We start from the raw sequence: 144,179 nt of genomic DNA on the forward strand, positions 1-144,179 counted from the left end.
ACTTCCCTGGTAACTGGCAGTGAACCCCGCTTCCCTGGTAACCTGGCAGTGAACCCCGCTTCCCTGGTAACCTGGCAGTGAACCCCGCTTCCCTTGTAACCTGGCAGTGAACCCCGCTTCCCTTGTAACCTGGCAGTGAACCCCGCTTCCCTGGTAACCTGGCAGTGAACCCCGCTTCCCTGGTAACCTGGCAGTGAACCCCACTTCCCTGGTAATGTGGAAGTGAACCCTGCTTCCCTGGTAACCCAGCAGTGAACCCCACTTCCCTGGTAACCTGGCAGTGAACCCCACTCCCTGGTAACCTGGCAGTGAACCCCGCTTCCCTGGTAACCTGGCAGTGAACCCCACTTCTCTGGTAACCTGGCAGTGAACCCCGCTTCCCTGGTAACCTGGCAGTGAACCCCGCTTCACTGGTAACCTGGCAGTGAACCCCGCTTCCCTGGTAACCTGGCAGTGAACCCCACTTCCCTGGTAACCTGGCAGTGAACCCCGCTTCCCTGGTAACCTGGCAGTGAACCCCGCTTCCCTGGTAACCTGGCAGTGGACCCCACTTCTCTGGTAACCTGGCAGTGAACCCCACTTCCCTGGTAACCTGGAAGTGAACCACGCTTCCCTGGTAACCTGGAAGTGAACCCGCTTCCCTGGTAACCAGGCAGTGAAGCCGCTTCCCTGGTAACCTGGCAGTGAACCCCACTTCCCTGGTAACCTGGCAGTGTACCCCACTTCCCTGGTAACCAGGCAGTGAACCCGCTTCCCTGGTAACCTGGCAGTGAACCCCACTTCTCTGGTAACCTGGCAGTGAACTCCGCTTCCCTGGTAACCTGGCAGTGAACCCCACTTCCATCGTAATCTTGCAGTGAACCCCACTTCCCTGGTAACCTGGCAGTGTACCCCACTTCCCTGGTAACCTGGCAGTGAACCCCACTTCCCTGGTAACCTGGCAGTGAACCCCACTTCCATCGTAACCTGGCAGTGAACCCCACTTCCCTGGTAACCTGGCAGTGAACTCCGCTTCCCTGGTAACCTGGCAGTGAACCCCGCTTCCCTGGTAACCTGGCAGTGAACCCCACTTCCCTGGTAACCTGGCAGTGAACCCCACTTCCCTGGTAACCTGGCAGTGAACCCCACTTCCCTGGTAACCTGGTAGTGAACCCCGCTTCCCTGGTAACCTGGCAGTGAACCCCACTTCCCTGGTAACCTGGCAGTGAACCCCGCTTCCCTGGTAACCTGGAAGTCAACCCCACTTCCCTGGTAACCTGGCAGTGAACCCCACTTCCCTTGTAACCTGGCAGTGAACCCCACTTCCCTGGTAACCTGGCAGTGAACCCGCTTCACTGGTAACCTGGCAGTGAACCCCGCTTCCCTGGTAACCTGGCAGTGAACCCCACTTCCCTGGTAACCTGGCAGTGAACCCCACTTCCCTTGTAACCTGGCAGTGAACCCCACTTCCCTGGTAACCTGGCAGTGAACCCCGCTTCCCTTGTAACCTGGCAGTGAACTCCACTTCCCTGGTAACCTGGCAGTGAACCCCGGTTCCCTGGTAACCTGGCAGTGAACCCCACTTCCCTGGTAACCTGGCAGTGAACCCCGCTTCCCTGGTAACCTGGCAGTGAACCCCACTTCCCTGGTAACCTGGCAGTGAACCCCGCTTCCCTGGTAACCTGGCAGTGAACCCCGCTTCCCTGGTAACCTGGAAGTGAACCCCACTTCCCTGGTAACTGGCAGTGAACCCCGCTTCCCTGGTAACCTGGCAGTGAACCCCGCTTCCCTGGTAACCTGGCAGTGAACCCCGCTTCCCTTGTAACCTGGCAGTGAACCCCGCTTCCCTTGTAACCTGGCAGTGAACCCCGCTTCCCTGGTAACCTGGCAGTGAACCCCGCTTCCCTGGTAACCTGGCAGTGAACCCCACTTCCCTGGTAATGTGGAAGTGAACCCTGCTTCCCTGGTAACCCAGCAGTGAACCCCACTTCCCTGGTAACCTGGCAGTGAACCCCACTCCCTGGTAACCTGGCAGTGAACTCCGCTTCCCTGGTAACCTGGCAGTGAACCCCACTTCTCTGGTAACCTGGCAGTGAACCCCGCTTCCCTGGTAACCTGGCAGTGAACCCCGCTTCACTGGTAACCTGGCAGTGAACCCCGCTTCCCTGGTAACCTGGCAGTGAACCCCACTTCCCTGGTAACCTGGCAGTGAACCCCGCTTCCCTGGTAACCTGGCAGTGAACCCCGCTTCCCTGGTAACCTGGCAGTGGACCCCACTTCTCTGGTAACCTGGCAGTGAACCCCACTTCCCTGGTAACCTGGAAGTGAACCACGCTTCCCTGGTAACCTGGAAGTGAACCCGCTTCCCTGGTAACCAGGCAGTGAACCCGCTTCCCTGGTAACCTGGCAATGAACCCCACTTCCCTGGTAACCTGGCAGTGTACCCCACTTCCCTGGTAACCAGGCAGTGAACCCGCTTCCCTGGTAACCTGGCAGTGAACCCCACTTCCCTGGTAACCTGGCAGTGAACCCCGCTTCCCTGGTAACCTGGCAGTGAACCCCACTTCCCTGGTAACCTGGCAGTGAACCCCACTTCCCTGGTAACCTGGCAGTGAACCCCACTTCCCTGGTAACCTGGCAGTGAACCCCACTTCCCTTGTAACCTGGCAGTGAACCCCACTTCCCTGGTAACCTGGCAGTGAACCCCGCTTCCCTGGTAACCTGGCAGTGAACCTGGTGGGCTTGTTCCACATTGAAGTATTGATGCACCTGGGGACAGGGCCTCCGAGATGGCGCGGATGCACCTGTGCACCGAGGTCAGTGTGGTCCCGGACAGGTCCCCATTCGTAGGCTGGAAGGACCCCATGACGTCGACGTTCAGGGCGACCGTCACCTTGACGGCCAATGGGAGTGAGTGTCCTCCCCCATCCCCCTGCGGTGCCAGGTGAGCCATCATCTGCCAGGTGCGTCGCACTGTCCCCCCAGCTTAGCCGGAGTCTTCGACGGCACGCCCGGTCCGGCTGCCCCGCGAATGACAGGCGCTGCCGGTACTCGCGAAGCCTCGTGCAGTTCGCCTTGGCACCTCCTCCTCCTCGGCCTGTTGGGCGTCTGGCTCTCCATCCTCACCGGCTGCCTCCTGTTCCCCGGGGCAGGCTCCGCTGCTGCAGCCTCCTTCTCCTCGAGCAGCTGCAGCTCGTACAGCCGCAGGGCATCCCCCAGGGCTGCGGCGACCAGCAGGAAGGCCCCCATTGCTGGTTGAATTCCAATATCCATTGCCTGCAGGGGGCGAAAGGCCGACATGTTAGCATGGTGCGTACCCCCCCGTGCCCAACCAGGTCCAACAGGCTACATGGTGGTCCCAGTTGGCACTGCGGAGTCTGCCCCACACGTCCCCACCCCCACCCCCCGCCTCCATCCCCGCACCCCTAGCCCTGTTGGTGGCCTCTGGCCCTGGAACCAATCGCTACTGCCAAGGGTACCGTCAGTTGGCACGGCCCATGCCAGTGCTATGCTCCATGACCCCCCTCTGGTGCCTCCCTGTAGGGGCTGCTGTGGGCGTTTCCCTTGGGCGAGCCGCGTGATGCCCGATCGGCGGGCACCAGCCTGTTGCGGGGTATGGCGGAGGATGGGGTGCAGGGATGGTAGGGTGGAGGCACCCATAACGGCCAGGGGCCAAGGTGGGTAGTCAGAGGGGTGCGCAGCAAGATGGCTGCCTTGCAGGCCGCGGTAATGGTGGTCTGTGACTGGACACCCTGGTCCCGTGAGGGGTCACCCCCGCTCCACGGCCCATGCCCCGTCATCTCTCCCCCTACCCCCGACCCTGGCTGCCCCCTGCGCCCCTACCCTACCCCCAGCCAGCCCAGCCAGTGTCAGGACCTGCAGCCCACGGTCGTGTCCTTCCGTGTCCTGCCTCCTCTCGCTCAGCAGCCACGGCGCCTGTTCCCCGACAAGTGAACCTCGCCGTCAGGAAATCCCCCCAGTGGAGGCGGAGGCTCCGGAGAATACCGGGTCGGGCCCGCTAATGATCTGCAGACGGCGTTTACTGTACGTGCGGAGTGGAACGCATTGATGCCGCTGTCGAGGTGACGGAGAACTGCGATTTGGCGTGAAGCTCGGCACCAGCCGCGATTCCAGCGTCGGAACCGATTCTCCGCCCAATCACCTTTCCCGATTTCAGCGTCGTCTGATGAAGAATCCCGCCCAAAGTTAGCCTTACAGCTCATTGATCTAACATCGGAGCTGGGAAAAGCTGGAAATGCAAAAGATTTTAAGCAAGAACAGCAACAGAAAAAGAGATAGCAGGCGGTCGAAATCACAGTCGGCAGGCAGGCGGTCGAAATCACAGTCAGCATGCGGGCGGTCGAAATCACAGTCAGCATGCGGGCGGTCGAAATCACAGTCGGCAGGCGGGCGGTCGAAATCACAGTCGGCAGACGGGCGGTCAAAATCACAGTCAGCATGCGGGCGGTCGAAATCACAGTCGGCAGGCAGGCGGTCGAAATCACAGTCGGCATGCGGGCGGTCGAAATCACAGTCGGCAGGCGGGCGGTCGAAATCACAGTCGGCAGGCAGGCGGTCGAAATCACAGTCGGCATGCAGGCGGTCGAAATCACAGTCGGCATGCAGGCGGTCGGAAAGTGTCTTCCAATTGGTTGAAAGGTCGGAAAACTGAAATATTAACTCTGCCAGCAGAACATTTCTGTTTGTATTTCAGCACCCAATCTAATTTGCCTTTTGGAAGATATTGTGGGTTCACTAAAGGTGACCAGAGATTGTCACTGATATTGCTCTCAGAATCAAACATTCAGGACTAAACTCAACACGGTGGAACGCTCACATGTGGGCGAGATTACCAACCCTCCAGGAATCTTCTGGCATCTCCAGAGATAGAAAATGAATCTCCTTGAGCCACCTTGTTAGCGACACAGCAGAGACGTCATAGCGGCATTCGAAAATGTATATTTCATTTCTTGAAACACTTTCTTCTAATAATGGTGAAAGAAATTGTGGAGATAGAGGAAGAGGCTGGACTGGAGGTCGTGAGGTGAAACTCAGATCTCAGCGGATAACCTGAGGGTTGAACACAGAACAGTACGGCACAGAACAGGCCCTTCGGCCCTCGATGTTGTGCCAAAACCAAGATCAAGCTATCCCACTCCCTGTCATTCTGATAGAACTTAGAACAGTACAGCACAGAATGGAACAGGTTGGTTCAACACCTGCTCAGCGGAGCGGTTCCACAGACTCTTCTGCTGTGATTGGCTGACATTGTTATCGCCGGGGGAGTGCAAAAGCCTCATTAAGGCTTCGAAATGGTGCTAATGAGTGTTGGACGCACCTAGCTGCCATTTTACGCGGTAAGCCCTTTAATCACGACATCATTACTGAAGGCCAAATGAAGAGAAACACTTTGTCAAACACTGTCTGGCCTGAAGTTTCTTGAAGTTGTGTTTAATGGCTTTGTAAGTCAGTGTGGGATCAAAGTTGTTGCATTTTAAGTCATTCCTGCTGTGTCAAAAGTTCAGTACATTTCTTCTAAATTAAACTCAATTTTCTTCATTATTTGCATTGTTTCATTGAGTTTCTTTTCCAGTGAGGGGAGTTGCTGTTTGCTCAGCAAGGGAAGGTTCTGCAGCCGTACAGGACTGGTGTTTATTCAAGGTAAGCATTAAGTTAGCTTTTTTTCCAACTGATTACAAGATGCAATCGAATGGCCACACTGCGCCCAAAAAGCAACCCGCCACGGTGCAGTGTGGCTGATAAAAGCCGGGAGACCCCGCTCCCGGGAACTACCCAGCTCCCAATGCCTCGCATGATCTAACACGATCTCGCAAGATGTTGCAATGTAAATCCCGCCCACAATGGGCAAATCTGCATATCGGAGCGGGACAGCTAGCCTCACTTTAATGTGCAGTTTCCCGAAGCACCTGGGATGTTGAGATCAGTCTCATTTGGGGAGTGCCGTTCAGTATTGGTCTGCCCCCTGGTTGGCATTGATGCCTCATGAAACCACGATCTTTTGGCTAAGAGTATTTCGATGTCGATCGTGGATTGGAGAACACGGAGGGATTAAAATTGTCGAAGAGGAAACGTTTAGAGCTCTGGTGCTATTGGTGGATCTATATGCTGGTCTAAGCCTCTGCTTTATGCCTAACGCCGATACAGGTTAGACTCAACGTGTGAGCTATGGCTGCAGCTGCATCCCGACCACCAGGCTGGGGAGTGCGAAACACTGTCCAAGTCACAGCGAAGAAGTCGGAAGTCACCTGTGGACCGAAACTTCTTCGTGAAGCGGGTGCTGCTCGAGTGCTGCGGGTTTCAAGCAACAGATATCTTCTGCTTGCAAGACTTCCCCAACAATGGATATTTTGACGTCACCTTCAAGAGTGTCGCAGCTTGCATCAAATTCTTGAACGTGTTCAAGGAAAAAGGTAACCAAAGCCCCCTGTCTATCCTGACTGCGGAGCCTCTGTTTACGCTACCGTCGCAGCAAAACCAGGTTGTTACATTGCACACGTACAACCCCCACGTCCCCGTGTCTGATGTGCTCACATTCCTCGCCAGGTACGTTGAGCTGAAAAGTAACAGCGTGCAACTGAAATTAAATGAAAATCACTTATTGTCACAAGCAGGCTTCAAATGAAGTTACTGTGATAAGCCCCTAGTCGCCACATTCCGGCGCCTGTTCGGGGAGGCTGGTACGGGAATTGAACCGTGCTGCTGGCCTGCCTTGGTCTGCTTTCAAAGCCAGCGATTTAGCCCAGTGTGCTAAACCAGCCCCTGAAGGACACCTTTGGCATCTGGACAAGTGAGCACCAGATCAAGGTGACTCTGAGAACAGACGGCGACGGAACCATCCTGCATCCCCCCTCCAGTTTGGCCATTGGAGGAAATCGAGGCAAAATACCAATGTAGAACAGGATGCACAGACCCCCCAGACCACAGACAGGGAAGGAAATAAAGCCCGCCAAGATTATCAACCTCTGGTGGATGGGAGCAGCAATATGACCAACGGACACCAAACGCCGGACATTAAAAATAAGGTCACAGACCAACTCCAGAAATGAACAAGCAGCAACAACCCAGGCGAAAACCGGCCTGCAACCCCAACACCCACTGAATGCCGCAACGGACGCCAGGGCTACACTACCCCCCCCCCCAATGCATCCCCATCGAGTTCACGGGCCCAGTGCGGACCAGGACAGCTTTCTCAGCCCTGCAACTGTGCAACAGTTTGCGAGCACCTCCGGCATGCTGGGGAATATTCAACAGCTGGAACACCCAACTGCATAGACTCTGGCCTCTGAGACTGGTAAATCTACCCTTTTAAAATGGGGTTTAAAATTGCATCTATTAATGTGCGAAGCATTAAAGATACTTTGCGGTGTGTAGCCACACTCAGCTACTTAGCAAACGTGAAAGCCGACCTACTGTTCCTGCAGGGGTGTGGGATTCCGCACCTCAGCAACTACAGGCGCTGGTCGAGCTGGTGGTCCCACGGGCCATCCATCTGGTCAGGAGGAAACGACTGCCGCTCCTCCGGCCTGGGTATTCTGCTGCGGGGAGGCAACTTCACCATCTCCGACGTTAAGGAGGTAGTGGGTGGACGCCTTCTTGTAGCAGACGTTAAATACAAAAACGTCCCTCTCAGACTCAGTAACGTGTACGTCCCGGCCGTAAGGAGTGAGTGGCTGGCAGTTCTTCAGCAACTCCCGCTGCTGGTGGCCACCTCCAAGCCGGTCATTCTGGGCAGTGACTTCAACTGCATCGTCGATGCGGCTGGACGATCCAGCAGAGCCGACAGCAAACTAGACGCTACGTCCAGGCTCCTGATGGGAACGGTAAAAGACGCCAAGCTGCTCGACGTCTGCAGCAACCCTGCAGACGGAGCGCAGCGTAGATACACATGGTCACGGCCAGACGGGTCCGTCCGCCCCAGGATAGACTTCTTCCTTGTGTCCTGTGCTTTCACGGTCAGGTCCACCGTCGTTAAGCCGGTGTTCTTCTCTGACCACTGCCTCCTACTGGCCAACTGCCACCTGCAGGAAGACCAGGGGGCGGGCAGGGGGACATGGAAGCTGAATGTAAAACTGTTGACTCCAGAGAACCTCGAGGAACTTAAAAGGGATTACAAAGATTGGAGAACCGTGAAACCCCTCTTTGAGTCTCCACATCTCTGGTGGGAAGCAATCAAGGGGAACATCAAAAGGTTTTTCATCCTCAAGGGCGTTCCAAAGGTGAGAGAGGGACGAGGGGCCATGTCCAGGCTCCAGAAATGTATGCAGAATTTGCTCCAGCTGCAGTCGATGGGGGTGGATGTCAAGGAGGATCTCCAAGAGGTGAAGAGCCAGCAAGCCTCGCTCTACACCTCGGAGGCCTCCAAGGTTATCTTCCGTTCCAGAGTCCGCTCCGTGGAGCAGGATGAAAAGTGCTCACGCTTCTTCTTCAAAAGGTGCACAGAGAGACCTCTGTGATCAGCAGCCTGAAGGAAGAAGATGGCTCTATAAAGTCATCGGTCTGACATCCTGAGGATCAGCAAATCCTTTTATGCTGGACTGTATGACCTGAAGCCAACAGATAGCACTGTTTCCCAGACCTTCCTGTCGACTATCACAGAGGTCATAGGCGACAGCGAGCTGGAAAACCTGGACACACCGCTAACTCTGGAAGAGCTGACAAAGGCCGTCAGGTTCTTCGAGACGAGTAAAACTCCCGGAAGCGACGGCTTACCGGTTGAGTTGTATTCGGCTCTGTGGGACTGGATGGGCCCAGACCTGCTGGAAGTGTACGAGAGTATGCTTCTAGACGGCAGCATGTCAGAATCCATGAGGAAAGGCATCATCACCCTCATCTACAAGCAGAAGGGGGAAAGGGAAGAAATTCAAAATTGGCGACCCATTTCACTGTTGAATGTGGATTATAAAGTTCTAGCCAAGGTCATCGCCAATCGGGTCAAGTCTGCTCTGGAGTCGGTGATCCACCCTGACCAGACCGGTGCTGTACCCGGCAGGAGATCTCTGATAGCCTCGCGCTACTCAGGGATACGATCGCCTACGTGCAGGACAGGAGGGTGGACACCTGCCTCATCAGCCTTGACCAGGAGAAGGCTTTTGACAGAATATCGCACACCTACATGATGGATGTGCTCTCCAAAATGGGGTTTGGGGAGGGAATTCGCAATTGGATCAAACTGCTCTACACAAACATCTATAGCGCAGTCTCAATCAATGGGTGGGAATCAGAAAAGTTCCAGATCAAATCCGGAGTCAGGCAGGGCTGCCCTCTCTCCTCGGCCCTGTTTGTGTGCTGCATAGAACCTTTTGCCGAGTCCATCAGGAGGGATCCGGGTATAAGAGGAGTGACGATCCCAGGCAGCGGAGGCGTACAAGTTAAGGCCTCCCTGTACATGGACGACGTCGCCGTCTTCTGCATACTGAGGTTCTACCTGTCCCCGGTGTTATGAAGGATGGGCCTGGCCTCATTGCCGCGGAACGCTCCAAGTAGTTGGACCGTGCCGTACCACCTGTCCCTCGTGGAAAAGTTTTTCAAGAAAAACACCTTTGATCACAAGGCAATGAAGCAGTGGTCAGCACGTAATGTCCTCGAGGCCCTCAGGGAAAAGGAGACTGTGGAGGACGTTGGACGGTTCCCTGAGCAGACAGTCAGAGTCATCTGGCAGAACGTCTCATCACCAGAACTTGCAAACAAGCACCAAGACCTAGCTTGGCTGGTGGTGAGAAGGGCCCTCCCCGTCAGAGTCTTCATGTACACCCAAAGGCTCAGCGCCAATGCACTCTGTCCACGGAGTGGCTGTGGGGGAAATGAGATGGTCACCCACCTCCTTGTGGAATGTGCCTTTGCAAAGAAGGTCTGGAGAGAGATGCAGTGGTACTTGTCAAGGTTCATTCCGAGCAGCTCTGTGACACAGGACTCTGTGCTCTACGGACTGTTTCCAGGGACACTCACCGAGACAAACATCAACTGCTGCTGGAAGGTCATCAACTCGGTAAAAGACGCTCTCTGGTCTGCCCAAAACTTGCTGATCTTCCAGTGCAAAGAGCTGTCCTCGACCGAGTGTTGCAGACTGGCACATTCCAAGGTCCAGGACTACGTGCTGAGGGACGCACTCAAGCTTGGGGCAGCTGCCGCCAAGGCGCAATGGGGAAAGACCACTGTGTAAGGTCTTTCCAGCAAATGTACACCGAGGGGCGGGTAACAGTGTAAACCCCCCTCGGTCTGGGCCACCAACACTCCAATGCATATAACAAACATGGCAATGTAAATATTTAAGAAGGAATTGTAATGTAAAGAGCGATATGTGTGTAAGGTTATCAAAATTGAATGGAAGAAAGTCAAAGAAATGTGTAACTCTGATGGAAATGTACAGTCAAGACAGTTCAAAATGTTCTGTAATGTTTATGATAGATTTTATGAATAAAGTATATTTTTTGAAAAATAAAATAAAATTGGCTACCACCTGGTCACCCTGGCAGTGCCAGCTGGGTGCCAGCCTGGCATTTCCTGCGTGGTGGCAATTGGCCGGGGTGCTGTGGGTGATTGGGGGATGCAGGGAAGCCTGGGGACCCCCGCATGGTGAGTTGGGACTTGTGGGGAGTGTTAGGGGTCACATCAGGGGCTCCAGAGATATGGACGCTATTCATAATTGGCATCCCGATCTCTCACTACACTGAGGAGTTCCGGCAAGTGGACTTCCTCGGTGCGGGCAACAGGACTGAGCGCAGCCTGGCCCTCACTGAAACCCCCAGTCTAACCTGAGTGACGTTTGATAGCAGTGTGGTGCTTGCGCTCACTATGGGACTTTGTTCCCATTTAGTTACATCACACTCATAGAGTTAGCGGCACTGTAACAAAATAATAATTAAGCATTAATTTCACCTGCCACTGATAGGAGTTTTCCTGGGTCAACTCTCCACCAGCTCGAGAAATGAAGGTTGCACATTAGGTGTGAAACATTTACGATTTTCTTCATAACAGGGACCCCGTTTGCAATGAAAGCACATTGATTTGCAGCCCCGCTGACACAGATTTGATTCAAGGTGTTAATAATCTCACCGTTCCAGGACTGTGAAAGCTGCTGTGTTTCCCCGGGACCCCGCGTTACTTTGAAGAAAAACATTTCTGGTGTAATCCTCCCCTTTTGTATGAAGGTTAAAGGGGAAATCGATGGATGTTTGAAATTGAGGAGTTTTGAGCGACCAGATTGCAAAGAAATCTGGCGAGAGGGTCGGTCAGCAAAGGGCAGAGATTTAAACTAATTGGGTGAGCGCTGCGACGGAGGTCCGAATGGGGAAAAAGGGGCAGTTCTCTGCATTAGCACCACAGTCTCTGATAACGAGTGCAAGAATTACCCAAATTCAATCCACACAGCTGACGACCTTAATGACCGTACCCGGTCAGGGAAGGTAAGAGGGTTCAGCAGCACCTTTCAAGTATGCACTGTACCGGACAGATCACAGAATCCCTACAGTGCAGAAGGAGGCCATTCAGCCCATTGAAAGAGCACCCTAATCAGATCCCCACCTAATCCCCTGCAACCCCACCTAACCTGCACACCCCTGGACACTAAGGTCAATTTATCACGGCCAATCCACCAAACCTGCACATCTTTGGACTGTGGGAGGAAACCGGAGCACCCAGAGGAAACCCACGCAGACTCGGGGAGAACGTGCAGACTCCGCACAGTCACCCGAGGCCGGAACTGAACCCGGGTCCCTGGAGCTGTGAGGAAGCAGTGCTAACCACTGTGCTACTGTGCCACCCCCTAAACAAAACTGCAAAGAAAAATATAAACAAACAAAATATCAGCCAGTTACAGTCACCTTTGCACACACTCACTCAGTTAAGCTGATCAAATGATGTGCCCTGAATGCCCAAGAGGACCTCAGCTCAATGTGTTTCTTCATTAAGAACCTTAGATGCATGTTGTAGCTTGTTCATTGCACCTGTGATCACCCCAATTACCGTCTGTTTGCTGTCTCCTAGGTTTTACTTAAGATCACGGCAGGCAAACGTCTTTCTTACCTGAGACTTTTTAACAAGGAGAAGAGAGACATTGGCGATAAGGGGGTGGTGCCTCACCCCCTCTACAAGGAGGAAGATCGTCGCATCCATGGACCAGTGTAACAGGGAGAGCTGGAGATGGAGTCAGAGGGTCTACGTCAGATCGCAGCGAACAATCATAGTAATAATAATAACCTTTTATTGTCACAAGTATGAAGTTACTGTGAAAAGCCCCTAGTCGCCACATTCCGGCGCCTGTTCGGGTACACAGGGAGAATTCAGAATTCTCAGCCGGTACGGGAATTGAACCCGCGCAACTGCCCTTGCTCTGCATCACAAACCAGCTGTCTAGCCCACTGAGCTAAACCAGCCCCTGCCAGGTTATTTTCATTTCAGTCTGGTAGCGTCCCCCTAACAGGTGCTGGAATGTGGCGACTAGGGGCTTTTCACAGTAACTTCATTTGAAGCCTACTTGTAACAATAAGCATACTTCACTTTATCAGATGGGAAGTAGAGACGTGATTGTTGCCACATCCAACCCAGCTGATTTCCTTGCGACTGCCGAGAATGGAGCTCGACGTTCCTGCACTCCTCCAGAAACAATGGTGGGAAATTGCCGAGATTCTCAGACAAGGAATATTAGGGGTGCGCTCCCCATGATCTCCCATCCATAGTGTTATGGTGGGATAGCTAATGTGTCCAATGCATGGTGCTTTTTAAAAAAAATTCATGCATTGTTACGACACCCTGGGTGAGTGCACGGTCAATCCCAGCCCCACAGGCCCCGAAGCCCCAACACAAATTAATTAACCAATTCTTATAAAAATACCCAAAGTGTCTGGCCCTTGGCTGCCCAATAATTACAGTCACCAGGTTTGTAAATGTAAACACAATTACTGTTTATTTATGCCAACAACCATCATGGAATATGCAGTAAATATGACTGGATAATGACAGGCTAATACCTACTGCTTACTGTAACTGCCCCACCCTCTACCCTCACACAAGACAGACAAACATAGAGAGGGTGGAAAGGGTAAAAATAATAAGGATGAAGGTCAAAAGGTCTTTGCTTCAAATGGTGGTTCCTTGGCTGGTTTAGCACAGTGGGCTAAACTGTTGGCTTGCAATGCAGAACAAGACCAGCAGCACGGGTTCAATTCCTGTACCGGCCTCCCAGAACAGGCGCCGGAATGTGGCGACTAGGGGCTTTTCACAGTAATTTCATTGAAGTCTACTTGTGACAATAAGCGATTATTATTATTATTATTGTTAACACATTTTCCTCACAGCATGCTTGCAGGTTAAAGTCTCTGGTTTACAGCTGGCAATGGTCTTCTTTGTAGGGTCATTCATTCAGGGACCCGATAGATTTGAAGAAGGCATTCAGCATGCCAGGTTTTATTGATCAGAATATTGAATACAGGAGTTGGGACGTCTTGTTGAAGTTGTACAAGACATTGGTAAGACCACACATGGAATACTGTGTTAGTTCGGGCCACCCTATTATAGGAAGGAGATTGTTAAACTGGAAAGAGTGCAGAAGAGATTTACGAGGATGCTACCAGGACTTGATGGTCTGAGTTATAAGGAGAGGCTGGATAGGCTGGGACTTTTTTCCCTGGAGCGTAGGAGAGGTGATCTTATAGAGGTCTATAAAATAATGAGGAGCATCGATAAGGTAGATAGTCAACATCGTTTCCCAAAGGTAGAGGAGTCTAGAACTAGAGGGCAGAGGTTTAAGGTGAGAGGGGAGAGATACAAAAGAGACCAGAGGGGAAATTTCTTCACACAGAGGGTGGTGAGCATCTGGAACGAGCTGCCAGGCGCAGGGGTAGAGACGGGTACAATTTTGTCCTTTATAAAGCAGTTAGACAGTTACATGGGCAGGGTGGGTATAGAGGGATCTGGGCCTAATGCGGGCAAGTGGGACTAGCTTAGTGATAGAAACTGGGCGGCATGGACCAGCTGGGCCAAACGGCCTGTTTCCGTGCTGTAAACATCTGTGACTCTATGATTCTATTAGAAAAATTAAGTAATCAGAGGCAGCGGGTTTTCTGGAGAAACAGTATATTTCTCATCAAAATGTTCCTGCAGTTCAAGGTTCACACTTAGGCCTACATCTTTCTGAAGAGACACTTTATTTCACATCGGACCTCGCTCCCAGTTCATGGGTTGACTTCAGGCCTCTGCAGTCTCAAGGGAATGGCATCCAGACTTGCTGGGGAGAGAGAGTCAGCTCCACGGTGGTCTTGTGAAGAGGATTAATTAGATCTTTTTGGAGAGAGGTCATTAGATCTCTTCATCCAGGCTGCCCGAATCAAAAGTGGAACCAAACTGGAACCCTGGTGACTCTGAAAACATTCCAGTCGGATTAGATCCAATCACCGCCTGTTACTGGGCAGGGAACAGCCTTTTTGGGCCAATTCATTGGACGCCAGCCAAATCAATCAAGCCAAGTTGCAGCCAATCTCTGTCATTGGTGCCGGTCAGTCTACAACACCGGTTTAAACCGGCACAGGCTTCTGCTTGAATTAAAGGCACAGGCCACAGCTGCCTTCTGCTTGATTTAAAGGGACAGGCCAGAGGCTTCCTTAAAGACACGGGTCCAAATATCATTATTGGATCAAAAATGTAACGGCAAAAATATAAGAGAGGGGGAATGATGGAATAAACGGGAAGGACCCTGACAGCACTGAAGAAAAAGGTATTTATGAAAGCTGATGTTTGAGATTTCACTGATTTGCTGTTATTTGTATGTTTCACACATCCAAGTGGTGATAAATAATATACATTTGTAAACCGTTGCCTGGGTACCAGTGGTCTCTGCTGGACATATTCTTTGAGCTGAATGAGTAAATGAGACATTCGATAAGGTTTGTGAGCTGTGGTCAGAGATACACAAGAGATCTGATAAATTGGTTTCTGTGCTGCTAGGTAAGAATGGAAAATAGTGGGGAGTTAAATATCTAACCTTTTGCTAGAAAGTGTGTATGTGAGTGTTTAGGGGTGTGTGTGTAGGTGTGTGTGTATGTATGTGTGTGTAGGTATGTGTGTCTGTAGGTGTAGGTGTGTGTGTGTGTAGGTGTAGGTGTGTGTGTGTGTAGGTGTAGGTGTGTGTGTGTGTGGTGTGTGTGTAGGTGTATGTGTGTGTGTGGGTATGTGTGTGTAGGTGTAGGTGTGTGTAGGTGTGTGTGTGTGTATGTGTAGGTGTGTGTGTGTAGGTGTGTGTGTAGGTGTACGTGTGTATGTGTGTGTAGGTGTGTGTGTGTAGGTGTAGGTGTGTGTGTTTGTGTAGGTGTGTGTGTGTGTAGGTGTGTGTGTGTATGTGTGTAGGTGTAGGTGTGTGTGTAGGTGTGTGTGTAGGTGTGCCTGTTTGTGTGTAGGTGTGTGTGTAGGTGTGTGTGTATGTGTGTGTAAGTGTGTGTGTAGGTGTGTATGTGTGTGTGTAGGTGTAAGAGTGTGTGTAGATGTAGGTGTGTGTGTGTAGGTGTGTGTGTGTGTGTAGCTGTGTGTGTGTGTAGGTGTGTGTGTGTAGGTGTAGGTGTGTGTGTGGGTGTGTGTAAGGGTGTGTGTAGGTGTGTGTGTGTGTAGGTGTGTGTGTGTAGGTGTGTGTGTGTGTAGGTGTGTGTAGGTGTGTGTGCGTAGGTGCGTGTAGGTGTGTGTGTGTGTAGGTGTGTGTGTGTGTGTGGGTGTGTGTAAGGGTGTGTGTAGGTGTGTGTGTGTGTAGGTGTGTGTGTGTAGGTGTGTGTGTGTGTAGGTGTGTGTAGGTGTGTGTGTGCGTAGGTGCGTGTAGGTGTGTGTGTGTGTAGGTGTGTGTGTGTGTGTGGGTGTGTAGGTGTGTGTGTGTGTAGGTGTGTGTGTAGGTGTGTGTGTAGGTGTGTGTAGGTGTAGGTGTGTGTGTGTAGGTGTGTGTGTGTGTAGGTGTGTGTGTGTGTAGGTGTATGTGTAGGTGTGTGTGTGTGTAGGTGTATGTGTGTGTGTGTGTGTGTAGGTGTGTAGGTGAAGGTGTGTGTGTGTGTAGGTGTGTGTGAGTGTGTAGGTGTGTGTGTAGCTGTGTGTGTGTAGGTGTGTGTGTGTGCAGGTGTGTGTGTGTGTAGGTGTGTGTGTAGGTGTGCGTGTGTAGGTGTAGGTGTGTGTGTGGGTGGGTGTGTGTGTGTAGCTGTGTGTGTGTAGGTGTGTAGGTGTAGGTGTGTGTGTAGGTGTGTGGGTGTGTGTAGGTGTGTGTGTGTGTGTAGGTGTGTTTGTAGGTGTGTGTGTGTGTGTAGGTATGTGTGTGTGTGTAGGTGTGTGTGTGTGGGTGTGGGTGTGGGTGTGTAGGTGTGTGTGTGTAGATGTGTGTGTGTAGGTGTGTGTGTGTGTAGGTGTGAGTGTGTGTAGGTGTGTGTGTGTAGGTGTGTGTGTGTGTGTGCAGGTGTGTGTGTGTGTGTAGGTGTGTGTGTAGGTGTGTGTGTGTGTGTGTAGGTGTGTGAGCGTGTGGGTGTGTGTGTGTAGGTGTATGTGTGTAGGTGTAGGGGTGTGTGTGTGTGTGTAGGTGTGTGTGAGTGTGTGTAGGTGTGTGTGTGTGTGTAGGTGTAGGTGTGTGTGTAGGTGTGTGTGTGTGTATGTGTAGGTGTATGTGTGTAGGTGTGTGTGTGTGTATGTGTAGGTATGTGTATGTGTAGGTGTGTGTGTGTAGGTGTATGTGTAGGTGTGTGTGTGTGTAGGTGTGTAGGTGTATGTGTGTGTGTGTGTGTGTAGGTGTAGGTGTGTGTGTAGGTGTAGGTGTATGTGTACGTGTGTGTGTGTAGGTGTGTATGTGTGTGTGTAGGTATAGGTGTGTGTGTGTAGGTGTGTGTAGGTGTGTGTGTAGGTGTGTGTGTAGGTGTGTGTGTGTAGGTGTGTGTGTGTAGGTGTGTGTGTATGTGAAGGTGTGTGTGTGTAGGTGTGTGTGTGTATGTGTAGGTGTGTGTGTGTAGGTGTGTAGTTATAGGTGTGTGTGTGTAGGTGTGTGTGTGTAGGTGTGTGTGTAGGTGTGTGTGTGTGTAGCTGTGTGTCTGTGTAGGTGTGTGTAGGTGTAGGAGTGTGTGTAGGTGTGTGGGTGTGTGTAGCTGTAGGTGTGTGTAGGTGTGTGTGTAGGTGTGTGGGTGTGTGTAGGTGTGTGTAGGCGTGTGTGTGTAGGTGTGTGTAGGTGTGTGTGTGTGTAGGTGTGTGTGTGTGTAGGTGTGGGTGTGTAGGTGTGGGTGTGTAGGTGTGTGTGTGTAGGTGCGTGTGTGTGTAGGTGTGTGTGTAGGTGTGTGTGTAGGTGTGTGTGTGTGCAGGTGTGTGTGTGTGTAGGTGTGTGTGTAGGTGTGTGTGTGTAGGTGTATGTGTGTGTGTGTAGGTGTGTAGGTGAAGGTGTGTGTGTGTGTAGGTGTGTGTGTGTGTGTGTAGGTGTGTGTGTAGCTGTGTGTGTGTAGGTGTGTGTGTGTAGGTGTGTGTGTGTGTGCAGGTGTGTGTGTGTGTGTGTGTCGGTGTGTGTAGGTGTGTGTGTGTAGGTGTAGGTGTGTGTGTGTGTGTAGCTGTGTGTGTGTAGGTGTGTAGGTGTAGGTGTGTGTAGGCATGTGGGTGTGTGTAGGTGTGTGTGTGTAGGTGTGTGTGTGTGTGTAGGTGTGTAGGTGTGTGTGTGTAGGTGTGGGTGTGTAGGTGTGCGTGTGTGTAGGTGTGTGTGTGTTGGTGTGTGTGTAGGTGTGTGTGTGTGTAGGTGTGTGTGTGTGGGTGTGTGTGTGTGTGTGTAGGTGTAGGTGTATGTGTGTAGGTGTAGGGGTGTGTGTAGGTGTGTGTGTGTGTAGGTGTGTGTGTACATGTGTGTGTGTGTAGGAGTAGGTGTGTGTAGGTGTGTGTAGGTGTAGGTGTGTGTGTAGGTGTGTGTGTGTGTGTGTATGTGTAGGTGTATGTGTGTAGGTGTAGGTTGTGTGTGTATGTGTAGGTGTGTGTATGTGTAGGTGTGTGTGTGTAGGTGTATGTGTAGGTGTGTGTGTGTGTAGGTGTGTAGGTATAGGTGTGTGTGTGTGTGTGTAGGTGTAGGTGTGTGTGTAGGTGTAGGTGTGTGTGTATGTGTAGGTGTGTGTGTATGTAGGTGTGTGTGTGTAGGTGTAGGTGTGTGTGTGTGTAGGTGTGTGTGTGTATGTGTAGGTGTGTGTGTGTGTGTAGGTGTAGGTGTAGGTGTATGTGTGTGTAGGTGTGTGTGTAGGTGTGTGTGTGTAGGTGTGTATGGGTAGGTGTGTGTGTATGTGTAGGTGTGTGTGTGTTGGTGTGTAGTTATAGGTGTGTGTGTGTAGGTGTGTGTGTGTGTAGGTGTGTGTAGCTGTGTGTGTGTAGGTGTGTGTGTAGGTGTAGGTGTGTGTGTAGGTGTGTGGGTGTGTGTAGCTCTGTGTGTGTAGGTGTGTGTGTGTAGGTGTAGGTGTGTGTGTAGGTTTGTGTAGGTGTGTGTGTAGGTGTGTGTGTAGGTGTGTGTGTGTAGGTGTGTGTGTGTGTGTAGGTGTGTGTGCATGTGGGTGTGTGTGTGTAGGTGTATGTGTGTAGGTGTAGGGGTGTGTGTGTGTATGTGTAGATGTATGTGTGTAGGTGTAGGTGTGTGTATGTGTAGGTGTGTGTGTGTATGTGTAGGTATGTGTGTAGGTGTGTGTGTGTATGTGTAGGTGTGTGTGTGTGTAGGTGTGTAGGTGTGTGTGTGTGTGTGTGTGTAGGTGTAGGTGTGTGTGTAGGTGTAGGTGTGTGTGTGTGTGTAGGTGTGTGTGTGTAGGTGTAGGTGTGTGTGTGTGTAGGTGTGTGCGTGTGTGTATGTGTAGGTGTGTGTGTGTGTAGGTGTGTGTGTGTGTAGGTATAGGTGTGTAGGTGTGTGTGTGGGTGTGTAGGTGTAGTTGTGTGTGTAGGTGTGTGTGTGTGTAGGTGTAGGTGTGTGTGTAGGTGTAGGTGTGTGTGTGTGTGTAGGTGTGTGTGTGTAGGTGTAGGTGTGTGTGTGTGTAGGTGTGTGTGTGTGTGTATGTGTAGGTGTGTGTGTGTAGGTGTGTAGTTATAGGTGTGTGTGTGTAGGTGTATGTGTGTGTGTGTGTGTGTAGGTGTAGGTGTGTGTGTAGGTGTAGGTGTATGTGTACGTGTGTGTGTGTAGGTGTGTATGTGTGTGTGTAGGTATAGGTGTGTGTGTGTAGGTGTGTGTAGGTGTGTGTGTAGGTGTGTGTGTAGGTGTGTGTGTAGGTGTGTGTGTGTAGGTGTGTGTGTGTAGGTGTGTGTGTATGTGAAGGTGTGTGTGTGTAGGTGTGTGTGTGTATGTGTAGGTGTGTGTGTGTAGGTGTGTAGTTATAGGTGTGTGTGTAGGTGTGTGTGTGTGTAGGTGTGTGTGTAGGTGTGTGTGTGTGCAGCTGTGTGTCTGTGTAGGTGTGTGTAGGTGTAGGAGTGTGTGTAGGTGTGTGGGTGTGTGTAGCTGTGTGTTTGTGTAGGTGTGTGTAGGTGTGTGTGTAGGTGTGTGGGTGTGTGTAGGTGTGTGTAGGCGTGTGTGTGTAGGTGTGTGTAGGTGTGTGTGTGTGTAGGTGTGTGTGTGTGTGTAGGTGTGGGTGTGTAGGTGTGGGTGTGTAGGTGTGTGTGTGTAGGTGCGTGTGTGTGTAGGTGTGTGTGTAGGTGTGTGTGTAGGTGTGTGTGTGTGCAGGTGTGTGTGTGTGTAGGTGTGTGTGTAGGTGTGTGTGTGTAGGTGTATGTGTGTGTGTGTAGGTGTGTAGGTGAAGGTGTGTGTGTGTGTAGGTGTGTGTGTGTGTAGGTGTGTGTGTAGCTGTGTGTGTGTAGGTGTGTGTGTGTAGGTGTGTGTGTGTGTGCAGGTGTGTGTGTGTGTGTGTCGGAGTGTGTGTAGGTGTGTGTGTGTAGGTGTAGGTGTGTGTGTGTGTAGCTGTGTGTGTGTAGGTGTGTAGGTGTAGGTGTGTGTAGGTATGTGGGTGTGTGTAGGTGTGTGTGTGTAGGTGTGTGTGTAGGTGTGTGTGTGTGTAGGTGTGTAGGTGTGTGTGTGTAGGTGTGGGTGTGGGTGTGTAGGTGTGTGTGTGTGTAGGTGTGTGTGTGTTGGTGTGTGTGTAGGTGTGTGTGTGTGTAGGTGTGTGTGTGTGGGTGTGTGTGTGTGTGTGTAGGTGTAGGTGTATGTGTGTAGGTGTAGGGGTGTGTGTAGGTGTGTGTGTGTGTAGGTGTGTGTGTACATGTGTGTGTGTGTAGGAGTAGGTGTGTGTAGGTGTGTGTAGGTGTAGGTGTGTGTGTAGGTGTGTGTGTGTGTGTGTGTGTATGTGTAGGTGTATGTGTGTAGGTGTAGGTTGTGTGTGTATGTGTAGGTGTGTGTATGTGTAGGTGTGTGTGTGTAGGTGTATGTGTAGGTGTGTGTGTGTGTAGGTGTGTAGGTATAGGTGTGTGTGTGTGTGTGTGTAGGTGTAGGTGTGTGTGTAGGTGTAGGTGTGTGTGTATGTGTAGGTGTGTGTGTATGTAGGTGTGTGTGTGTAGGTGTAGGTGTGTGTGTGTGTAGGTGTGTGTGTGTATGTGTAGGTGTGTGTGTGTGTGTGTGTAGGTGTAGGTGTATGTGTGTGTAGGTGTGTGTGTAGGTGTGTGTGTGTAGGTGTGTATGGGTAGGTGTGTGTGTATGTGTAGGTGTGTGTGTGTTGGTGTGTAGTTATAGGTGTGTGTGTGTAGGTGTGTGTGTGTGTAGGTGTGTGTAGCTGTGTGTGTGTAGGTGTGTGTGTAGGTGTAGGTGTGTGTGTAGGTGTGTGGGTGTGTGTAGCTCTGTGTGTGTAGGTGTGTGTGTAGGTGTAGGTGTGTGTGTAGGTGTGTGTAGGTGTGTGTGTAGGTGTGTGTGTAGGTGTGTGTGTGTAGGTGTGTGTGTGTGTGTGTAGGTGTGTGTGTGTAGGTGTGGGTGTGTAGGTGTGTGTGTGTAGGTGTGTGTGTGTGTAGGTGCGTGTGTGTAGGTGTGTGTGTAGGTGTAGGTGTGTAGGTGTGTGTGTAGGTGTGTGTGTAGGTGTGTGTGTATGTGGGTGTGTGTGTGTGTAGGTGTATGTGTGTAGGTGCAGGGGTGTGTGTGTGTGTGTAGGTGTGTGTGTGTGTGTGTAGGTGTGTGTGTAGGTGTGTGTGTGTAGGTGTAGGTGTGTGTAGGTGTAGGTGTGTGTGTAGGTGTGTGTGTATGTGGGTGTGTGTGTGTAGGTGTATGTGTGTAGGTGTAGGGGTGTGTGTGTGTATGTGTAGATGTATGTGTGTAGGTGTAGGTGTGTGTATGTGTAGGTGTGTGTGTGTATGTGTAGGTATGTGTGTAGGTGTGTGTGTGTATGTGTAGGTGTGTGTGTAGGTGTGTAGGTGTGTGTGTGTGTGTGTGTGTGTGTAGGTGTAGGTGTGTGTGTAGGTGTAGGTGTGTGTGTGTGTGTAGGTGTGTGTGTGTAGGTGTAGGTGTGTGTGTGTAGGTGTGTGCGTGTGTGTATGTGTAGGTGTGTGTGTGTGTAGGTGTGTGTGTAGGTGTGTGTGTGTGTAGGTATAGGTGTGTAGGTGTGTGTGTGGGTGTGTAGGTGTAGTTGTGTGTGTAGGTGTGTGTGTGTGTAGGTGTGTGTATGTGTGTGTAGGTGTAGGTGTGTGTGTAGGTGTGTGTGTTGGTGTGTGTGTGTAGGTGTGTGTGTGTGTGTAAGTGTGTGTGTATGTGTAGGTGTGTGTGTGTAGGTGTGTGTGTGTATGTGTAGGTGTGTGTGTGTGTATGTGTTGGTGTGTGTGTGTAGGTGTGTAGGTATAGGTGCGTGTGTGTAGGTGTGTGTGTGTGTAGGGGTGTGTATGTGTGTGGGGGGTGTATGTGTGTGTAGGTGTGTGTGTGTAGGTGTGTGTGTAGGTGTGTGTGTGTGTGTGTAGGTGTAGGTGTGTGTGTGTGTAGGTGTGTGTAGGGCTGTGTATGTGTGTGGGGGGTGTATGTGTGTGTAGGTGTGTGTGTGTGTAGGTGTGTGTGTGTAGGTGTAGGTGTGTGTGTGTAGGTGTGCGTGTGTGTGTGTGTAGGGGTGTGTGTGTGGGGGGGTGTATGTGTGTGTAGGGGTGTGTGTGTGTGTGTGTAGGTATGTGTGTGTGTGTGTAGGTGTGTGTGTGCATGTGTAGGTATGTGTGTGTGTGTAGGTGTGTGTGTGTGTAGGTGTGAGTGTGTAGGTGTGTGTGTGTGTAGGTGTGCATGTGTAGGTGTGTGTGTGTGTAGGTGTGTGTGTGCGTGTGTAGGTGTGTGTGTGTAGGTGTGCGCGTGCGTGTGTAGGTGTGTGTGTAGGTATGTGTGTGTGTGTGTGTGAAGGTGTGTGTGTGTAGGTGTGTGTGTGTAGGTATGTGTGTGTGTGTGCAGGTGTGTGTGTGTGTGTGTGTAGGTGTGTGTGTGTGTAGGTATGTGTGTGTGTGTAGGTGTGTGTGTGTGTGTAGGTATGTGTGTGTGTGTAGGTGTGTGTGTGTAGGTATGTGTGTGTGTGTAGGTGTGTGTGTGTAGGTATGTGTGTGTGTGTAGGTGTGTGTGTGTAGGTATGTGTGTGTGTGTAGGTGTGTGTGTGTGTGTAGGTATGTGTGTGTGTGTGTAGGTGTGTGTGTGTAGGTATGTGTGTGTGTAGGTGTGTGTGTGTAGGTATGTGTGTGTGTGTAGGTGTGTGTGTAGGTATGTGTGTAGGTGTGTGTGTGTGTGGCAGGGTTGAGTGTGGTTTCACGAGACCCATTGATGATATCAACCCTCAAGGCCCCAGCTGTAATCCCAAAGGATTCGGAATCCTGGCTCTGCTATTCCCTACTGGGAATTCCGTACCGATTGCGACGATGGAAAGTGTCCCCCGTGCACGATGCAACAGAGTCTCCTGGTGCTCAAGGTACGCATGCATCCTGAAAGTAACAGTAACTTCAAGGGAGGAACCTACGGCAGTAAGTTACGAATGTGGCCGGAATCTCACTGCTATAAAGTAAAAGTCTTACAACACCAGGTTAGTCCGGATCAGAGGAGTCCGGATGAAGGAGCAGCGCTCCAAAAGCTAGTGATTCGAAACAAACCTGTTGGACTTTAACCTGGTGTTGTAAGACTTCGTACTGTGCTCACCCCAGTCCAACGCCGGCATCTCCACATCATCATTCCCGTACCAGCCTCCCCGAACAGGCGCCGGAATGTGGTGACTAGGGGCTTTTCACAGTAACTTCATTGAAGCGTACTTGTGACAATAAGCGATTTTCATTTTCATTTTCATCACTGCTACAAAAGCAGAATTGTGTCCACTCCTAAGTGATCAGCATTTCAACACACAACAGCTGACTGGTGTTTGTTTTCCCGTGCCCCCACCCCAAACTAATCATCCTGCTCTGACCCTCTGCACCATTATCAGCTCCTCCAGCTGCAATGGTTCCTGCCGGACTGGGATCTGCCTCTCGTCTGGCTGTAATTGGATGCGATTGTGCATGTTACCGTGGCTCATTACGACAACACAACCAGGAGTATTGCTTTCAGTTGGGATTTGTTCCGCTGCGGCGAGTTACCACGATCTAAAGAGGCTTTGTCTCTTGCAGGATTTCACTAAATCACTCAACCATTGCCGCTACCCCAGGACCTGAGCTTCAATGACAAAAAGAACACAGCAAATGTGGAGTTGAAAGGGAGAGGGACCCACTCGGCCAGGCGGGTGGTCACGACGGTGGAACTTTACATCTTAAACAACAGCAACGTTGAATTATTTTCAGAATCGAGACCAAGGGGCTTGATCTAGGAATTGGAAAGTGTGGTTACTCACTCCAAACCAACAAAGTCATGACTGAGGCCTCTCCAAATCCTGACTGCAATCAGAGAGCTCGTTACCAACATGGAGCTCAGTACCACCAGGGTTTAGAGGCAATTGTATTTTCCCTTCTTAATACAGGCATCAGCACAACCGAAGTGTGTGTCCCTCACCACGGAGTGTGTGTCCCTCACCACGGAGTGTGTGTCCCTCACCACATAGTGTGTCCCTCACCACATAGTGTGTCCCTCACCACAGAGTGTGTCCCTCACCACGGAGTGTGTGTCCTTCACCACGGAGTGTGTGTCCCACACCAGGGAGTGTGTGTCCCTCACCACGGAGTGTGTGTCCCTCACCACGGAGTGTGTCCCTCACCACGGAGTGTGTGTCCCTCACCACGGAGTGTGTCCCTCACCACGGAGTGTGTGTCCTTCACCACGGAGTGTGTGTCCCTCACCACGGAGTGTGTGTCCCTCACCACGGAGTGTGCGTCCTTCACCACGGAGTGTGTCCCCCTCACCACAGAGTGTGTGTCCTTCACCACGGAGTGTGTGTCACTCACCACGGAGTGTGTGTCCCTCACCACGGAGTGTGTGTCCCTCACCACGGAGTGGGTGTCCCTCACCACGGAGTGGGTGTCCCTCACCACGTAGTGTGTCCCTCACCACGGAGCGTGTGTCCCTCACCACGGAGTGTGTGTCCCTCACCACGGAGTGTGTGTCCATCACCACGGAGCGTGTGTGTCCCTCACCACGGAGCGTGTGTCCCTCACCACGGACCGTGTGTCCCTCACCACGGAGTGTGTGTCCCTCACCACGGAGTGTGTGTCCCTCACCACGGAGTGTGTGTCCCTCACCACGGAGTGAGTGTCCCTCACCACTTAGTGTGTGTCCCTCACCACGGAGTGTGTGTCCCTCACCACGGAGTGTGTGTCCCTCACCACGGAGTGAGTGTCCCTCACCACGGAGTGCGTGTCCCTCACCACGGAGTGTGTGTCCCTCACCACGGAGTGTGTGTCCCTCACGACGGAGCGTGTGTCCCTCACCACGGAGCGAGTGTCCCTCACCACGGAGTGTGTGTCCCTCACCACGGAGTGTGTGTCCTTCACCACGGAGTGTGTGTCCCTCACCACGGAGTGTGTGTCCCTCACCACGGAGTGTGTGTCCTTCACCACGGAGTGAGTGTCCCTCACCACGGAGTGAGTGTCCCTCACCACAGAGTGTGTGTCCAGTGAAGGACAAAAGACTTGAGCCGAGGTCTCCGTGGTGACTGCCACCCGCATTGTGTTGACTTTGGTGCGTTGGAAGGTCGGCACAGTCCCCTCAGACATACGGCGGGTGGACAAGTCCGAAGACGTGCAGGAGAGCTGGGCCTATGGGGATGGGGGGGAGCGGTGGGCCTACCTGGGGTGCTCTTTCAGACGGTTGGTGCAGACCTATTATCCCAGCTAAAAATTAAAAATACAAGCGACACTCTGCCAGATGTGGGGGATCGGAGGACAGGGGACGGTGCGGGTTTCCTCTTTCCACTGGCGATGTCCTCACTGGCGATGTCCTCACTGGCGATGTCCTCACTGGCGATGTCCTCACTGGCGATACCCTCACTGGCGATATCCTCACTGGCGATGTCCTCACTGGCGATATCCTCACTGGCGATGTCCTCACTGGCGATATCCTCACTGGCGATGTCCTCACTGGCGATGTCCTCACTGGCGATATCCTCACTGGCGATACCCCCACTGGCGATACCCCCACTGGCGATAACCTCACTGGCGATTTCCTCACTGGCGATACCCCCACTGGCGATACCCCCACTGGCGATATCCTCACTGGCGATATCCTCACTGGCGATATCCTCACTGGCGATACCCGCACTGGCGATATCCTCACTGGCGATGTCCTCACTGGCGATGTCCTCACTGGCGATGTCCTCACTGGCGATACCCGCACTGGCGATATCCTCACTGGCGATATCCTCACTGGCGATACCCGCACTGGCGATATCCTCACTGGCGATGTCCTCACTGGCGATGTCCTCACTGGCGATACCCGCACTGGCGATATCCTCACTGGCGATGTCCTCACTGGCGATGTCCTCACTGGCGATACCCGCACTGCCGATGTCCTCACTGGCGATACCCGCACTGGCGATATCCTCACTGGCGATGTTCTCACTGGCGATATCCTCACTGGCGATATCCTCACTGGCGATATCCTCACTGGCGATGTCCTCACTGGCGATGTCCTCACTGGCGATATCCTCACTGGTGATATCCTCACTGGCGATATCCTCACTGGCGATACCCCCACTGGCGATGTCCTCACTGGTGATGTCCTCACTGGCGATACCCGCACTGGCGATATCCACACTGGCGATGTCCTCACTGGCGATACCCGCACTGGCGATATCCTCACTGGCGATGTCCTCACTGGCGATACCCGCACTGGCGATGTCCTCACTGGCGATGTTCTCACTGGCGATACCCCCACTGGCGATGTCCTCACTGGCGATGTCCTCACTGGCGATATCCTCACTGGTGATATCCTCACTGGCGATATCCTCACTGGCGATACCCCCACTGGCGATGTCCTCACTGGCGATGTCCTCACTGGCGATACCCCCACTGGCGATATCCTCACTGGCGATGTCCTCACTGGCGATACCCGCACTGGCGATATCCTCACTGGCGATGTCCTCACTGGCGATACCCGCACTGGCGATATCCTCACTGGCGATGTCCTCACTGGCGATACCCGCACTGGCGATGTCCTCACTGGCGATGTTCTCACTGGCGATGTCCTCACTGGCGATATCCTCACAGGCGATACCCCACTGGTGATTCCCGCACTGGCGATGTCCTCACTGGCGATACCCGCACTGGCGATATCCTCACTGGCGATGTTCTCACTGGCGATGTCCTCACTGGCGATATCCTCACAGGCGATACCCCACTGGTGATTCCCGCACTGGCGATGTCCTCACTGGCGATACCCGCACTGGCGATATCCTCACTGGCGATGTCCTCACTGGCGATGTCCTCACTGGCGATACCCGCACTGGCGATATCCTCACTGGCGATGTCCTCACTGGCGATATCCTCACAGGCGATACCCCACTGGTGATTCCCGCACTGGCGATATCCTCACTGGCGATACCCGCACTGGCGATATCCTCACTGGCGATGTCCTCACTGGCGATGTCCTCACTGGCGATACCCGCACTGGCGATATCCTCACTGGCGATGTCCTCACTGGCGATATCCTCACTGGCGATATCCTCACTGGCGATATCCTCACTGGCGATACCCCCACTGGCGATGTCCTCACTGGCGATGTTCTCACTGGCGATATCCTCACTGGAGATATCCTCACTGGCGATGTCCTCACTGGCGATGTCCTCACTGGCGATACCCGCACTGGCGATATCCTCACTGGCGATGTCCTCACTGGCGATGTTCTCACTGGCGATATCCTCACTGGCGATATCCTCACTGGCGATATCCTCACTGGCGATACCCCCACTGGCGATGTCCTCACTGGCGATGTTCTCACTGGCGATATCCTCACTGGAGATATCCTCACTGGCGATATCCTCACTGGCGATGTCCTCACTGGCGATGTCCTCACTGGCGATACCCGCACTGGCGATATCCTCACTGGCGATGTCCTCACTGGCGATGTTCTCACTGGCGATATCCTCACTGGCGATATCCTCACTGGCGATATCCTCACTGGCGATACCCCCACTGGCGATGTCCTCCCTGGCGATGTCCTCACTGGCGATGTTCTCACTGGCGATATCCTCACTGGAGATATCCTCACTGGCGATATCCTCACTGGTGATATCCTCACTGGCGATATCCTCACTGGCGATACCCCCACTGGCGATGTCCTCACTGGCGATGTCCTCACTGGCGATATCCTCACTGGCGATATCCTCACTGGCGATATCCTCACTGGCGATGTCCTCACTGGCGATATCCTCACTGGCGATATCCTCACTGGCGATACCCCCACTGGCGATGTCCTCACTGGCGATGTTCTCACTGGCGATATCCTCACTGGAGATATCCTCACTGGCGATATCCTCACTGGCGATGTCCTCACTGGCGATGTCCTCACTGGCGATACCCGCACTGGCGATATCCTCACTGGCGATGTCCTCACTGGCGATGTTCTCACTGGCGATATCCTCACTGGCGATATCCTCACTGGCGATATCCTCACTGGCGATACCCCCACTGGCGATGTCCTCCCTGGCGATGTCCTCACTGGCGATGTTCTCACTGGCGATATCCTCACTGGAGATATCCTCACTGGCGATATCCTCACTGGTGATATCCTCACTGGCGATATCCTCACTGGCGATACCCCCACTGGCGATGTCCTCACTGGCGATGTCCTCACTGGCGATATCCTCACTGGCGATATCCTCACTGGCGATATCCTCACTGGCGATGTCCTCACTGGCGATGTCCTCACTGGCGATACCCCCACTGGCGATATCCTCACTGGCGATGTCCTCACTGGTGATACCCCCACTGGCGATATCCTCACTGGCAATACCCTCACTGGCGATGTTCTCACTGGCGATACCCGCACTGGCGATACCCTCACTGGCAAAACCCGCACTGGCGATGTCCTCACTGGCGATACCCGCACTGGCGATACCCTCACTGGCGATGTCCTCACTGGCGATACCCGCACTGGCGATATCCTTACTGGCGATGTTCTCACTGGCGATACCCGCACTGGCGATGTCCTCACTGGCGATACCCGCACTGGCGATATCCTTACTGGCGATGTTCTCACTGGCGATACCCGCACTGGCGATGTCCTCACTGGCGATACCCGCACTGGCGATACCTGCACTGGCGATATCCTCACTGGCGATACCCGCACTGGCGATGTCCTCACTGGCGATATCCTCACTGGCGATGTCCTCACTGGCGATACCCGCACTGGCGATGTCCTCACTGGCGATATCCTCACTGGCGATAGGATCTGCTGATTTTCATTGTCTACCCAGGTAGCAGGTCTGGTGATCTGTCACCAATGACCAAATCTCAGAAAAATCAAAGGCTTCAGAGAAAATGAGAACATTTGGAAATGAATCGTCCAACTGCATTGCAGAGGCATCTTGGTTGCATTCTGCTCGATGACAGAAAGTGGACAACACTGAATTGACTTCTACGTGGGAATGTTAGCCTCTAACCCTGACTGTGGGACCCTGACTGTGTAAACCTGACTCTGTGACCCTGACTGTGTGACCCTGACTGTGGATGTGTGACTGCATCGACGCCGCAGTGTTAATAAAGATGTCTCCGCCATTATGGATGATACTGGTAAATGTTCTCTTGTAGACATGGTAGGTTAAGACTGGTGTGTTTTTAAAAAACCTTATGTTTGTTGTGCGCTTCAGGATTGGCCTTGCTAAATTGCCTTTAGTGTCCAAAAGTTTCGGTGGGGTTACAGAGTTCCAGGGATGGGGCCGGGAAGTGGGTCTGGGTGGGGTGATCTTTCAGAGGGTCAGTACAGACCCGACGGGCCGAATGGCGCTGTAGAGATGCTATGATTCTATGCAAGCTATTTTCTCCTGTAGCCTTCCACCTCCAGCTCAGCTGAACGGTATTGCTGTTCGTGCCACTGATGTTTCTACACTGCCTGCCTTCCCATCCTGTGCACTTCCTCGACTGGCGATATCAGCGTCCAGCGAATTAATGTACAACCTCCTTCCCTAACAATGCAAGGGCAGGGAGGACCAAGTCTGTTCAGAGACGGAAAGTGGGACAAAACGAAAAAGGGCTGAGAGATGGAGGGAGAGGTGGGAGATGTAGAGAGCAGGCAGTCGGTCGGCAGCGCCAGAGAATAATAGGTCAGGTTTCAATTGTGTGTTGCTCAGCAGATTTGTGCTCAGCCCCGCGGTGCCCTGGGACCAAGGCCGTCATTCAGATTAAAGCTGCTTTCACCAGGCCCAACCCCAGCTCTGTATTGGGGGCGCGTTCCTTGCAGGCCGACATTCCGCCTCCGTTTGTCACAATTCGCGCCCTGTGCCGGTAATAAATCAACGGCAATTGGCAAAATTAGCATCAGAAACACATTTTTGCATTAATCATTAATATTAAACTGTTGAAAGAGGACATGTACATGTGAATGATTAATAGTCTGCCGTGTAATGTTTGCTGTGCAGAGCGTGGCTCAGCGTTTCGAGAATCCAGTCACCCGCACTTTCCGCTTCTAGAACCCCCAAAAGTATAGAAATTGTCTGAACAGAGAGCTGCCTGAACAGTCACAGATGTAATCTGATATATTAATGTTCAACAGCTTGCTCTGCCTCGTATTAATGATGAAATGATGGATCGGAGCTGGCAATGTTATTTCATGCACCCATTAATTCGCCTTAATTTTGAATTAATCTGCACATCCCGCTGGTGAAATAGCCTCCAGCCAGAGCGGGTTTCATTCCGCGGGTTTGACGTTTACTGAATAATTGCGCCATACTTCAGACTGACACAATAATTCAAACCAGCTCAATCTGTTTCTCAAAGTGGGGCAGCGGCCGGGGGCGGGGGGTTCTGCTTTGGCGGGCGGCTTCGGGGTTTGGGTGCGAGCAATGATGGTCCCACCTGGGACGTGTGAGACAAGGCGGGAGCAGAAATAGAACAGTTCCCCGTGACAGATCAGCGCAAATCAAATCCAGGACACTGGGGGTGCCCAGGGTCACACACTGACTGTCCACCCAACTGCTCCCCGGGACTCAGAGCTGGAAAGTTCCTTCCTCCCTGGAATGATCTATTGCAATTGGGATTTGAGGAGATTCATTCCAATCACGTGTGGATCCACACACAAAACTGCCAACAAAGGCAGCACACGCAGAGAAAACACTCAGACTCAGAACCTGCTGATCACCCTGAAAGGCTGAGCTCCCGTACCCAGATATCACAGCCCCGTGCTGAACCTGTCCTGGGAGTGTTTGATGGGGACAGTGTAGAGGGAGCTTTACTCTGTACCTAACCCCGTGCTGTACCTGTCCTGGGAGTGTTTGATGGGGACAGTGTAGAGGGAGCTTTACTCTGTATCTGACCCCGTGCTGTACCTGTCCTGGGAGTGTTTGATGGGGACAGTGTAGAGGGAGCTTTACACTGTATCTAACCCCGTGCTGTACCTGTCCTGGGAGTGTTTGATGGGGACAGTGTAGAGTGAGCTTTACTCTGTATCTGACGCCGTGCTGTACCTGTCCTGGGAGTGTTTGATGGGGACAGTGTAGAGGGAGCTTTACTCTGTATCTAACCCCGTGCTGTACCTGTCCTGGGAGTGTTTGATGGGGACAGTGTAGAGGGAGCTTTACTCTGTATCTAACCCCGTGCTGAACCTGTCCTGTGAGTGTTTGACGGAGACAGTGTAGAGGGAGCTTTACTCTGTACCAAACCCCGTGCTGTACTGTCCTGGGAGTGTTTGATGGGGACAGTGTAGAGGGAGCTTTACTCTGTATCTAACACCGTGCTGTACCTGTCCTGGGAGTGTTTGATGGGGACAGTGTAGAGGGAGCTTTACTCTGTATCTAATCCTGTGCTGTACCTGTCCTGGGAATGTTTGATGGGGACAGTGTAGAGGGAGCTTTACTCTGTATCTAACCCCGTGCTGTACCTGTCCTGGGAGTGTTTGATGGGTACAGTGTAGAGGGAGCTTTACTCTGTATCTAACCCCGTGCTGTACCTGTCCTGGGAGTGTTTAATGGGTACAGTGTAGAGCGAGCTTTACTCTGTATCTAACCCTGTGCTGTACCTGTCCTGGGAGTGTTTGATGGGGACAGTGTAGAGGGAGCTTTACTCTGTATCTAACCCCGTGCTGTACCTGTCCTGGGAGTGTTTAATGGGTACAGTGTAGAGCGAGCTTTACTCTATATCTAACCCCGTGCTGTACCTGTCCTGGGAGTGTTTGATGGGGACAGTGTAGAGGGAGCTTTACTCTGTATCTAACCCCGTGCTGGACCTGTCCTGGGAGTGTTTGATGGGTACAGTGTAGAGGGAGCTTTACTCTGTATCTAACCCTGTGCTGTACCTGTCCTGGGAGTGTTTGATGGGGGCAGTGTAGAGGGAGCTTTACTCTGTATCTAACCCCATGCTGTACCTGTCCTGGGAGCGTTTGATGGGGACAGTGTCGGGGGAGCTTTACTCTGTACCTAACCCCGTGCTGTACCTGTCCTGGGAGTTTTGACGGGTACAGTGTAGAGGGAGCTTTATTCTGTATCTAACCCCGTGCTGTAGTTGTCCTGGGAGTGTTTAATGGGGACAGTGTCGAGGGAGCTTTACTCTGTATCTAACCCAGTGCTGTACCTGTCCTGGGAGTGTTTGATGGGGACAGTGTAGAGGGCGCTTTATTCTGTACCTAACGCCATGCTGTACCTGTCCTGGGAGTGTTTGATGGGGACCGTGTAGAGGGAGCTTTACTCTGTATCTAACCCCGTGCTGTACCTGTCCTTGGGGTGTTTGATGGGGACAGTGTAGAGGGAGCTTTACTCTGTATTTAACCCCGTGCTGTACTTGTCCTGGGAGTGTTTGATGGGGACAGTGTAGAGGGAGCTTTACTCTGTATCTAACCCCGTGCTGTGCCTGTCCTGGGAGTGTTTGATGGGGACAGTGTAGAGGGAGCTTTACTCTGTATCTAACCCCGTGCTGTACCTGTCCTGGGAGTGTTTGATGGGGACAGTGCAGAGGGAGCTTTACTCTGTATCTAACCCTGTGCTGTACCTGTCCTGGGAGTGTTTGATGGGGACAGTGTAGAGGGAGCTTTACTCTGTATCTAACCCTGTGCTGTACCTGTCCTGGGAGTGTTTGATGGGGACAGTGTAGAAGGAGCTTTACTCTGTATCTAACCCCGTGCTGTACCTGTCCTGGGAGTGTTTGATGGGGACAGTGTAGAGGGAGCTTTACGCTATATCTAACCCCGTGCTGTACCTGTCCTGGGAATGTTTGATGGGGGCAGTGTAGAGGGAGCTTTACTCTGTATCTAACCCCATGCTGTACCTGTCCTGGGAACGTTTGATGGGGACAGTGTCGAGGGAGCTTTACTCTGTACCTAACCCCGTGCTGTACCTGTCCTGGGAGTTTTGATGGGTACAGTGTAGAGGGAGCTTTATTCTGTATCTAACCGCGTGCTGTAGCTGTCCTGGGAGTGTTTAATGGGGACAGTGTCGAGGGAGCTTTACTCTGTATCTAACCCAGTGCTGTACCTGTCCTGGGAGTGTTTGATGGGGACAGTGTAGAGGGCGCTTTATTCTGTACCTAACCCCATGCTGTACCTGTCCTGGGAGTGTTTGATGGGGACAGTGTAGTGGGAGCTTTACTCTGTACCTGACCCCGTGCTGTACCTGTCCTGGGAGTGTTTGATGGGTACAGTGTAGAGGGAGCTTTATTCTGTATCTAACCCCGTGCTGTACCTGTCCTGGGAGTGTTTAATGGGGACAGTGTAGAGGGAGCTTTACTCTGTATCTAACCCTGTGCTGTACCTGTCCTGGGAGTGTTTGATGGGGACCGTGTAGAGGGAGCTTTACTCTGTATCTAACCCCGTGCTGTACCTGTCCTTGGGGTGTTTGATGGGGACAGTGTAGAGGGAGCTTTACTCTGTATTTAACCCCGTGCTGTACTTGTCCTGGGAGTGTTTGATGGGGACAGTGTAGAGGGAGCTTTACTCTGTATCTAACCCCGTGCTGTGCCTGTCCTGGGAGTGTTTGATGGGGACAGTGTAGAGGGAGCTTTACTCTATATCTAACCCCGTGCTGTACCTGTCCTGGGAGTGTTTGATGGGGACAGTGTAGAGGGTGCTTTACTCTGTAACTAACCCCGTGCTGTACCTGTCCTGGGAGTGTTTGATGGGGACAGTGTAGAGGGAGCTTCACTCTGTATCTAACCCTGTGCTGTACCTGTCCTGGGAGTGTTTGATGGGGACAGTGTAGAGGGAGCTTTACTCTGTATCTAACCCCGTGCTGTACCTGTCCTGGGAGTGTTTGATGGGGACAGTGTAGAGGGAGCTTTACTCTATATCTAACCCCGTGCTGTACCTGTCCTGGGAATGTTTGATGGGGACAGTGCAGAGGGAGCTTTACTCTGTATCTAACCCCGTGCTGTACCTGTCCTGGGAGTGTTTGATGGGGACAGTGTAGAGGGAGCTTTACTCTGTATCTAACCTGAGCTACACATCCAAAGGCCATCAGTTATTCTTACCATGTGTGATACCATGTTTCTGAGAGGTATTATTTCAAGATTAACAGACCTTGATGCTATGTTAAAAGAGACTGACCTTAAATCAGTCACTAAAATGGAAATTGCTGCTTAGCATGCCAGCAATGTGCTTCAACCTCATTCTGATTCCAGCTGAGTTGCTGCTGATTGCCATGCCAATAACGTACAAAATTGAAAATGGCTGAAATAAATCCCAATTTCTCAATGTAGATATAGGATCTAACTTAACTTTGTCAGAAGAAAATAGGGATATAATAATTTCAATCTCCTAATTCACTCATAGATAACTGAATAAACTAATATTCCCATTTACTGTTAATCGAATTACAGAGCACTTCTGCACAGACTCCCATTGTTTAAGGGAGTTCTGCAATGCACTTCATGGATCAATGGACCCAAGAGCCTCCAGTCTGAAGTGTTTAATCTCTGTCTGCACACTCACTGAGTTCTCTTAATTACACTTTTTAAAAGTGATCATTCCTGCGATAATTCTATTTCTCCTTGTCCCTCAGCTGCTGGGCAGTCCTCCATTCCCCCTCTGCTACCAAACTTTAATTTCTTTGAGTTGATTTCTGTTTCATCCCAGTGATTCTCACTGCAGCTTTTCCTCTCCCCGTGTTGCGATAATCCTGACTGCTGGACGGTGGCCTTCACTTGTCCAAGGGCAAACTGCGTAAGGTTCAGATTTCACCCAATCACTTGGTCAAGAATCACGGTGCTGGGGCCACGGTGAGATCTACCATCGCAAAAGACCACAACGAAAGCAACGGGGTCGCTGCTCGCAACAAGTAACGTGGGTGGTGGGGACCTCGTTACGTTACTCTCCCTAAGGGTTTGCTTCCTGAGTCCCAAGCCTGGTTCTTGGAGGCAGCGATGACTTCCTCCTGGTGCAGTAGAGTTTCTCTCTGTAATACATACTGCAATGTTTGCAATCAAATTATGCAGACTTAATCATTCTAAGCGCGAAGTATAGAGTCGACATTCTTTTTTAAAAAATAATCTTTTTCGTCACAAGTAGGCTTACATTAACACTGCAATGAAGTTACTGTGAAAAGCCCCTAGTCGCCACATTCCGGCGCCTGTTTGGGTACACAGGGGGAGAATTCAGAATGTCCAATTCACCTAACAGCACGTCTTTCGGAACTTGTGGGAGGAAACCGGAGCACCCAGAGGAAACCCACGCAGACACGGGGAGAACGTGCAGACTCCGCACAGACAGTGACCCAAGTCGGGAATCAAACCTGGGACCCTGGCGCTGTGAAGCAACAGTGCTTACCACTGTGCTACCGTGCCGTCCCATTATTGCAGCTGTACTGGGTGAGTGCTACACTGCCGGAGGCCCCATCTGTACTCTCATGCTGGTGGGTGTAGCAAGGAGCAGGAGATTTCAAGATGGTGTCCTGTGGCCAATATGGATCACTCAATCAACGCCACAAAAGCAGATTATCTAGTCAGTGGTTGTTTGTGGATGGTGGGGGGGGGAGGGGGCGGGGGGGGGTCACTGTGTGTGAATGAGCTGCCCTGTTTCCTCGAATACATTGGTGACTACACTTCAGGAATATTCATTGGCTGTAAAGCATTATGGGATGCCCTGAGCTTTAAAATGCAAACCTTGATGATTGGCAAGCTGAAGAAAGCCGGGGATGGAATCCTAACGTCTCCAGTCCTGTTTCCTCATCAAGTTTCCTCAGAGAAGGTTTTCGATAAACCTTCAGGAGCAGCGTAATCCTTCTCCCTGCCCATTCTGGAATTTGCCACAATCTTGGCTGAACAAAGTGGCTTCGATTAAATAAATTGCCTCTTGTTTGCTGCAATACATTCTTCAGCCGCATTTCAAAATGCCAACACAACCTTGGAAAGCCGTTTGTACCACATGATATGTGGATCGAGGGGTAGGTTTTTGCGTCAGGCTGATCGGGCAACCCCTTTAATATTCTGCAACATTCATTCATATTCACATCTCTCAAACTTTCACCGGCAAGGACAAGAGCAGCAGGTGCAAGAGACACCACCATCTTCCACTGATATCTCACTGATTTGGAAATAGAGAACATAGAACATAGAACAGTACAGGCCCTTCGGCCCACCATGTTGTGCCAACCATTTATCCTAATCTAAGGTCAACCTAACCTACACCCCTTCAATTCACTGCTGTCCATGTGCCTGACTAAGAGTCACTTAAATGTCCCGAATGACTCTGACTCCACCACCTCTGCTGGCAGTGATTCCACACACCCACCACTCTCTGTGTAAAGAACCTACCTCTGACATCTCCCCTATACATTCCTCCAATCACCTTAAAATTATGTCCCCTCGTGACAGCCATTTCCACCCTGGGGAAAAGTCTCTGGCTATCCACTCTATCCATGCCTCTCATCACCTTGTACACCTCTATCAAGTCACCTCTCTGCCTTCTTCGCTCCAGTGAGAAAAGCCCCAGCTCCCTCAACCTTTCTTCATAAGACATGCCCTCCAGTCCAGGCAGCATCCTGGTAAATCTCCTCTGCACCCTCTCCAAAGCATCCACATCCTTCCTAGAATGAGGCAACCAGAACTGGACACAATATTCCAAGTGTGGTCTAACCAGGGTTTTATAAAGCTGCAGCAAAACCTCGCGGCTCTTAAACTCAATCCCCCTGTTAATGAAAACCAACACACCATACACCTTCTTAACAGCCCTATCAACCTGGGTGGCAACTTTGAGGGATCTATGTACGTGGACCCCAAGATCCCTCTGTTCCTCCACACTCCCAAGAATCCTGCCTTTAACCCTGTATTCAGCATTCAAATTCGACCTTCCAAAATGAATCACTTCACATTTATCAAGGTTGAAATCCATCTGCCACTTCTCAGCCCAGCTCTGTATCCTGTCAATGTCCTGTTGTAACCTGCAACAACCCACAACACTATCTACAACTCCCCAAACTTTGTGTCATCAGCAAACTTTTACTAACCCATCCTTCCACTTCCTCATCCGAAATATATTGGCATTCGTAGAATCCTGGAATCCCTACAGTGCAGAAGGAGGTCATTTGGCCCATCGAGTATGCACTGGCCCTCCAAAGGAGGAGCTTGCCCACATCCCCTCACTCACCCTCTGAAAGGGCATTCTACCCATGCCCACTCCCACGTTCTATCCCAATATCCCCTTAATCTAACCTACACATCTTTGAACACTAAGGGGCAATTTATCACGGCCGATCCACCTAACCTGCACATCTTTGGACTGTGGGAGGAAACCGGAGCACCCGGAGGAAACCCACGCACACACGGGGAGAACATGCAGACTCCGCACGGACAGTCACCCAATACCGGGAAGCGAACCAGAATCGAACCCGGGTGCCTGGCTCTGTGAGGCAGCAGTGCTAACCACTGAGCCACCATGCCACCAATCAATTCCTTGATTGTCATGGGATTAATTTGGTGGAGCACTTTCACCGTATGGAATGCAGCAGTTCAGGAAGGCAGCTCACTGCCACCACAGTCTCAAGGGAAATGGGAGTGGCCACACCCCAAGAATGATGCGCAAGTGAAGGAGACACAGTCTCCTTCACAGTCTCCTTCACAGACATATCCAGAGTGGGAATTTGGAACTTGGTAATTTGGTGCAGTGAGGTAATTCGGTGCAGAGTGGGAGAAGGTGCTTTTTCCCTACTGTTTTGTTCTCTCTCTTTCTTCTGGCCTGTAACTTTCAATCAGCAGGGAGAGAACCTGAGAGCATCTGAGACCCTCGGAAGGTAAGTAAGTGATTTTTATTCATTTTTACTTTTTTTACCTTTTCAAAATCGGTGGGGGGGACCTGAAGTGCTGAAGTGACATCACAGAAAAGCTGTGACCTGATTGGCTGGTTGGGAATCTACTCTAAATTTAAAAAAATAAGCATTGTTAAGTAATTAAACATAATTACTTAATTATAATTTAGAGGGGTATCTAAGCCAGAGATCGGAGAGTACTGTATTTAGCTTTCGCATTTATAGTAGAAATCTAGTGCTAGGAAACATATAGTTAACAGTAACTTTTTTTTTAACTTTTAAATTTAATTTCCTAATTAATTGACGCAATGTCAGTTAGAGGGGTGCAGTGCTCTGACTGTGAGATGTGGCAGGTCCGGGAGGCTTCCAGCGTCCCGGTTGGCTTCATCTGCAGAAAGTGCACCCAACTGGATCTCCTCACAGACCGCATGGTTCGGTTGGAGCAGCAGTTGGATGCACTTAGGAGCATGCAGGTGGTGGAAAGCATCATAGATCGCAGTTATATAAATGTGGTCACACCCAAGGTGCAGGCAGAGAAATGGGTGACCACCAGAAAGGGCAGGCAGTCAGTGCAGGAATCCCCTGTGGTTGTCCCCCTCTCGAACAGGTATACCCCTTTGGATACTGTTGGGGGGGATAGCCTATCAGGAGAAAACAGCAGCAGCCAGAGCAGTGGCACCACGGCTGGCTCTGATGTTCAGAAGGGAGGGTCAAAGCACAGAAGAGCAATAGTAATAGGGGACTCTATAGTCAGGGGCACAGATAGGCGCTTCTGTGGACGTGAAAGAGACTCCAGGATGGTATGTTGCCTCCCCGGTGCCAGGGTCCAGGATGTCTCCGAACGGGTAGAGGGCATCCTGAAGGGGGAGGGCAAACAGGCAGAGGTCGTTGTACACATTGGTACTAACGACATAGGCAGGAAGGGGCATGAGGTTCTGCAGCAGGAGTTCAGGGAGCTAGGCAGAAAGTTAAAAGACAGGACCTCGAGGGTTGTAATCTCGGGATTACTCCCTGTGCCACGTGCCAGTGAGGCTAGAAATAGGAAGATAGAGCAGCTAAACACGTGGCTAAACAGCTGGTGTAGGAGGGAGGGTTTCTGTTATCTGGACCACTGGGAGCTCTTCCGGGGCAGGTGTGACCTATATAAGGACGGGTTGCATCTAAACTGGAGAGGCATAAATATCCTGGCCGCGAGGTTTGCTAGTGTCACACGGGAGGGTCTAAACTAGTATGGAAGGGGGGTGGGCACGGGAGCAATAGGTCAGAAGCTGAGAGCATTGAGGGAGAACTAGGGAATAGGGACAGTGGGGCTCTGAGGCAGAGAAGACAGGGAGAAGTTGCTGAACACAGCGGGTCTGGTGGCCTGAAGTGCATATGTTTTAATGCAAGGAGCATTACGGGTAAGGCAGATGAACTTAGAGCTTGGATTAGTACTTGGAACTATGATGTTGTTGCCATTACAGAGACCTGGTTGAGGGAAGGGCAGGATTGGCAGCTAAACGTTCCAGGATTTAGATGTTTCAGGCGGGATAGAGGGGGATGTAAAAGGGGTGGCGGAGTTGCGCTACTGGTTAGGGAGAATTTCACAGCTGTACTACGGGAGGACACCTCAGAGGGCAGTGAGGCTATATGGGTAGAGATCAGGAATAAGAAGGGTGCAGTCACAATGTTGGGGGTTTACTACAGGCCTCCCAACAGCCAGCGGGAGATAGAGGAGCAGATAGGTAGACAGATTTTGGAAAAGAGTAAAAACAACAGGGTTGTTGTGATGGGAGACTTCAACTTCCCCAATATTGACTGGGACTCACTTAGTGCCAGGGGCTTAGACGGGGCAGAGTTTGTAAGGAGCATCCAGGAGGGCTTCTGAAAACAATATGTAGACAGTCCAACTAGGGAAGGGGCTGTACTGGACCTGGTATTGGGGAATGAGCCCGGCCAGGTGGTAGAAATTTCAGTAGGGGAGCATTTCGGGAACAGTGACCACAATTCAGTAAGTTTTAAAGTGCTGGTGGACAAGGATAAGAGTGGTCCCAGGGTAAATGTGCTAAATTGGGGGAAGGCTAATTATAACAATATTAGGTGGAAACTGAGGAACCTAGATTGGGGGCGGATGTTTGAGGGTAAATCAACATCTGACATGAAGGAGGCTTTCAAGTGTCAGTTGGAAGGAATTCAGGACCGGCATGTTCCTGTGAGGAAGAAGGATAAATACAGCAAGTTTCGGGAACCTTGGATAACGAGAGATATTGTAGGCCTCGTCAAAAAGAAAAAGGAGGCATTTGTCAGGGCTAAAAGGCTGGGAACAGACGAAGCCTGCGTGGAATATAAGGAAAGTAGGAAGGAACTTAAGCAAGGAGTCAGGAGGGCTAGAAGGGGTCACGAAAAGTCATTGGCAAATAGGGTTAAGGAAAATCCCAAGGCTTTTTACACGTACATAAAAAACAAGAGGGTAGCCAGGGAAAGGGCTGGCCCACTGAAGGACAGGGGAGGGAATCTATGTGTGGAGCCAGAGTAAATGGGCGAGGTACTAAATGAATACTTTGCATCAGTGTTCACCAAAGAGAAGAAATTGGTGGATGTTGAGTCTGGAGAAGGGTGTGTAGGTAGCCTGGGTCACAATGAGATCCAAAAAGATGAGGTGTTGGGTGTCTTGAAAAATATTAAGGTAGATAAGTCCCCAGGGCCTGATGGGATCTACCCCAGAATACTAAAGGAGGCTAGAGAGGAAATTGCTGAGGCCTTGACAGAAATCTTTGGATCCTCACTGTCTTCAGGGGATGTCCCGGGGGACTGGAGAACAGCCAATGTTGTTCCTTTGTTTAAGAAGGGTAGCAAGGATAATCCAGGGAACTACAGACCGGTGAGCCTTACGTCAGTGGTAGGGAAATTACTGGAGAGAATTCTTCGAGACAGAATCTACTCCCATTTGGAAGCAAAGGGACGTATTAGTGAGAGGCAGCATGGTTTTGTGAAGGGGAGGTCATGTCTCACTAACTTGATAGTTTTTCGAAGAGGTCACAAAGATGATTGATGCAGGTAGGGCAGTGGATGTTGTCTATATGGACTTCAGTAAGGCCTTTGACAAGGTCCCTCATGGTAGACTAGTACAAAAGGTGAAGTCACATGGGATCAGGGGTGAGCTGGCAAGGTGGATACAGAACTGGCTAGGTCATAGAAGGCAGAGAGTAGCAATGGAAGGATGCTTTTCTAATTGGAGGGCTGTGACCAGTGGTGTTCCGCAGGTATCAGTGCTGGGACCTTTGCTGTTTGTAGTATATATAAATGATTTGGAGGAAAATGTAACTGGTCTGATTAGTAAGTTCGCAGACGACACAAAGGTTGGTGGAATTGCGGATAGCGATGAGGACTGTCTGAGGATACAGCAGGATTTAGATTGTTTGGAGACTTGGGAGGAGAGATGGCAGATGGAGTTTAATCCGGACAAATGTGAGGTAATGCATTTTGGAAGGTCTAATGCAGGTAGGGAATATACAGTGAATGGTAGAACCATCAAGAGTATTGAAAGTCAGAGAGATCTAGGTGTACAGGTCCACAGGTCACTGAAAGGGACAACACAGGTGGAGAAGGTAGTCAAGAAGGCATACGGCATGCTTGCCTTCATTGGCCAGGGCATTGAGTACAGGAATTGGTAAGTCATAAATAAATAGGGTGGTCAATAGGACTTTAAACTAAAGATTGGGGGGAAGGGAAAGTCAGGGAACCAAGAGGTGAAGTAATCAGTGGGAAGCGTAGCTGCTTAGGTATACAAAAAAGCACGAAAAGACAAAACTCAGGAGAGGTTACGATAGTCCCCACCCCACAAAATATGACACAGTGTATGGAAAGGCTCAGTAAACCAAGGTCCACCACACTAAGAAAACAAAAAGGGACGGTCAATAGAGAATTAAAGGTGCTATATTTAAATGCACGCAGTGTACGGAACAAGGTAGATGAGCTTGTGGCCCAGATTGTGACTGGCAGGTATGATGTGGTAGGCATCACAGAGACATGGTTGCAGGGGGTTCAGGACTGGCATTTAAACATCCAGGGATTCACAACCTATCGAAAAGACAGGGAGGTGGGCAGAGGGGGCGGGGTTGCCTTGTTAATTAGGAATGAAATTAAATCAATGGCACTAAATGACATAGGGTCAGATGATGTGGAGTCTGTGTGGGTAGAGTTGAGGAACCACAAAGGCAAAAAAACCATAATGGGAGTTATGTACAGGCCTCCTAACAGTGGCCAGGACCGGGGGCACAAAATGCACCACAAAATAGAAAGTGCATGTCAGAAAGGCAAGGTCACAGTGATCATGGGGGACTTCAATATGCAGGTGGACTGGGTAAATAATGCTGCCAGTGGACCCAAGGAAAGGGAATTCATTGAATGTTTACAGGAGGGCTTTTTGGAACAGCTTGTGATGGAGCCCACGAGGGAACAGGCCATTCTGGACTTAGTGTTATGTAATGAGCCAGACTTGATTAAAGATCTTAAAGTAAGGGAGCACTTAGGAGGCAGTGATCATAATATGGTAGAATTCAATCTCCAATTTGAAAGAAAGAAGGTAGAATCAGATGTAAAGGTGTTACAGTTAAATAAAGGTAACTACAGGGGCATGAGGGAGGAACTGACGAAAATCGACTGGGAGCAGAGCCTAGTGGGAAAGACAGTAGAACAACAATGGCAGGAGTTTCTGGGAGTAATTGAGGACACAGTACAGAGGTTCATCCCAAAGAAAAGAAAGGTTATCAGAGGGGGGATTAGGCAGCCATGGCTGACAAAGGAAGTTAGGGAATGCATCAAAGCAAAAGAGAAAGCTTATAATGTGGCAAAGAGTAGTGGGAATTCAGAAGATTGGGAAGGCTACAAAAACAAACAGAGGATAACAAAGAGAGAAATAAGGAAAGAGAGGATCAAATATGAAGGTAGGCTAGCCAGTAACATTAGGAATGATAGTAAAAGTTTCTTTAAATACATTAAAAACAAACGGGAGGCGAAAGTAGACATTGGGCCGCTCCAAAATGACGCTGGTAATTTTGTGATGGGAGACCAGGAAATAGCTGAGGAACTAAATAAGTACTTTGCGTCAGTCTTCACAGTAGAAGACATGAGTAATATCCCAACAATTCAGGAGAGTCAGGGGGCAGAGTTGAATATGGTAGCCATCACAAAGGAGAAAGTGCTAGAGAAACTAAGAGGTCTAAAAATTGATAAATCTCCGGGCCCAGATGGACTACATCCTAGAGTTCTAAAGGAGCTAGCTGAAGAAATAGTGGAGGCGTTAGTTATGATCTTTCAAAAGTCACTGGAGTCAGGGAAAGTCCCAGAGGATTGGAAAATCGCTGTTGTAACCCCCCTGTTCAAGAAGGGAACAAGGAAAAAGATGGAAAATTATAGGCCAAATAGCCTAACCTCGGTTGTTGGCAAGATTCTAGAATCCATTGTTAAGGATGAGATTTCTAAATTCTTGGAAGTGCAGGGTCAGATTAGGACAAGTCAGCATGGATTTAGTAAGGGGAGGTCGTGCCTGACAAACCTGTTAGAGTTCTTTGAAGAGCTAACAAATAGGTTAGACCAAGGAGAGCCAATGGATGTTATCTATCTTGACTTCCAAAAGGCCTTTGATAAGGTGCCTCACGGGAGACTGCTGAGTAAAATAAGGGCCCATGGTATTCGAGGCAAGGTACTAACATGGATTGATGATTGGCTGTCAGGCAGAAGGCAGAGAGTTGGGATAAAAGGTTATTTTTCGGAATGGCAACCGGTGACGAGTGGTGTCCCGCAGGGTTCAGTGTTGGGGCCACAGCTGTTCTCTTTATATATTAACGATCTAGATGACGGGTCTGGGGGCATTCTGGCTAAGTTTGCCGATGATACAAAGATAGGTGGAGGGGCAGGTAGTATGGAGGAGGTGGGGAGGCTGCAGAAAGATTTAGACAGTTTAGGAGAGTGGTCCAAGAAATGGCTGATGAAATTCAACGTGGGCAAGTGCAAGGTCTTGCACTTTGGAAAAAAGAATAGAGACATGGACTATTTTCTAAACGGTGACAAAATTCATAATGCTGAAGTGCAAAGGGACTTGGGAGTCCTAGTCCAGGATTCTCTAAAGGTAAGCTTGCAGGTTGAGTCCGTAATTAAGAAAGCAAATGCAATGTTGTCATTCATCTCAAGAGGCTTGGAATTTAAAAGCAGGGATGTACTTCTGAAGCTTTATAAAGCATTAGTTAGGCCCCATTTAGAATACTGTGAGCAATTTTGGGCCCCACACCTCAGGAAGGACATACTGGCACTGGAGCGGGTCCAGTGGAGATTCACACGGATGATCCCAGGAATGGTAGGCCTAACATACGATGAACGTCTGAGGATCCTGGGATTATATTCATTGGAGTTTAGGAGGTTGAGGGGAGATCTAATAGAAACTTACAAGATAATGAATGGCTTAGATAGGGTGGATGTAGGGAAGTTGTTTCCATTAGCAGGGGAGACTAGGACCCGGGGGCACAGCCTTAGAATAAAAGGGAGTCACTTTAGAACAGAGATGAGGAGAAATTTCTTCAGCCAGAGAGTGGTGGGTCTGTGGAATTCATTGCCACAGAGGGCGGTGGTGGCCAGGACGTTGAGTGTCTTTAAGACAGAAGTTGATAAATTCTTGATTTCTCGAGGAATTAAGGGCTATGGAGAGAGAGCGGGTAAATGGAGTTGAAATCAGCCATGATTGAATGGTGGAGTGGACTCGATGGGCCGAATGGCCTTACTTCCGCTCCTATGTCTTATGGTCTTATGATCTTATGTTGCAGCTGTATAGAACCTTTGTTAGGCCACACTTGGAGTATAGTGTTCAATTCTGGTCACCACACTCCCAGAAGGATGTGGAGGCTTTAGAGAGGGTGCAGAAGAGATTTACCAGAATGTTGCCTGGTATGGAGGGCATTAGCTATGAGGAGCGGTTGAATAAACTCGGTTTGTTCTCACTGGAACAACGGAAGTTGAGGGGCGACCTGATAGAGGTCTACAAAATTATGAGGGGCATAGACAGAGTGGATAGTCAGAGGCTTTTCCCCGGGGTAGAGGGGTCAATTAATAGGGGGCATAGGTTTAAGGTGCGAGGGGCAAGGTTTAGAGTAGATGTATGAGGCAAGTTTTTTACACAGAGGGTAGTGGGTGCCTGGAACTCGCTGCCGGAGGAGGTGGTGGAAGCAGGGACGATAGTGAAATTTAAGGGGCATCTTGACAAATACATGAATAGGATGGGAATAGAGGGATACGGACCCAGGAAGTGTAGAAGATTGTAGTTTAGTCGGGCAGCATGGTCAGCACGGGCTTGGAGGGCCGAAGGGCCTGTTCCTGTGCTGCACATTTCTTTGTTCTTTGTTCTTTGATTCAAAAGCAAATGATACCAGGAAATCTTTTCAGCAAGATTTCGAAAGGTAATATTTCTAAACAGATACAGGAGCCAAACACTCTCGGCTGTGTGTGTCAGCCGATCAGCAAAATCTAGCCCAATGGTCAATTGAAATCGACAGAAAATCACTGCGATTTCCCATTAATAGTAAGTGAACGATGGCCCTTTTTAAAAGAATGGACTTGACACTCATTCAGCCTGAGGTGGAAGGATCTGTGTCAAGAGGTCAAATCTCAACATTTGTATTATTTTCATTTATCAGCCCCAGAATACTGACCTGGAAATATATTCCTTTGAATGGACTTTTGATGATCAAATATCCTATGTAGGTGTATCTTTGGTTGATTGAATGTGTTAGAATACTGGGTGGTGTGTCGTCGTTAGTCTGTTTGTCACGTCACTGGTGACCAGGGTACAATTATTGTGAAAAGCCAAGTGTGAGAGCCCCTCACTGCCAGTACAGAGCCTGCCCACCGACAAGTCCGACATAGAGCATCCCTGTGGGCAATATACATAAACTTGGTACGGCTAAACCACAGGGAACTTGGAGGAGGCCTGGCCCCCCAAACGCAGGGCATGCAGGCTCACCAATGTGTGGTTATGTCCTGGCGCCCACAAATCAGACCCCCAGCTCTGGGCCAAGTGCCCACAGAGGGTGACCGCTTGGCAGAACACCCTCGGTCCGTCTGCAAGCTGCACCCAGACCTTCCTGACGCTGCCATTTTAACTCACCGTCCTGCCCTCACGCCCACATGTCCGTCCTTGGCCTGCTGCCGTGTTCCAGTGAAGCCCAACACAAACTGGAGGAACAACACCTCATCTTCCCATTAGACACGTTCCAGCCTTCCGGACTGAACATTGAGTTCAACAACTTCAGACTGTGAACTCTCTCCTCCACCTACACCCATTTTTATTTCTATCAATTCATTTCTTCCATCGATCTGTTTTTCCCTCCCCATTGTCCCCCCTCCCCCCCCATTCCATTTGGACCATTGTTCCCCGTTCCTAGTTGCCCTTTGACACACGGCTCACCTTTGTTCTGCCATTAACACATTCTAATCTCGTTACATGCCACGATCAACAGCCTTCTTAGGCTTAATCACCCCCATTTACATTGCTATGGGCAGCACGGTAGCACAGTGCCAGGGTCCAGGGTTCGATTCCCCGCTGGGTCACTGTCTGTGCGGAGTCTGCACGTTCTCCCCGTGTGTGCGTGGGTTTCCTCCGGGTGCTCCGATTTCCTCCCACAGTCCAAAGATGTGCAGGTTAGGTGGATTGGCCATGCTTAATTGCCCTTAGAGTCCAAAAAAAAAGGTTGGGTGGGGTTGCTGTGTTACGAGGATAGGGTGGAGGTGTGGGCTGAAGTGGGGTACTCTTTCCAAGAGCCGGTGGAGACTCGATGGGCCGAATGGCCTCCTTCTGCACTGTAAATTTTATGAAATTCTATGAAATGTAAGCCTACTTGTGACACTAATAAAAATTATTAATCTTGTCTTTCTGTCCATGACGTCTTTGTCAATCTCCACCTACCGCTGGTCCCCTGTCCAGCCCCACCGCTCCACGCCCCTCACCCCCCACCCCGCAGGTAAAGTTGCCATAATCCCGGGTGACCATGGGCTGCTTTCTCCTTCGAGGGGGGAGAGCTGACTGTCGGTGATTTAATCTGAGGGCCGCCACACCTCAGGCGAGGGGCAAGTTTGAGAACCACATCACAGCTCAGCCGTTCTGGGAATTGTACCCTCGTTGCTGACCTCGCTCTGCACTGCTGAGCTAAACGGACCTCCATACCACCCCCTACTCCCCAACACAACAGGATAAATCTGACCCTATTTCCAGCTTTGACAAGAAGTCATCCAGACTCGAAACGCAGCTCCCTTCTCTCTCCACAGATACTGTCAGACCTGCTGAGATTGTCTGGTATTTCCTGTTTTTGTTTCAGATTCCAGCCTCCAGTCATTTGCATCCAGCTACGGGAGGATTGTGGGTGTCTCAGGAGAGAAGGAGCTCAGGGAGTAAACCCTGGCAGAAAATCTGTTGCTAACTTTTGCCTTAGTTTAATTGCACTGTTTTATCACCTTTGCTCTCGAGTCGCCAGGTATCTTTCTGATACCGCCACGTGGTTCAAGTCCGAGTAATGATCAATAACCCAATACACCGCTTCGTAAGATTTGAATCAAAGCACATTTATTATACACAGTAATCGCTACTCATGCATAAATTCTACGTCTCAGCTACTTCTACAACTAACAGGCCTATACTTAACTTGGAACTGGCCCACCAGGTCAGGGAAACGAATGGCCTTTCGTTCGGGTTCTGAGTCTGTGGGATTCGAAGTTGGTACAGATTGGTAGCTAGGAGCGCCTATCTCGTAATGAGCGGATTGCTCATTAATATGCAGATGGCTGCTGTTTTGTTATGCTGATGGTTGCTGGTATCGATATTGTCTGGCCTTTCCAGAGGTAAATACACAGCCAACCTGCAGCTGCTCGTTTGTGTCCTGTTGGCTGACTTTCCCATCAGCCATTGCCATTCGCCATTCTAAATCGGGAGTTAGCCATTTTAACTGGCTACAAATCCAGAGTGGAGTCTCGCAGGCAGTCATCAGCCAGCTTTGCGGAAACCCCCGCAGAGCCGGTGCCACCAGTACTGGCTTCATCTTTCCCTCTGTAAATACTAACGAGGACCAAGAGGGTGGCCTGATACTTGGGGAACTCACGGCCGACATACTATTAGCTCAGGTCAGCGTCCTGGACAGGACACTCCCGCCTCCTGGTCAGCCCCTACAGCCACAACAGAAAAATGTTCAATCCAGCCGACCACTCAACCTGACACAATCGTTCCTGAGAAGGAAGGGAAGGAATCCTGTCCAACAGGCCAGAGTTGAGGAAAGGAGATGTCTTCTTCCTTCTCTTCGGCGGTCCCTCAGGAGCAGCCACTCAACATTACTTTTATGTGGGGACCTTATCCCATCGAACTACTCAAACTCCCCCCCCCCCCCCCCTAAACATCACCTATAAACTGGGCAAAATAGCCTGGAGAGAGCCATCCCGTGAACGACTACTCACCTCAAAGCAGACATCAGAAGTTGGCAGGTGTCCACTCAGCTTCAATGAGTTCTCTAATGGCTGATAAACGCAATGTGTGATCTCCAGACTCTGCCACATGTGGGGCAGGTGGTGTTTGAAGGGTTGGATAGGTGGGCTTTTTAGAATTTGTGCACTCCCTCCGACACCTCCACTTCACCTCTCCCCATTTCCCACCAAGCTTACTGATGTACTCTGTACCTTCCCAAAAGGACCTTGTCGATTTTAGTCAGTCGCAAACCGTGACTCAGGGGGCATGTTTGATCTCTTGGGAGTCGCCTTGAGAACATCCCTAAAGCGATTCCGCTGCCCCCTCTGCAGTTTTCCTGTGATGCTGAGTCTCGAGTTGCTCTGGGATTCTGCTGCCAGGCATTCGAATGACCTCTGAGCTCATGTTGAGAGATTAATGCCTTCGATGCTGGGTTAGCCTGGGATACGACGTCACTGTTGGATCATAATCCTTGATGACCCGGAAACATTTATATGGGACATTTTCCCAGGACACTAACTGGATGAGGAATACTCTTGAACATGGTTGACTGCACATGGGTTATGAAAGTGGTGGCGATGGGTACGATGGCATACATGACGATAGACTGGGCATAAGCTCTGAAACAACTAAACGGGATGGGCTAAATGGAGCTCCTCCATTCTGTGGCTGTTATAAACACGGATTTCCCCATTAACTACTTTTCCAAAGCTCATCACCGTAATGTTAGCAGCAGATTAAGGACAGGTGGGTACAGGTGCAGGATATCCCAATAGACCATCCAAAACATCCGACAGACCCTTAATTGGCTTCTTTGTCCCCAGAGCTGTCATCATGTGCTTGATGAGCTCATTAATTTCTCTTTGGGTGAGCAATTAGTCGACGAGACTTATTTAGAATTTTCTCTTTTCCACTTTTTGGTCACTTTCACCATTAGCTGCCCAGTTAGGTGACCAACAGTGGCAAAGAAGGAACCTGACAGCCTGTAGAGCAACTGGAAGCTCCTCAGGTTTTTCGTCAGGTGGATGACCTGTCTTTGGTTTATTTAAAAGGTCTTTGATAAGACAAGCTGATCGAATTGGCAGGTAAATTAAAAATAGAGGTGCCAGACAAAGCTAGGGATAACTGAAGCGATCGCTCAGCATTTAAATTCAGCAGCGATGCCAGAAACACATCCTGGGTCATGTCAACAATCAGTGGAGGTGGCTAAAATCCACCGCAAATGAAACAATTGGAAAGGCAGAGAAAAGAAAAAGATAGCGCTTTTCAGAGGAAAATTGAAATGAGGAGGTTGGAATTAGAGAGGGTGGAAAAGGCAAAAGAGAACAAAGAACAAAGAACAAAGAAAAGTACAGCACAGGAACAGGCCCTTCGGCCCTCCAAGCCTGCACCAACCATGCTGACCGTCTAAACTAAAATCTTCTACACTTCCGGGGTCCGTATCCCTCTATTCCCATCCTATTCATGTATTTGTCAAGATGCCCCTGAAACGTCACTATCATCCCTGCTTCCACCACCTCCTCCGGCAGCGAGTTCCAGGCACCCACTACCCTCTGTGTAAAAAAACCTGCCTCGTACATCTCCTCTAAACCTTGCCCCTCGCACCTTAAACCTCTGCCTCCTAGTAATTGACCCCTCTACCCTGGGAAAAAGCCTCTGACTATCCACTCTGTCTATGCCCCTCATAATTTTGTATACCTCTATCAGGTTACCCCTCAACCTCCTTCGTTCCAGTGAGAACAAACCGAGTTTATTCAACCGCTCCTCATAGCTAATGCCCTCCATACCAGGCAACATTCTGGTAAATCTCTTCTGCACCCTCTCTAAAGCCTCTACATCCTTCTGGTAGTTTGGCGACCAGAATTGAACACTGGATTCACTTAGTGAATTGAGTTCCAGCTTAAGGCACTGGAAATTAAAGGGAAGCTTCTGGACCGAGAGGGGAACTTATTCCTCGAACGGAACCCAGTGACAAAACGTTATACAGACCCTCCCAAAATTTGATGCAAAGGAAGTAGAAACTTTTTTTCGGGCATTTGATAAAATAGCAACACAAATGGAGTGGTCGAAAAAAAAGTGGACATTACCCATGCAGAGTAAACTGACGGGACGTTTATACTTCCCGGTCAGAGGGGGTGACTAAGGATTTTGACGAGTTATTAAAAAGGCTATTCTGAGGGCACATGAATTGGTTCCCAAAGCATACAGACAAAAGTTTCGGAATTTAAGGAGACAGCCGGAACAGACTTATGCAGAATTTGAAAGGGTTAAGCAGAACAATTTTAATCAGTGGGTACGAGCATTGGCAGTTGAAACTACCTTTGAGTCTCTGAGAGAGGTCAGTCTCTTAGAGGAATTTAAGAATTCCTTACCTTCGGTAACAAGAACCTATGTTGAAGATTAGAGGGTAAAAACCGCTAGACAGGCAGCAGTTATGGCTGACGATTATGAGCTGATCCATAAATTTAAACCTTTGTTCTGACACCCCCAGAATTCTGAACAGGATAAGAAGTGGGAGAGCGAAAGGAAGGCCGATAGTCAAGGTAGAGAATGGATAACTGGGAATGTTCCGAGATCTCCTCCTCAGACCAGGAAGGAAGGTACTGAGGATGGAGGTGAGAATCGAAAGCCTGGGTGTTCCCATTGCCATTAAGCGGGACATGTTCATTCAGAATGTTGAAAGTTGCGAGGAAAGCCTATGGAACTTCTTGGAGTTCATAAGGAGTACTCTGAAAGGGAACAAAAGTGGCAAACACTACAGAGCAGACTGAAACTCTTTTGTGGGAGCGTGAGAGACTCACGTTTGGTATGTTGCCTCCCAGGTGCAAGGGTACGTGATGTCTCGGATCGTGTTTTCCGGGTCCTTAAGGGGGAGGGGGAGCAGCCCCAAGTCGTGGTCCACATTGGCACTAATGACATAGGTAGGAAAGGGGATAAGGATGTCAGGCAGGCTTTCAGGGACCTAGGGTGGAAGCTCAGAACTAGAACAAACAGAGTTGTTATCTCTGGGTTGTTGCCCGTGCCACGTGATAGTGAGATGAGGAATAGGGAGAGAGAGCAATTAAACACGTGGCTACAGGGATGGTGCAGGCGGGAGGGATTCAGATTTCTGGATAACTGGGGCGCTTTCTGGGGAAGGTGGGACCTCTACAGACAGGATGGTCTACATCTGAACCTGCGGGGCACAAATATCCTGGGGGGGAGATTTGTTAGTGCTCTTTGGGGGGGTTTAAACTAATGCAGCAGGGGCATGGGAACCTGGATTGTAGTTTTAGGGTAAGGGAGAATGAGAGTATAGAGGTCAGGAGCTCAGATTTGACGTCGGAGGAGGGGGCCAGTGTTCAGGTAGGTGGTTTGAAGTGTGTCTACTTCAATGCCAGGAGTATACGAAATAAGGTAGGGGAACTGGCAGCATGGGTTGGTACCTGGGACTTCGATGTTGTGGCCATTTCGGAGACGTGGATAGAGCAGGGACAGGAATGGATGTTGCAGGTTCCGGGGTTTAGGTGTTTTAGTAAGCTCAGGGAAGGAGGCAAAAGAGGGGGAGGTGTGGCGCTGCTAGTCAAGAGCAGTATTACGGTGGCGGAGAGGATGCTAGATGGGGACTCATCTTCCGAGGTAGTATGGGCTGAGGTTAGAAACAGGAAAGGAGAGGTCACCCTGTTGGGAGTTTTCTATAGGCCTCCAAATAGTTCTAGGGATGTAGAGGAAAGGATGGCGAAGATGATCCTGGATATGAGCGAAAGTAACAGGATAGTTATTATGGGAGACTTTAACTTTCCAAATATTGACTGGAAAAGATATAGTTCGAGTACATTAGATGGGTCGTTTTTTGTTCAGTGTGTGCAGGAGGGTTTCCTGACACAGTTTGTTGACAGGCCAACAAGAGGTGAGGCCACATTGGATTTGGTTTTGGGTAATGAACCAGGCCAGGTGTTGGATTTGGAGGTAGGTGAGCACTTTGGGGACAGTGACCACAATTCGGTGACGTTTACGTTAAGGATGGAAAGGGATAAGTATACACCGCAGGGCAAGAGTTATAGCTGGGGGAAGGGAAATTATGATGCCATTAGACGTGACTTGGGGGGGATAAGGTGGAGAAGTAGGCTGCAAGTTTTGGACACACTGGATAAGTGGAGCTTGTTCAAGGATCAGCTATTGCGTGTTCTTGATAAGTATGTACCGGTCAGGCAGGGAGGAAGGTGCCGAGCGAGGGAACCGTGGTTTACCAAAGAAGTGGAATCTCTTGTTAAGAGGAAGAAGGAGGCCTATGTGAAGATGAGGTGTGAAGTTTCAGTTGGGGCGATGGATAGTTACAAGGTAGCGAGGAAGGATCTAAAGAGAGAGCTAAGACGAGCAAGGAGGGGACATGAGAAGTATTTGGCAGGAAGGATCAAGGAAAACCCAAAAGCTTTCTATAGGTATGTCAGGAATAAGCGAATGACTAGGGACAGAGTAGGACCAGTCAAGGACAGGGATGGGAAGTTGTGTGTAGAGTCTGAAGAGATAGGCGAGATACTAAATGAATATTTTTCGTCAGTATTCACTCAGGAAAAAGATAATGTTGTGGAGGAGAATGCTGAGCTCCAGGTAAATAGATTAGATGGCATTGAGGTAAGTAGGGAAGAGGTGTTGGCAATTCTGGACAGGCTGAAAATAGATAAGTCCCCGGGGCCTGATGGGATTTATCCTAGGATTCTCTGGGAGGCCAGGGAAGAGATTGCTGGACCATTGGCTTTGATTTTTATGTCATCATTGGATACAGGAATAGTGCCAGAGGACTGGAGGATAGCAAATGTGGTCCCTTTGTTCAAAAAGGGGAGCAGAGACAACCCCGGCAACTATAGACCGGTGAGCCTCACGTCTGTAGTGGGTAAAGTCTTGGAGGGCATTATAAGAGACAAGATTTATAATCATCTAGATAGGAATAATATGATCAGGGATAGTCAGCATGGCTTTGTGAAGGGTAGGTCATGCCTCACAAACCTTATCGAGTTCTTTGAGAAGGTGACTGAACAGGTAGACGAGGGTAGAGCAGTTGATGTGGTGTATATGGATTTCAGCAAAGCGTTTGATAAGGTTCCCCACGGTAGGCTATTGCAGAAAATACGGAGGCTGGGGATTGAGGGTGATTTAGAGATGTGGATCAGAAATTGGCTAGCTGAAAGAAGACAGAGGGTGGTGGTTGATGGGAAATGTTCAGAATGGAGTTCTGTCACAAGTGGAGTACCACAAGGATCTGTTCTGGGGCCGTTGCTGTTTGTCATTTTTATCAATGACCTAGAGGAAGGCGCAGAAGGGTGGGTGAGTAAATTTGCAGACGATACTAAAGTCGGTGGTGTTGTCGATAGTGAGGAAGGAAGTAGCAGGTTACAGAGGGATATAGATAAGCTGCAGTGCTGGGCTGAGAGGTGGCAAATGGAGTTTAATGTAGAGAAGTGTGAGGTGATTCACTTTGGAAGGAAAAACAGGAATGTGGAATATGTGGCTAATGGAAAAGTTCTTGAAAGTGTGGATGAGCAGAGGGATCTAGGTGTCCATGTACATAGATCCCTGAAAGTTGCCACCCAGGTTGATAGGGTGGTGAAGAAGGCCTATGGAGTGTTGGCCTTTATTGGTAGAGGGATTGTGTTCCGGAGTCAGGAGGTCATGTTGCAGCTGTACAGAACTCTGGTACGGCCGCATTTGGAGTATTGCGTACAGTTCTGGTCACCGCATTATAGGAAGGACGTGGAGGCTTTGGAACGGGTGCAGAGGAGATTTACCAGGATGTTGCCTGGTATGGAGGGAAAATCTTATGAGGAAAGGCTGATGGACTTGAGGTTGTTTTCGTTAGAGAGAAGAAGGTTAAGAGGAGACTTAATAGAGGCATACAAAATGATCAGAGGGTTAGATAGGGTGGACAGTGAGAGCCTTCTCCCGCGGATGGAAATGGCTAGCACGAGGGGACATAGCCTTAAACTGAGGGGTAATAGATATAGGACAGAGGTCAGGGGTAGGTTCTTTACGCAAAGAGTAGTGAGGCCGTGGAATGCCCTACCTGCTACAGTAGTGAACTCGCCAACATTAAGGGCATTTAAAAGTTTATTGGATAAACATATGGATGATAATGGTATAGTGTAGGTTAGATGGCTTTTGTTTCGGTGCAACATCGTGGGCCGAAGGGCTTGGACTGCGCTGTATTGTTCTATGTTCTATGTTCTATGAAACTCTAACTGGACTTAGGAGACCTGAGGTAAACACTGCTGAGGGAGCAGGTGTGATGAGTGAGGGAGAGGAGAGATACGCAGGGTCTTTGTCTGAGGGAAAGGTCACCCCATTTTCATCAACTAATGTAATCAAACCCATAACTATTTTAAGGGACACGGGGCTACGCAAACGCTCTTACTGGAGAAGGATTTGGTTTTCCGTCCAGAGAGTTCAATCAAATCTAAAGTATTAGTGAAGGGGATAGGTGGAGATTGTATCCCAGTTCCATTGTATAAAGTGCAATTGGAGTGTGATTTCATATCAGGTCCTGTGGTTGTCCGAGTGGTTAAGGAGTTACCAGCGGATGGAGTTGACTCACATTTGGGGAATATAGCACATGAGATACCGATGGTAGGACATGTGGGGATTAGAAAAACATATTGGGCATCAAATGACTCAAAGAAAGAAATGTTGAAAGGCATTAATCTCGCACCAAATGGCAATGGTAATGAATCTGATTCTGCTGATACAGCTGAGATTATCTTAACGAGGATGATTCCTCACCGGCGTTTTTCAAAGATAAAATCTAGCAGAAAACCAGAGTCTGTGAACTTCAAGACTGAAGTTGATCGGAGTCCGAAGCGAATAGTAATAACAGCGAAGAGAGTTGTGAATCCAATTTGGGCTCTGATTATAAAGAAATGATAAACAACTGCTACCGACTAGACCCGTCACTGACTGATCTTGGGGGTGGGGGGGGGGGGGGGGCGTTAGGAATTAGTTAACCTGTTGTATTTCATAGAATCACAGAATCCCTACTATGCTGAAGGAGGCTAAACGGCCCATCGAGTCTGCACCGACCCTCTGAAAGAGCACCCTATCCTACCCCTGTAACCCCATCGAGGGGCATTTTAGCATGGCCAATCCACCTAACGGTAGCACAAGTGGCTAGCACTGTGGCTTCACAGCACCAGGGTCCCAGGTTCGATTCCCAGCTTGGGTCACTGTCTGTGCGGAATCTGCACGTTCTCCTCGTGTCTGCGTGGGTTTCCTCCGGGTGCCCCGGTTTCCTCCCACAGTCCAAAGACATGCAGGTTAGGTGGATTGGCCATGCTAAATTGCCCTTAGTGACCAAAAAGGTTGGGAGGGGTTATTGGGTTACGGGGATAGGGTGGAAGTGAGGGCTTAAGTGGGTTGGTGCATACTCGATGGGCCGAATGGCCTCCTTCTGCACTGTATGTTCTATGTTCTCACCTGACATCTTTGCTGCATATTTAGTGATAGTTCTTGTTATCAATAAAAGTAATTGTGTTTAAATTTACAGACCTAGTGACTGTAATGATTGGGCAGCCAAGGGCCATAGACTTTGGGTATTTTCCATGAATTATTTATTAATTTCAATTGTGTTGCGACTCTGGGTCAAGTGGAGCTTGAATTGGCTGCGCACCGACCCAGGGGGTTGTAACACCGTGAACACCAGCGGGGTGGGAAAACCCTGTCACCAGTCTAAGGTAGGCTGCCTCCGCTGTGGTATTATCAGAAATATAAGAACTGCAAGGGTTAATGAAATGTCCGGATCAGCCACTAGAGGGAGATAGAGTTACAAGTACATAAGACATTGATGCTAAGCCTTGTGGGGAGAGAAGTGAAGGAGTTAGCTACAGACGGACTGAAGGAAAGATAGTGTGAGTAAGAGCAGATCATAGTTTATTATAGTGTGGAGATTAGTTGTAGGTGAGTGTAGATTATATGTTAATTATCAATGTGTATTCTTTAGGAGTACGTGTCAAATCCAAATTAGTAGTGTTAATAAATTTATAGCTTTGTTTAGTTAAAGCTATTTTGTGATCACTACGCCAACCATCCTGAATTTAGCAACGCAAAGAGCACCACATCCGCCACCAGAAACCACGCTGTGGTGGGGCGAGGCGGGGGGGTAATCCTGCTCGGCCACATTTACTGTTGCTGGGATATGGGTTAATCCCCTATTGAGCCTCTTCACTGCTTAAACTGATGTTGCTCCCACAGTGGATCATGTCCGAGGGGCAATTAACAACATACAAACTGGGAGTTGGGCAGAGTGGCCTCCGCCCTTGAGCCTGCTCCGCCACTCAATAAGACCATGGCCAACCTGATCCTCCCCATTCTCGCCTGCCCCTCGAACCTTTCACCCCCTCGCTTGTCAAGATCAGGAGGAGGCCGTTCAGCTTGTTCCTCCATTCAACTCAGTTGTGGTTGAACTGCATCATAACTCCATTATTAATGTGGCTATCAGCAAGGTGGAGGGAACAATGAACTTTGGCCTTTAATCTGGCAACAATTGCTATGTTTCTCAGAGCTGTGTCCTTTATGGGTGGATAGGGGAAACAAACACAGATACAGCCTCTGAGTTTAATTCCATTTCGATGCGCCAGCCTGCGGAAGGTGCCTGGGCACATTAAGTGGAACTGCGAATGGGATCCTCAGGGGTCAAATTTCATCTCTCTGGCTGAAAACTCTGTCATTTCATAAAGAGCGTTGCTGGATTAACAATCGGGAACACTTCTCAAAGCTCTTATTCATGCCTCCTCCCATCAACATCAGTCTGATCATCCTGCACTCGCCTCTGTCCGTGCCCCCAAATCATTCCAAACGCTACCTCCTGAGAATCAGAGAGAACCAAAACAACGACACAAAAAATAGTCAAGGTCAAAGATTCCCGGAGCTGTTGGTGGAAATTGCAGGCCGCAGAAATGCAACATTTATTCACCGAAAAAAAACCCGGCCTCTTGGCATCTCATCCCCCCCCCACCCCGCATCCCCTACCTCCCGCATCCCACCACATCCCACACCCCCAGGGTCTGCGACATGATCGTGAAATGTGTACGACCAAAAAGAAAAGCAAAAAGAGTAAACCAATCTGTGACATTATACAAATGTACAGCATGTGAAGAGTTAATGTTATGTTGAGCCCAGCCACTAGTGGGAGCTAAGGGACAGTGCTGTAAATTACACTGACTCTTGGGCTCAGGGGAGGAGTTTATACTGGAGCTGAAGAAGACAGGATTCATAGTGTATTGCAGAGCTAGTTAAGACACAATAGTTATCGTTAGTAGATAGAGGTAGTGTTAGTGAGTGTAGTTTAACTCTTACATGCATGTTTGCTATTCAGAATAAGTGTCAAATTTAGTAGTGTTACTAAAAGTAGTTTAGTTCTTCAAAGAGCTTCGTGTGTCTTTGTGATCACTGCACCTTCCATCCTGAAAACCCCTCACAAAGATCACCCATAATCAAGATTGGAATACCAAAAACTGCCAATCTTTGATGTGAAGCAATAGGGCGAGGGAATGAAATAAAACCATCACATTAGGAACAAAATACAACAAAGGCTTCATTTACTACATGTTCATCCGTAAGTCACTTCATCTTTGATTATCAGATATCGCCCTGAGAGAGAGAGGGGGACTGAGAGACACCAGTCAGTGTACAGATATCTCCCTGAGAGAGAGAGGGGACTGAGAGACACCAGTCAGTGTACAGATATCTCCCTGAGAGAGAGAGGGGACTGAGAGACACCAGTCAGTGTACAGATATCTCCCTGAGAGAGAGAGGACTGAGAGACACCAGTCAGTGTACAGATATCTCCCCGAGAGAGAGGCGACTGAGAGACACCAGTCAGTGAACAGATATCTCTCTGAGAGAGAGAGAGGGGACTGAGAGACACCAGTCAGTGTACAGATATCTCCCTGAGAGAGAGGGGACTGAGAGACACCAGTCAGTGTACAGATATCTCCCAGAGCGAGAGAGGGGACTGAGAGACACCAGTCAGTGTACAGATATCTCCCTGAGAGAGAAAGGGGACTGAGAGACACCAGTCAGTGTACAGATATCTCCCAGAGAGAGAGAGAGGGACTGAGAGACACCAGTCAGTGTACAGATATCTCCCTGAGAGAGAGGGGACTGAGAGACACCAGACAGTGTACAGATATCTCCCCGAGAGAGAGGGGACTGAGAGACACCAGTCAGTGTACAGATGTCGCCCTGAGAGAGAGAGGGGACTGAGAGACACCAGTCAGTGTACAGATATCTCCCCGGGAGAGAGGGGACTGAGAGACACCAGTCAGTGTACAGATATCTCCCTGAGAGAGAGAGGGGACTGAGAGACACCAGTCAGTGTACAGATATCTCCCAGAGAGAGAGAGGGGACTGAGAGACACCAGTCAGTGTACAGATATCTCCCAGAGAGAGAAAGGGGACTGAGAGACACCAGTCAGTGTACAGATATCTCCCCGAGAGAGAGGGGACTGAGAGACACCAGTCAGTGTACAGATATCTCCCTGAGAAAGAGAGGGGACTGAGAGACACCAGTCAGTGTACAGATATCTCCCTGAGAGAGAGGGGACTGAGAGACACCAGACAGTGTACAGATATCTCCTCGAGAGAGAGGGGACTGAGAGACACCAGTCAGTGTACAGATATCGCCCTGAGAGAGAGAGGGGACTGAGAGACACCAGTCAGTGTACAGATATCTCCCCGAGAGAGAGGGGACTGAGAGACACCAGTCAGTGTACAGATATCGCCCTGAGAGAGAGAGGGGACTGAGAGACACCAGTCAGTGTACAGATATCTCCCCGAGAGAGAGGGGACTGAGAGACACCAGTCAGTGTACAGATATCGCCCTGAGAGAGAGAGGGGACTGAGAGACACCAGTCAGTGTACAGATATCTCCCCGAGAGAGAGGGGACTGAGAGACACCAGTCAGTGTACAGATATCGCCCTGAGAGAGAGAGGGGACTGAGAGACACCAGTCAGTGTACAGATATCTCCCTGAGAAAGAGAGGGGACTGAGAGACACCAGTCAGCGTACAGATATCTCCCCGAGAGAGAGGGGACTGAGAGACACCAGTCAGTGTACAGATATCACCCTGAGAGAGAGAGGAGCCTGAGAGACACCAGTCAGTGTACAGATATCTCCCAGAGAGAGCGGGGACTGAGAGACACCAGTCAGTGTACAGATATCTCCCCGAGAGAAAGGGGACTGAGAGACACCAGTCAGTGTACAGATATCGCCCTGAGAGAGAGAGGGGACTGAGAGACACCAGTCAGTGTACAGATATCTCCCCGAGAGAGAGGGGACTGAAAGACACCAGTCAGTGTACAGATACTTCCCAGGTTCGATTCCGGCTTGGGTCACTGTCTGTGCGCAATCTGCACATTCTCCCAGTGTCTGCGTGGGTTTCCTCCGGGTGCTCCGGTTTCCTCCCACAGTCCAAAGATGTGCAGGTAAGGTGTATTGGCCATGATCTTTTGCCCTTAGATTAGGTGGGGTTACTGGGTTACGGGGATAGAGAGGGATGCTCTTTCCAGGGGCCAGTGCAAACTCGATGGGCTGAATGGCCTCCTTCTGCACTGTAAATTCTGTGATTCCATGTCCCGGGTTCGGCGGTGGGCGAGGGAATGAGACCCGGCTGAGAGGAAGTTCCCCCTGACACGTGTCAACCCCCCCCCCACCCGCAACACCACCCTCACCCCGACCCTCACCCTCACCCCCACCCTCACCCCCACTCTCACCCCCACTCTCACCCCCACCCTCACCCCGACCCTCACCCCCACCCTCACCCCCACCCCCACCCTCACCCCCACCCCCACCCTCACCCTCACCCCCACTCTCACACCAACCCTCACCCCCACCCTCACCCTCAACCCCACCCTCACCCCCACCCTCAACCTCAACCCCTCCCTCACCCCCACCCTCACCCCCACCCTCACCCCCACTCTCACCCCCACCCTCACCCCCACTCTCACCCCCACCCTCACACCCACCCTCACCCCCACCCTCACCCTCAACCCCACCCTCACCCCCACCCTCATCCCCACCCTCACCCTCACCCCCACCCTCACCCGCACTCTCACCCCACTCTCACACCCACCCTCACCCCCACCCTCACCCGCACTCTCACCCCACTCTCACACCCACCCTCACCCCCACCCTCAACCTCAACCCCACCCTCACCCCCACCCTCACCCCCACCCTCAACCTCAACCCCACCCTCACCCCCACTCTCAACCCCACCCTCACCCTCACTCCCACCCTCACCCCACCCTCACCCTCACCCCCACCCTCACCCCCACCACCATCCTCACCCCCACTCTCAACCCCACCTTCACCCCCACACCCGCCCCCACCCCGTGCATCACCCCCACACCAACACCTCCCTCACCCCCACCCTTACCCCCATCCTCACCCCCACCCCATGCATCACCCCCACCCTCACCCCTCACCCCAACACCACCTTCACCCCCACCCCCACCCCACACTCGCCCCCACACCAACCCCTCCCTCACCCCCACCCTTACCCCCACCCTCACCCCCACCCTCACCCTCACCCCCACCCCACCCCGCGGTGGAGGCATTGGGGGCCACAGTTTTGGCTTTGGGTCAACATGTCCAAGGCCTGGGGTATTCTGTGGAGGCGGGGGCCGAGGCCCAGGGCAGGGCTGCCCTCTCCCAGCCAGCCAGGTGCCAGAGACACCTGGAACTCGCAGCGGTGTTCCTCAGCGTGGTTCAGTCACAGCGGGCCATGGCTGGGAACATCAGCGGCATCGCCCAGGTGCCAGCTGACACGGCGCAGACACAGAGGGAGAGGCTCAGTCACTGACTGATGTGACACAGGCCCAGAGGGCGGTGGCACAGCCGCAGTGAGACGTGGCGCAGTCCCTGAAGGAGATAGTCCACTCTCTGTGGTCCTGGCCACGAGCGTGCAGACCCTGGTCGAGACCGTAGCGGGCCTCCAGGACTGGCAGCGCCAGGTGTAGGGGGGCCTCAGGGAGGGCTCCACTCACACCCTCATCCCACGGAGTAATCGTGGGGCCATTGGGCACCCTGAGGGAGGAGGAAGGTGCTGGTGACTCCTCCAGGGGAGGTGCTCACCTTGTGCTCACCCGCCTCCTGGCCCTGGTACATCTGATGGCCAGCGGGCAGAACAGGATGGCACCATGCCTCCTGGGACACCCAAGCAGCAGCCATGCCCATCTAGGTCGGGTCGCCCCAGGAAACGCGCACCAACGGGGAAACGTGTTGCAGGACAGGAGTCACAGCAGGTCGCCTCCACTCCTGCTGTACAGTCTGGGGAACCACCTAGATGTAGCGTTAGGGCCCGTAAGGCCAGAAAGTTAAACACCAGCTAAGTTGGCACAGTTGCAGGGCATAGTTTAGTTATAGGGGCTAGGGCAAAATCTGTACATACGTTGTCACATTAAACACCTGTTCACACTGTTACAACCTGCCTCGGTGCTCTGTCCGATGGGTGTGAGGGGTGGGCTGGTCTGGGCTGGCCAGAGAGGGGGTGCAGGTTTGGGGGGAAATTGGCAGATGTTGTGGGATGGCCTTTGGTCCACACCACCCCCTCTCCCTCCCCCCCCCCGACCGTCCCCAGCACCCCCGCCCCAGGGACTCAGTGCGACCTTGAAATGGCCAGCCTGCAAGGAGGGGTCACCCAGGTGGACGGTGGGAAGTGCTACCGTGGGCAGGAGTCAGACATTGTCAAACGATGCGGAGCACCAGAGCTCATCGCAGAGCGGGTTGTCATCATCCTCCATCCCATGGAGCAGACCCGCTGTTACTGCCAACCCAGGGCCCCCACCCCGTAGTGCGGCAGGTATGTATCACGGAGGGGGTGCGGGCGGTGCGGTGGCGCAAGTGAACTGTGCCGTCAGGAACTCGGCCAATCGGAGGAGGAGAATCGCGGAGGCCCCGGAGAATGGTCGGGCCCGCTAATGACATGCAAACGGTGTTTACTGCACCTGCGTCGCGGACCGCATTGACCCCGCTGTCGAGGTGACGGAGAATTGCGATTTGGCATCAAATCGACGCCCGCTGCGATTTTGGCATCGGAACCGATTCTCCGCCCAACCGCAGTTCCCGATTTCAGCGTCAGCTAACGGTCATCAGTGTCTTGTTTTTATTTTGGAAATGAGGAGCCGCTGCTAAGTGTCTGTGAGCTGGAACGTGCTGTGATTCAATGATTGCATTCTCTGCCCTTCCACGCGTCACATTTTGCCTGGTAGCATCCAGCCATAACGCAGACTGACACACACACGATAAGATGCTTCTCTCTCTTTGTAAAGACTGCTGATTGATCCTAAATGAATTGTGCGCTTCAATTTGCATTTGGTTTCATTTGCTGCATCATTTTAAACATCAGGCTTGGTAAGTTACTGCGGAGAGATACTTCATAGTGGCAGGTCTCTGGGGTAATAACTGTTGTCATCACATCAGGTACAATGAGCATTCTTCATCTGCTTTCTGTCACTTTATGATGGAGAGTGCCTGACCACTGTTTTACACACGGGGACAAATGCTTCCCTTGACTATTTGCGAGGAATCCCCGTTTCACTTTCGCCTTTCCAAGTCTTTCAAATCTCCAGTAATTTTATTTTGCTTTTCTAAGGCGAGGTGGTTGGGGGTGAAAGAAATATGTTTGAGATCGAGGGAAATTGCATTTCATGTTCACTGACAAATCCAAGGGGGGGGGGGTTTAGGATGAAGGAAGACTGATGATGGGGCCAGGATGAGGAATCCTAGGGAGGTCGGTAATCCAAGGATACAAGAGTTAGGATATGACACAATTTCCAACATAATGAGGGTGCAGGAATGAGCAAAGAATGTGCAGAGTTGGTTATTTACAGCATGGGATGCAAGTGAGTTCAGAACATCGGTGACTGACAATGTCAGAAGAGCTATTGGCAAGATATATTTCTACAAATGGAGGGAGCGGCATTCGAATTGAGAGAGTGCTTTCTCAAATAGACAATATCCTCGTCTTTGTAAACTGTCCTAGAGCGTGAGAGAGATGCAGGAAGAGATGCCCAGGTACGGCACCACTATTAAGCACAGGCCGAATACAGTTAAGAGATGATGTAATGGGGCGATTTTGTGGTTTTTTGTCATGTCGAGCTAGGAAGCAGTGACGAGAGTGAAAAATTTTACCAAAGGATACAGATAATCGTGTTACTTTCTCGGGCCAACTCGAATTAGAATGAACTCTCACCAGAGTTTTGGCATGGGATGAGAGTTGGCATAGTGATGCATGGGGACAATTTAGCTAAAATAACAAATTCAAAGCGATGTGGCAGCTTACAATAAATGTGACTTATTGAAAGGACAAACTTTTTTTGCCGAGGTTCTCGGGGCCAATAAGCAGAGGACACTGAACGTCTGTTAGACGGCTGTTAGAGGCTGGTGAGGTGGGTATGGATGGCTGAGAGGAGAGGTGTTACAGCCCTGGGGCAGGCTTATCCAGAGGACATCAGAGCCCCAGAGCCTGACAGGAGGTGGTGGCCAGACTAACATTCCTAAAAGTACCTGGGGCTGGAGGTGGGAGAAGGTGACATACCTAAAGAGGGAGAACAAGGTATAAGAGCACCAGGTGGGTGGCACGGTGGCACAGTGGTTAGCACTGTTGCTTCACAGCGCCAGGGTCCCAGGTTCGATTCCCGGCTTGGGTCACTGTCTGTGCGGAGTCTGCACGTTCTCCCCATATCTGCGAGGGTTTCCTCCGGGTGCTCCGGTTTCCTCCCACAAGTCCCGAAAGACGTGCTTGTTAGATGAATTGGACATTCCTAATTCTCCCTCTGTGTCCCCGAACAGGTGCCGGAGTGTGGCGACGAGGGGATTTTCACAGTAACTTTATTGCAGTGTTAATATAAGCCTATTTGTGACAATAATAAAGATTATTATTACAAGTTGCACCCCTGATTGGCGAGGCTCTGTGCTGCGTGCATGTTTATAGCATATTATCCAAACTTGAATTCCAGACAACTTAAAGCCGCCACACCCCCACCTGCCCCAATGTTGATTTTACAAACAAATTAAGGGTACAACAAGATTAAATATTCCCTCCTCACCATCTGTGGTCACCAGGTGAAGAGTCGGTCCTTGAGTGAGCTTTCAATTGAGGGAGAGTCTCGAACAAGGGGGCAGAGCTACAAGATAAAGGGCCGGTCATTTAAAACTGAGGAGAGGAAAAATCTCTCCTCTCAGAGGGTGGTGAATCTCTGGAATTCTCTGTCCTGGAGGGTAGTGGAAGCTGGATCATTAGAAGTATTTAAAGTGGAGGTGGATGAATATTTGATAAATGGAGGATTGGAGGGCCATGGGGAAATGGCACAGAAAAGGGGGCACGGAAAACCAGCTGCCACAGGCGGGTGCGCCTCAGGAGTTACAGCGATCACTGCACACATCAGACTTGAGGCAGAGAAGCCAGAGTCCGTCCAATCTCCGACTGAGTGTTGGAGAATTTGTCAAGTATATAATCTGATAAACAGGCATGAAGATTTATGATCCCACAGCTGCTAGGGTCATCAGAGCTGCTATTGATTTGGAATGAAAAATGTATCGGAAAATATCTGATTGGAGAGAGAAATGCTTTAATCTGAATGAATGCAAATGGTTCTCGTTCAGTGCCAAATTATTTTCCCACTTTTCAAATGCGGTCCCTAACTGTCTCTCATTGATTAACACTCACTCCTGCCTGAATGGAGGATGGTTTAGTGGTTCCTGTGTCTCTCCAGAGACTTAAGCTCAAACATTCAGTGACTCTTCAGTGCGGCATTGTTGAAGGAGCCGCATTGTTGAAGGTGCTGCATTGTTGAAGGTGTTGCATTCTTGAAGGTGCCTCACCATTGAAGGTACTACATTATTGAAGGTGCCGCATTGTTGAAGGTGCCGCATTGTTGAAGGTGCGGCATTGTTGAAGGTGCTGCATTGTTGAAGGAGCCGCATTGTTGAAGGTGTTGCATTGTTGAAGGTGCCGCATTGCTGAAGGTGCCACATTGTTGAAGGAGCCGCATTGTTGAAGGTGTTGCATTGTTGAAGGTGTTGCATTGTTGAATGTGCCGCATTGTTGAAGGTGCCGCATTGTTGAAGGTGTTGCATTGTTGAAGGTGTTGCATTGTTGAAGGTGCCGCATTGTTGAAGGAGCCGCATTGTTGAAGGTACCGCATTGTTGAAGGTGTTGCATTGTTGAAGGTGCCGCATTGTTGAAGGTGTTGCATTGTTGAAGGTGTTGCATTGTTGAAGGTGCCGCATTGTTGAAGGTGCCGCATTGTTGAAGGTGCTGCATTGTTGAAGGTGCTGCATTGTTGAAGGTGTTGCATTGTTGAAGGTGCCGCATTGTTGAAGGTGCTGAATTGCTGAAGGTGCTGCATTGTTGAAGGTGCCGCATTGTTGAAGGAGCCGCATTGTTGAAGGTGTTGCATTGTTGAAGGTGTTGCATTGTTGAAGGTGCCGCATTGTTGAAGGTGCTGAATTGCTGAAGGTGCTGCATTGTTGAAGGTGCCGCATTGTTGAAGGAGCCGCATTGTTGAAGGTGTTGCATTGTTGAAGGTGCTGCATTGTTGAAGGTGCCGCATTGTTGAAGGTGCCGCATTGTTGAAGGTGTTGCATTGTTGAAGGTGCTGCATTGTTGAAGGTGCCGCATTGTTGAATGTGCCGCATTGTTGAAGGTGCCGCATTGTTGAAGGTGTTGCATTGTTGAAGGTGACGCATTGTTGAAGGTGCCGCATTGTTGAATGTGCTGCATTGTTGAAGGTGCCGCATTGTTGAATGTGCTGCATTGTTGATGGTGCCGCATTGTTGAAGGTGCCGCATTGTTGAAGGTGCCGCATTGTTGAAGGTGCCGCATTGTTGAAGGTGTCGCATTGTTGAAGGTGCTGCATTGTTGAAGGTGTCGCATTGTTGAAGGTGCTGCATTGTTGAAGGTGCCGCATTGTTGAAGGTGTCGCATTGTTGAAGGTGCTGCATTGTTGAAGGTGTCGCATTGTTGAAGGTGCTGCATTGTTGAAGGTGCTGCATTGTTGAAGGTGCCGCATTGTTGAAGGTGCTGCATTGTTGAAGGTGCCGCATTGTTGAAGGTGCTGCATTGTTGAAGGTGTCGCATTGTTGAAGGTGCTGCATTGTTGACGGTGTCGCATTGTTGAAGGTGCTGCATTGTTGAAGGTGCCGCATTGTTTAAGGTGCTGCATTGTTGAAGGTGCCGCATTGTTGAAGGTGTCGCATTGTTGAAGGTGCTGCATTGTTGAAGGTGTCGCATTGTTGAAGGTGCTGCATTGTTGAAGGTGCTGCATTGTTGAAGGTGCCGCATTGTTGAAGGTGCTGCATTGTTGAAGGTGCCGCATTGTTGAAGGTGCTGCATTGTTGAAGGTGTCGCATTGTTGAAGGTGCTGCATTGTTGACGGTGTCGCATTGTTGAAGGTGCTGCATTGTTGAAGGTGCCGCATTGTTTAAGGTGCTGCATTGTTGAAGGTGCCGCATTGTTTAAGGTGCTGTCTTTCAGGTAGGATGCTCACCGAGGCCCCGTCGGCCAGGAGCAGAAGTTAAAAAGGCCCATGCACTATTTCTCCCTTTAGTCCTGACATCCCTGGGCCAAATTTACAAAAACTATATGATCTGATTATTGCACGTCATTGGAAACACTAGCCCCTGCCTATTCCCCTCCGAGCTGCATCCCCTCCTGACGTGGAACCATATCGCTATTCCTTCACAACCACAGCATCAAAATCCTGGGATTCCCTTTCAAACAGCACTGTGGGGGTACCTAACGGGAAGGACTGCAGTGGGTTCAAAAGGGTCACTTACCCTCACGTTTCAAAGGCAATTAGAGATGGGCAACAAATGCTGGCTTTGCCCACCCTCAATCAATGAATAATTAAAAAATTCATTTCACAGATTCACAGAACCGGCCCCCCGTGCGGAAGGAGGCCATTCGAGCATCGTGTCTGCACCGACTCTCCAAATGAGCAATTTGGACACCTGTTCAACTGTTGGATAGATGCCCTCCACAGATGGCGCCCTCTCCTGCCCCAACTGAAGCCACTGTGCCCATGGAGAATTGGACCATAAAGCTTGCACCCATCCACATAACCTCTAGATAGCGGTACGCAAAATGTATCAGCAGATGTTGCCAAGAAAGACATACACTCATAAAAAAACGTTCTGTGTATAACCCTTCAAAAGTACTAGATTCCAAATCTTTCCTCGAAAAGCTGTCGGGCCAGATAGAGTCATAGGTCATAGAGGTCACAGCACAGAAAAGACCCCTCAGCCCGTCATGTCAGCGCCGGTCAAAAAACAACCACCTAACTATTCTAATCCCATCTCCCAGCACTGGGCCCATAGCCGTGTCTGCCCTGGGATCGCAAGCGCACATCTAAATACTTCTGAAATGTTCTGAGGGTCTCTGCCTCCACCCCCACTTCAGGCAGCGAGTTCCAGACTCCCACCACTCTGGCTGAAAAGGTTTTTCCTCACATCCCCTCTAAACCTCCTGCCCCTCACCTTAAATCTCTGCCCCCTGGTCATTGGTCCCTCCACCAAGGGGAAAAGTTTCTTCCTGTCTACTCTATGCCCCTCATAATTTTATACATCTCAATCATGTCCCCCCTCAGTCTCCTCTGCTCCAAGGAAAACAATCCCAGTCTATCCAATCTCTCTTCATAACTAAAACTCTCCAGCCCAGGCAACATCCTGGTAAATCTCCTCTGCTCCCTTTCCAGTGCTATCACATCCCTCCTGTAATGTGGATTCCAGAACTGCTCACAATACTCTAGCTGTGGCCTAACTAACATTTTATACATTTCCAGCATAACCTCCCTGCTCTTAAACTCTCCGCCTCGGCTAATAAAGGCAAGTATACCATTTGCCTTCTTAACCACTGTACCCACCTGCTCTGCTACATTAAGGGACGGGTGTACATGCACAGCAAGCTCCCTCTGATCCTCGGTGCTTCCCAGGGTCCTGCCGTTTATCCTGTATCCCCTCGCCTTGTTTGTCCTGCCCAAGTGTATCACCTCACACTTATCCCGATGTAATTCCATTTGCCACTGATCAGCCCACCTGACCAGCCCGTCTATATCCTCCTGTAATCGGAGGCGATCCTCCTCAATATTTACCACCCCACCAATTTTCATATCATTCGTGAACTTACTGATCAACCCTCATGTCTAAATTATTTATATAAACCACAAACAGCAAGGGCCCAACTCTGATCCCTGCGGGACCACACTGGACACAGGCTTCCAGTCAGGAAAACACCCCTCGCCCATCACCCTCTGCTTCCTGCCAGTTCTGGATATTGAAAGAAGTCTGCCAACATCCGTGCCAATTCACCCCAAGATATATTTCAGCCAATGATAGAAGCAGAATTGTTTCCCATCAGCTGCATTGGAAATGCCTCAGGTATCGATTACGTATCAGAAATTACAACAATGACAAATGACGGATGGTCCCAGAGGACAGAAAAACTTTACATTGGCAAATTATATAAGCAACCGCCACATTTGCAAACTAAAGGTGTCTGAGATCAGCTCCCAAATTGAACAGAAGAACTCTATCATTAGTCTATGCTTACAGCCGAGCGAATCCATGAGGTTTATAAAGGTGTCCGATATTCTCTTGACTGGCCTCCCACACTGCATCCTCCATAAGCACGGTAGCACAGTGGTTAGCACGGTTGCGTCACAGCTCCAGGGATCCGGGTTCAATCCGGCCTCAGGTGACTGCCTGTGCGGAGTCTGCACGTTTTCCCCGTGTGCGCGTGGGTTTCCTCCGGGTGCTCCGGTTTCCTCCCACAGTCCAAAGATGTGCGGGTTGGTGGATTGGCCACGATAAATTGCCCCTTAGTGTCCAAAATGGTTGGGTGGGGTTACGGGGATATACGGGGATAGAGTACAGGTGTGGCTTAGGTAGGGTGCTCTTTCCAAGGGCCGGTGCAGACTCGATGGGCCGAATGGCCTCCTTCCGCACTGTAAATTCTATGATTCTATAAGGCTGAACTCATCCAAAACTCTGTTGCTCATTTCCCATCCGCTCACTACCCCAGAGCTTGTTAACTTGCTGCCTTGGCAACATCTCAATTCCAGAATCCTCAATCTTTTATTTAAATCCCTCAGTAGCCTCACTCCCTCCCTATCTCTCCTCCTCCAGCTCTACAACCCTCAGAGATATATGTGCCGGTTCTGGTCTCCCGCGCATCCCAATTTTTATTGATCCATAATTGGCGGCCATGCATTCAGCTGCCAAGGTGCCGACCTGGTGAATATTGCTGCAAAGACAGACATGTTACTCTTTCGCCTGGAAATCATTGGGACAAACACAGGAATGCCAAACTTCAAACAATCACAACAATTTATGCCACAGGAGAAAAAGGTGCTGATTGGTCAAATCGGAACGGCCGAGGCATTGTCATAGGAAAAGCAAAGGGGAAGCTATAACCTCCCCAAGCTCCTGGGTAATTTAATAAAGGCATTGAAATTCATAAACAACATTGCTCAATTGTGCTGTGGGCAAAACATCTTTTTGGAATGACAGCAACACCCTCTTAATGGCAGCATGATGCCACAAGGTCCACACGCCCCAACAACTGACTGATTGAATCAAACAAACATGTTTCTCCAGCTATTTGTAACAGGCAGAGTGCAGACTGTACTCATCCAGCCCACACTTGCGAAACCCGAAACATAATGTCTCCCGTTAGATGTAATTCCGTGATTGGGCAGCACTTGCTGAACAATCCAGAGTGTGCCAATAGCTACTTACAACCAATTTAAAATAATCAGTCCACCTTGTAATGAGGCTCATTTACAATTGCTAGAAGTGACATCCAATCAAAAACAGAGAGCCACTCTCTGCAAACAAAAGGAATCTGTTCAAGCTTTGCACCTTTTTTGAATTACCCGGGAGCTTGGGGAGTCTATAGTTCCCCGTTGTTTTCACCCTGGCAATGGCTCATGTTAAGATTTAGACCAAAGCTCACTTTATGTTTGGGTACAGGAAGAGAAAACCCCCAACGATTTGCAATTTGTAGAACGGTGAGGAAAGGATATTTCACCCCAGGGGTGATGACTCGGACAAATCAAGATCTTTTAGGTAAAATCAAACTTTATTTTTGCATAGTATCAACCGCATTAACATCATAGAAATAGTTCTACAATTCAGTTAAACAGTTCGTAAAAATAAAAGGAAAAAAAAAACTTATGACCTACACCTTCACTATAAATATTCAAACCAAGCAACCGCAATACAGTTCAAATGTCACTTATAAATAATGTTAACACAACAGATTCACCTGTGCAGACATTTGGAGAGAGAGACCCTTTCAGGAACAACCTGACTCTTCAGTTCTTCAGACGCTTCTGCTGAACCTAACATCATTTGGCAAAACTGCGAACTACAGACAGACCTGGCTTCTCCCATTAATCACATCATTATATTCCAGTAAGATGTCCGATTACCTGCTTAGCTAGGACTAAGTACAATCCCTCAAATTATCTACACTCCATGGAATCTCCAGCAATCAAAACAATATCCCATTAGCCACCTCTCTGCCTGTATGTATTTTAAAACAGGGTCTTTAATAACATTACTGCCACAAACGTGAAATATAATATATAACAATTTCTACATTCATCACACTCAGCCAATCAGGGTCAGCTTGCCAACCAATTCGCGCCCTTTGCTCCTGTCGTACAAATTGCTGCAATCATTTGAAATTTGGTATTCTTGCATTTGTCCTGATGAATGCAAGATGAAAAGCTTCGGCAGCATGTTTCTCTTATCAGCAATATTGAAGCTCTGTCCTAAGCTCTGGAACGACCTCATTAAAAGCATCTCATCCTCTTCAATCCTCCCTCTCTTCCTATAAGACACTCAATAAAATCTACCTCCCCGGCCAAGCGGTTAGTTCCCTGTCGCAATATTGGTGTCAGGTTTAGTGCAATAATGGGATGCTTTACTGCAGAAAGGCACAATATAAATACAAGTTGTTATTGTATTCAGAAGTATTTCACTCCCAACCTTTATGAGCGTCAGTCCCGAGAAAGATTTGTGCTTGTTTAAGCTCCTAGTTTTGTATGGGAGTGCTAAATCTGTTGGTGGTAAAATAGGAATGTGTTCAACGAGGTGTTTCATTAAGTTCCAGACAGCAATACATTGTGCCTTCTGTCAGATCACCAATGTGATATCTGCCACGCGCTACTACATATCATCCAATCAAATATGCTAATTACAAAGGGTCAGGAATGCAAGTGGAAACGAGATTGTTTGCTATCTTTAACACCAGAGGGCAGGAACTAATTGCCCAATTGGGAAGAAAAACTAATCGTCCATTCCGACAGACAAGCTGAGGACTAGATTCTCTCCGAAGACGAGGCAGAGCAGGGTTCAGTTCTGAATAAACATTAACTGATTGGAATGATAAAATACGGATTCTTCTAATCCTGACTGCTGGAGGCTCGAACTCTGTGAACAATGGTCGCATTATCAAACTTTGGCGAGGTGAGCTCAACAAGACTCTTTGGTGGGGCAAGGTTGTCGTAAACGTAAGATTTCTGACTCAAGAATGATGGTTACGACTGGAGTAAAGTGAATGGATTGGATACAACGCATTGCTTCACGTGTTATCAGCAAAACATTCCACTACAACAAGGCTGCCCTCAGTTAATTTGCAATGTACACACTGTAATGATTCACACCATGATATAAATAGATGCCTGATCTATTCAGAGTTTTCCAATGTAAATCGTATCACTTCTGTTACTCCCACTGTGTACAGTTAATGGACTTCAGAATGGGGCAGGACTTTCCCCTCATTGGATAGAGTGCGAGGGTGGTTGTGAAAAACAACAGCGTGAGTTAGCTAATGTGATTACGCAATGGGCTGGGAGTATCTCCTCTCCATCAGTTAACCAATGCAAAGTAAAAGGAGTCTGAATATTGGCCTTAACCCAGGAGACACCAACACAAATTCGGCCAAAGCTCAACGGGGCTCGGCACCAACCTTAGATCCCACTCACACACACGGTCAGAATGGGGACGGTTAATTGGATATACGGGACAGTGTTGATTTGATTTGATTTATTATTGTCACATGTATTAGTATCCAGTGAAAAGTGCTGTTTCTTGCATGCTGTACAATGCATACCGTACATAGGGAAGGAAGGCGAGACTGCAGAATATAATGTTACAGTTATAGCAAGGTGTAGAGAAAAGATCCACTTAATACGAGGTAGGTCCATTCAAAAGTCTGGTGGCAGTAGGGAAGAAGCTGTTCTTGAGTCGGTTGGTACGTGACCTCAAACTTTGGTATCTTTTTCCTGACGGAAGGAGGTGGAAGAGAGAATGTCCGGGGTGAATGGGGTACTTAATTATGCTGGCTGCTATTCCGAGGCAGCGGGAATTACAGAGTCAATGGATGGGAGGCTGGTTTGCGTGATGGACTGGGCTACATTCACGACCTTTTGTAGTTTCCTGCGGTCTTGGGCAGAGCAGGCTCCATACCAAGCTGTGATACAACCAGAAAGAATGCTTTCTATGGTGCATCTGTAGAAGTTGGTGAGAGTCGTAGCTGACATGCCAAATTTCCTTAGTCCTCTGAGAAAGTAGAGTCGTTGGTGGGCTTTCTTAACTATAGTGTCGGCATTGGGGGGGGGGGGGGGGGGAGGACAGGCTGTTGGTGATCTGGACACCTAAAAACTTGAAGCTCTAGACCCTTTATACTTTGTTCCCATTGGTGTAGACAGGGGCATGTTCTCCTCTATGCTTCCTGAAGTCGATGACAATCTCCTTCATTTTGTTGACTTTGAGGGAGAGATTATTGTCGTTGCACCAGTTCACCAGATTCTCTATCTCATTCCTGTGCTCTGTCTCGTCATTGTTTGAAATCCGACCCACTACGGTGGTGTCATCAGCAAATTTGAAAATCGAGTTGGAGGGGAATTTGGCCACACAGTCATAGGTATATAAGGAGTACAGTAGGGGGCTGAGAACACAGCCTTGTGGAGCACCAGTGTTGAGGATGATCGTGGAGGAGGTGTTGTTGCCTATCCTAACTGATTGTGGCCTGTGGGTTAGGGAGTTCAGGATCCAGTCGCAGAGGGAGGAGCCGAGGCCCAGGCCACGGAGTTTGGTGATGAGTTTCGTAGGAATGATGGTGCTGAAGGCTGAGCTGTAGTCGATAAATAGGAGTCTGACATAGGTGTCTTTGTTATCTTGGTGTTCCAGGTGTTTCTCTGAAGCTACGGTAAAGGTACATTGTTGGTCAGTGCAGAAGAAGCTCAGCCACATGCTTAACCTGGCACAGGGGTTTCAGGGTTAACATTGAGTGCAAACTGTGGTATTAGCATAACTGTAAGAAATGCAAGGGTTAATGAAGTGTCTAGAGTAGCCACTAGAGGGAGCTATAGTTACAAGTATATAACGCAGAGATTGTAAGCCTTGTTGGAGAGTGTGTGCAGGAATTAGCTAGAGAGTGTCAGAAGTTCAAATAGTGTGAATGAGAGTAGATCATAGTTTATAACAGTATTATGATTGGCTGTAGATGAGTGTAGTTGACATGTTAATAATCAACTGTGTATTCTTTATTCTTTAGAAGTACATGTCACATCCAAACTAGTAGTGGGAATAAATTTATAGCTTTGTGTTTAAGCTCAAGCTCTTTTGTGGTCTTTGTGAACACTACGCCAACCATCCTGAATTTAGCAACAGAAGGAACATCAGACAAACGATAGAAAATATTTCATTCCTCTGCTGTCAGCACAAGTATTTAAAGCTGGGAAATGTTCCCAATATGCAGAATCATGACAGGACAAAACCTTTTCCTTTTGTTGTCCAATTAAGGGGCAATTTATCATGGCCAATCCTAGTCTACACATCTTTTTGGGTTGTGGGGGTGAGACCCACGCAGACAAGGGGAGAATGTGCAAACTCCACTCGGACAGTGACCCAGGGCCAGGATTGAACCCGGATCCTCAGCACCGTGAGTCATCAGTGGACCAAACCTTTTCTCATTCAATTCTTCTCATACAGGAAGATAATGGAACAATTGACCCACATGTGGAATGTTTTGATCCTCAACCCTGGTTTAAGCAAGGTGTTGCCTGTAAATATTCACTTTGTTGAAGGTAGCTGTTGGGTTTTGTTGATCCATTGCTGAACTCACTCACCATTACAGCTGCCAAATGGAATGACAACCTTTCAATATGTTTTTGACATTTCCCCCCACCTCTTCGTTAGGCCAATGTTAACCAGGCATCCTGGGCATCAAATAGTTCTCACTTCTCAACTGAATACTGTCAATATTTACTGCCGCAAACCATTCCACTCCTCAATCAGGTTTGAAGTGCATCGAGGGTCAGTCACGGTAAATAAAGCGATTTTATTGGCACTAAAACTGCATCGGCTGCATCCATCCTGATCTTCATAACTAATGCTTTGAGCTTCCAATGAGCTGGTAAATTGCAATCAGGATGAGGAAGGGGGAAACAAGGAAGAAATCAAACCAGGAGTGAATGAGTGCATGTCCCTGAGTCAGCAATAAATATTCTGAGAACATATTGAAATACATTTTATTTGTGAAACTGGATAAAGAATGGTTTCTGTAAACAGAAGCCACGATGCAGCATTGCTGTCATAGCTAATGCCGTGACTGATGATACGCAGCATTTTCGGCACTCTGCTGTGTTTCCTCTCTTCAGTATTATTTTACCAGACTGAATATTGCTGTGCGATTAATTTGACGAAATGATCTGAACACGTGCCTGCATTGATTACAATGGCGATAACATTTAAATCGGACAGAGGTGCAATCTGGGCAAAGTCACATTTACTGCCCCTTATATCGCCTGCCCGGTATTTACTTCCTATTTAAGTCGGCCAAACTGATTATTGGACAGGGCGGATCAGGAATGACAGCTGAAAGGCTCCCCATTTCCCCCCCCCCCCTTTGTCCCAAGTTGTATTTCACCTCATTGTGTGATCCTTTCAAATAGAGAGCAGTCAATTTGTACCACACAGATTTCAAGCAGACGAATTAGGAGCAGGGAGAGGCCAATCGAGTCAGCACTCCCTACCTACGCCCACTCCCCCACCCTATCCCTGTAAGCCCATAACCCCACCTCATCTTTGGTCACTAAGGGCAATTTATCATGGCCAATCCACCTAACCTGCACATCTTTGGACTGCGGGAGGAAACCGGAGCACCCGGAGGAAACCCACGCAGACACGGGGAGAACGTGCAGACTCCACACAGACCCGAGGCCGGAATTGAACCCGGGTCCCTGGCCCTGTGAGGCAGCAGTGCTAACCACTGTGCTACCGTGCAGCCCCAGCTCATCAAGAATCTATCCAGCTCTACCTTAAAAATATTCAAAGATTCAGCTTTTGAGGAAGAGAGTTGCAGAGACGCATGGCTCTCTGGGAGAGATACATTTTCCTCATCTCTGTTTTAAATGGGCAACCCCCTTATTTTTAAACAGCGACCCCGGGTTCTAGATTCTATGACAAGAGGAAACATCCTCTCCACACCCACCCTGTCGATACCCCTCAGCATCTGAAAGGATCAAATAGCCTCTCACTCTTCTAAACTCCAGCAGATACGAACTCACCTCTCTAACCTTTCCTCATAAGACAAGCTGCCCCTTCCTGGTGTTAGTCTAGTCTCTGAAATGTTACTAACCCATTTACATCTTTCCTTAGATAAGGAGACCAGCACTGTATACAATACTCCAGATGTGGTCTCACCAATGTCCGCTATATCTGAAGCAATAACCTCGCTACCTCTGTAATAAATTCCTCTCACAATAAATTATAACATTCTATTAGCTTTCCAAACAACTTGCTGTAACTGCGTATACCAAGACACCCAATTCTCTTGGCGACTCCGAGCTCTGCCATCTCGCACCGGTTAGATAATCAGCTTCTTTTTTACTCTTCCATGGACCAAGGATAGTTTTCTGGAAGTGCTGAAATAGGTATGAGAGGGTTGTCAACCAGCTTCTGTGCCCCCTGAACGATGGTGACCTCCGTGCACATCTGCTCCTCCTGAAGACTGGGAGTCTGACTCCAGAGGGGTGCCTGCTGTGCACGCAAAAATCCAGAAATTATTCGGCCATGCGATGTGGGCATCATTTGTTTCCCATCCCTAACTACTCTTGAACTGAATGGCTTGCCGGGGCCATTTCAGAGGGCTAGCTGCTGTGGGCCTGGAGTCACGTGTAGGCCAGACCGGGTAAGGTTGGCAGACTTCCCTCCCGAATGGACATGAATGAACTGGGTGGCTTTTCACGGCAATCGACAATGGTTACAATCATCGAGGCTAGCTTTTCAATTCCAAATTTGTTTTGTTAGTTATGAATTGAATTTAAATCCCACCAGCTGCCGTGCTGGGATTTGAACCCATGTCCCCAGAGCGTTAGCCCGAGCCTCTGAATTACTAAGCCAGAGACACCACCCTATTTTAAATGATCGGACTGCGGGAGGAATTTCAAAGCGGAAATGAGAATTTTGTGCCAGGGACCAAAGTCACTAAAGACTTGATGAAAACTTAATGTGTAGAGTTGGGGGGAAGGCAGATTTATTAAACAAAGGTGTAAATCACTGGAGTAGAGAGAACATTAATCACAACCTTATCTTACTGGAGATGGTTGTATAAATAATAGGGATAGACTGACCCTTTCCGCGGGAGTTGCCGTCCGTTATCGGGAAAGCAACAGGAAATCACACCAGTTTCAATTTAAAAACTGGAGGAGCAGACAGAATCTGACCTTCAGTGCTGGAGGAAGCGAGGAAGATACCAAGCAGAGTAACTCATCACCCTATGCTGCCTGTCAATGTAACAAAATCAGAGGTGAATAAATTAAAAAACACAGAGAAATCTCACCGGCAGAGTTCCTTTCAGAGGCAGTCTTGCTTCAAAGGGTCCTTACTTTGGCATAACTTTTCCCATGAGGGCTATGCTTTAGGGAGACACAGTAAGAACGTTGGGCGAGATTCTCCACTCCCGCGCCGGTTGGGAGAATCGCCTTGGCCGCAAAAATTTCCCGGAACGCCGGTCCGACGCGATTCTCCCAAGCGGCGGGAACGGCCCCGTCGAGTTCCGCGGGCCGGAGAATCGCCGGAGACACCCAAAATGGTGATTCTCCGGCACCCCCGCTATTCTCAGGCCCAGATGGGCCGAGCGGCCAGGCCAAAAGGGCGGGTTCCCCCCGGCGCCGTCCACACCTGGTCGCTGCCGTCGGGAACAGCGCGGGAATGCTGGGGGGGGGGGCCTGCGGGGGGGGGGGGGGGGCGAGGGGGGATCCTGCACCGGGGGGTACCTCAAATGTGGGATGGCCCGCGATCGGTGCCCACCGATCGTCGGGCCGTCCTCTCTGAAGGAGGACCTCCTTCCTTCCTCGGCCCCGCAAGATCCATCCGCCATCTTCTTGCGGGGCGGACTCGGAGAGGACGGCAACCGCGTATGCGCGGGTGACGCCAGTTATGCGGCGCCAGCCGTGTCACCTATGCAGCGCCACCTTTACGCGGCGACAAGGCCTGGCGCGTGTAGATGACGCGGCCCCGATCCTAGCCCATTATCGGGGCCTGAATCGGTCGGGATCGGGGCCGTTTCGCGCCGTCGTGAACCTCGACGGCATTCACGACGGCGCGGCCACTTCGGCGCGGGAGTGGGGAATCCCGCCCTCTATGTTCTAGAGGGCGAATCCTCTTTTGGACCTAACTTCCAGTTTCAGATTTGCTTTAATCTATTTATCCCCACAGAATGTGGGCGTCATACTGTACCGAGATTGCTATTTGCTTTCAGAACTGTTCCAGTTATAACTGACTTGCTGTGAAATTGGGATGATTGCACGGATCACGGCACAGCACCTAACACCACGAACGGTTCTTGGTTTCCTATTTATTTAAAACCTGACGTCCAATCTGACCACCAACACCACTCACAATTAGCCTGGCACATTTGAAGTTTCGTACAAACAAAAGCAACAATTTCAGAAAAGCATTGACCATAATATAAATCCGAGAGGCGAGATCAACAGTGGCAGAGGTTGGAGTGGAATGCATTGCCTATCGGGAGACAAGCTCTTATTTAAAACTTGTCCAGGAATGAGAGATTCCTGCAACAATTGGTATAATTATTGCTCCATTCGTCAATTTGAATAATTACTACTCCATACAGGAGCTGGAGTAACCAACACTCCCCACTGATTGGAGCAATCACTTCTCCCATCAATTGGAATAATTACTACTCCCTATTAATTGGAGTAATTAATACTTCGCTTTACCAATTGGGATAATTAACGCTCCCAATATCAATCAGAATTAATCATTGCTGCCTTCGAGTAATTACCACTTTCTATATCTGTTGAAGTGTGCTCCGACAGAGCAGAATTTAGATTTCTGCTGCTGAATGATCTGAATTTACTCAAGTATTTCAGAACACAAAGGCATCGCGGATCAGCCGGATTTGCAAGAATTTTTGACAATGATTTGGCCTATGTCTGGAAGATGAAGTTCTCAGCCCGGGTTATACCAGTGGCTGTGTCTACCGCTCAATCTGACAACAGACAGAGGTTCCTGACTATGCACCAACGCACTTCACAAATGACAATAAACTAACGAAAATCAAAGCAAAAACAATCCTCATTTCGCCCCACGCCTGGCGAGGCTTAGAGCACGGCGCTACAATCCAACCCATTGGGGAATGTGGTGGAGATGGGAGATGAGCAACGCTGTCCAGAATAGAAGCTCCTTGGCCCCCCCGCTGAGTGAAGAAGAGCTTCCCGTGTAACCTCACCCGCTGCATTGCTGTTGATTCAAGTGAAAGAAATCTGCTCAGTTTAGCTCGGGCTGCCTGAGCTGGCTCGTTTAGGGTTTTGCTCCAATTTCACAACACATTCCTCTCTTTCCTTCCCTGTGTTTTCCCAGCTCCTTCACGCTGCTGATTCGCTTTTTCGCTTTCCACGTTTTGGGTTTCTCTAAGGGACCCCTTGGTATTGAGGCTCAGTGAGGGTTTACCCATTTCAATCCCCTGGTTTACTTTCCTATGTTGCATTTGTCTGTCACCCTGTTCTTCCCTCCCCTTGGAGGTTCAGCGTCGCTAATTTCAGTAGACCGCGAAGGAGTCCACGCCGAGATGTTAAAAGGCAATAAAGTTTTATTACAATAACTATTATTTACAGAGCACGGAAGTTCCCAGCCGGGACTCTCTCATCGGTACCCAAACTGGCCGCCTTTATACAGAAGTTAACGATACAAGGTTTAGGGTCCCCCACCCCCTTTAAATGGGGAGCACATATTCAGCGAGGCTCATGGGGAGTTCAATCATTGACACCTTGTAAAACCAGTGCGGTTCTGGCACCCACTTTCACCCCAAAGTCCGAAGAATCATCCGACGACTGCGGCGTTGGAGGATGGTGGACTTATTTTGTCTACAGCTGTGCGCCGTGTACCCGTGGCGCAGATCAGGCGGTGAGTACCGGGAAGGCGAACGGTGCTTTCGACTGGAACGCCGAGGCGGAATGTCTGCTCAAGGCTGCTGCACTCTAGATTCCACGGCAGAGACCACGGTCGGCTGGATCTCTATATCCGTATCTGTGCCCCCGCCCTCTCTCATGTCGGTGTCTTGACCCCCTTGGGTTTCTTCTCCAGCCCATTTGGACATCAGATTCGGCTGGACAAGGACCTATCATTCACAGGCAATTTCACGAAGAATCGGTCTCCTGGGCCCAATGTGATCCAAGAGCTTTCGCATTGCTCAACCCCGGGCTTGTACATGATGTAAAATCGGCCCGGTCTGGTGGATTCCGGTCCGCAGATCCACTGGGCTGCCGTCTGCAAAGTTTTGGATAGTCACTGCGTCACCTGGTGCAAACAGCATGGACGGTCGCTGCGAGGGTGGACAGGCCCCTGTGAGGGTGGACAGGCCCCTGCGAGGGTGGACAGGCCCCTGCGAGGGTGGACAGGCCCCTGCGAGGGTTGACAGGCCCCTGTGAGGGTGGACAGGCCCCTGTGAGGGTGGACAGGCCCCTGCGAGGGTGGACAGGCCGCTGTGAGGGTGGACAGGCCCCTGCGAGGGTGGACAGGCCGCTGTGAGGGTGGACAGGCCGCTATGAGGGTGGACAGGCCCCTGCGAGGGTGGACAGGCCCCTGCGAGGGTGGACAGGCCCCTGCGAGGGTTGACAGGCCCCTGCGAGGGTGGACAGGCCCCTGTGAGGGTGGACAGGCCCCTGTGAGGGTGGACAGGCCGCTGTGAGGGTGGACAGGCCCCTGTGAGGGTGGACAGGCCGCTGCGAGGGTGGACAGGCCGTTGCGAGGGTGGACAGGCCGCTGCGAGGGTGGACAGGCCGCTGCGAGGGTGGACAGACCCCTGCGAGGGTGGACAGGCCGCTGCGAGGGTGGACAGGCCCCTGTGAGGGTAGACAGGCCGTTGCGAGGGTGGACAGGCCGCTGCGAGGGTGGACAGGCCGCTGCGAGGGTGGACAGACCCCTGCGAGGGTGGACAGGCCCCTGTGAGGGTGGACAGGCCCCTGTGAGGGTGGACAGGCCGCTGTGAGGGTGGACAGGCCCCTGTGAGGGTGGACAGGCCACTGTGAGGGTGGACAGGCCCCTGTGAGGGTGGACAGGCCCCTGTGAGGGTGGACAGGCCCCTGTGAGGGTGGTCAGGCCCCTGTGAGGGTGGACAGGCCCCTGTGAGGGTGGACAGGCCCCTGTGAGGGTGGACAGGCCTCTGTGAAGGTGGACAGGCCCCTGTGAGGGTGGACAGGCCCCTGTGAGGGTGGACAGGCCGCTGTGAGGGTGGACAGGCCCCTGTGAGGGTGGACAGGCCCCTGTGAGGGTGGACAGGCTGCTGTGAGGGTGGACAGGCCCCTGCGAGGGTTGACAGGCCCCTGTGAGGGTGGACAGGCCCCTGTGAGGGTGGACAGGCCCCTGTGAAGGTGGACAGGCCACTGTGAGGGTGGACAGGCCCCTGTGAGGGTGGACAGGCCGCTGCAAGGGTGGACAGGCCGCTGCAAGGGTGGACAGGCCCCTGTGAGGGTGGACAGGCCCCTGTGAAGGTGGACAGGCCACTATGAGGGTGGACAGGCCCCTGTGAGGGTGGACAGGCCCCTGTGAGGGTGGACAGGCCCCTGTGAAGGTGGACAGGCCACTATGAGGGTGGACAGGCCCCTGTGAGGGTGGACAGGCCCCTGTGAGGGTGGACAGGCCGCTGTGAGGCTGCACAGGCCACTGTGAGGGTGGACAGGCCCCTGTGAGGGTGGACAGGCCGCTGCGAGGGTGGACAGGCCGCTGCGAGGGCGGACAGGCCGCTGTGAGGGTGGACAGGCCACTGTGAGGGTGGACAGGCCACTATGAGGGTGGACACGCCCCTGTGAGGGTGGACAGGCCGTTGCGAGGGTGGACAGGCCGTTGCGAGGGTGGACAGGCCCCTGTGAGGGTGGACAGGCCCCTGTGAGGGTGGACAGGCCCCTGTGAGGGTGGACAGGCCCCTGTGAAGGTGGACAGGCCACTATGAGGGTGGACAGGCCCCTGTGAGGGTGGACAGGCCGCTGCAAGGGTGGACAGGCCGCTGCAAGGGTGGACAGGCCCCTGTGAGGGTGGACAGGCCCCTGTGAAGGTGGACAGGCCAGGCCCCTGTGAGGGTGGACAGGCCGCTGTGAGGGTGGACAGGCCGCTGTGAGGGTGGACAGGCCCCTGTGAGGGTGGACAGGCCCCTGTGAGGGTGGACAGGCTGCTGTGAGGGTGGACAGGCCCCTGCGAGGGTTGACAGGCCCCTGCGAGGGTGGACAGGCCCCTGTGAGGGTGGACAGGCCCCTGTGAAGGTGGACAGGCCACTATGAGGGTGGACAGGCCCCTGTGAGGGTGGACAGGCCGCTGCAATGGTGGACAGGCCGCTGCAAGGGTGGACAGGCCCCTGTGAAGGTGGACAGGCCACTATGAGGGTGGACAGGCCCCTGTGAGGGTGGACAGGCCCCTGTGAGGGTGGACAGGCCCCTGTGAAGGTGGACATGCCACTATGAGGGTGGACAGGCCCCTGTGAGGGTGGACAGGCCCCTGTGAAGGTGGACAGGCCACTATGAGGGTGGACAGGCCCCTGTGAGGGTGGACAGGCCCCTGTGAGGGTGGACAGGCCCCTGTGAAGGTGGACAGGCCACTATGAGGGTGGACAGGCCCCTGTGAGGGTGGACAGGCCCCTGTGAAGGTGGACAGGCCACTATGAGGGTGGACAGGCCCCTGTGAGGGTGGACAGGCCCCTGTGAGGGTGGACAGGCCCCTGTGAAGGTGGACAGGCCCCTGTGAAGGTGGACATGCCACTATGAGGGTGGACAGGCCCCTGTGAGGGTGGACAGGCCCCTGTGAGGGTGGACAGGCCGCTGTGAGGCTGCACAGGCCACTGTGAGGGTGGACAGGCCCCTGTGAGGGTGGACAGGCCGCTGTGAAGGTGGACAGGCCCCTGTGAGGGTGGACAGGCCCCTGTGAGGGTGGACAGGCCCCTGTGAGGGTGGACAGGCCGCTGCAAGGGTGGACAGGCCCCTGTGAAGGTGGACAGGCCACTATGAGGGTGGACAGGCCCCTGTGAGGGTGGACAGGCCCCTGTGAGGGTGGACAGGCCCCTGTGAGGGTGGACAGGCCCCTGTGAAGGTGGACATGCCACTATGAGGGTGGACAGGCCCCTGTGAGGGTGGACAGGCCCCTGTGAAGGTGGACAGGCCACTATGAGGGTGGACAGGCCCCTGTGAGGGTGGACAGGCCCCTGTGAGGGTGGACAGGCCCCTGTGAAGGTGGACATGCCACTATGAGGGTGGACAGGCCCCTGTGAGGGTGGACAGGCCCCTGTGAGGGTGGACAGGCCGCTGTGAGGCTGCACAGGCCACTGTGAGGGTGGACAGGCCCCTGTGAGGGTGGACAGGCCGCTGCGAGGGTGGACAGGCCGCTGCGAGGGTGGACAGGCCCCTGTGAGGGTGGACAGGCCGCTGTGAGGGTGGACAGGCCACTGTGAGGGTGGACAGGCCACTATGAGGGTGGACACGCCCCTGTGAGGGTGGACAGGCCGTTGCGAGGGTGGACAGGCCGCTGCGAGGGTGGACAGGCCCCTGTGAGGGTGGACAGGCCGCTGTGAGGGTGGACAGGCCGCTGTGAGGGTGGACAGGCCGCTGCGAGGGTGGACAGGCCCCTGTGAGGGTAGACAGGCCGTTGCGAGGGTGGACAGGCCGCTGCGAGGGTGGACAGGCCGCTGTGAGGGTGGACAGACACCTGCGAGGGTGGACAGACACCTGCGAGGGTGGACAGGCCCCTGTGAGGGTGGACAGGCCCCTGTGAGGGTGGACAGGCCGCTGTGAGGGTGGACAGGCCCCTCTGAGGGTGGACAGGCCCCTCTGAGGGTGGACAGGCCCCTGTGAGGGTGGACAGGCCCCTGTGAGGGTGGACAGGCCCCTGTGAGGGTGGACAGGCCCCTGTGAGGGTGGACAGGCCCCTGTGAGGGTGGACAGGCCCCTGTGAAGGTGGACAGGCCGCTGTGAGTGTGGGCAGGCCCCTGTGAAGGTGGACAGGCCCCTGTGAGGGTGGACAGGCCGCTGTGAGGGTGGACAGGCCGCTGTGAGGGTGGACAGGCCCCTGTGAGGGTGGACAGGCCCCTGTGAGGGTGGACAGGCCCCTGTGAGGGTGGACAGGCTGCTGTGAGGGTGGACAGGCCACTGTGAGGGTGGACAGGCCCCTGTGAGGGTGGACAGGCCCCTGCGAGGGTGGACAGGCCCCTGCGAGGGTGGACAGGCCCCTGTGAGGGTGGACAGGCCCCTGTGAGGGTGGACAGGCCCCTGTGAGGGTGGACAGGCCCCTGTGAAGGTGGACAGGCCGCTGTGAGGGTGGACAGGCCCCTGTGAAGGTGGACAGGCCCCTGTGAGGGTGGACAGGCCCCTGTGAGGGTGGACAGGCCCCTGTGAGGGTGGACAGGCCCCTGTGAGGGTGGACAGGCCCCTGTGAAGGTGGACAGGCCGCTGTGAGGGTGGACAGGCCCCTGTGAAGGTGGACAGGCCGCTGTGAGGGTGGACAGGCCCCTGTGAAGGTGGACAGGCCCCTGTGAGGTTGGACAGGCCCCTGTGAGGGTGGACAGGCCCCTGCTTTACCATTCTATCTCAGCCATTGTCAGGAAATCCAGATTTTGCATCCTTCCTAATTAAGTCCACACGTTTCCTGCTTGCAAGAGCTCCTTAACAATTCCCCATCTTGTGGAGAGGGAGACAGAGAGAACGTTTCTTCGCAGGAAGAGGAATATTGGACTCAAAATGTTAACGCCGGCCGGGATGTTACAGTCGCACCACCGTGGGTTTTCCCGCAACCGAGGGGGCTAACCATTGGCTGCCGGCAAGTTGTTTACATCCCGCTGAAGTTTACGCCGACTCGCTTGCCCCGTCTACCCCGCTGCCATGGAAACCACCCGGGAGCGACTGGGACGGGACTGGAAACTCCCACTGACAGGAAGGACCGGAAAATCCAGGTCTCCGGCTCGCTCTCTCTCCACAGACTCTGCCAGATCTGCTGAGTATTTCCAGCACTCGCTGTTATATTTCGGATCTCCGGCATCCGCTATATTTTTCTTTGATTTTAATACCTGATTGAACCAGGGCGGTGAGTGACTTGAAGGGGAACCTCCAGGTGGTGGGGTTCCCAGGTATCTGCTGCTCTTGTCCTCCTAGATGGTAGGGGTCGTGCGTTTGGAAGGTGCTGCCTAAGGAACCTTGGTGAGTTCCTGCAGTGCATCTTGCAGACGGTCCACACGGCTGCCACTGTGCGTCGGTGGTGGAGGGAGTGAATGTGGAAGGTGGGGAACGGGTTGCTGATCAAGCGGGGCTGCTTTTTTCAGGTTGTTGGAGCTGCACTCCTCCAGGAATGTGGACTGTATCCCACTTATAACTGCTCCTTGAGATACACTTTGGGGAGTCAGGAAGTGAGTTACTCGTCCTAGGGTTCCCAGGCTGACCTGTTCTTGTAGCCACGGTATTTATATGGCGAGTCCAGTCCAGTTTCTGATCAATGGCAACTCCCAGGATGTTGGGGATTCAGCGATGGTAGTGCCATTTAAAATTGGATTTGTAATTATGCAAAGGACTTTGTAGGGAAATGGAACTAATTAGAAGTTCTTTCTGTTAATCAGCCGAAACAATGTGTGGAATGCTGTCTGTGCTGTTACACACACCGCTTCTATTCAATTATTCTGTGTCCCTGTCTTTCAGCTTTTCACATAAACTGACCTGCACCATATCTGCTTTTTATTATGTCAGGTTTAATTTCTGCATCTTGTCCAATATTCCTTTCATATTATAAAATACCTGATTTTTTATTGGTGTTCAATATCGATGCCAGTGCCGAGTGTGATCATATTGTGCGGTTGCTATTGGAAACCTGCTCACCTATCTCAGACTGTTCCAGACACTGCACAAGCCTACCCTCCGGGCCCATCTGCCTGTGTTCGCATCATTGGTCGATGCTTAAAGCCTTTCCCTGATGCACTCCGCTGGGCGCCTGTGATCTTCACCGTAGCGGGAGGGGAAAGGTTGGCTGAAATTTTCCGTCTTCACTTTGGGGCTGGGATTTTCCGGGACCCCCGGCAGTGAGTGGAGTTTTGACCGGAGCGCCAGATTTCCCGTTCAGGTTCGCAATGGGTCCCACCGTGCCAAGCCAGGATCTTGCCAATCGAATCTGCTCCCGCCCAACTGCAGCGTGGCGACCACCTGATTGTCCTGTTCAGGGATGTTGAATCATAGATCATAGAATTTACAGTGCAGAAGAAGGCCATTCTGCCCATCAAGCGTGCACCAGCCCTTAACCCCACACCTCCAGCCTATCCCCCTAACCACACCTACCCTTTTTGGACACTGAGGACAATTTATCACGGCCAATCCACCTAACCCGCACATCTTTGGACTGTGGGAGGAAACCGGAGCACCCGGGGGAAACCCACACACACACGGGGAGGATGTGCAGACTCCACACAGACGTGTCCCAGGCTGGGAATCGAACCTGGGACCCTGGAGCTGTGAAGCAACCGTGCTAACCACTGTGCTACCGTGCCGCCCGCTATGGCCCCGGGATCACTTGCGAGAACCGGAGGATGGATGATTCCACCTCTCCTGGCTGAGCAGGTGAAATTGTAAGCTTGCTCTCAGCGAAAGAAAGTGAGAGAAATTTAAATAAGTGCCGTCTCATGTATGGAAGTGTTTAAACAGAATGGATATCCTGAGGCAAAGGGAAGGTTAAGTATCAACACAAACTGTCATGACTGACACCGCAAGAGGAATCACCTCATTTAAACTCTTCATGATAGCTCACAACGTGTTCATGATTAGTGCAGCTTTTAATTTGAGAGTCAATCTGAAAAGATTGCACCGTCAGACAGGAACAAAGGATGTGCAAGGTGAGACTTCATTCGCGGTTTCTTTCCTCTGTCACTCTATTCAGAAGAGAAAAGAGAGAAAGCGAATCAAGGCCACTGGCTTTCAGGGAAAGTTGAATAACATGGTGGAATTTATTCCCAAAGCAATCCCGTGTAATACAACAAAATCAGGACGTACTCAGCCGCTGTAAATCAGCATCGCCAATGCATCTTTACAAATGTTAACGGGGACTATTGTCCCCGGCTACAATAACATTTACCAGCATCAGGCAGCCAGTATACAAGGTCCTGAAATGTGGGGCTTCATTTAACGCCCAAAATACAGAGTCCCGGTTTGGGCACGAATAGCGATTTCTTTCTCTGTGTCTCCAACGTCGAGAGCAACCCTGCTACCAAACCCTGCCACCAAACCCTGCGACCAAACCCTGCTACCAAACCCTGTGACCAAACCCTGCTACCAAACCCTGCGACCAAACCCTGCTACCAAACCCTGCGACCAAACCCTGCTACCAAACCGTGCTACCAAACCCTGCTGCCAAACCGTGCTACCAAACCCTGCTACCAAACCCTGCTACCAAACCGTGCTACCAAACCGTGCTACCAAACCCTGCTACCAAACCCTGCTACCAAACCGTGCTACCAAACCCTGCTGCCAAACCGTGCTACCAAACCGTGCTACCAAACCCTGCTACCAAACCCTGCTACCAAACCGTGCTACCAAACCCTGCTGCCAAACCGTGCTACCAAACCGTGCTACCAAACCCTGCTGCCAAACCATGCTACCAAACCGTGCTACCAAACCCTGCTACCAAACCGTGCTACCAAACCCTGCTACCAAACTGTGCTACCAAACCGTGCTACCAAACCCTGCTACCAAACCGTGCTACCAAACCCTGCTGCCAAACCGTGCTACCAAACCGTGCTACCAAACCCTGCTACCAAACCGTGCTGCCAAACCCTGCTACCAAACCCTGCTACCAAACCGTGCTACCAAACCCTGCTACCAAACCCTGCTACCAAACCGTGCTACCAAACCGTGCTACCAAACCCTGCTACCAAACCGTGCTACCAAACCGTGCTACCAAACCCTGCTACCAAACCGTGCTACCAAACCGTGCTACCAAACCCTGCTACCAAACCGTGCTACCAAACCGTGCTGCCAAACCCTGCTACCAAACCCTGCTACCAAACCGTGTTGCCAAACCCTGCTACCAAACCCTGCTACCAAACCGTGCTGCCAAACCCTGCTACCAAACCCTGCTACCAAACCGTGCTACCAAACCGTGCTACCAAACTCTGCTACCAAACCGTGCTACCAAACCGTGCTACCAAACCCTGCTACCAAACCGTGCTACCAAACCCTGCTGCCAAACCGTGCTACCAAACCGTGCTACCAAACCCTGCTACCAAACCCTGCTACCAAACCCTGCGACCAAACCGTGCGACCAAACCCTGCTACCAAACCCTGCGACCAAACCGTGCGACCAAACCCTGCTACCAAACCCTGCGACCAAACCCTGCGATCAAACCCTGCTACCAAACCCTGCGACCAAACCCTGCGACCAAACCCTGCTACCAAACCCTGCGACCAAACCCTGCGACCAAACCCTGCGACCAAACCCTGCGACCAAACCCTGCTACCAAACCCTGCGACCAAACCCTGCGACCAAACCCTGCTACCAAACCCTGCGACCAAACCCTGCGACCAAACCCTGCTACCAAACCCTGCTACCAAACCCTGCGACCAAATCCTGCGGCCAAACCCTGCCACCAAACCCTGTGACCAAACCCTGCTACCAAACCCTGCGGCCACACCGTGCTACCAAACCCTGCTACCAAACCCTGCGACCAAACCCTGCTACCAAATCCTGCTACCAAACCCTGCTGCCAAACCCTGCGACCAAACGCTGCGGCCAAATGCTGCGACCAAACCCTGCTACCAAACCCTGCTACCAAACCCTGCGACCAAACCCTGCTACCAAACCCTGCTCCCAAACCCTGCGACCAAACCCTGCTACCAAACCCTGCGACCAAACCCTGCGACCAAACCCTGCTGCCAAACCCTGTGACCAAACCCTGCGACCAAACCCTGCTCCCAAACCCTGCGACCAAACCCTGCTACCAAACCCTGCGACCAAACCCTGCGACCAAACCCTGCGGCCAAACCCTGCGACCAAACCCTGCGACCAAACCCTGCTACCAAATCCTGCTACCAAACCCTGCGGCCAAACCCTGCGACCAAACCCTGCGACCAAACCCAGCGACCAAACCCTGCGACCAAACCCTGCGACCAAACCCTGCGACCAAACCCTGCCACCAAACCCTGCTACCAAACCCTGCGACCAAACCCTGCGACCAAACCCTGCGACCAAACCGTGCTACCAAACCCTGCGACCAAACCCTGGTACCAAACCCTGCTACCAAACCCTGCGACCAAACCCTGCAACCAAACCCTGCCACCAAACCCTGCCACCAAACCCTGCGACCAAACCCTGCCGCCAAACCCTGCGACCAAACCCTGCGACCAAACCCTGCCGCCAAATCCTGCGGCCAAACCCTGCGACCAAATCCTGCGGCCAAACCCTGCGACCAAATGCTGCGACCAAACCCTGCTACCAAACCCTGCGACCAAACCCTGCTACCAAACCCTGCGACCAAACCCTGCGACCAAATCCTGCGGCCAAACCCTGCGACCAAATCCTGCGACCAAACCCTGCTACCAAACCCTGCGACCAAACCCTGCGACCAAACCCTGCGACCAAACCCTGCGACCAAACCCTGCGACCAAACCCTGCGACCAAACCCTGCGACCAAACCGTGCTACCAAACCCTGCGACCAAACCCTGCTACCAAACCCTGCGGCCAAACCCTGCGGCCAAACCCTGCGACCAAACGCTGCTACCAAACCCTGCAACCAAACCCTGCTACCAAACCCTGCGACCAAACCCTGCTACCAAACCCTGCGACCAAACCCTGCGACCAAACCCTGCTACCAAACCCTGCGACCAAACCCTGCTACCAAACCCTGCGACCAAACCCTGCGACCAAACGCTGCTACCAAACCCTGCTACCAAACCCTGCGACCAAACCCTGCGACCAAACGCTGCTACCAAACCGTGCTACCAAACCCTGCGACCAAACCCTGCTACCAAACCCTGCGACCAAACCCTGCGACCAAACCCTGCGACCAAACCCTGCGACCAAACCCTGCGACCAAACCCTGCGACCAAACCCTGCGACCAAACCCTGCGACCAAACCCTGCGGCAAAACCCTGCGACCAAACCCTGCGACCAAACGCTGCGACCAAACCCTGCGACCAAACCCTGCTGCCAAACACTGTGACCAAACCGTGCTACCAAACCGTGCTACCAAACCGTGCTACCAAACCCTGCGGCCAAACCGTGCTACCAAACCCTGCGACCAAACCCTGCGACCAAACCCTGCGACCAAACCCTGCTACCAAACACTGTGACCAAACCGTGCTACCAAACCCTGCGGCCAAACCGTGCTACCAAACCCTGCTACCAAACCCTGCGACCAAACCCTGCGACCAAACCCTGCCACCAAACCCTGCGACCAAACCCTGCGACCAAACCCTGCGACCAAAGCCTGCGACCAAACCCTGCGACCAAACCCTGCGGCCAAACCCTGCGACCAAACCCTGCGACCAAACCCTGCGACCAAACCCTGCGGCCAAACCCTGCCACCAAACCCTGCTACCAAACCCTGCTACCAAACCCTGCTACCAAACCCTGCGGCCAAACCCTGCGACCAAACCCTGCAACCAAACCCTGCGGCCAAACCCTGCTACCAAACCCTGCGGCCAAACCCTGCGACCAAACCCTGCGACCAAACCCTGCGACCAAACCCTGCGACCAAACCCTGCTACCAAACCCTGCGGCCAAACCCTGCGACCAAACCCTGCAACCAAACCCTGCGACCAAACCCTGCGACCAAACCCTGCGGCCAAACCCTGCGACCAAACCCTGCGACCAAACCCTGCGACCAAACCCTGCGGCCAAACCCTGCCGCCAAACCCTGCGACCAAACCCTGCGGCCAAACCCTGCCGCCAAACCCTGCGGTCAAACCCTGCGACCAAACCCTGCCGCGAAACCCTGCTACCAAACCCTGCGACCATACCCTGCCGCCAAACCCTGCGACCAAACCCTGCGACCAAACCCTGCGACCAAACCCTGCCGCCAAACCCTGCGACCAAACCCTGCGACCAAACCCTGCGACCAAACCCTGCGACCAAACCCTGCGACCAAACCCTGCTACCAAACCCTGCGACCAAACCCTGCGACCAAACCCTGCGACCAAACCCTGCCGCCAAACCCTGCGACCAAACCCTGCGACCAAACCCTGCGACCAAACCCTGCGACCAAACCCTGCCGCCAAGCCCTGCGACCAAACCCTGCGACCAAACCCTGCGACCAAACCCTGCGACCAAACCCTGCCACCAAACCCTGCGACCAAACCCTGCCACCAAACCCTGCCACCAAACCCTGCGGTCAAACCGTGCTACCAAACCCTGCTACCAAACCCTGCTACCAAACCCTGCTACCAAACCCTGCTACCAAACCCTGCTACCAAACCGTGCGACCAAACCCTGCTACCAAACCCTGCTACCAAACCCTGCTACCAAACCGTGCGACCAAACCCTGCCACCAAACCCTGCTACCAAACCCTGCGACCAAACCGTGCTACCAAACCCTGCTACCAAACCCTGCTACCAAACCCTGCTACCAAACCCTGCTACCAAACCCTGCTACCAAACCCTGCGACCAAACCCTGCCACCAAACCCTGCGGTCAAACCGTGCTACCAAACCCTGCTACCAAACCCTGCTACCAAACCCTGCTACCAAACCCTGCTACCAAACCCTGCTACCAAACCGTGCGACCAAACCCTGCTACCAAACCCTGCTACCAAACCCTGCTACCAAACCCTGCGACCAAACCCTGCGACCAAACCCTGCTACCAAACCCTGCTACCAAACCCTGCTACCAAACCCTGCGACCAAACCCTGCGACCAAACCCTGCTACCAAACCCTGCTACCAAACCCTGCTACCAAACCCTGCCACCAAACCCTGCGACCAAACCCTGCGACCAAACCCTGCGACCAAACCCTGCTACCAAACCCTGCTACCAAACCCTGCGACCAAACCCTGCGACCAAACCCTGCTACCAAACCCTGCTACCAAACCCTGCTACCAAACCCTGCCACCAAACCCTGCGACCAAACCCTGCGACCAAACCCTGCGACCAAACCGTGCTACCAAACCCTGCTACCAAACCCTGCTACCAAACCCTGCCACCAAACCCTGCGACCAAACCCTGCTACCAAACCCTGCGGCCAAACCCTGCTACCAAACCCTGCTACCAAACCCTGCGACCAAACCGTGCTACCAAACCCTGCTACCAAACCCTGCTACCAAACCCTGCGACCAAACCCTGCAGTCAAACCGTGCTACCAAACCCTGCTACCAAATCCTGCGGCCAAACCCTGCGGTCAAACCCTGCCGCCAAACCCTGCGACCAAACCCTGCGACCAAACCCTGCCGCCAAACCCTGCGGCCAAACCCTGCGGCCAAACCCTGCGACCAAACCCTGCCGCCAAACCCTGCGACCAAACCCTGCGACCAAACCCTGCTACCAAACCCTGCGACCAAACCCTGCGACCACCCTGCGACCAAACCCTGCTACCAAACCCTGCGACCAAACCCTGCGACCAAACCCTGCGACCAAACCCTGCGACCAAACCCTGCTACCAAACCCTGCGACCAAACCCTGCTACCAAACCCTGCGACCAAACCCTGCGACCAAACCCTGCTACCAAACCCTGCGACCAAACCCTGCGACCAAACCCTGCTACCAAACCGTGCGACCAAACCCTGCGGCCAAACAGTGAGGGTTGCCCTGCCCTGCCTCAATTCCAGGAAGAGATCGGATGCCATTTCCAAATGCCGCCCCGATCTCTCAACCCCCCTCGGGCTCCCCACCGCGGCCTCCTGACCGCCCCCCCCCCCCCCCAACGTACCTCCTAGGGAGTTTCTCGAGCCCCCCTCACCCCACCTCTTAAGGGCAGGGCACACCCGAGCCCAACCCCAGTCACGGTCAACATGTTTTGGGAGCCAACATGTTTTTACAACAGATGCACATGCAGGTACAGCACCAGACCAGAACCCGGAAAGGCTGGGTAAGCAGGTGTTTCACGCGGGGGTGGTGGTGGTGGTAGGGGGGGTGATCTTAATCAATAGGGTGGTCCGATTCCGGGAGAGGGTCACAGCTGATCAGGGGACACGGTACGTGATGGTGGCAGGTACATTAGGGGGGAAGTCAGTAGTCCTAGTGAACATGTACCCCCACATCTGGGGGGCAATTTGTGCATCCTGGGGAGAAGGAGTTGTCGTTTTTTTGCCTCGGTACACAAGGTGTATTCGAGGATTGATTATTTTATTGATCCGGACTCTTCTCGCTGGGGTGAGGGGGGCTGAGTACTTGGCGGTGGTTATTTCAGACCATGCCCCACATTGGTTGGACCTGGCGTTGGAGGTCAGTCGGGAGCATCACGGGGTGGCGATTGGGCGTAGGGCTGCTGTTGAACTTAGGGCTCTGCGTAAGGACTTCGAGGGCCATACGGGAGTGTGGAACATAACGATAACGGGACTTTGTGGGAGGTGCTGAAGGCGGTGATCAGAAGAGAGATCGTAGGGGATAAGGCACATGTGGACGGGGAGGTGAGGGAGGAGCGACATAAACTGGTGGAGGAGATTCGAGGGGTGGATCGGAGATAGTTGAGGGACCCGACCCCGAAGCTCTTGGTGTGCAGGAAAGACCTGCTGTCCTCGGACAGGGTGGTAAGGGAACCGGGGCATGATAGGGGTGGTGTACGAGTTTGAGGAGAAGGCCTGTCCTCTCTTGGCTCGTCAGCTAAGAGTGTGTCGTATCATCCAATCTCCCCGTTAAATGTGGATGCCAAGTTATTGTCCAGGGTATTAGCATTAAGGCTGGAGCCTTGCCTTCCGGAGGTAGTGGGGAGGTCCAGACAGGGTTTGTGAAGGGACGGAAGTTGTCGTCCAATGTGAGGCGCTTGTTGAATGTGGTGCTCACCCCGGTAGCCGGGCCGGAATCGGAGATAAGCGTGTCATTGGACACAGAGAAGGGGTTCAACCGGGTGGAGTAGCGGTATCTCTTTGTGGTATTGGAGAGGTTTGGGTTTGGTCCTGGGTTTATGTTGTGGGTAAGGCTGCTGTGCGCGGTCCCGTTTGCGAGTGTTTACAGTATAAAAGTGATCCCCTGCAGTGCAGACTTTGTTTGCACTGAGTGCTGAATTTGGTGCATTTGAGTGCTATAGTAAGAGTTTGGTGACCGAGGGAGTTAGGTGAGGAGGGAGTAAGGTGCTCCTTTCATTTTGTTTCCGACATTTCCGCAAAGAGTGAGAAGAGAGCCAGGAGTTTACAGAAAGTGTAGCTGACTGGGAGCAGAGTCGGAGGGCGGAGATCTAGTTAGTCCACAGGGCAGCTATATTCTGTCAGGTAAGAGGGGATGGAGGCTAGGCCAGTTGCATGCTCCTCCTGTAGGATGTGGGTGGTGAGGGATACCACCGGTGTCCCCGCTGACTATACCTGCGGGAAGTGCACCCAACTTCAGCTCCTCAAAGACCGTGTTAGGGAACTGGAGCTGAAGCTGGATGAACTTCGGATCATCCGGGAGGCAGAGGGGGTGATTGAGAAGAGTTACAGGGAGGTAACCACACCCAAGGTACAGGACAACAATAGCTGGGTTACAGTCAGGGGGAAAAAAACAAACAGGCAGACAGTGCAGGATCCCTCGTGGCCGTTCCCCTTCAAAACAAGTATACCGTTTTGGATGCTGTTGGGGGGGGATGACCTACCGGGGGAAGGCCCTAGCGGCCAGGTCTCTGGCACTGAGTCTGGCTCTGGGGCTCAGAAGGGAAGGGGGGAGAATAGAAAAGCAATAGTTGTAGGAGAGTCAATGGTTAGGGGAATCGATAGGAGATTCTGTGGTCGCGAGCGAGACTCCCGGAAGGTATGTTGCCTCCCGGGTGCTAGGGCCAGGGATGTCTCGGATCGTGTCTTCAGGATCCTTAAGGGGGAGGGGGAGCAGCCAGAGGTCGTGGTGCACATTGGTACCAACGACGTAGGTAGGAAAAGGGGTGTGGAGGTAATAAACAAGTTTAGGGAGTTAGGCTGAAAGTTAAAAGCCAGGACAGAGTTGTCATCTCTGGTTTGTTGCCGGTGCCACGTGATAGCGAGGCTAGGAATAGGGAGAGAGTGCAGTTGAACACGTGGCTGCAGGAATGGTGTAGGAGGGAGGGCTTCAGGTATTTGGATAATTGGAGCGCATTCTGGGGAAGGTGGGGCCTGTACAAGCAGAATGGGTTGCATCTGAACCAGAGGGGCACCAATATCCTGGGAGGGAGGTTTTCTAGTACTCTTCGGGAGGGTTTAAACTAATTTGGCAGGGGAATGGGAACCGGATTTGTAGTCCAGCAACTAAGGTAGCCGATATTCAGGATGCCAAAGCGTGTAATGAGGCAGTGGGGAAGGGAACACTGACAAAGGAGAGTACTTGCAGGCACGGAGATGGGTTGAAGTGTGTATACTTCAACGCAAGAAGCATCAGGAATAAGGTGGGTGAACTTAAGGCATGGATCGGTACTTGGGACTACGATGTGGCGGCCATCACGTAAACTTGGATAGAAGAGGGGCAGAAATGGTTGTTGGAGGTCCCTGGTTATAGATGTTTCAATAAGATTAGGGAGGGTGGTAAAAGAGGTGGGAGGGGGGGGGCGGGTGTCATTGTTAATTAGAGATAGGATAACAGCTGCAGAAAGGCAGTTCGAGGAGTATCACCCTACTGAGGTAGTATGGGTTGAAGTCAGAAATAGGAAAGGAGCAGTCACCTTGTTAGGAGTTTTCTATAGGCCCCCCAATAGTAGCAGAGATGTGGAGGAACAGATTGGGAAACAGATTTTGGAAAGGTGCAGAAGTCACAGGGTAGTAGTCATGGGTGACTTTAACTTCCCAAATATTGAGTGGAAACTCTTTAGATCAAATAGTTTGGATGAGGTGGTATTTGTGCAGTGTGTCCGGGAAGCTTTTCTAACACAGTTTGTAGATTGGCCGACCAGAGGAGGGGCAATATTGGATTTAGTACTTGGTAATGAACCAGGGCAAGTGATAGATTTGTTAGTGGGGGAGCATTTTGGAGATAGTGACCACAATTCTGTGACTTTCACTTTAGTAATGGAGAGGGATAGGTGCGTGCAACAGGGCAAGGTTTACAATTGGGGGAAGGGTAAATACGGTGTTGTCAGACAAGAATTGAAGTGCATAAGTTGGGAACATAGGCTGGCAGGGAAGGACACAAGTGAAATGTGGAACTTGTTCAAGGAACAGGTGCTACGTGTCTTTGGTATGTATGTCCCTGTCAGGCAGGGAAGAGATGGTCGAGTGAGGGAACCATGGTTGACAAGAGAGGTTGAATGTCTTGTTAAGAGGAAAAAGGAGACTTATGTACGGCTGAGGAAACAAGGTTCAGACAGGGCATTGGAGGGATACAAGATAGCCAGGAGGGAACTGAAGAAAGGGATTAGGAGAGCTAAGAGAGGGCATGAACAACCTTTGGCGGGTAGGATCAAGGAAAACCCCAAGGCCTTTTACACATATGTGAGAAATATGAGAATGACTAGAGCGAGGGTAGTCCCGATCAAGGACAGTTGCGGGAGATTGTGTATTGAGTCTGAAGAGATAGAAGAGGTCTTGAACGAGTACTTTTCTTCTGTATTTATAAATGAGAGGGGCGATATTGTTGGAGAGAACAGTGTGAAACAGATTGGTAAGCTCGAGGAAATACTTGTTAGGAAGGAAGATGTGTTGGGCATTTTGAAAAACCTGAGGATAGACAAGTCCCCCGGGCCTGACGGGATATATCCAAGGAGTCTATGGGAAGCAAGAGATGAAATTGCAGAGCCGTTGGCAATGATCTTTTCGTCCTCACTGTCAACAGGGTGGTACCAGGGGATTGGAGAGTGGCGAATGTCGTGCCCTTGTTCAAAAAAGGGACTAGGGATAACCCTGGGAATTACAGGCCAGTTAGTCTTACTTCGGTGGTAGGCAAAGTAATGGAAAGGGTACTGAAGGATAGGATTTCTGAGCATCTGGAAAGACACTGCTTGATTAGGGATAGTCAGCACGGATTTGTGAGGGGTAGGTCTTGCCTTACAAGTCTTATTGAATTCTTTGAGGAGGTGACCAAGCATGTGGATGAAGGTAAAGCAGTGGATGTAGTGTACATGGATTTTAGTAAGGCATTTGATAAGGTTCCCCATGGTAGGCTTCTGCAGAAAGTAAGGAGGCATGGGATAGTGGGAAATTTGGCCAGTTGGATAACGAACTGGCTAACCGATAGAAGTCAGAGAGTGGTGGTGGATGGCAAATATTCAGCCTGGATACCAGTTACCAGTGGCGTACCGCAGGGATCAGTTCTGGGTCCTCTGCTGTTTGTGATTTTCATTAATGACTTGGATGAGGGAGTTGAAGGGTGGGTCAGTAAATTTGCAGACGATACGAAGATTGGTGGAGTTGTGGATAGTAAGGAGGGCTGTTGTCGGCTGCAAAGAGACATAGATAGGATGCAGAGCTGGGCTGAGAAGTGGCAGATGGAGTTTAACCCTGAAAAGTGTGAGTTTGTCCATTTTGGAAGGCCAAAAGGAATGCGGAATACAGGGTTAACAGTAGAGTTCTTGGCAATGTGGAGGAGCAGAGAGATCTTGGGGTCTATGTTCATACATCTTTGAAAGTTGCCACTCAAGTGGATAGAGCTGTGAAGAAGGCCTATGGTGTGCTCGCGTTCATTAACAGAGGGATTGAATTTAAGAGCCGTGAGGTGATGATGCAGCTGTACAAAACTTTGGTCAGGCCACATTTGGAGTACTGTGTACAGTTCTGGTCGCCTCATTTTAGGAAGGATGTGGAAGCTTTGGAAAAGGTGCAAAGGAGATTTACCAGGATGTTGCCTGGAATGGAGAGTAGGTCTTACGAGGAAAGATTAAGGGTGCTAAGCCTTTTCTCATTCGACAGAGAAGGATGAGGGGCGACTTGATAGAGGTTATAAGATGATCAGGGGAATAGATAGAGTAGACAGTCAGAGACTTTTTCCCCGGGTGGAACAAACCATTACAAGGGGACATAAATTTAAGGTGAAAGGTGGAAGATATAGGAGGGATATCAGAGGTAGGTTCTTTACCCAGAGAGTAGTGGGGGCATGGAATGCACTGCCTGTGGAAGTAGTTGAGTCGGAAACATTAGGGACCTTCAAGCAGCTATTGGATAGGTACATGGATTACGGTAAAATGATATAGTGTAGATTTATTTGTTCTTAAGGGCAGCACGGTAGCATTGTGGATAGCACAATTGCTTCACAGCTCCAGGGTCCCAGGTTCGATTCCGGCTTGGATCACTGTCTGTGCGGAGTCTGCACATCCTCCCCGTGTGTGCGTGGGTTTCCTCCAGGTGCTCCGGTTTCCTCCCACAGTCCAAAGATGTGCAGGTTAGGTGGATTGGCCATGATAAATTGCCCTTAGTGTCCAAAATTGCCCTTGGTGTTGGGTGGAGGTGTTGAGTTTGGGTAGGGTGCTCTTTCCAAGAGCCGGTGCAGACTCAAAGGGCCGAATGGCCTCCTTCTGCACTGTAAATTCAATGATAATCTATGATTAATCTCGGACAAAGGTTCGGCACAACATTGTGGGCCGAAGGGCCTGTTCTGTGCTGTATTTTCTATGTTCTATGTTCTATGTTATACCAACACCAAGAGCTCGGGGTCTTTCCGGTTGCATCCGGGATGAGGCAGGGGCGTCCGATGTCTCCCCTGTTGTTTGTGCTGGCGATTGAACCTGCGTTGAGGGCCTTGAATGGGTGGAGTGGGATTGTTGGTGGGGACGAGGGGGTGTGAAACATATGCGGATAATTTGCTGTTGTACATGAGGGACCCGGGTCGTCGATAGGGAACATTATGGGTATTTCGCAGAGCTTTGAGGCCCTCTCCAGTTACAAATTGAACATAGGGAAGAGCGAATATGGGTCTGGCTGTTCGAGACCCCAGGCACCTCACACACATGCTCTGGTCCTGTGGCAAGCTGCTGGATATTTGGTGGCTGTTGTTTTAACGCCATGTCGGCGATCGAAAGTATTAAGCTGGATCCTGCCCACTGATGACTTTTTGTGGAGTTTTGGGTGTGTCGGAGCTGCGGATGGAAGTGGGGAGGATGTCCTTGACTTCGCCTCGTTGGTGTCGCAGAGGCGATCCTGTTAGCGTTGGAGGCTAGCAACGGGTGTTTGGTGTGGTTCGAGGGCTTGGTGGAATTTTTGTAGAGATGGTGGCCATTTAGTATTTCAGAGAGTTGCTCAATATTAATCATAGAATTTACAGTGCAGAAGGAGGCCATTCGGCCCATCGAGTCTGCACCGGCCCTTGGAAAGAGCGCCCCACTTAAACCCCGCCTCTACCCTATCCCCGTAACCCAGTAACCCCACCTAACCTTTTCGGAACTAAGGGGCAATTTAACACGGCCAATCCACCTAACCTGCACATCTTTGGACTGTGGGAGGAAACCGGAGCACCCGGAGGAAACCCACGCAGACACGGGGAGAACGTGCAGACTCCGTACAGACAGTGACCCAAGCTGGGAATCGAACCTGGGACCCTGGAGCTGTGAAGCAACAGTGCTAACCACTGTGCTACCGTGCCATTAAAAACCCCGTAACCCAACAGGGGTATCGCAGAAACCTATAGCCAAGTTCCGCACACATGAGTGCGGCCTCAACCGGGACCTGGGATTCATGTCGCATTACATTCATCCCCCACCATCTGGCCTGCGAAATTCTACCAACTGTCCTGGCTTGACACAATTCACACCTCTTTAACCTGGGGTTACCCCATCTCTGGATCTGTAAACACTTAATTTACTGCAAATGCTCGCATTCCAAGCATTGTCTTGCATCTTGAATTTGTCTATATATATGTTTCTGGGACATACCTCTTCATTCACCTGAGGAAGGAGCAGCGCTCCGAAAGCTAGTGATATCGAAACAAACCTGTTGGGCTTTAACCTGGTGTAGTCAGACTTCTTACTGTGCTCACCCCAGTCCAACGCCGGCATCTCCACATCATCCCAAATTGAAGCCCATGTGAAATGGCTCTGATCTGGTTTAAATCGCTCTATTAGCGTACAAATTAAAGGAGTGTTCTTTCTCAACATTTCTTGATGCCCCAGATAAGGGTTCTTTTGATCAATTGTACATAAAGAAGTCTATTATCTCCTCAATTGAATTGACACCTGAGCAGAGGTCACTGCGGACGTAGGACCAGTTCAGGCTGATTCGCATCTTTATCAAGTTTATGAGAACAAAAATGAGATACCTTTGGTTGAGGAATTCCAAACTACTGCAGGTAAAGATAGACAGAGTGAGGCTGTAGGAGTACAGATAAGACTCAGCTCAACAACATGACCTTGTTATTGATATTATTGAGAAAGGTTGGCTGCGCTGATTCACTTGTGCTCCACCATGCAAAGTCCAGAATTGTCCGTTCGGGAGACTAAGGGTGCGATTAACCCGAATGGGGACAGAGTCCCGTAGCGCGAGATTAGCCGGGTGGGCCCCAGTTCTCGGAGATATCCGGGTAGAGCGGGGTCCTCAGCGGGGAACACAAGGCCGCACTTAGGCCCGTTTTCCGCACTGAGGTGCTCCACTTCGCCTCTCGAGCCCCTGACCCGACCCCCGAACACCCCCCGCCCCAGCTCCCTATAAGGGGCACGCTGGCTCCTCTCCCCGTATCCCCCACACCCATGCAGAGCACCACTCATCCCAATCACCGCCTCGCAAAAAATGCCAGCTTGACACCTTGGCAGCGCCCGAACGACACGCAGGTGACATTGCCAGGCTGGCATTAGCAGTGCAAGGGTGCCACCCTGCCCAGAGGGTAAGCGCCTGCGAGGAGCCGAGGTGGCAGGCGGGATCGGCGCCAGAGGACTGATGCCAACTCACCCGTGCGGCCCGATGCGGCCCTGTCCTGGGAGTATTTGATGGAGACAGTGTAGAGGGAGCTTTACTCTGTGTCTAACCCCATGCTGTACCTGTCCTGGGAGTGTTTGATGGGGACAGTGTAGAGGGAGCTTTACTCTGTATCTAACCCCGTGCTGTACCTGTCCTGGGAGTGTTTGATGGAGACAGTGTAGAGGGAGCTTTACTCTGTATCTAACCCCGTGCTGTACCTGTCCTGGGAGTGTTTGCTGGGGACGGTGTAGAGGGAGCTTTACTCTGTATCTAACCCCGTGCTGTACCTGTCCTGGGAGTGTTTGATGGGGACAGTGTAGAGGGAGCTTTACTCTGTATCTAACCCCGTGCTGTACCTGTCCTGGGAGTGTTTGATGGGGACAGTGTAGAGGGAGCTTTACTCTGTCTCTAACCCCGTGCTGTATCTGTCCTCGGAGTGTTTGATGGGGACAGTGTAGAGGGAGCTTTACTCTGTATCCAACCCCGTGCTGTACCTGTCCTGGGAGTGTTTGATGGGGACAGTGTAGAGGGAGCTTTACTCTGTATCTAACCCCATGCTGTACCTGTCCTGGGAGTGTTTGATGGGGACAGTGTAGAGGGAGCTTTACTCTGTATCTAACCCCGTGCTGTACCTGTCCTGGGAGTGTTTGATGGGGACAGTGTAGAGGGAGCTTTACTCTGTATCTAACCCCGTGCTGTACCTGTCCTGGGAGTGTTTGATGGGGACAGTGTAGAGGGAGCTTTACTCTGTATCTAACCCCATGCTGTACCTGTCCTGGGAGTGTTTGATGGGGACAGTGTAGAGGGAGCTTTACTCTGTATCTAACCCCGTGCTGTACCTGTCCTGGGAATGTTTGATGGAGACAGTGTAGAGGGAGCTTTACTCTGTATCTAACCCCGTGCTGTACCTGTCCTGGAAGTGTTTGATGGGGACAGTGTAGAGGGAGCTTTACTCTGTATCTAACCCCGTGCTGTACCTGTCCTGGAAGTGTTTGATGGATACAGTGTAGAGGGAGCTTTACTCTGTATCTAACCCCGTGCTGTACCTGTCCTGGAAGTGTTTGATGGGGACAGTGTAGAGGGAGCTTTACTCTGTATCTAACCCCGTGCTGTACCTGTCCTGGGAGTGTTTGATGGAGACAGTGTAGAGGGAGCTTTACTCTGTATCTAACCCCGTGCTGTACCTGTCCTGGGAATGTTTGATTGGGACAGTGTAGAGGGAGCTTTACTCTGTATCTAACCCTGTGCTGTACCTGTCCTGGGGGTGTTTGATGGGGACAGTGTAGAGGGAGCTTTACTCTGTATCTAACCCCAAGCTCACCTGTCCTGGGAGTGTTTGATGGGGACAGTGTAGAGGGAGCTTTACTCTGTATCTCACCCCGTGCTGTACCTGTCCTGGGAGTGTTTGATGGGGTCAGTGTAGAGGGTGCTTGACTCTGTATCTAACCCCGTGCTGGACCTGTCCTGGGAGTGTTTGATGGGGACAGTGTAGAGGGAGCTTTACTCTGTATCTAACCCCGTGCTGTACCTGTCCTGGGAGTGTTTGATGGGGACAGTGTAGATGGAGCTTTCCTCTGTATCTAACCCGTGCTGTTGCTCACATGCAAGATACAATTGTGTTCTATTCTTCTGAAGCAAGATCCTGTCATTTGATGAATGTCCAATCCAGCCAAAGATGAAAGAAAATGGAACAATGTCACTTCATGATGAATCAAGTGTGTTGCCCCCGGCAGTGCTGCAATAATTCAGCTCCTCCATTTACTATCTGTTATTATTTATTTTCCAATAAGAACTTGAACAAATTAAGAGATGAGATTGAACATTTCTGGGAAATGTGTCTCCCAGTTTCACACACCGCGACACATTAAAAGTCCGCTCTTAATAAAAACTCAATTCCTCGCCGCCTTGCTGTGTTGAGTAAAAGCAGATCGACAACACACTGGGCAGCGTCATCCACCTGCCTGCGTCTGGCTGGAGTGAGGACCTTTGTCCAACAGTCACAAATTGAAAACTGATTTTCTTTACAGATTGAAAAATAATGAGTCTCCTCCAATTGGTATTTCCAACTCTAAACTTCACAGACCTCTCACCGTCATTTTGATTTGTTTTTCTTATGCTTTTAATAGAACAGAGGTACATAAATACCAGCCTTATTCATGCTTTTGACTGTACCTCGGTACACGTGACAATAAACAAATCCAATCCAATATGCTTGTGCAGCAAGATGACTTAATTAAGGTTTTTTACCAGCATATTTGAAAATATTACTCTTAATTAGGTTGAAGTCGATTGCGGCGAGAATCTGATGAACCAATAAATATGTTTCTGTGTCTGTCTTCCCTCCTTCACTGCCTCGTTCTCCGTCTCTCTCTCTCTCTCTATGCCTGTATTACTGTCTCCGCCTATTTCCCGTTGTCCATTTTCCATCGTTCTTCTGCAAGTGTAAATCTATTTCTTTGCACTGTTCTCTCAACCTGTCCATTTTCTGCCTGTGAGACGCGGTCTTCTCACTTCTGACCAATGGTAAGAGGGGAGATCGTGAGGAGCAAAGGGTGCCAGTGCCGGGGGTCTGCTTTATTCTATGGTCGCTCTGTGTTGGTGTTGAGCAAGCCTAATGGAACCAGAATTTGGCGGGTGCATGGGCTTACTGCTTCAGTCCAACGGAAACCAGACCGAATTAGACCACGCTGTGTGCTGCTGCTGGGTGCCTGAGCCACATCGAGTCACCGCTGAGGTGGATGGACAGAGCATCACATCCCCTTCCTCCTGGAGCTCCAGCTCTTGCTCCTGGCCAACGTCTTCAGATCTCTCCAGGCACCCAAAGGGCATCCTGATTGTTTGCTCTCGTGGTCAGGGGGCCTCGATTCCATGTCTCCTGGACATTCCTGTCGGCGCGTCTCCTGGATCTCATCAGACACATCTTCAGTGGGCAGGCCTGGTCTCCAAAGGAGCCAGCTGCAAACTCTGAGCTCAGGGAGATTTAACCTGCTGAGGATAAAAGCACCGTGGCAGTTCCCGTTGGGATCTCTCACAGCTGCACAATGATCATTTCATGGTTGCACATAAGCAGCACGTCAATGGAGTGGAAACCCATGCAGTGGGTGAGGATTCCAGCGTGAGCTCTGATTGCCACGTGTGACCTGTGAGAATCAGGCCAGATCGCAAAGTGCAGCCGCCTCACATTCTGACCAGCCTCAAGCGTTGCAAAGTGCACACAATTCCCTGCCTTGGCAAACTTGGTACATCAGTCCTCCCTGAGATGGTCTGTGGAAGGCAGATTGCAAGATTCTGTAAATATCTCTGACCAATTCCTGGGAGGGCCATAGGTGACGGAATGGAGACTGGTGCTGATGTTAACTGGCAACATGTAGTCACCTGGCCGAATTGGGGGGTGGGGGAAGATCTTCTCCCAAGAGGCTGCAAATGTCAGCCAGCACCTGATGCAACACACTAAGCCTCCTGAGGGAGGTGCTGGTGCGCAGGCATGTCCAAGAATCCAGTCCTCTGCCTGTAAACCATCTGTTGGGGGTATCGTCTGCTGCGAGACGCACCTCTGTGCTGACCCTCTCTCCTGTGGAATAGCACAAATCGCTTCTGTTGGATGGTTCCCAGCCCAGCGCGATTGTCCAGGGGAAGTTAGCACTTCATTGAATATTTCCTTATCAAATTACTCCTTCCAAAGTGTATTACCTCCCGCGTTTCAGGGTTAAATTCCATCTGCCACTTATCCGCCCATTTGACCATCCCGTCTACATCTAACCTAAGACTCTCAACCTCACTGTTAACAACGCGGGCAATCTTTGTGTCATCCACCCCCCACACATGCCGTTTATATAATTGATAAACAATAGGGGGCCCAGCACAGATCCCTGTGGTACGCCACTGGCTTCCAATCACTTCTGGACAATTGCCGGATAAACCCTCACATAAGAACATAAGAACTAGGAGCAGGAGTCGGCCATCTGGCCCGTCGAGCCTGCTCCGCCATTCAATGAGATCATGGCTGATCTTTTGTGGACTCAGCTCCACTTTTCGGCCCAAACACCATAACCCTTAATCCCTTTATTCTTCAAAAAACTATCTATCTTTATCTTAAAAACATTTAATGAAGGAGCCTCAACTGCTTCACTGGGCAAGGAATTCCATAGATTCACAACCCTTTGGGTGAAGAGGTCCCTCCTAAACTCAGTCCTAAATCTACTTCCCCTTACTTTGAGGCTATGCCCCCTAGTTCTGCTTTCACCCGCCAGTGGAAACAACCTGCCCGCATCTATCCTATCTATTCCCTTCATAATTTTATATGTTTCTATAAGATCCCCCCGCATCCTTCTAAATTCCAACGAGTACAGTCCCAGTCTACTCAACCTCTCCTCGTAATCTAACCCCTTCAGCTCTGGGATTAACCTAGTGAATCTCCTCTGCACACCCTCCAGTGTCAGTACGTCCTTTCTCAGGTAAGGACATGGGAACTTCCGCGAAGGATTCCCAGCACATTATAGGGTTATCCCCTAAATGCGACGCTGGGTGACCCAGCAGTTATGGCCCGGTGTGTTGTCAGTTATCTGATCATTGCTGCGACACGTTCCAATGTCATCAGACCCCTGAGATTCTCAAAGCTTATTTTCCGCTTGTCACTGTCTGATTGATGGAAGTGGACACCATAGATCCCGCCCACCACCCCCATTCCAGACAGCTGATACCCAGGGTGTGACAACTAGCGCACACCCAGCAGTATCTGCAAAGCAGAATGATTATGGGCGAAATCTATGGGCCGCGTGGTGCCCGAAATGGTGTGCGACACAGCTGGGAAGTCCTGTGAGAGACCTGGATTTACCCGGCTCGCCATTCCTTGCGAGATCTGACGGGATTGCGCGATCTGGATCTCGCCCACAACGGGCGGGATCCGATTTTGACAAATCTGCATATTGAAGTGGCAGCTAGTCTCAATCCAGTATGCACTCTCCCTCCGGATCTACTCAAGAAGTTAGGATCGAATAATAATAATAATCTTTATTGTCACAAGTAGGCTTACATTAACGCTGCAATGAAGTTACTGTGAAAAGCCCCTAGTCGCCACATTCCGGCGCCTGTTCGGGTAGAGGGAGAATTCAGAATGTCCAGTTCACCTAACAGCGTGTCTTTCGGGACTTGTGAGAGGAAACCGGAGCACCCGGAGGAAACCCACGCAGACACGGGGAGAACGTGCAGACTCCGCACAGACAATGACCCAAGCCGGGAATCGAATCCGGGACCCTGGCGCTGCGAAGCAACAGTGCTAACCACTGTGCTACCATGCCGCCCTAATCCTGTTACCTCAGGGAGCCTAAGCGAGTGCCATTTAGTAATAGTCTCCACAATCGGGGATCAGGCACTTGAGGGGTTTCCCAGGGGATCGAGGGCACCCATGGTGCCTGGGTGGCATCGGGGGTGCCAGGGTGCCACCCTGCCCAGAGCCCAGCCACCCAGGCACCATGGGCACGCTGGCAGTGACACATGAGAAGTGAAATGGCCTCCTTCTGCACTGTAGGGATTCTATGATAACCTTGGTCCCTCCATTGCCCTGGAAGAAGGACTGCAATATTCTCAGCTTCCAGTCCAATCAGAGAGTTAATTCGGCACCGCAGAAAGCTGAGGACTCTCTGAGACCTTGACCAACTCTCTTGGAGATGAATTTAAATCCAGCTCCAGTGAAGAAGCTCATTTTGAGACTGAGCCAGAGGATAGGGCGAGAGGGTGTGTTAGATAAAGCAGCAATGGGGAGATAACACTAACCATGGTGAAGAAAGGCTGAACATGGGCCAATACACAGAACGAGAGGCAGACTTATTGAAACATCCAAGCTCCTGAGGGGACTTCAGAAGGTGGATACCAGGGGCTGTTTCCTGCTGGGAGAGAGACTAGGGGACACAGTTTAAGAATAAGAGGTTTCACTTTGAAGGCAGAGAGCAGGAGAGTTTGCTTCTCTCGCTCTTCTTCAGAGAGCAAAGGAGGCTGGGTCATTGGATTTATTCAAGACAGAATGAGACAGGTTTTTGATAGACACGGAAGTCAAGGGTTGTGGGGGGGGGGGGGGCAGACTACAAAAGATCAGCAATGATCTTATTAAATGGCGGAGCAGGCTCACAGGGTCGAATAGCCTCCTTCTGTTCCTATTTTCCTGCTAAACATGAATCTCAAAGCCTCTAGATTACACCGACTATAAACATGAAGGGTTTTTAAATTTGATTCTGGCTGATTTACAGAAACGCGTTCTCTTTTATTGAACTAAGGGCTTTTTACCTTTTCAATGTCACAGCTGGACTGATTTCTGTCCCTTTCTTGTTTCTCTGTCCTGCTGAACAAGGATGGTGATGGTGCAGAGCTGTAACGCTCCTCGGAGAAATCTCACAAATAAACAATCATTGGGCTCAACCTGCCAGCACTTTGCTCTTTGTTTCCATGGACCGCCCTTGCAGCTCAGTAGTTGAGTCTCCCATTGGGTCAGGGCTGGAGAACTGTAAGCTTCACCGCTCCTTGATAAATGTTCAGTCAGTTTGCAAAGTAAAGCATCAGCTGATCAGGCAGGTCACAGTCAAATAACCGACTTAATCACTCGTTCAGACATTGAACTTTAAACAAAATTGAAGAATGTGAATAAACCATTTGAAAATATTTTTGTACTCATCCAGGTAAGTGCTTGGAAATAGAACATTGTCCATTTCAAATTAATAATAAGCGTTATTATTGTCACAACTAGGCTTACATTATCACTGTAATGAAGTTACTGTGGAAACCCCTAGTTGCCACATTCTGGCGCCTGTTCGGGTACACAGAGGGAGAATTCAGAATGTCCAATTCACCCAAGAAGCACGTCTTTCGGAACTTGTGGGGGGAAACCGGAGCACCCGGAGGAAACCCACGCAGACACGGGGAGAACGTGCAGACTCCGCACAAACAATGACCCAAGCCGGGAATCGAACCTGGGAACCTGGCGCTGTGAAGCAACAGTGCTAACCACAACCATTCGTATCCAGAAGACACATTGATTGATTGATTAGTGCTGTCCTGTGAGCGCGTGACTGGAAGTATGAGCACGATCTGTATTAGAAGGAGAGACGGAGACTTCTAAAGCAATAACCTGCAGGAATAACCATCGTAAGAAGCAGAGCCCCGGGTCCGGGGCCCAGAGAGGATACCAGGATCCATCATGAGGGAGTCTGACCACCTCGCCTCTTAACAGCTGCTATGTAGGTCCAAGTTGTGAGATTTGATACCTTTGTAGGAGAGTTTTGATATTGTGTGTAACAGAGCTTTTGATCATTTGTGTAATAGAGTTTCGATACAGTGTATGATGGAGCCTCTCATGTGGTAGTGATAAGCATTGGAAATCTTGATATTGCATTTAATAAAGAAGTGATTTGATTCAAAGTTAAAGGTGCCATGTTCATCAATCAATTGGAGCGAGGGTCCCGGTCAACAGTGGACCCTGGGTTGAGGACAGAAGCAAGAGTTGGCTGTATTGAAGAGTGCTTTTTGAAAAGCCTGATGACACTAACCATCTTGGCTAAAACCCAAAGAATGAGGACTTGTCTGATGTGCTAGAAGTTGACCAGCGCTATGGTATTGTGTCTAAATGGGAGACACGCATTCACCAGAGTGGAGGGGGTTTGAGGAGGAAGAAAGTCACCTGCTCAATGGAAATGATTTAGAGGGAGAGAGGAAATAGTGTGACAGCAGACATACCAGTGTGCAGGCCAGGGAGAACTCAAGGGCTTTCATGTTAGGCTGTACAGTAGCAGAATAATGCAGTGAACCATTCTTTATTTGGCAGAGAGCTTAGATTCAACGGGACAGGTTGTTTTTTTTCTCAAGGCACCCAGTCTTCCCCACTCTAGCACAGAGAGCGGTCGACACTTAGTTGTTGAGTACATTTAAGATAGAGAACAATAGATTTTATTTTGCTATTAAGGGGATTAAGAGAGATGGGAATAGTGTGGGAAGGGTGACGTAGAAGATCAGCTTTCATCTTATTGAACTGGGCAGCACGGTAGCACAGTGGTTGGCACTGCTGCTTCACAGCTCCAGGGTCCCAGGTTCGATTCCTGGCTTGGGTCACAGTCTGTGCGTAGTCTGCACGTCCTCCCCGTGTCTGCGTGGGTTTCCTCCGGGTGCTCCGGTTTCCTCCCACAGTCCAAAGATGTGCGGGTTTTGTGGATTGGCCGGGCTAAATTGCACCTTAGTGTCCAAAAAGGTTAAATGAGGTTACTGGGTTATGGGGATGGGGTGGAAGAATGGGCTTGAGTAGGGTGCTCTTTCCAAGGGCCGGTGCAGACTCGATGGGCCGAATGGCCTCCTTCTGCACTGTAAATTCTATGATCTATGATCTATGCAGGCAGAAGGGGCTCAAAGGGCTCCTGCGATATATACTCCATAACCTAGTCCTGATCCTATTTGCAATATTCTTGTGTCTAAGTTCCATTGTTTTTAATGGCACCCCATCTGTGAATGAACGCACTGCCACACAGCAAAACAGATTTGTCGTTCAATGTGGGCAGATGGAGTGTGTTCCAAGAAACAGCCAATGCCTCCCAGAATGGGTTGTGATTACCATTGCTATTGCTGAACCCACATCAATAGCAATGGTAATCACAACCCCCTTTACTGCACTTTCTAACCAAAATGAACTCATCAGGTTAGTTGTGGTGCTATCCCTGCTGGAATTACCAACAATTCCTTTCTTGTTTGTTTATACCCATCCAGTTTTTTCCTCCTGCTCCCTTCCTGGGTAGCCGTGCACAGGGGCACCAACCTCCCGCTCTCTGGAGCCTTGCTCCAGAGGTCACACACATGCCTAGACAATGAGCAACTTGCCCGTGAATGAGTTAGACTGGCCTTGCCATCACAGAGTGTCCACGCACGTACTCTGCAGCAGGAGTCATTGGCATGGTTTGACTCTCCCCCTTCCAGGGGCACTAGCAGCTGGCTAACTCAGCACAGAATAGGAGTGGACGCTTAGACTTTCCTGCCCTCTGTGAATCTGTCCTGCGACTAGCTCTCGGCCAGCCTTCGAGCGAAGGCTATTATTGGTAGTCCACGGCCACACGTGGCCCAGTCTGATGTAGTGTCAAGGGCTGAACCTGTAGCCTGAGGGCAGCTTCAGAGAACCTGGGTGGATCCAGCTAACCTCATTGTGTTTTCGGATCCAGTAAAACTCCTTTTATCAGTCTGGCCATGTTTGTGATATCAGGCAAGGCTGCAATGTTAGTGGGATTAGGAACGGCTTTACGGTGGCCAGGAATAGGACTAACGCTCGAAGAGAAGGAGAATCAACAGAGACGCAGAAGTTATTTTTCACCCCGGCTGCCAGTGACAAGGGAACGAGAGCGCGATCGGTCAACATTTACTGCCCTGGGCTGTTACAGTTTATTTAGGGCAGTATTAGAGTCACATTAATCTCTCATTGCGACTCCAGTGGAAGTGTAATTGGCAGAGAATGGACTCCGCGGGCGGGATTCTCTAACCCCCCGCTGGGTCGGAGAATCCCCGGGGCAGTGCGGCGTGAATCCCGCCCCGCCGTTCCGACGCCGGCTGCCGTATTCTCCGGCGCCGGTTTTCAGGCCGGGGCGTGGATCACACCGCGCCGGTCGAGGGCCGTTGGTAGCGCCCCCGCCCCCCCCCCCCCCGGCAATTCTCCGGGCCCCGATTAGGCTGAGCGGCCGTCGGTTTTTCGCCTGTCCCGCCAGCGTGGATTGGACATGGTTCCACACGGCGGGACCTGGCTGGTAGGCTGGCTGGTCCGGTCCTCAGGCGGGCGCAGGGGGGGGTGGATCCAACCCCGGGGAGGGCCCCCACAATGGCCTGGCCCGCGATCGGAGCCCACCGATCCGTGGGCGGGCCTGTGCCGTTGGGGGCACTTCTGCCCTCCGCGCCCGCCCCTGTAGAGCTCTGCCGTGGTCGGCGCGGAGAATACACCCCCCCCCCTGCGCATGCGCCAGAATACGCCAGCCGGTTTGCGCATGCGCGGAACCACGCCGGCCGGTTTGCGCATGCCCTAACTCGCGCAGTCCATTCGTCGCCGGCTGGCACGGCGCCAACACGCCCAGCGCCGGAGTGGCTCGCGCCGTTTTTGACCCCGGCGTCCCGTCATCCTGCCGATCGCAAAGAATCCTGCCTGACATGTTTGAATGGCTGTACCAGTGACCACTAAGACTTTCAGCACCCTCGTTACTGAGCCTCCCCCAGTGATCGAGCAACTCACTGACCGAACGGCAACAAAGCTTCACCAGGAAAATTGGTTGTGCATCAAAGTGGTTCTATCAGGTGGGCTGGGGGCGGGGCGGGGGGGGGGGGGTGTGCAGTGGGGGGGGGGGGGGGGTCAGTCTGTCTGACATCTGGCTCATTAACCTCCACACAGAAATCGCTCCATGGGGATTTGAAGCATAAGATTCTAGGAGTCGAGCTAAGGATGAGCAGGTGTCTCTGTTGAACATCAAAAAGCAGAAAAATTGAAGTTAAGGGATGAAGTTATTGGCAAGGACTGCACGTGGGGAGTAACGCAATGGTGACCCAACGAGAACCTCGGGGATGGGCAGAATTCATTTGTCCATTTACTTTCGTCATATCCTATTGAAGACGGTCCTGCCATTGACTGGTTTTCAGGTGGCTGCTGCTAAGAGTTCTGAAGGGTAACAAAAACAATTCAGTCCTCGGGGTTTCTCTGGTATTAGAGTTAAAATGGGACAGGCACTATATAGTGCTTTGTTAGTGAAGGGGGGGGTTCAGCGATGATACGTCTTAAAACTGAATCATTAGCATGCAACTAGAGTAGTTTACATAAGATATTTTATTAAGGATTGAGATGAATTATAGGACTGAGTAATCATTATTAACCATTAAATATGTATATTTGGGACATAGCAGTAATAAGTAATCAAATGGGATTTAGGATAGCTAACTTGACTAACAGACATTACTTCTGACATCTTGGCCGGGATTCTCCCGCGATTGGCGGGACGGCCCGACGCCAGCGGCAAGACCGGCGCGAACCACTCCTCACTTCCGGGAGCTAGGCCAGCGGCGGCAGGGTTGGCGCATGTGCAGAACCGCTGGCGTGATCCCTGCGCATGCGCGGGGGGTTTCTTCTCCGTGCCGGCCATGGCGGAGCTTTACAGAGGCCGGCGCGGAGGAAAAGAGTGCCCCCACGGCACAGGCCCGCCCGCAGATCGGTGGGCCCAGATCGCGGGCCAGGCCACCATGGGGGCCCCTCCGGGACCAGATCCCCCCCCCTCCCCCGAGGACTCCGCTAGCCACCCTCCAAGCCAGATCCCACCGGGATGGACCATGTCTATTTCACACCGGCGGGACTGGCCGAAAATGGGTGGCCTCTCGGCCCATTGGGGCCCGAAGAATTGCCGGGGGGAGGGGGGGCGGCCGTTGCCAAAGGCCCCCAACCGGCGCGGTGTGATCCACACCCCCGCCGAAAACTGGAGCCGGAGAATTCGCCAGCCAGTGTCGGAGCGGCGGGGCGAGATTCACGCCGCCCCCCCCCCCCCGGCGATTCTCCGACCGGGCGGGAGTGGAGAATCCCGCCCCTTGTCTTTGTGAAACAATTCAGGGTGCTGGTTCTGTTGTTCTGTTTCTCACAAACAGTCAGCACAGGCTGCTGGGATTGTACACAGCTGTCAGGATGAGGATCAATCATGCGCTGCTTGCGATTCTATTGGATGAAGTTTAAACACTGCTTACAATTCTATTGGATAAGTTTAAACATAGCAGCTTCAGGGATTGGATCGCGTCCAACTGGGGTGGGCTATTGATTTTTGAACGTTGTATAATTACTGTGCTCTGGTCTTTGTTCTGCAGAACAGGTCTTGGCCGATATCCAGTCTCTTCTCCGTGTGCACGTAACGAGCTTGATTAAACAGCCACCTTGTCCAGGTTGTCATTGTGTTTTTTCCTCTCTGTACTGAGTTGAGCCACAGGGAATAACCCCACGTGGAAGCTGACTCAATACACAGGTCTTGAAACCGCTCCTACATCAGTTAGTTCAAGAGTAATAGGACAAACATGATTGGATGAAGGCAGGAGTTTGAATCATTCATGATTAGGCAAAGGGAGACCACAAAACCCAATTTAATTGTTAATTTTGACAATTTGAGGGGGTCTGTAACTCCAAATGAGAGAATGATAGGGAGTTACAGAGTATTAAAAATTAAGTTGATTCAGACCTGGAAAGGATGGAGGGTTGATAGCACACAATTTCACTCTCAATTGAACACCAGTGGTGGAATCCATAAAAGCAATTTTATTTTCAATTGGATAGTCAATATTCTCTCACATCTTTGATCGCAACGGGGCAGCTGTAGATCAGGAGAAGCATCTCTACATTGGTAATGTCACACAGAGCTTTAGGATTATCCAGGTTGTTGGGTATTATGCAATCAGAATGTATACATTGTCAGAACTCTCTGATTTGCACTTTGCATAAAAACTATTGAGTAGCTCGACCACCATTTCACGAGTGGTTTCTTTCTGCCTGACCCATGTACATTTCCACCCGTGCTCTTAACCATGGATGGATAATGCACAACAATTAACAGCGCACTCCTGGGACTCAAATGGAAAGATTCCAAACTTGAGCACAGGATCTAGGCTGATACCGAGCTGAACTGGCTATTAATTTACAAAGCAGTCTTGCTCTGCAAACGGCTGTCATACTTAGCCAACAATCACTTTGAGGCAATTCACTTCATGTCGAGTTAATTGAGCAGCAAAGTAGATGTGATTTAACGTTTAAAAAAAAAAATCCCGCGGCACGATTTGAAAGGCAAGCCTGGTCAATATTCATCCCTCAATCAACATAACTAAAAGCAGGCCATTATCTCCTTCTTCTGGTGGAATCTTGCTGTGCACACATTAGCTGCTGCGCTTCCCACACGCTACAGCAGTGGCTATTTCCCAAAAGTACTTCGCTTGGAGCGTCCCGAGGTCCTGAAGGGTGCTATATCAATGCAAGTCTTTACGTCAAGTGAAACATTGCAATTTTCCAATTTGACCAGCCGGGTGATAGGAGACCACCAGTGGTGGAAACTCTGAAGTCCCACCTCCTTTCTGCTCATTGCAATTAAAAACAACTCCGCAAAAATGGTCAACATCTGAGAACAGCGAGAGCGTTTAAAATAAAGAGTCATCAGCTTAAGATGTCTGCCCTCTGGAAAAGAGTATGGCAGTGAGGGAAGGATGCAGACATTCAGGTTTACAGCGATAGCTGAAGGGTGCAATAATAATACTCAACAGCAGTAAAATGAACAAGCAACATATTTATCAGCATGGCGGGGCGGCTAACTGAATCTGTATTGGTTAGCCTGCACCTCTTTCTCACCTGCTCACTTGATTTATGCTCCGTTGAGTTGAGGGATCCTCACTGTATCGTTCGAGGTCGCTGCGAGACAGAGTGTAAGATTAGAATGTGAGAATATTCTAGTTGCCTGAGGACCCTGTGCGATGTTATTGTGAGCAGAAAGGGAAATGGATTTGCACCAGTTCCTGTGTATGTTGTTTTAGTAAAAACATTAACCTGCTATTTTATTGGGTTAACTGCGGGTGAATTAATGTAAAAGAATATTAACTTTTTGGTAAATTGTTCTCATGGTGGATTTACTCCAGTTGGTTTATGCCCCATCACTTAATGGCCCAAGGAGATGTCAATATGTTAGTGAGTCTCTGTACAGTTTAGAGGTAGCTGATCGAAACCGATACAGAATGGGGTCTCAGTATCCTTAGACTAGGGGTACGTACAGCATACCCGTGTCTAATTGTGATCCCTCTGGCAGCATCACAGCACAGGCGGCCATTCAGCCCAACCTTCCTGTGCTGGTTCTTTGAAAGAGCTATCCAATTAAACACCGCTCCTCCCCTCCTTACCACCCCTTACTCTTTCCCCAGTGTCTTCAATCTCATGCATTTACTCAATTCTCTTTTGAAAGTTCTCATTGAATCGGTTTCTGACAGGCCTTTCTGGCAGCTACTTCCACATCACAACAAACTGCAACATTAAAAAAATGTCCCCTCCTCCCCCCTCTGGTCCTTTATTCCACCTCGAATTGCCATCGACTTTGATCGAAACATAAACAAGAGAAATGTAAAGCTGGCTGATTCACTATCACTTCTCTTTACACTGCAGCACAGTTAACTTCCCCCCCCCCCGCGTGTGTGGATGTGAGGTGGGGGTGAGGCCGACCTTGCTGCATTTGTTGATTGTCAGATCCTAAGCTGACTTGTGAAAATAGCTGGCTGGTTGGTTGAGGTACTGGAGATCACCCTGTCCCCAAACTCCCCCCCCCCCCCGAGCCCCACTACCCCCCGAGCCACACCCCATCCCCGAACCCCTCCATCCCCGAACCCCCCCTGTCCCCGAGCCCCACCCCGAGCCCCGTCCCCAAACCCCCCCATCCCCGAACCCCCCCTGTCCCCGAACTCCCCCCCCCGAGCCCCACTACCCCCCGAGCCACACCCCATCCCCGAACCCCTCCATCCCCGAACCCCCCCCTGTCCCCGAGCCCCACCCCGAGCCCCGTCCCCAAACCCCCCCATCCCCGAACCCCCCCTGTCCCCGAACCCCCCCCAAGCCCCCTGTCCCCAATCCACCCCACATCCCCGAACCCCCCTGTCCCCGAGACCCCTGTCCCCAATCCCCCCATCCCTGAGCCCCCCATCCCCGAGCCTCCACCGTCACCGACACCCCCCTCCCCCATCCCCACCTCCGCCTCCTGCACCCTCCCCCACCTCCCACCTCCCTCCTCCCCCCCTCCCCCACCTCCCCCATCCTCCCCCCTCCCCACCTCCCCCCCACTTCCCTCCCTCCCCCATCCACCCCCACCTTCCCCCACCTCCCCTTCTCCCCTCCCCCTTTGCCCCTGTACCCTTGGCAGAACTCTCTGGAAAACAAATTAAAACTCAAAGCTTTTGACTCTCACTTATCTCTTCGAAACGTGAAGCTGCTTTACCACAACTGACATCCCAGAAACGAACTGAGAAAGGGGCAGGAGCCCAGCCAGACCCTGTTGAGCCACGAGAGCAACGTGCTACTGGTTAGCCTGGGGCAATCTCACCCAGGTCAGAAAGAGTAACTTCCTGCCCATTCCATCGATTGGAGCACAAACTCCAGGCTGACATTCCACCTGTGAGAGATGCTGTCTATCTTCTCTGACCTTCCAGGAGGACATAAAAGATCCTTCAGTGCTATTTCGAAGAAAAGCAAGGTGGGCAGCACGGTAGCACAGTGCCTCACAGCGTCAGGGTCCCGGGTTCAATTCCGGCCTCAGGTCACTGTCTGTGCAGAGTCTGCCCGTTCTCCCCGTGTCTGCGTGGGTTTCCTCCGGGTGCTCCGGTTTCCTCCCACAAGTCCCAAAAGACGTGCTTATTAGGTGAATTGGACATTCTGAATTCTCCCTCTGTGTACCCGAACAGGCGCCGGAGTGTGGCGCCTAGGGGCTTTTCACAGTAACTTCATGGCGGTGTTAATGTAAGCCTACTTGTGACAATAATAAAGATTATTATTATTGTTCTCCCCATTGTCCCGGGCCAACATTTCTACCTCAAGCAACGTGACTAACACAGGCTCCATGTTTTGGGGAGCCTGTGTGCAAATCCCCTGCCACAATTTTTCCACGACAACAGCAGCTACACATCCTCATTGGCTGTAGAGCATTTAGGAAGCTCTGGGGCTGGGGAAGGTGCTATAGAAATGCAAGTCCTTCTTTTTGAAAATTGAATTCAACCTGTGCAAAAGCCAAATGATTCCCCGGAGGAAGGCGGGAAAGGACATCCTTGGGCTGCATTGGAGGGACCTTTGGGGATAAATCCTCCCGCGCTGTGTCCAGCAGACTGACAATTGTCAAGTTGCTGTTCTTGCCCACCTCCGCGGGAGCCCTCTGGTTAATCACAAGCACCGCCCTGTGTCACTGTGACCGGGTGTTGTGTTATTTCTTACCCTCTCATGTTCAATGTGGGAAAATAAACAATTCCGTCCTTTTTATCCATCTATGCAGTTGATTCATAATTACTTTGGCCAATGTGAGCACTTGCCTTACAGACAGAACGCCCCCAGTTCCCCGGAGACTGTGAAACTGACACCTTGCAGTTGCAGAGTCACTGAAAGGGCTGTGAGAGTGCATTCTCAAACTTGGCACAGACCGCTCCCAGCTGATGTTTTAAATGCACATTACATGCTCCCAACCAGTCACTTATCAGTGTTGGCCTGAAGGGTCCCCTTTCATCGACAGTCAGCTCGTCACTGCCCTCCTCCTCCACCAGCTTTTAATTCTCCCCCTTGGCTTAACTGAAGCTGAAGGTGAATAAATACCTGCCACACTTGCTAATGTTGCAGAGGCTTGTGTCGAATATGTATTCGTGACCTCATTCTTCAAGATCCGCAGACAGTTGTGAATACTGATAAGTTAGTTGCTGGGAAATTACAGCTGCAGCGAGCATGACCTCCGGGTTGTGAATTGAACACAGCTCAGTTAATAAGCATCTGCGAAAGGAGAGGTCATCCAAAACACCACTGCCTGCCTGTGCAAAATTAGCATGGGGCAGTCTCAAAAATATTCCTGGCTGAAACAAACTCAGGGCTAACTCCTGGTGATCAGCATTGCCACTGAGACCATTGAAAACAAAGACCGACAGGAAAAGCTTCAAGAAGACCACCATCATACCGGTACCAAAGAGGAACAGGCAACGTGCCTCAATGACGACCGACCAGTGGCCCTGACTTCAGTCGTAATGAAGTGCTTCGAGAGGTTGATCAGGAAGCGCACCACCTCCATACTCCCAGAACGCCTTGATCCACTGCAATTCGCATACCGCTGCAACCGGTCCACATCAGACACCATGGGCGAAATTCTCCCCCAACGGCGCGATGTCCGCCGACTGGCGCCAAAAACGGCGCCAATCAGACGGGCATCGCGCCGGCCCAAAGGTGTTCTTTGGGGGCCGAGCCCCAACACTGAGGGGCTAGGCCGGCGCCGGAGGGATTTCCGCCCCGCCAGCTGGCGGAAATGGCGTTTGTTGCCCCGCCAGCTGGCGCGGAAATGCGGCGCATGCGCGGGAGCGTCAGCGACCGCCGACAGTTTCCCGCGCATGCGCAGTGGGGAGAGTCTCTTCCGCCTCCGCCATGGTGGAGGCCGTGGTTGAGGCGGAAGGGAAAGAGTGCCCCCACAGCACAGGCCCGCCCGCGGATCGGTGGGCCCCGATCGCGGGCCAGGCCACCGTGGGGGCACCCCCCGGGGCCAGATCGCCCCGCGCCCCCCCCCCCAGGACCCAGGAGCCCGCCCACGCCGCCTTGTCCCGCCGGTAAATACCAGCTTTGATTTACGCCGGCGGGACAGGCAATTTCTGGGCGGGACTTCGGCTCATCCGGGCCGGAGAATTGAGCGGGGGGGTCCCGCCAACCGGCGCGGCCCGATTCCCGCCCCCGCCCAATCTCCGGTACCGGAGACTTCGGCGGGGGCAGGGGCGGGATTCACGGCGGCCAACGGCCATTCTCCGACCTGGCAGGGGGTCGGAGAATGACGCCCCATTTCCCTGGCCCTTCACTCATCACTAGAGCATCTCGAAAACAAGGACTCCTACATTAGACTCCTATTTATTGACTACAGCTCCGCCTTCAACACCATAATCCCAGCCAAGCTCATATCAAAACTCCAAAACCTAGGACTTGGCTCCCCACTCTGCAACTGGATCCTCGATTTTCTGACCAACAGATCACAATCAGTAAGAATGAACAACAACACCTCCTCCACAATAGTCCTCAACACCGGGGCCCGCAAGGCTGCGTACTTAGCCCCCTACTCTACTCCCTGTACACACACGACTGCGTGGCAAAACTTGGTTCCAACTCCATCTACAAGTTTGCTGACGATATGACCATAGTGGGCTGGATCTTGAATAACGATGAGTCCGAATACAGGAGGGAGATAGAGAACCTAGTGGAGTGGTGTAGCGACAACATTCTCTCCCTCAATGCCAGCAAAACTAAAGAGCTGGTAATTGACTTCAGGAAGCAAAGTACTGTACACACCCCTGTCAGCATCAAAGGGGCCGAGGTGGAGATGGTTAGCAGTTTCAAATTCCTAGGACTGCACATCTCCAAAAATCTGTCCTGGTCCACCCACGTCGACGCTACCACCAAGATAGCACAACAGCGCCTATACTTCCTCAGGAAACTAAGGAAATTTGGCATGTCCACATTGACTCTTACCAGCTTTTACAGATGCACCATAGAAAGCAGCCTATCGGGCTGCATCACAGCCTGGTATGGCAACTGCTCGGCCCAGGACCGCAAGAAACTTCAGAGAGTCGTGAACACCGCCCAGTCCATCACACGAACCTGCCTCCCATCCATTGACTCCATCTACACCTCCCGCTGCCTGGGAAAAGCGGGCAGTATAATCACAGATCCCTCCCATCCGGCTTACTCACTCTTCCAACTTCTTCCATCGGGCAGGAGATACAGAAGTCTGGGAACACGCACGAACAGACTCAAGAACAGCTTCTTCCCCACTGCCACCAGACTCCTAAATGACCCTCTTATGGACTGACCTCATTAACACTACACCCTGTATGCTTCATCCGATGCCAGTGCTTTTGTAGTTACATTGTATATGTTGTGTTGCCCTATTATGTATTTTCTTTTATTCCCTTTTCTTCTCATGTACTTAATGATCTGTTGAGATGCTCGCAGAAAAATACTTTTCACTGTACCTCGGTACACGTGACAATAAACAAATCCAATCCAATCCAATCCAATCCCCCTCCCCGATGTGAGGGCTGGTTAACTCCGTCGGCTCGATGGCTAGCGCGTGGTTCTGCGCAGGTTCAATTCCCATTCCGGCTGGGATAGACTTGGGATCTGCAGCCTTGCCTCGTCACCAAATGCCTCACTCTATAATACGGAGAAATGTCTCTCGTCCCTTGTGTCTGACCAACCTGCTCAAGGACTAAGAGTCTTCTCTGTCATTCAATGAGATCCTGGCTCATCTAATTGTGGGGGGTTAGCCCCACTTCCCACCTCCGCCCTTCCATAACCCTCGATTCCCTCGCAAATTAGAAATCTGCCCACTCGGCCTTGCATATATTCAGAGAACTGGGGCGAAGTTCTCCGGTATCGGCGCGATGTCCGCCGACCGGCGCCAAAAACGGCGCAAATCAGTCGGGCATCGCGCTGCCCCAAAGGCGCGGAATCCTCCACACCTTGGGGGGCCGAGCCCTGACCTTGAGGGGCTAGGCCCGCGCCGGACTGATTTCCGCCCCGCCAGCTGGCACGGATATGACATTGCCGGGCGGCGCATGCGCGGGAGCGTTAGCGGTCGCTCCTGGCATCCCCGCGCATGCGCAGTGGAGGGAGTCTCTTCCACCTCTGCCATGGTGGAGACCGTGGCGAAGGCGGAAGGGAAAGACTGCCCCCACGGCACAGGCCCGCCCGCGGATCGGTGGGCCCCGATCGCGAGCCAGGCCATCGTGGGGGCACCCCCCGGGGCCAGATCGCCCCGCGCCCCCCCCCCCCCACAGGACCCCGGAGCCCGCCCGCGCCTCCTTGTCCCGCCGGTAAGGTAGGTGGTTTAATCTACGCCGGCGGGACAGGCATTCTAGCAGCGGGACTTCGGCCCATCCGGGCCAGAGAATCGCGGGGGGGGGGGGGGGGGGGGGGGGGGCGCCAACCGGCGCGGCGCGATTCCCGCCCCCGCCGAATCTCCGGTGGCGGAGAATTCGGCAACCGGCGGGGGCGGGATTCACGCCACCCCCCGGCGATTCTCCGACCCGGCGGGGGTTCGGAGAGTGTCGCCCCTGACCTCTGCCGCTGTCTAGGGCGGGAATTCCAAATTCTGAGACAATAAATGTCTTAAATGGGAGGCCCCGTATTTTGGTGATAGGCCTCCTGGTTCTAGATTGCAGAGGGGAAGCCTCTTCTCAGCATCGACCCGCGCAAACACCCTCAGGATTCCGCCTCCTGCCAGCCCAGTTTTCCGCGCACCACCGCCGGCAGCGGGATCCTTCGTTCCAGCAGCCGGCCAATGGGGTTCCTGTTGTGGCCATCGCACACCGTTTTGAAATCCGAGGGTGTGGGTGGGCTGCCGGCAAAGTGGAGGATCCCACAGCGTCATCAGTCACATCACCTCGCATTCTTAGTAACTCCAATATACAAGCCCAAGCACCTTAACCTTTCCTTTAGGAAAGGAAATCTGCCCTCCTCACCCAGCCTGGCCGGCATGTGACTCTAGACCACAGCGATGTGCTTGATTCTTACTGGTCCACTCAGTTCAAGGGTAATTAGGGATGGGCAACAGATGCTGGTCCAACCGGCGATGCCCACATCCCACAATCCCTTAAAAACCCTTCATACAAAGACAGACCCTTTCATCCCAGGTTTCAGATAAGTGAACCTTCTCTGAATCGTTTCAAATGCAAGTATATCTCTCCTGAAGTTAGGGGACCGAAACTGTATACAGTACTCCAGGTGCGGCCTCATCAGTGCTCTGTACAGTTATAGCAAGGTCTTTCTACTTTTATACTCAATTCTCGTTTTAATAAAGGCAAACATTCCATTTGTGTTCCTGATTATTTGCTGTGTCTGAATGGTATCTGAGATAACCCTCAGGAAGACTGCGGGGGGGTCGCTGATTGATCTCCCCGTGGCTTTTGTAGAGTACGAGCTCTCACGGTGAGCGGGCGGAGGCTACCCAGCTGAGCCCGTTAGCGGGACCTTTAAATGTCGCTCCCAGACCCGGAGCGGCCGTTCCCGATGGTCCTGGGCTGGGCCGGTTGTTGTGTGTGTGTCGTGGTGGCGGCTTCATTTTCAGTTTAAAGTAACCCAGTTTGGCCGTTCCCTCCGCACCTCCTTGAATTATTGCACTGACCATTTGTGATTCATGCACAGTGACACCCAGGTCCCTCTGCACCACGGCATTTTGTTGTCAGAAGCCGAGATGCGTCATCCACTCGGCACTTCTGGGTGAAGACTGTTCTGATGACACCAGCCTTACATTTTGCATTGATGTGCTGGACTCCTCCATCACCTCCCAGTGTTTAGTTTAAAGCTCGCTCCACATCCTGACTTGTATGATTCACCAGAGAGCTTTACTCTGTATCTAACCCAGTGCTGAACCTGTCCTGGGAGAGTTTGACGGGGACAGTGTAGAGGGAGCTTTACTCTGTATCAAACCCAGTGCTATACCTGTCCTGGGAGATTTTGACGGGGACAGTGTAGAGGGAGCTTTACTCTGTATCTAACCCAGTGCTGTACCTGTCCTGGGAGTGTTTGATGGGGACAGTGTAGAGGGAGCTTTACTCTGTATCTGATCCCGTGCTGTACCTGTCCTGGGAGTGTTTGATGGGGTCAGTGTAGAGGGAACTTTACTCTGTATCTAACCCAGTGCTGTACCTGTCCTGGGAGTGTTTGATGGGGACAGTGGAGAGGGAGCTTTACTCTGTATCTAACCCCGTGCTGTACCTGTCCTGGGAGTGTTTGATGGGAACAGTGTAGAGGGAGCTTTACTCTGTATCTAACCCTGTGCTGTACCTGTCCTGGGAGTGGTTGATGGGGACAGTGTAGAGGGAGCTTTACTCTGTATCTAACCCCGTGCTGTACCTGTCCTGGGAGTGTTTGATGGGGACAGTGTAGAGGGAGCTTTACTCTGTATCTAACCCCGTGCTGTACCTGTCCTGGGAGTGTTTGATGGGGACAGTGTAGAGGGAGCTTTACTCTGTATCTAACCCCGTGCTGTACCTGTCCTGGGAGTGAATGATGGGGACAGTGTAGAGGGAGCTTTACTCTGTATCTAACCCCGTGCTGTACCTGTCCTGGGAGTGTTTGATGGGGACAGTGTAGAGGGAGCTTTACTCTGTATCTAACCCCGTGCTGCAGCTGTCCTGGGAGTGTTTGATGGGGACAGTGCAGAGGGAGCTTTACTCTGTATCTAACACCGTGTTGTACCTGTCCTGGGAGTGTTTGATGGGGACAGTGTAGAGGGAGCTTTACTCTGTATCTAACCCCGTGCTGTACCTGTCCCGGGAGTGTTTTATGGAGACAGTGTAGAGGGAGCTTTACTCTGTATCGATCCCCGTGCTGTACCTGTCCCGGGAGTGTTTGATGGGGACAGTGTAGAGGGAGCTTTACTCTGTATCTAACCCTGTGCTGTACCTGTCCTGGGAGTGTTTGATGGGGACAGTGTAGAGGGAGCTTTACTCTGTATCTAACCCCGTGCTGTACCTGTCCTGGGAGTGTTTGATGGGGACAGTGTAGAGGGAGCTTTACTCTGTATCTAACCTCGTGCTGTACCTGTCCTGGGAGTGTTTGATGGGGACAGTGTAGAGGGAGCTTTACTCTGTATCTAACCCCGTGCTGTACCTGTCCTGGGAGTGTTTGATGGGGACAGTGTAGAGGGACCTTTACTCTGTATCTAACCCCGTGCTGTACCTGTCCTGGGAGTGTTTGATGGGGACAGTGTAGAGGGACCTTTACTCTGTATCTAACCCCGTGCTGTACCTGTCCTGGGAGTGTTTGATGGGGACAGTGTAGAGAGAGCTTTACTCTGTATCTAACCCCGTGCTGTACCTGTCCTGGGCGTGTTTGATGGGGACAGTGTAGAGGGAGCTTTACTCTGTATCTAACCCCGTGCTGTACCTGTCCTGGGAGTGTTTGATGGGGGCAGTGCAGAGGGAGCTTTACTCTGTATCATACCCCGTGCAGTAGCTGTCCTGGGAGTGTTTGATGGGAACAGTGTAGAGGGAGCTTTACTCTGTATCTAACCCCGTGCTGTACCTGTCCTGGGAGTGGTTGATGGGGACAGTGTAGAGGGAGCTTTACTCTGTATCTAACCCCGTGCTGTACCTGTCCTGGGAGTCTTTGATGGGGACAGTGTAGAGGGAGCTTTACTCTGTATCTAACCCCGTGCTGTACCTGTCCTGGGAGTGTTTGATGGGGACAGTGTAGAGGGAGCTTTACTCTGTATCTAACCCCGTGCTGTACCTGTCCTGGGAGTGAATGATGGGGACAGTGTAGAGGGAGCTTTACTCTGTATCTAACCCCGTGCTGTACCTGTCCTGGGAGTGTTTGATGGGGACAGTGTAGAGGGAGCTTTACTCTGTATCTAACCCCGTGCTGCAGCTGTCCTGGGAGTGTTTGATGGGGACAGTGCAGAGGGAGCTTTACTCTGTATCTAACACCGTGTTGTACCTGTCCTGGGAGTGTTTGATGGGGACAGTGTAGAGGGAGCTTTACTCTGTATCTAACCCCGTGCTGTACCTGTCCCGGGAGTGTTTTATGGAGACAGTGTAGAGGGAGCTTTACTCTGTATCGAACCCCGTGCTGTACCTGTCCCGGGAGTGTTTGATGGGGACAGTGTAGAGGGAGCTTTACTCTGTATCTAACCCTGTGCTGTACCTGTCCTGGGAGTGTTTGATGGGGACAGTGTAGAGGGAGCTTTACTCTGTATCTAACCCCGTGCTGTACCTGTCCTGGGAGTGTTTGATGGGGACAGTGTAGAGGGAGCTTTACTCTGTATCTAACCCCGTGCTGTACCTGTCCTGGGAGTGTTTGATGGGGACAGTGTAGAGGGAGCTTTACTCTGTATCTAACCCCGTGCTGTACCTGTCCTGGGAGTGTTTGATGGGGACAGTGTAGAGGGACCTTTACTCTGTATCTAACCCCGTGCTGTACCTGTCCTGGGAGTGTTTGATGGGGACAGTGTAGAGGGACCTTTACTCTGTATCTAACCCCGTGCTGTACCTGTCCTGGGAGTGTTTGATGGGGACAGTGTAGAGAGATCTTTACTCTGTATCTAACCCCGTGCTGTACCTGTCCTGGGCGTGTTTGATGGGGACAGTGTAGAGGGAGCTTTACTCTGTATCTCACCCCGTGCTGTACCTGTCCTGGGAGTGTTTGATGGGGGCAGTGCAGAGGGAGCTTTACTCTGTATCATACCCCGTGCAGTAGCTGTCCTGGGAGTGTTTGATGGGGACAGTGTAGAGGAAGCTTTACTCTGTACCTGACCCTGTGCTGTACCTGTCCTGGGAGTGTTTGATGGGGGCAGTGCAGAGGGAGCTTTACTCTGTATCTAACCCCGTGCTGTAGCTGTCCTGGGAGTGTTTGATGGGGACAGTGTAGAGGAAGCTTTACTCTGTACCTGACCCTGTGCTGTACCTGTCCTGGGAGTGTTTGATGGGGGCAGTGCAGAGGGAGCTTTACTCTGTTTCTAACCCCGTGCTGTACCTGTCCTGGGAGTGTTTGATGGGGACAGTGTAGAGGGAGCTTTACTCTGTATCTGACCCTGTGCTGTACCTGTCCTGGGAGTGTTTGATGGGGGCAGTGCAGAGGGAGCTTTACTCAGTATCTAACCCCGTGCTGTACCTGTCCTGGGAGTGTTTGATGGGGACAGTGTAGAGGGAGCTTTACTCTGTATCTAACCCCGTGCTGTACCTGTCCTGGGAGTGTTTGATGGGGGCTGTGCAGAGGGAGCTTTACTCTGTATCTAACCCCGTGCTGTACCTGTCCTGGGAGTGTTTGATGGGGACAGTGTAGAGGGAGCTTCACTCTATATCTAACCCCGTGCTGTACCTGCCCTGGGAGTGTTTTATGGAGACAGTGTAGAGGGAGCTTTACTCTGTATCTAACCCCGTGCTGTACCTGTCCCGGGAGTGTTTGATGGGGACAGTGTAGAGGGAGCTTTACTCTGTATCTAACCCTGTGCTGTCCCTGTCCTGGGAGTGTTTGATGGTGACAGTGTAGTGGGAGCTTTACTCTGTATCTAACCCCGTGCTGTACCTGTCCTGGGAGTGTTTGATGGGGACAGTGTAGAGGGAGCTTTACTCTGTATCTAACCCCGTGCTGTACCTGTCAACAAACAAACAAAGAACAAAGAAATGTACAGCACAGGAACAGGCCCTTCGGCCCTCCAAGCCCGTGCCGACCATACTGCCCGACTCAACTACAATCTTCTACACTTCCTGGGTCCGTATCCTTCTATTCCCATCCTATTCATATATTTGTCAAGATGCCCCTTAAATGTCCCTATCGTCCCTGCTTCCACTACCTCCTCCGGTAGCGAGTTCCAGGCACCCACTACCCTCTGCGTTTAAAACTTGCCTCGTACATCTACTCTAAACCTTGCCCCTCTCACCTTAAACCTATGCCCCCTAGTAATTGACCCCTCTACCCTGGGGAAAAGCCTCTGACTATCCACTCTGTCTATGCCCCTCATAATTTTGTAGACCTCTATCAGGTCTCCCCTCAACCTCCGTCGTTCCAGTGAGAACAAACCGAGTTTATTCAACCGCTCCTCATAGCTAATGCCCTCCATACCAGGCAACATTCTGGTAAATCTCTTCTGCACCCTCTCTAAAGCCTCCACATCCTTCTGGTAGTGTGGCGACCAGAATTGAACACTATACTCCAAGTGTGGCCTAACTAAGGTTCTATACAGCTGCAACATGACTTGCCAATTCTTATACTCAATGCCCCGGCCAATGAAGGCAAGCATGCCGTATGCCTTCTTGACTACCTTCTCCACCTGTGTTGCCCCTTTCAATGACCTGTGGATCTGTACTCCTAGATCTCTTTGACTTTCAATACTCTTGAGGGTTCTACCATTCACTGTATATTCCCTACCTGCATTAGCCCTTCCAAAATGCATTACCTCACATTTGTCCGGATTAAACTCCATCTGCCATCTCTCCGCCCAAGTCTCCAGGCAATCTAAATCCTGCTGTATCCTCAGACAGTCCTCATCGCTATCCGCAATTCCACCAACCTTTGTGTCGTCTGCAAACTTACTAATCAGACCAGTTACATTTTCCTCCAAATCATTTATATATACTACAAATAGCAAAGGTCCCAGCACTGATCCCTGTGGAACACCACTGGTCACAGCCCTCCAATTAGAAAAGCATCCCTCCATTGCTACCCTCTGCCTTCTATGGCCTAGCCAGTTCTGTATCCACCTTGCCAGTTCACCCCTGATCCCGTGTGACTTCACCTTTTGTACTAGTCTACCATGAGGGACCTTGTCAAAGGCCTTACTGAAGTCCATATAGACAACATCTACTGCCCTACCTGCATCAATCATCTTAGTGACCTCCTCGAAAAACTCTATCAAGTTAGTGAGACACGACCTCCCCTTCACAAAACCGTGCTGCCTCTCACTAATACGTCCATTTGCTTCCAAATGGGAGTAGATCCTGTCTCGAAGAATTCTCTCCAGTAATTTCCCTACCACTGAAGTAAGGCTCACCAGCCTGTAGTTCCCGGGATTATCCTTGCTACCCTTCTTAAACAGAGGAACAACATTGGCTATTCTCCAGTCCTCCGGGACATCCCCTGAAGACAGCGAGGATCCAAAGATTTCTGTCAAGGCCTCAGCAATTTCCTCTCCAGCCTCCTTCAGTATTCTGGGGTAGATCCCATCAGGCCCTGGGGACTTATCTACCTTAATATTTTTTAAGACACCCAACACCTCGTCTTTTTGGATCACAATGTGACCCAGGCTATCTACACCCCCTTCTCCAGACTCAACATCTACCAATTCCTTCTCTTTGGTGAATACTGATGCAAAGTATTCATTTAGTACCTCGCCCATTTCCTCTGGCTCCACACATAGATTCCCTTGCCTATCCTTCAGTGGGCCAACCCTTTCCCTGGCTACCCTCTTGCTTTTTATGTACGTGTAAAAAGCCTTGGGATTTTCCTTAACCCTATTTGCCAATGACTTTTCATGACCCCTTCTAGCCCTCCTGACTCCTTGCTTAAGTTCCTTCCTACTTTCCTTATATGCCACACAGGCTTCGTCTGTTCCCAGCCTTTTAGCCCTGACAAATGCCTCCTTTTTCTTTTTGACGAGGCCTACAATATCACTCGTCATCCAAGGTTCCCGAAAATTGCCGTATTTATCTTTCTTCCTCACAGGAACATGCCTGTCCTGTATTCCTTTCAACTGACACTTGAAAGCCTCCCACATGTCAGATGTTGATTTGCCCTCAAACATCCGCCCCCAATCTATGTTCTTCAGTTCCCGCCTAATATTGTTATAATTAGCCTTCCCCCAATTTAGCACATTCATCCTCGGACCACTCTTATCCTTGTCCACCAGTACTTTAAAACTTACTGAATTGTGGTCACTGTTACCGAAATGCTCCCCTACTGAAACATCTACCACCTGGCCGGGCTCATTCCCCAATACCAGGTCCAGTACCGCCCCTTCCCTAGTTGGACTGTTTACATATTGTCCTGGGAGTGTTTGATGGGGACAGTGTAGAGGGAGCTTTACTCTGTATCTAACCCCGTGCTGTACCTGTCCTGGGAGTGTTTGATGGGGACAGTGTAGAGGGAGCTTTACTCTGTATCTAACCCCGTGCTGTACCTGTCCTGGGAGTGTTTGATGGGGACAGTGTAGAGGGAGCTTTACTCTGTATCTAACCCCGTGCTGTACCTGTCCTGGGAGTGTTTGAAGGGGAGAGTGTAGAGGGAGCTTTACTCTGTATCTAACCCCGTGCTGTACCTGTCCTGGGTGTGTTAGATGGGGACAGTGTAGAGGGAGCTTTACTCTGTATCTAACCCCGTGCTGTACCTGTCCTGGGAGTGTTTGATAGGGGCAGTGCAGAGGGAGCTTTACTCTGTATCTAACCCCGTGCTGTAGCTGTCCTGGGAGTGTTTGATGGGGACAGTGTAGAGGAAGCTTTACTCTGTACCTGACCCTGTGCTGTACCTGTCCTGGGAGTGTTTGATGGGGGCAGTGCAGAGGGAGCTTTACTCTGTATCTAACCCCGTGCTGTAGCTGTCCTGGGAGTGTTTGATGGGGACAGTGTAGAGGAAGCTTTACTCTTTACCTGACCCTGTGCTGTACCTGTCCTGGGAGTGTTTGATGGGGGCAGTGCAGAGGGAGCTTTACTCTATATCTAACCCCGTGCTGTACCTGTCCTGGGAGTGTTTGATGGGGACAGTGTTGAGGGAGCTTTACTCTGTATCTAACCCTGTGCTGTACCTGTCCTGGGAGTGTTTGATGGGGGCAGTGCAGAGGGAGCTTTACTCTGTATCTAACCCCGTGCTGTACCTGTCCTGGGAGTGTTTGATGGGGGCAGTGCAGAGGGAGCTTTACTCTGTATCTAACCCTGTGCTGTACCTGTCCTGGGAGTGTTTGATGGGGGCAGTGCAGAGGGAGCTTTACTCTGTATCTAACCCCGTGCTGTACCTGTCCTGGGAGTGTTTGATGGGGACAGTATAGAGGGAGCTTTACTCTGTATCTGACCCCGTGCTGTACCTGTCCTGGGAGTGTTTGATGGGGGCAGTGCAGAGGGAGCTTTACTCTGTATCTAACCCCGTGCTGTACCTGTCCTGGGAGTGTTTGATGGGGACAGTGTAGAGGGAGCTTCACTCTATATCTAACCCCGTGCTGTACCTGCCCTGGGAGTGTTTGATGGGGACAGTGTAGAGGGAGCTTTACTCTGTATCTAACTCCGTGCTGTCCCTGTCCTGGGAGTGTTTGACGGGGAAAGTGTAGAGGGAGCTTTACTCTGTATCTAACCCCGTGCTGTACCTGCCCTGGGAGTGTTTGATGGGGACAATGTAGAGGGAGCTTTACTCTGTATCTAACCCCGTGCTGTACCTGTCCTGGGAGTGTTTGATGGGGACAGTGTAGAGGGAGCTTTACTCTGTATCTAACCCCGTGCTGTACCTATCCTGGGAGTGTTTGATGGAGACAGTGTAGAGGGAGCTTTACTCTGTATCTAACCCTGTGCTGTACCTGTCCTGGGAGTGTTTGATTGAGACAGTGTAGAGGGAGCTTTACTCTGTATCTAACCCTGTGCTGTACCTGTCCTGGGAGTGTTTGATGGGGACAGTGTAGAGGGAGCTTTACTCTGTATCTAACCCCGTGCTGTACCTGTCTTGGGAGTGTTTGATGGAGACAGTGTAGAGGGAGCTTTACTCTGTATCTAACCCTGTGCTGTACCTGTCCTGGGAGTGTTTGATGGGGACAGTGTAGAGGGAGCTTTACTCTGTATCTAACCCCGTGCTGTACCTGTCCTGGGAGTGTTTGATGGAGACAGTGTAGAGGGAGCTTTACTCTGTATCTAACCCCGTGCTGTACCTGTCCTGGGAGTGTTTGATGGGGGCAGTGTAGAGGGAGCTTTACTCTGTATCTAACCCCGTGCTGTACCTGTCCTGGGAGTGTTTGATGGGGACAGTGTAGAGGGAGCTTTACTCTGTATCTAACCCCGTGCTGTACCTGTCCTGGGAGTGTTTGATGGGGACAGTGTAGAGGGAGCTTTACTCTGTATCTAACCCTGTGCTGTACCTGTCCTGGGAGTGTTTGATGGGGGCAGTGCAGAGGGAGCTTTACTCTATATCTAACCCCGTGCTGTACCTGTCCTGGGAGTGTTTGATGGGGACAGTGTTGAGGGAGCTTTACTCTGTATCTAACCCTGTGCTGTACCTGTCCTGGGAGTGTTTGATGGGGGCAGTGCAGAGGGAGCTTTACTCTGTATCTAACCCCGTGCTGTACCTGTCCTGGGAGTGTTTGATGGGGGCAGTGCAGAGGGAGCTTTACTCTGTATCTAACCCTGTGCTGTACCTGTCCTGGGAGTGTTTGATGGGGGCAGTGCAGAGGGAGCTTTACTCTGTATCTAACCCCGTGCTGTACCTGTCCTGGGAGTGTTTGATGGGGACAGTATAGAGGGAGCTTTACTCTGTATCTGACCCCGTGCTGTACCTGTCCTGGGAGTGTTTGATGGGGGCAGTGCAGAGGGAGCTTTACTCTGTATCTAACCCCGTGCTGTACCTGTCCTGGGAGTGTTTGATGGGGACAGTGTAGAGGGAGCTTCACTCTATATCTAACCCCGTGCTGTACCTGCCCTGGGAGTGTTTGATGGGGACAGTGTAGAGGTTGCTTTACTCTGTATCTAACCCCGTGCTGTACCTGTCCTGGGAGTGTTTGATGGGGACAGTGTAGAGGGAGCTTTACTCTGTATCTAACCCCGTGCTGTACCTGTCCTGGGAGTGTTTGATGGGGGCAGTGCAGAGGGAGCTTTACTCTGTATCTAACCCTGTGCTGTACCTGTCCTGGGAGTGTTTGATGGGGGCAGTGCAGAGGGAGCTTTACTCTGTATCTAACCCCGTGCTGTAGCTGTCCTGGGAGTGTTTGATGGGGACAGTGTAGAGGAAGCTTTACTCTTTACCTGACCCTGTGCTGTACCTGTCCTGGGAGTGTTTGATGGGGGCAGTGCAGAGGGAGCTTTACTCTATATCTAACCCCGTGCTGTACCTGTCCTGGGAGTGTTTGATGGGGACAGTGTTGAGGGAGCTTTACTCTGTATCTAACCCTGTGCTGTACCTGTCCTGGGAGTGTTTGATGGGGGCAGTGCAGAGGGAGCTTTACTCTATATCTAACCCCGTGCTGTACCTGTCCTGGGAGTGTTTGATGGGGACAGTGTAGAGGGAGCTTTACTCTGTATCTAACCCTGTGCTGTACCTGTCCTGGGAGTGTTTGATGGGGGCAGTGCAGAGGGAGCTTTACTCTGTATCTAACCCCGTGCTGTACCTGTCCTGGGAGTGTTTGATGGGGGCAGTGCAGAGGGAGCTTTACTCTGTATCTAACCCTGTGCTGTACCTGTCCTGGGAGTGTTTGATGGGGGCAGTGCAGAGGGAGCTTTACTCTGTATCTAACCCCGTGCTGTACCTGTCCTGGGAGTGTTTGATGGGGACAGTACAGAGGGAGCTTTACTCTGTATCTGACCCCGTGCTGTACCTGTCCTGGGAGTGTTTGATGGGGGCAGTGCAGAGGGAGCTTTACTCTGTATCTAACCCCGTGCTGTACCTGTCCTGGGAGTGTTTGATGGGGACAGTATAGAGGGAGCTTCACTCTATATCTAACCCCGTGCTGTACCTGCCCTGGGAGTGTTTGATGGGGACAGTGTAGAGGGAGCTTTACTCTGTATCTAACTCCGTGCTGTCCCTGTCCTGGGAGTGTTTGATGGGGAAAGTGTAGAGGGAGCTTTACTCTGTATCTAACCCCGTGCTGTACCTGCCCTGGGAGTGTTTGATGGGGACAATGTAGAGGGAGCTTTACTCTGTATCTAACCCCGTGCTGTACCTGTCCTGGGAGTGTTTGATGGGGACAGTGTAGAGGGAGCTTTACTCTGTATCTAACCCCGTGCTGTACCTATCCTGGGAGTGTTTGATGGAGACAGTGTAGAGGGAGCTTTACTCTGTATCTAACCCTGTGCTGTACCTGTCCTGGGAGTGTTTGATTGAGACAGTGTAGAGGGAGCTTTACTCTGTATCTAACCCTGTGCTGTACCTGTCCTGGGAGTGTTTGATGGGGACAGTGTAGAGGGAGCTTTACTCTGTATCTAACCCCGTGCTGTACCTGTCTTGGGAGTGTTTGATGGAGACAGTGTAGAGGGAGCTTTACTCTGTATCTAACCCTGTGCTGTACCTGTCCTGGGAGTGTTTGATGGGGACAGTGTAGAGGGAGCTTTACTCTGTATCTAACCCCGTGCTGTACCTGTCCTGGGAGTGTTTGATGGAGACAGTGTAGAGGGAGCTTTACTCTGTATCTAACCCCGTGCTGTACCTGTCCTGGGAGTGTTTGATGGGGGCAGTGTAGAGGGAGCTTTACTCTGTATCTAACCCCGTGCTGTACCTGTCCTGGGAGTGTTTGATGGGGACAGTGTAGAGGGAGCTTTACTCTGTATCTAACCCCGTGCTGTACCTGTCCTGGGAGTGTTTGATGGGGACAGTGTAGAGGGAGCTTTACTCTGTATCTAACCCTGTGCTGTACCTGTCCTGGGAGTGTTTGATGGGGGCAGTGCAGAGGGAGCTTTACTCTATATCTAACCCCGTGCTGTACCTGTCCTGGGAGTGTTTGATGGGGACAGTGTTGAGGGAGCTTTACTCTGTATCTAACCCTGTGCTGTACCTGTCCTGGGAGTGTTTGATGGGGGCAGTGCAGAGGGAGCTTTACTCTGTATCTAACCCCGTGCTGTACCTGTCCTGGGAGTGTTTGATGGGGGCAGTGCAGAGGGAGCTTTACTCTGTATCTAACCCTGTGCTGTACCTGTCCTGGGAGTGTTTGATGGGGGCAGTGCAGAGGGAGCTTTACTCTGTATCTAACCCCGTGCTGTACCTGTCCTGGGAGTGTTTGATGGGGACAGTATAGAGGGAGCTTTACTCTGTATCTGACCCCGTGCTGTACCTGTCCTGGGAGTGTTTGATGGGGGCAGTGCAGAGGGAGCTTTACTCTGTATCTAACCCCGTGCTGTACCTGTCCTGGGAGTGTTTGATGGGGACAGTGTAGAGGGAGCTTCACTCTATATCTAACCCCGTGCTGTACCTGCCCTGGGAGTGTTTGATGGGGACAGTGTAGAGGTTGCTTTACTCTGTATCTAACCCCGTGCTGTACCTGTCCTGGGAGTGTTTGATGGGGACAGTGTAGAGGGAGCTTTACTCTGTATCTAACCCCGTGCTGTACCTATCCTGGGAGTGTTTGATGGAGACAGTGTAGAGGGAGCTTTACTCTGTATCTAACCCTGTGCTGTACCTGTCCTGGGAGTGTTTGATTGAGACAGTGTAGAGGGAGCTTTACTCTGTATCTAACCCTGTGCTGTACCTGTCCTGGGAGTGTTTGATGGGGACAGTGTAGAGGGAGCTTTACTCTGTATCTAACCCCGTGCTGTACCTGTCTTGGGAGTGTTTGATGGAGACAGTGTAGAGGGAGCTTTACTCTGTATCTAACCCTGTGCTGTACCTGTCCTGGGAGTGTTTGATGGGGACAGTGTAGAGGGAGCTTTACTCTGTATCTAACCCCGTGCTGTACCTGTCCTGGGAGTGTTTGATGGAGACAGTGTAGAGGGAGCTTTACTCTGTATCTAACCCCGTGCTGTACCTGTCCTGGGAGTGTTTGATGGGGGCAGTGTAGAGGGAGCTTTACTCTGTATCTAACCCCGTGCTGTACCTGTCCTGGGAGTGTTTGATGGGGACAGTGTAGAGGGAGCTTTACTCTGTATCTAACCCCGTGCTGTACCTGTCCTGGGAGTGTTTGATGGGGACAGTGTAGAGGGAGCTTTACTCTGTATCTAACCCTGTGCTGTACCTGTCCTGGGAGTGTTTGATGGGGGCAGTGCAGAGGGAGCTTTACTCTATATCTAACCCCGTGCTGTACCTGTCCTGGGAGTGTTTGATGGGGACAGTGTTGAGGGAGCTTTACTCTGTATCTAACCCTGTGCTGTACCTGTCCTGGGAGTGTTTGATGGGGACAGTGTAGAGGGAGCTTTACTCTGTATCTAACCCCGTGCTGTACCTGTCCTGGGAGTGTTTGATGGGGGCAGTGCAGAGGGAGCTTTACTCTGTATCTAACCCTGTGCTGTACCTGTCCTGGGAGTGTTTGATGGGGGCAGTGCAGAGGGAGCTTTACTCTGTATCTAACCCCGTGCTGTACCTGTCCTGGGAGTGTTTGATGGGGACAGTATAGAGGGAGCTTTACTCTGTATCTGACCCCGTGCTGTACCTGTCCTGGGAGTGTTTGATGGGGGCAGTGCAGAGGGAGCTTTACTCTGTATCTAACCCCGTGCTGTACCTGTCCTGGGAGTGTTTGATGGGGGCAGTGCAGAGGGAGCTTTACTCTGTATCTAACCCCGTGCTGTACCTGTCCTGGGAGTGTTTGATGGGGGCAGTGCAGAGGGAGCTTTACTCTGTATCTAACCCTGTGCTGTACCTGTCCTGGGAGTGTTTGATGGGGGCAGTGCAGAGGGAGCTTTACTCTGTATCTAACCCCGTGCTGTACCTGTCCTGGGAGTGTTTGATGGGGACAGTATAGAGGGAGCTTTACTCTGTATCTGACCCCGTGCTGTACCTGTCCTGGGAGTGTTTGATGGGGGCAGTGCAGAGGGAGCTTTACTCTGTATCTAACCCCGTGCTGTACCTGTCCTGGGAGTGTTTGATGGGGACAGTATAGAGGGAGCTTTACTCTGTATCTGACCCCGTGCTGTACCTGTCCTGGGAGTGTTTGATGGGGGCAGTGCAGAGGGAGCTTTACTCTGTATCTAACCCCGTGCTGTACCTGTCCTGGGAGTGTTTGATGGGGACAGTGTAGAGGGAGCTTCACTCTATATCTAACCCCGTGCTGTACCTGCCCTGGGAGTGTTTGATGGGGACAGTGTAGAGGGAGCTTTACTCTGTATCTAACTCCGTGCTGTCCCTGTCCTGGGAGTGTTTGATGGGGAAAGTGTAGAGGGAGCTTTACTCTGTATCTAACCCCGTGCTGTACCTGCCCTGGGAGTGTTTGATGGGGACAATGTAGAGGGAGCTTTACTCTGTATCTAACCCCGTGCTGTACCTGTCCTGGGAGTGTTTGATGGGGACAGTGTAGAGGGAGCTTTACTCTGTATCTTACCCCGTGCTGTACCTATCCTGGGAGTGTTTGATGGAGACAGTGTAGAGGGAACTTTACTCTGTATCTAACCCCGTGCTGTACCTGTCCTGGGAGTGTTTGATGGGGACAGTGTAGAGGGAGCTTTACTCTGTATCTAACCCTGTGCTGTACCTGTCCTGGGAGTGTTTGATGGAGACAGTGTAGAGGGAGCTTTACTCTGTATCTAACCCTGTGCTGTACCTGTCCTGGGAGTGTTTGATGGGGACAGTGTAGAGGGAGCTTTACTCTGTATCTAACCCCGTGCTGTACCTGTCTTGGGAGTGTTTGATGGAGACAGTGTAGAGGGAGCTTTACTCTGTATCTAACCCTGTGCTGTACCTGTCCTGGGAGTGTTTGATGGGGACAGTGTAGAGGGAGCTTTACTCTGTATCTAACCCCGTGCTGTACCTGTCCTGGGAGTGTTTGATGGAGACAGTGTAGAGGGAGCTTTACTCTGTATCTAACCCCGTGCTGTACCTGTCCTGGGAGTGTTTGATGGGGGCAGTGTAGAGGGAGCTTTACTCTGTATCTAACCCCGTGCTGTACCTGTCCTGGGAGTGTTTGATGGGGGCAGTGTAGAGAGAGTATGCGACAACATCGTGCAATCTAAATTGGACAGAGCCCAGAGCTGCAGGAGTCTCCAGACAGTTCAAATGGAAATGCTCCAGTAATATTCAGAGGGCATAAAATTAACCGTCTGAATGGGTGTTGATGTGGTGAAGTTAACTGCGTCTGAGAAACCAGTTACTCTTTCTCAAAACAGACGATGAGAATAATAAAAGTCGTGAATGTGTCAACAGCCAAGGCTGGTGACATTTGGGGACAGCTTGTTGCTGTCTCTTGTCATTGCATTTTCCTTGATATTCCTTGAACTCTGCAAGTCTCCAGTAATGTGCCAGCAATACTCAAACACCGAACCGTCCCACTGATCAGCCATCTGTACCACCCTTTCCTTCATCGCCTGTTCTGTCTGACGTTTCTCAGATTCGAGGGGGTGAATGCAAACATTTCCTTCAGTCCACCTTCCTCCAATCCCCCGGCACTTAAAATCCAAGCTACCAATCACTTAACTGCCAGTTCGAAAGATCATGGATTGTACAGAAGAAGTCGGCTGGATTTATCAGTCTGTCGAGGTATTTTTACTGATTGACCCAGTCCAATCCCACTTGCCATCCTGAATTTTTAAATTTCTCCTTTTCCACAACTTCTAAAAGTTTTAATGGACCTGATGAGAGGTTGTTTCCTCTTGTGGGAGAGTGGAGGGCCAGAGGGTACAATCTCAGAGTAACGGGTCGCTCATTTAAGACATGGGGGGTGGGGTGGGGGGGGATTTCTTCTTTCTGAGGATTGTGAATCTGTGGGATTCTTTACCGCAGAGAGCTGTACAGGCCGGGTCGTTCAGTATGTTCAAGGCTGAGACAGACAGATTTTTAATCAGTGAGGCAATCGAGGGTTATGGGGATAAGGTGGGGAAGTGAGGTTAAGGATTATCTCATCATATCAGCCACGATCTCATTGAATGGAGTAGCCCGATGGGCTGAATTGCCTAGTTCTGCTCCTGCGTCTTATGGTCTCATGATTTACTCCTCCTCCAAATCCTTAGCCCAGCAACTTTCTTTTCCAATTTCCACTTTCCCCCTCCTCCAGCGAACAGATGCTGACCCTTTCCGAAAGGGCAGATTGCAGAGGGAGACAGAGGGAACATTTGCCCAGTGGTGGAAGAGTCTGGGGCAGGAGGAGGCCATTCGGCCCCTCGAGCCTGCTCCGCCATTCAATAAGATCATGGCTGATCAGATTGTAAACCTCAACCCCTCACCCCTGCCTAACCCCCGATAACCTTGTATCTTCTTCCTTATCGAGCAAAGATCTAGTTCTGCCATAGAAATATTCAAACGTTCTGCTTCCATTAGGTCAAGGAGCCATGACCTTAAAATCAGAGCCAGGCGCTTCAGGAGAGAAATTCGGCAACACTTGGTTAGCTATTGGTCTTCTGGGGAGAATTTTAACCCCCTCCAGTTGACAGAAAGGGAGTGTTTGATGGGGGCAGTGCAGAGGGAGCTTTACTCTGCAGAGATCCACCTGCAACCAAATTCAGAACTGGCTCCAATTACCTGCAAAGTCGAAATGCAATACTAACCCGTAATCTGGGAGTGCTTCTGGATTCATTCACTTGGTGCAAATGCAAAGGCCACAGTGGCAACCAGTGTCCGCTGACCATTGGAGGATATTAGACGGATGGGCATTCAGGGGCTTTCCTCTTTGGAGAGAGGAGAGGGTAAAATGCTGCAGAGACATTTTTACAGGGTCCTCAAATGTTCCCATAGCCCTTTAACCCGTTTTTAAAATCAGAAATAAATCCATCTCCTTCTTGAAGCCATTTAATGACTCAGACTCCACCGCACTATGGGGCAGCGAGTTCCACAAATTCCCACCCTCTGCGAGAAGTAGTTCCTCCTCATCCCAGTTCTAAATCTACCGCCTCTCAACCTATATCCGTGACCTCTCGTTCTAGATTACCCCTCAAGGGGGAACATTTGGTCTACGTTTACTTTATCAATCCCTTTTATTATTTTATAAACCTCGATCAGATTCCCTCTCATCCTTCTAAACTCCAGCGAGTATAAACCCAAACTGTTTAATCTCTCCTCATCCGTCAACCCTTTCATCCCCGGACTCAATCTGGTGAACCTCCTCTGAACTGCCTCCAATGTCCCCACATCCTTCCTCAAATAAGGAGACCAAAACTGGACACACTACTCCAGATGTGGTCTTACCAACACCCTAAACAATTGCAACAACACTTCTCTACTTTTATACTCCAGTCCTTTTGCAATAAACGCTAACATTCCATTTGCCTTTTTAATTACCGGCTGTACCTGCAAACCGACTTTCTGTGATTCATGAACAAAGACGCCCAGATCCCTCTGCCCAGAAACATCTTGAATCTGCTTTTTATTTAGATAATTTGTCTTTCTATTTTTTTCAGCCAAAATGGTCAACCTCAAATTTATCCACATTAAACTCCATCTGCCAAATTTTGGCCCAATGTCCCAGCCTAGCTATATCCATCTGTACCTCCTCTTCCCTGCTTGTTTTCCCACCGATTTCAGTATTATCCGCAAATTTGATATGTTGTATATGTTATATGTTGTGTTGCCCTATTATGTATTTTCTTTTATTCCCTTTTCTTCCCATGTACTTAATGATCTGTTGAGCTGCTCGCAGAAAAATACTTTTCACTGTACCTCGGTACACGTGACAATAAACAAATCCAATCCAATCCAATCCAAATTTTGCTGTTACACTCTGTCCCTGTTTGTAGATCATTGATACAGATTGTAAACAGTTGAGGTCCGAGGACTGACCCCTGCGGCACCCCGCCAGTTACAGTTCACCAGCCAGAGAAGGACCCATTTATCCCGACCCTCTGCTTTCTGTCAGTCAGCTAATCCTCAATCCAATCGAGTACTCTACCCCAATCCCCTGCGATCTCACCTTCTGGATCAGTCTTTTATGTGGCACCTTGTCAAACACCTTCTGGAAGTCTAGATAAACCACATCCACAGGTTCCACATTATCCACCTTGCTGGTTACATCCTCGAATAACTCCAGCAAGTTTGTCAAGCACGACTTACCCTTCATAAAACCGCGCTGACAATGGTGGATTGAGCTTTGTCTTTCCAAATGTTCAGTCATCTCCTCCTTAATGATTGAATCCAGCAACTTCCCCACCACAGAGGTCAAGCTAACCAGTCTATAGTTTCCTACCTTTTGCCTCTCTCCCTTTATGAATAGAGGGATCACATTAGTTTGTTTCCAATCCACCGGGAAAGAAAGGGGAGAGAAAGCGACTGACTGAGGACGGCGGAGGGGTAATGTTCAAACTCCTGCTGTGCACCAGTCAACAGTATTGTGGCAGTGATCAAATCCCGGTTCCATGTCCTGGTCTTAACACAAGGCCCCCCCCCCCCCCCCATCTAAACTGGGACAGGTTTTCCGAATGAGAGGAGGAATTTCCACAGTTCACACAACCCAAACCTACACATTTTCCTCCCAGAGTAACACAGCTGTGCCTTTCACTGTCAAAAGTCCTGATCCTGTTTGATTGAGGCCATTTACATTGTCCGTAGATATAATATATTTAGACATATTGAATAAATATTGCAGAAGACAGAGTATGATGCTTATTTAATCTCTGTCTCCAGGAGCTAACGTGATCCATTCAAGTTCTGCTTGTGGAGTTTTAGGTGCTTTCTGAACCCCAAGAGTAAATTAAAACCAAATGACTCACTCGCAGCATCATAGTTTTGTCTGTGATGTGTTCTGCCTCGCTCGCTCACTGCAGTGTTTGCAAATGGAATGTCTCTTTCTGATCTCTTATGCCAGCTTTTAACAACACTGCTTCCACAGTGCCTGATATTGCATCTCGCTCTGATTTCAGATGTCACCGGCTCCACCTGGGGTTTAGCTGCTCAAGTGGCGATAAGCCTATCCGAACCGAGCCAAACCGGAATCCCCGGCACCCGTCTGGACCAGGACAGGGCAACCCACCAGAAATTTAAATCAGAGCAACGTCACGCTGTTTGGGAGCGACTGGACAAACCACTGTTTACCTACTAGGTGGGTGTTGGCAGGAATACATTCCAAGTCACTTGGGCAAGATGGTGGAAGTGGAGAGGGTCAAAGGCAACTTGATAGAGTTCTTTCAAATTAGCACAGGTCGTTGATAGGTTAGATGTAGAGAGGGGCCAGATTTATCCGCCCATTGGGATTCTCTTTTCCCGCTGGCAATGCACGCCCCCACCCGTGGGTTTCCCAGTGCACGGCGGAATTACAGCCCCGAGGGGCCCGTCCAATATGTTTCCACTTACAGGAGAGGTGAAAATGAGATGTCTTAAATATCAGAGAGTCACGGACAAATCCAATAGAAAATTCAGGAGGAATGTCTTTACCCAGAGAGTGGTGCGAATGTGGAACTCGCTCCCACAGGTAAAGGAGAATAGTGTGGATACATTGAGAGGGAGCAAAGAACAAAGAAAAATTACAGCACAGGAACAGGCCCTTCGGCCCTCCCAGCCTGCGCCGATCCAGATCCTCTATCTAAAACTGTCGCCTATTTTCTAAGACTCTGTATCCCTGTGCTCCCTGCCCATTCATGCATCTGTTATCTGTCTAGATACATCTTAAATGACGCCTCTACACCTCCGCCAGCAATGCATTCCAGGCACCCACCACCCTCTGCGTAAAGAACTTTCCACGCATATCTCCCTTAAACTTTTCCACTCTCACCTTGAACTCCAGTAATTGAGTCCCCCACTCTGGGAAAAAGCTTCTTGCTATCCACCCTGTCAATACCTCTCATGATTTTGTAGACCTCAATGAGGTCCCCCCTCAACCTCCGTCTTTCTAATGAAAATAATCCTAATCTACTCAACCTCTCTTCATAGCTAGCACCCTCCAAACCAGGCAACATCCTGGTGAACCTCCTCTGCACCTTCTCCAAAGCATCCACATCCTTTTGGTAATGTGGCGACCAGAACTGTACGCAGTATTCCAAATGTGGCAGAACCACAGTCCTGTACAACTGTAACATGACCTGCTGACTCTTGTACTCAACACCCCGAACGATGAAGGCAAGCATGCCGTATGCCTTCTTGACCACTCTATTGACCTGCGCAGCCACCTTCAGGGTACAATGGACCGGAACACCTAGATGTCTCTGTACATCAATTGTACATCTCTGTACATCAAGCTGAGAAAGGAATAGAAGGTTATGTTGATGGTGGGGGTGGGGGTGGGGGTGGGGGGGGGGGGGGGGATTGAGGTTGGATGGTAGGAGGTTCATGTAGAGAACAAACATCAGCATGGACCAGTTGGGCCGAATGGCCTGTTTCTGAGCTGTGGACTCAAATGGGACGCATTTTCCCACCGGGACTGAGCCCTGTGGTGGGACGGGGAGTATTTGCCCCTCTGTTCGCATCGTCTGACCCCAGCCTCATTAAATATGCTTTGGGAGGGTTTTGCAATGTATTGCACAGCGGGGCAGCTGAATTACGCTGTGAAGAAAGAGGGTGGAACTCCCGAACGTTGACATCTAGGAACACTATGAAGCTGAAAGGTGGATCTTCTGAAAGGCACTGAATTGGGAAGGACCACCTGATAGCTGCCCCCCCCCTGCTGCGTGTCCCAGGATCCACGGGAAATTCCGCCCAATGTAATTCTGTGAAATTGGAATTGCAACTGGAGCAACATTGAATGAGAGGATTCTCAATTCAATGAGGTCCTACTCTGTTCTGTCTGGAGGAGATTGAACAGTGAGGGAAAGATTCCCACCCGCCTTCCTGAGCCCCGGTACACCTCCTCACTGGTATCATTGAGGGTCCCAGAGGGCGTCACTGCCCAGCCTGCTCACCAGGGGATGGAGATGACAAGCACAGGCTGAGAGAAGTGCAATAATAAAGATAAATTTACATGAAACATTGAACCGATCTCTGTGAGGATCCAAATTAAAAGGCTCAATTCTCAACATAATCATGCACTACATTAAGTGGTGTTCTAATGAGGATGGGACTGCAGCACCGATACAACCATCAGCACTTCCCATTAACACTCACCATTTGCTTATTTTGCGCAGCATGTCAGCAGTTACTAACACAAATGACCATAACTTCCATTATAACTCAAGAATCTAGCAACGAGCACACTTGACAGGACCTGTTCCAGCTCCACGCTGTCTCTACAACTACTCCTGGAACACATGGCACAGGCTCGCCATCTGCAGCGGAGACATTAACCATTAAAACAATTGGAAGGGGCACCGAATGCTGATGGCTGACTGATCCATGCTCCTCTGGAAATACGACTTTATTGTCCCCTCTGCAGAAATATTGTTTGATTTGTATCTTGGGGCCCACAAAGGGCTGAAATTCTGTGTCCATTCAGCAGCGGCGGTGCTCCCCTGCTCCTGGGTTCCCCGGGGCAACGCTTCAATTTGAAATCCCACTGACAGCGGGGGGAACAGAGAATCCCGCCAGCGAACGGCACGCCGACGAAAAACACGGGGCGGGATTCTCCGCTCCCGCGCCAAAGTGCCCACGCCATCGTGAACGCCGTCAAGGTTCACGACGGCGCGAAACGGCCCCAGTCCCGACCGATTCAGGCCCCGACAATGGGCTAGGATCGGGGCCGCGTCATCTACACGCACCAGGCCTTGTCGCCGCGTAAAGGCGGCGCCGCATAACTGGCGTCACCCGCGCATGCGTGGTTGCCGTCCTTTCTGAGTCCGCCCCGCAAGAAGATGGCGGACAGATCTTGCGGGGCCGCGGAAGTAAGGTGGGCACTGATCACGGGCCATGCCACATTTGAGGTACCCCCCGGTGCAGGATCCCCCCTCCCCCCACCCCCGCAGGCCGCCCCCCCCCCAGCGTTCCCGCGCTGTTCCCGACGGCAGCGACCAGGGGCGTCATTCTCCGACCCCCCAGCGGGTCGGAGAATGGCCGTTGGCCGCCGTGAATCCCGCCCCCGCCGGTTGCCGAAGTCTCCGAAGGGAGAAAAGTCGACGGGGAGTTAATGGCGCCGCTGCCGCGGAGAATGTCACGGGTCTGCGCAAGGCAGCCGATTTTCGGCCTGCCGATATTCTCCCTTCCGGATGGGCCGAAGTCCCGTCGGCGTGATGACCGTTCACGTCGACGTAAATCAAACCTCCTTTTCATCGGCGTGACCCGGTGCTCCAGGCTCACGCCGACCAGCGAGGAGGTGAGTGACGGCCTGGGGGGTTGGCTCTGGGCAGGAAATGGCGTGGCCGCAGACTGATTGCGTGAGGAGACGTGTGTCTCGGCTTGTGTGTGTGTGTGTGCGGCGGGGGGGGGGGGGGGGTGGTTAGATTTGGCTGGGCTCCGGAGGAGTGCCGGGAGGGGGATGGGGGGTCTGTGCCGGGGAGGAGGTTGGGGTCCGTGCCGGGGAGGAGGTTGGGGTCCGTGCCGGGGAGGGGGATGGGGGGGAGTTCCGTGCCGGGGAGGGGGATGGGGGGGTCTGTGCCGGAGAGGAGGTTGGGGTCCGTGTCGGGGAGGAGGTTGGGGTCCGTGCCGGGGAGGGGGATGGGGGTTCTGTGCCGGGCAGGGGGATGGGGGGGGGTCCGTGCCGGGGAGGAGGTTGGGGGGGCAAGTGAGTTGGTCCACCTGGCCAGGTGCCAGCCTCCAACAGTTGGACCCATGCGGTCCATGCCACCTGGCTGGGGGGAGGAGGGGATATGGGCAATGATGACATGTCGTCGTTTCCCCCCCCCCCCCCCCCAAACCAGATTTTCCGATCATCCAGCGATGTTGGCCGCCGTGGCGGCAGCCGCTCATGTCTATGTTGCCCTGGATGAGGAGGAGGAGGAGGAGGAGGAGCGTGCCAGAGAGGCGGCGCAGGCTGCCGCAGAGGGGCAGGCGGCAGCCGCCCAGGCTGGAGGGACACCTGACCGACAGGACGAGGAGGGGGAGGAGGACGTCGCAGCCCCACGGCAACGGGGGCACCCAAGGGCGCCCCGTGTGTACCGGTCCCGGCAGTCATACCAGGACCTCACGGACCGGGAATGCAGGAGGAGACTCCGGATGAGGCGGGAAACCGTGGCACACATCTGCCACCTGCTGGCACACCTGTCACCGCGTGGCACTGGCGGGGGACACCCTCTCCCCGTGACCGTCAAGGTTACGGTGGCCCTGAACTTTTATGCAACGGGGTCATTCCAGGCACCGAGTGGGGACCTGTCCGGCATATCGCAGACATCGGTGCATCGGTGCATCCGGGCAGTGACAGATGCCCTCTATGCCATGGCGCACCGCTACATCCGCTTCCCCGTGGACCGGGCCAGCCAAGATGCCCGTGCCGTGGACTTCTCTGCCGTGGCCGGGTTCCCCATGGTCCAGGGCGCGATTGATGGGATGCACGTCGCCGTGCGGCCACCTGCAGAGAACAGGGCTGTGTTCACCAATAGGAAGGAGACCAATTCGATGAACATACAGGTGGTCTGCGACCACCGCATGATGATCCTGCACGTTTGCGCCCGTTACCCAGGCAGTGTACACGACTCATACG

The 144,179-nt window shown here is 51.4% G+C and overlaps 1 long non-coding RNA gene across 2 annotated transcripts; it reads right to left on the reverse strand.

Moving 5' to 3' along the window:
* Window positions 1-3,001: 3,001 nt before the first annotated feature.
* On the reverse strand, window positions 3,002-114,115 carry LOC140404272 (uncharacterized). Of its 2 annotated transcripts, none has more exons than XR_011938477.1 (3): window positions 114,029-114,115; window positions 12,022-12,132; window positions 3,002-3,255 (listed from the first exon to the last, which is right to left on the reverse strand). It is a non-coding gene; the product is annotated as an uncharacterized lncRNA (long non-coding RNA). The 2 variants fall into 2 exon arrangements; XR_011938476.1 differs by lacking the exon at window positions 114,029-114,115 and adding an exon at window positions 106,948-107,035.
* Between the last annotated feature and the right edge of the window lie 30,064 nt (window positions 114,116-144,179).

This window comes from Scyliorhinus torazame, chromosome 30 (assembly GCF_047496885.1).
Source record: "Scyliorhinus torazame isolate Kashiwa2021f chromosome 30, sScyTor2.1, whole genome shotgun sequence".
Classification (NCBI taxonomy): Eukaryota; Metazoa; Chordata; class Chondrichthyes; order Carcharhiniformes; family Scyliorhinidae; genus Scyliorhinus; species Scyliorhinus torazame.